The sequence below is a fragment of the Meleagris gallopavo genome, chromosome Z (genome assembly GCF_905368555.1).
Source record: "Meleagris gallopavo chromosome Z, MGAL_WU_HG_1.1, whole genome shotgun sequence".
Lineage (NCBI taxonomy): Eukaryota > Metazoa > Chordata > Aves > Galliformes > Phasianidae > Meleagris > Meleagris gallopavo.
In genome coordinates, this window is record NC_139435.1 from 4,339,011 (window position 1) to 4,483,189 (window position 144,179).

At 37.6% G+C, this 144,179-nt stretch overlaps 1 protein-coding gene across 38 annotated transcripts; it reads right to left on the bottom strand.

The window, feature by feature from the left end:
• Positions 1–41,527: 41,527 nt before the first annotated feature.
• On the bottom strand, positions 41,528–115,672 carry LOC146542112 (uncharacterized). 38 transcript variants are annotated; one of them, XR_014880443.1, is made up of 9 exons: positions 115,355–115,670; positions 109,218–109,253; positions 108,224–108,284; positions 104,766–104,871; positions 82,991–83,070; positions 62,931–63,071; positions 45,687–45,719; positions 43,002–43,068; positions 41,528–42,627 (listed from the first exon to the last, which is right to left on the bottom strand). XR_014880443.1 is itself a non-coding variant. In XM_085213438.1 (8 exons), the coding sequence occupies exons 2-7, from the start codon at positions 109,250–109,252 to the stop codon at positions 43,044–43,046; spliced, it is 372 nt and encodes a 123-aa protein (XP_085069564.1). In that variant the 5' UTR covers position 109,253; positions 115,355–115,668; the 3' UTR covers positions 41,528–42,004; positions 43,002–43,043. The 38 variants fall into 38 exon arrangements, 10 of the variants coding, with proteins under 10 accessions (XP_085069564.1, XP_085069562.1, XP_085069563.1 ...); XR_014880437.1 differs by lacking the exons at positions 62,931–63,071; positions 108,224–108,284 and adding exons at positions 43,665–43,725; positions 49,896–49,988 and having other exon boundaries at positions 41,528–42,004; positions 115,355–115,668; XR_014880436.1 differs by lacking the exons at positions 62,931–63,071; positions 108,224–108,284 and adding exons at positions 43,665–43,725; positions 49,896–49,988 and having other exon boundaries at positions 41,528–42,139; positions 115,355–115,668.
• Positions 115,673–144,179: the final 28,507 nt, after the last annotated feature.

Genomic DNA, 144,179 nt, shown 5'->3' on the forward strand with positions numbered 1-144,179 from the left:
CAGACTATTAAATGCATACTTAAATCTATGCACGATATGCAATGTGGGCAAGTCTATTGTTATTCTGAAAACTATAGCTTTTCCATTTCCTAATTGCAGTTTCATGGCACTGCCAAGATTTTGTATTTAATTTATATAGGGATTTCTGTGTCCTTAAAGCTGTTAATAGAATGGATTCACAAAGACCCCTACTATAAGGAAGGCAAGACTGGTAAGAATGCTATTCATCATACCACCTTTCATCAGCAAGATTAAAACAGTTTTTATCTATATTTTGCCAAAGGAAATGGAATCACAAAGCAATGACCTCATTTACCTACTGCTGAGCAGCAGGCCAGTGGAAGCACTAATAATAAAACCAAGGCCACCCAGGTCCTAAACCAATGCCTCCAGTGAGGCACAGAATAGGTTATGAATCAGACATCTGTATGTACTTATATCTGACTCTACAAGGACAATACAAACGTGCAGGGCCAGGTCCAAGCCAGGTCTTCTCCCAGGACCTGCTAGCTTCAGTAAATATAGATGTAACCTCTCTGCCTGCTTATTTCCTTAGGCACAGAGCTGTTGCTTATACAGTATATAGAAAAGTTTCCAACATGTCTGCATGATTCTCAACATAATCCATAATTGGCAGTCTCTTAGCTTTTCTTTGTATCTTTTTTTTATTTTTCTGGGGAAAAAACAAACACATACACAACAAGCAAGTAAATAAATAAAATCCTTTCCAAGCACAATATAAATGAAACTTGTACACTGCTGTAATCTCAGGTGTCAGGCTGTCCGTATTGTTCAGTTAGCAATACAGTTTCATGCCTCTTATCCATTAGTAAAATACCTAGAATGTATCCTACCTGACTGTGCAGTAACAAACCTTCCAAACCCTTTATCCAAGTAAGACTGATTTGATGTTCATTGTCACTAAGTGTAAATAAAGTTCACTTCAGCAACTGACCATGGTCACAGGCTACCCTGTATCTGGTCCACCAAACATACTGATCCCTCTGACTTGTGGCATCTCTCTAGTTGGCTGTCAGATCTCTCATCTTACCCATGGACTACTCCATCTCAGAGCTTGCTACTACGCAAACTCAGTAGAATTTGACTGAAATTTGCAAGTTTGCAGATGACACCAAGTGGAGTGGTGTAGTCAATACATTAGAGGGAAGGGAAACTGTCCAAAGGGACCTGGACAGGCTGAAGATGTGGGTCCATGAAAACCTAATGAGGTTCTGCAAGGCCAAGTGCAAGCTGTTAAATTCGGGCCGGGACAATCGCAGGTATTTATATAGAATGAAGGAAGAACTCATTGAGAGCAGCCCTGCGGAGAAGGACTTGGGGGTCCTCGTGAACGAGAAGCTGGACATGAGCCAGCAATGTGTGTTTGCAGCCCAGAAGGCCAAGTGTGTTCTGGGCTGCATTAAAAAAGGGGTGGCCAGCAGAGAGAGGAAGGTGATTATCCCACTCTACTCGGCTCTTGTGGGGCCTCATCTGGAGTACTGCATCCAAGACTGGGGCCCCCAGCACAAGAAAGATACAGAGCTCTTGTAGTGAGTCCAGAGGAAGGAGGAAGGCTGCTAAGATCATCAGAGGGCTGGAGCACCTCTCCTGTGAGGAAAGGTTGAGGGAACTGTGCTTGTTTAGCTTAGAGAAGAGAAGGTTCTGGGGAGACCTCGTTGTGGCCTTCCAGCACTTGAAGAGAGCGTATAAACAGGAGGGGGAGCAGCTGTTTATGAGAGTGGATAGTGATAGGACAAGGGGGAATAGTTTTAATCTGAGACAGGGGAGGTTTAAGTTGAATATTAGGAGGAAGTTTTTCACACAGAGGATAGTGACACACTGGAACAGGTTGCCCAAGGAGGCTGTGGATGCCCCATCCCTGGAGGCATTCAAGGCCAGGCTGGATGTGGCTCTGAGCAGCCTGGTCTGGTGGTTGTTGACTCTGCTCATAGCAGGGGGGTTGAAACTAGATGATCATTGTGGTCCTTTTCAACCCAGGCCATTCTATGATTCTATGATGATTCTATGAAAAATCAGACAAATGACAGTGAATTGGATTGAGTAATCTGAGCAGGTACAGGGTTCAGCCCAGCAAATGCACTGACCAGCATTTGCTGGAATGATGTGCAACTACACAGATAGTCTCCAGGAATGATCTGTAAAACCGCACTACTGAGACCACACTAATGTAACAAACATCCCATTGTCAGCCTTTCCAGACTAATGTTCAGCTACAGTATTTAAGTTAAACTCAATAAAATGGCGTTTACCTAATTCAGAAGCAGACAAGAGACCATGTGTCTTCCTGGAGTGACTTAGATTACCTGAAAATTGAGTCAGCCTGTGCCTGCAGCTTGTTGTTGGGCTTCAAAAGTGTGAATGAAGAGGTGGGCTAATGTACAAACATGAATTCAGTGTCAAGAGAGGAAGACATGGCAGCATGTCAGACACACTTGTAGCCTATCTGTTATCTTGTCTGAGCTTTCCCAGCTCATGGCCTGGTGTCGGCACAGTGCAGAGCAGCTGAATGCTGCCATACACCCTGAGACGTCATTCTTTGGTAGAACTTTGGTGCCATTGTTTAATGCAATATTCAGAATAGATTAACTTAGCTAAAATGTTGCCAAGTCCTGAACTTGAAGTAACCAACCAAAGAATTAAAGTGATTTCTATCAAGTAGTTTTAATTGTTGGAAGGATGGATATTTAGTTTAGGATTGTCATATGAACTTCCTCTCCAGGTTTCTCCTGCCTTTCCCAGAAGACAGAAAGTACTGGTGACTCACCCCAAGCTGAGGGAGATGAAATAAATCACCTTCTTGAAATGATTCTCTCTGTTTTGTTTATTGGAAGATGGAACAAGCAATTCTTAGTGAGTAGTAAAGTGAGATGAAACTGGTTTTAATCAATAATAAGATTTTAAATTTGAGGAGTCCGTGACTGTTACATGTTCCATGCAGTTTGTCTGTTAATAAAAAGGAGCACATTCCATTTAAGCCAGTGGTTAACATTTTGCTATGTGTTTCCCATTTGCTTAGTAGCTTAAAATGATCAGTATATATCAGCAATATGTCATAGTCACTGTTGCACCAAGCCTTTATTTTGGTGAGATTTTTAGACATTTTCCGGCAAATGAGTTATAGCTTTAAGATATGAACACAGTCTCTAAATTCAGCCTTCAAAATAGGGAGAAAGTAAGAAATAATAGGTTGTCATCTCTTTTTAAAAAGGTGCATGCATCCAGAGAGAAAATAAAAATGCTACTGCTGTTCATAGGAGACTTCAGGAGCATTCTGATAATGCTTACATCTGCTTTAATGATTCCATTTAAGCTGTCATTTTCAGCATTTACTTTGCAGTGTTCAAAAGCAACTACACTTACATGTTCTCAACAGAAAAAAGTCAGCACCAGTCTCAGATAGAAAATAATGAAGAAGAAAAGGGAAGAAAATGAAAAGTTCCATACAGTTCATTTCAAAGAACAAATTCCTAGCCGGAAATTAGCAATAATTTTGAGACCACTGCTGAAGAGAAGAGAAAAGAAAAGTGAGCATGCTTTCTTTTTTTTTGCAAGCAGTAACAAAAAGAAGTAAAGGCAGGATCTTTACAAGCTTAAAGGGCCAAAGACAAATATTTTGCAGGAGGAAGTGCTGGAATCAGGGTATTCTTCTTGTAAGACTCTGCATAAATCACTTCACCTCCTTTGCCCCAGTGCTTCAGTGTGGTGTGCAATAACTGGAGCAGTGAAGTCATGCTTCAGTTGGTGCTGCCGAGCTCAGTTTTGCCTCCCCAGGTGGACCCTTGCAGATGAAGCTTTGTGCTGGGATCTGCACTTGCTTCAGTGCTGACACAGCTTTCCTCTGTGGCCTTGGACAAGCTGCTTAATCTGTTTGTCTGCTTACAGCTTTGACAGAGGCATTCTGACAAATGCTGTACCATGATTTAAGCCCTTCTGCATAGCTACAGATTGCCTCTTCTTTCTGCCAGAACTACAGGGAAAGGATCACCCTTACTTCAGCCTCTCTTCCTCATGTCCAAGCATTTCAGCTCAAACCTTCACAAAGGTAATTTTGCCTGGCAATACCAGGCTATAGGGTTGTAGGCATGCAAACTCTTCTGCTCACTCTGCTGCATGAGCAGTTGCATCTAGCATAAAGTCAGAGCATCCAGCTGGGAGCCAGGAGGTGATGAGTTGGATAATAACATATTCACATATAACATCACCTTCATAAAAACAACACTTCTGGGGAAATTGTACATTCAGTATCAAGCTCAAGGGAGTCACGGATTTTCAGGGATGTCTCAATGAGATGGCCATCAAAATGGTTTCTTACAGAGAGAGAAGTTTCTATCTATCTATCTATCTATCTATCTATCTATCTATCTATCTATCTATCTATCTATCAACCTACCTATCTACCTAACTATCTATCTATCTATCAACCGCATGTCACCACATTGATAAACATTCTTTGGAACCGATGGCAGAAATGCATGAACGAAAGAGCCTGAGTATGAAGCTTGTCTCATTTATGTCTGGTCTTGAGTTTGTTTGCTTGTTAGGTGTTTGTTTTGTTTGTATGGAGTAGTTCTTCCCTTGTGTGTTTCTACATAGGGAATACAGAAGAAGACAGCTTAATTCTCATTTTAAAAACAAGGAAATGGGAGTCCAATGCAATATATATATATATATATTTTCCTGCAACTAAATAATAAAATAGATGAATAAGATAGATGTTGCATATTTTTTGAAACATTTTCCTGCCTTACACATCTTCAAAGAATACATGTATAACGTATCGGAAATTTAAACCCTGTGTTTATGGAATGAGTAGGAGAGCTGAGGTTAAATGCCAAGGGACCTCCTTAAGTCCATGGGAACATTTAATGACATCGTACTACCTGCTAGGCACATGTCCCAGGTACAGAAATGTGTGAAATTAGCAACATTGCTTTCTTTCTTCTCTCTCTCTTTTTTTTTTTTTTTAACTTGGACCCCCTCCAAATTCACCTCCGCCTTCTCTCTCTGGATGCAAACCAAAGACAGTAGATGCTACAGTGTGTATCCTCAGGAGCACCTCTGCAGATTAAATGCCTGCAGCTATTGTGAATCCAAAGCGTCTGCTGAAAAAAAAAACATTTCTATGACAGAGGAAAATTAAAAATCTAAATTCAGAATGGAGCCAAATGACCTACTCTTGCTATGGGAAGTTTGACATATCATTACAAACTGGTTTACTTGTCCATGTCCAATCTAATGTGTCTAGCTTTTATTATGCGGGGAGAAAAACAAACAAACAAAAAAAAACCAAAAAAAAACAAAACAAACAAACAAAAAAAAGACAAGCAAATCAAAACAGAAAAGCGAGGAGTTTTAAAAATTTATTTATTTATTTTAATCTTTGTAGCAGATGTGAAATGGACAATGCAGCACAAATTGTTGGGGCTTCCACTAAGGGAGAATCAGGAAAGGACAGTGAGTTCCAGAGCTGCATATTCAAACAGATAAGGGGACTGAGCCACTGCCCGGCATTTCCCCTGGAGTGGCCCCTTGCAGCTGTTTCAGAGGAACACAAGAAACTCTGCAAGAGGCACATACAGAGTAACTGGTCTACAGGGAAGTTTCTTCCTCAGCTTGGTTAATTAGAGAGTAGTTCAAGCCCTGACACATGAAGGTTTATATCCTGCAGTGATGAGAAAGCTACTGGGTCTCTGGTTTGGGACCAGGCTTCCCAGACAAGTAATTTCTGTAGAAGTCTGTTCTGTGTCAGAGTGACTGCTCCTCCTCAGATTCAGGTATGTCCAGGTTTTCCAGGTCATTCACATTTCTCCGAAGCAGTCTGGCATTTCCATAAGGGCAACACTGGTCATGGTTTTGAGTGTCTCCAAAATAACACTGCAGGAGGGGCTGTCTCACTCCACATCTCTGACTGGTCGCTCTGAAATAGAGCAAATGGTATCTAACTGGTGCAATGTGTCACCCAAGAGCTGCTCATTCCTATTCCAAAGGATGACTATAGCTGTTTTTCCCAATGGCAAAGCATGCACCTCTCCATGCTTCACCATGTTTTCTTTTAGTCTGGAAATAGGTATCACAGGATGATCTTACTCTTGTTCACCTTTTCTTTCTACCCAAAAACTTGTCCCCTCAAACCTCAGGTGCCACATTCCCTTTGCACCTTCACAGGTATGCCATCCACAATGTATGGATATCATAATCAAGGATTAATTACTTCTGAAATGCTTTATTTCACCAGTGACTGGCCATGGCAAACTTACTGAGCTAGTCGTCTATGAGAACTGAGAACAAACAGCCCCTTCTCAGAACATGTTGTACTGTTAAGGATGAGCTTTGCATTGCATTTCTATTAGTTGTTATGAAAAGTTTTAATTGACCAAAAACTAAGTATTTTTTGTGTTTTAATTTCAAATTATATTTCTTTCAAAATTTATCTATTTATTTATTTATTATTATTACTTTTTTTTTTTTTTTTTTTTTTTTTTTTTTTTCCAGAGAAGGAAAGGGGAGAACTGCAGATTGGAGAAAAAAAAGCAACTGTTGCAGACCTTCAATGTGTTTAATGGAAGAGGACATCTGGTTTCCACGAAACACTAACGTAAAGTATTCAGTACACTGGAAGGTGGAGCCTGGAATGGAAGCGGGTGGTGGAGGGTGTGGGAAGCAAAGAGGAGACAAAGGAGTGTTAGAAGATGGCCAGCTCATGATAATAGGTAAATCAAAGCCTTTTAGGAAGGAAAATATTTTAAATGTGTTATTTCAGTGTTTCATCAAAAAAAGATTTTGCAAAGCTATTTCTGACTGACTCTTTGGAGAGCTTGGTATAAGGCTATATTTATACATGTTTAAAGCAATTCCAAGATTTATCCATTTAAAAGAACTGAAAAATTTAAATATAAATATATATATATGTATTTTCTCCTTGACTTCATAAAAGAAGACAGAAGAAAACAAAAGGACAAAACAGAGCAAGCAACCTTTTTTTTCCTGAAAATAACCCAGCACAGCATTAAAAATAAATAAATAAATAAATCATCAAATGTTTTTGAACTAAAAGCCATTCTTCTCTTGAGAAAACATGTATAGACAAAAATACACAAGCTGCCAAACTGATAAATACAATTGACCTGCTGTGATGTTAACTTAGAGTTCATTGATTTCATTTCTGATGTGCCACAGGAACATTCATTTGCACTGAGTGCTAGCTAAGACCTTTTCATTAGTGCTGCAGCAGCTGGATTGTGGATTTGGTCAATGCAGATGGGTATGAACTGACTTGGGCTCTTCTGCCCTAGCTTCTGTCTGGCCAGATATGAACTTATGGCAATATGCTGTTCCTGTGAAAGGCCAAATATGTTAGCCCAGATGCAGTGCTGGAATAGAGCTGGGGTCAAGCTTTGTATTATGATTGGTTACTGAAAAAAAAGAAATAGGTAATTTGAGTCAAACTTGATTATTTACTCAAAACAGGCTCTCATAAAAGCATTTTCAAGATTGCATCAGAGCCTCTTCCAGTAATGAATTATTCAATTCAATCGATTACTCGCTCTTTCTTGCATGATTAGGAAACTGAGAGCTGGGACACAAAATTGAGAGTGATCCATTGGGCACCTCTAACTTTAACAAGACCATCCCTACTGGGACTTTTCTTCATTCAAAAAGAGATAAAAGGATTGAGGCAGATGCTGCTGTAGCTGAAAAAAGTCACCTTCCACACAGTTCATGGAGATGCTGAGTCCATTTCATACCTTCTACATCTCTATGCTGGCAGTAAGATTTGGGAATGGTATCCTTTTTTCTTGTCTTTTTTTTTTCTTTCTTTCTTTTTTTTTTTTTTCCCCCAGATAAAATTGTCTACCTGCAAAATGAATCATCTGAATTTAGGTTTGCCTTTAAAGTTTTATGGGGTGCACATTTGCTCCCCATCCTTTCTTTAATTTTGCTAGTAAGAAGCCTGTCTGCACCATGCAGTTCACAACTGCCTGGGAGCCTTGTGACAAGTAAATTTCAGTCTCTCAGTGGAGCTGGTATTCTTAGAGCTGCAGGAGCAGTCATCATGAAGGGGAAAGCTGTGAACGCCAATAAATTATTGAAGAAAGCAGGAGAAATATTTCCTTCTGTTGACACACTGGCATTCACCTTTGGGAATGTAATCATGGGAAAGGTAGGCAATCTTTTGTCATAGGGATCTTTTGCTCGGAGAATTCAGTCTTTTTCAAACCTTAGGAGAAAGCCTGCAAGCCCTCAACATGGAAGGGGTATTCAAGTTATAGGATGTCTTCAGGCAGACAAGTTTCTCAGAAATGACAGTGAAACTGAATCAAGTCTGACAAACATTAAAATTATTTGGTGATAAAAAGGGAGGTGAATAGGGCAGGGAGTAAACCCCTGCAGCTCCCTGACACCCTAGGACAGGTTCTGATCAGGAGGGGGATTGTTTTCTGTGAACAAAACAAGATGGCATTAGTACAAGACAGAGCATAAACATGGCAAAATTTAGAGCTCAGAGGCGAACAGAAAATGGAAGCCAACCTCTTGGTGTGAGGGAGAGGGAACAGCAATACATGACTACAAGAACAACATTTTCTTTCGGGTTGTTATTTAGGGGAAGGACTGGGGGAGTTCTTGAGAGCTGAGGTGGTGCAGGAGTGGTTTCTTCTAGTCTGAAAATCTGATTCTATCTTCTTCTTCCATCATTGAAACAAAGGAATCTACCCAGGCCCGTGAACATAGATTTGTCTGTCTGAATTTCAAATTTTACTTGGAAAGCCATCAAATTAGCACTGATGTTTTATTCTAACATCAGAAACGGCAGGGAAAAATACCCAGGAGCTCATTGGATTTAAATCCACAGAATCATCTCCAGTTTTGTTTAGACGAGATGAGTGAATAACCCCCCTCCTCAGCATCATATTTGGCTCAAATCACCAATTTACTGGTTTACAAAAATCTAAAACTGCCCCTCCGGCAAATTAAGGGATTACGTCAATCACTCAAGTCCATTCTACCTGACAACAGCACGCAGCAACAGGGCAAAAGGTTTGATGCTCTGCTGGAATGTGATAAGGAGAAAATGCCAAATGACACATAGGCAAAGTTATTACCAGCAAGATGAAGACAAACTGGAGGGAGTTCAGAGAAGTGCAACAAAAATGATTAGAGAGCTGGAGGGGTTGATTTAGAAGGAAAGTTTACAAGAACAACTGGCAATATGCACAGCAGGGCTGAACAACATCTGAAGGGGGAGAGAGAGCCAGTTGCCAACATCTGAACAGTGAAAACACCCAGGGAGGAACACAATTACCCAAGGGGGAAATAACTAAGATAATGGGTTGAAATTAGGAAAAAGAGATAAACATCAAAATAACTTCTCAGTGGAAAGACTGTGGAATAACCTACTATGGGAAGACATGGAAGTCCAAGCCAAGCAAGCTATAAATTCCTTCCCACAGCCCCTGCAGATGTAAAAGTCGGTCACAGATAACTTTGAAAACAATTTCTAAGCAACAAATATCAGAACTTCTGCAAGAAACCAGGTGTGAGAAGGTGTTTAGAAGTGGTGATTTCCAGATAACTCAGTGCTAGTTCTCTTGCTGTTTGAATACACAGTGGGAAGGAGTTTGAAAAGGCTCTTGCTTTCTGTTTCCTGGGTGAAATGATTGCACTGGAAACCTCCAAAAGTGCAGTTGTGGCAATCAAGACACTGCCCACTCATCGACAAATAGTTTTCCAGTTGAGATAGTTGGTTTAAATCTCCCTCAGGTTTCGAGTGACTGGAAATCAACACCAGATAATGGCTGTTTGGTAGTAGATGTGACATGAGTTAATGCACTCACTTGAATTTCTAGTGGATATTGGACATGTGCTCACATTACAAATGCTTTGAACAGCATGATCAGCATTAAATTAACATCTACACTGACAATCTTGCCAAAGAAATCCAGAAGGGGATGGACATTAGTAATGAACTGCACGTTCACCTTTGGAGTGAAGTCATTAGCAAGGTAAACTTTACCTCATGGGCTCTGAACCTCATCTCCTCTACTGTATTTCCTAACTCCTGGATGGGATGTCAATTTGCAAAGCAGATTATTTAGCATATTTCCTCAGCATACAAGAAACTGCTATCATTAAAGAAAATTTACATTACAGAATCGTTGTTTATTAGACATCATTATTAATTAATAAGTATTTTAAGCTGCTTCTTGACAAGGAAGGTGCAAGGCTTGCAAGTGATCTAATTCATCTGATTTTATAGAAGGTAGTAAGCTGCAATGAGTATAGAAGTAGCACAGGACTCTCTTGCGGAGTGGTATTTGAAGGTCTGGCTAAGCAAAGCCACTTAGGCCATTTCTAGTTTATTGTTGTTACACTTTGGTATGGCTTTCTAGTAATTTATAGGGGTGTTTGTTGAGTTCATGAGCTCTTGAGACCTGCATCCAATAAAATAGTGATGTACTTTTTCTTGACTGAAGGCAGAAGCATATATCATTGCATGCAGTGGGTCTGATATCATTTTATGCTGGATGGGGAAAAGGGCTGTGAGGCTCTGTAGTTTAGGAAAAGAAAAGGAAAAGTAAAGAAAAATGTCAATAAAGGACATCGCTTTGTGAAGAGCACTATTTTGTTTCTAGATTCTTTTGCTTGATACATTAGCAAGCCAGGAATTTGGTGGGTTAATCCTATCCATTACTATAAGATCCCATATTAGTTAACGATCTCTTTCTGAACTTGATATAAAGCCACATAAGTTAATGAGCAGCTATTAGACAAATCATTATTTATATACTTATATATATTCCCATAAATTTTCATCTGTATTTTCACTTTGCTATGATATAGGGTGCTAATGCTTCATGCTCTTTCAGTGTTAACAATATCTTTTTCCATTTAATTAACATTTTAAAAAGTTGCCTCATCCTCTACCATTAGCATCTTCCCCTCTATCAAACAATAAGTGATATGGATCAGTCTTTGTCGATTAGCAGTAAAGAAGAGGAAAAATCACTAGGGCAGCAAGGCTTATTCTTAAATTAACTTCTCTTTTTCCACCTACATGTCTGTGCTTAGACTACTGTAAACATAAAATGGTCAGACAGCACACAAAACAGCCCTATCACGTAGGGGGGGAAAAAAAAAAAACAAACCTAACACCTACAAAAGAAGAGATTTGGTTCTTAGTGCACGTGTGCACCTTTGTGTGAAATAAATAGAAAAAAATCTCTGTCACGGAAAAGACAAAGGTAGCATTGCTTTTACTGGTTTTCTCAGAAGTCTAACGTCACTCATACATCAAGAGAAAGGACTGGAGCCTCTCTGATGTGATATCACCTCGTAGAATAGGCCAGAGCAGTAATTTGAAGATACTCTTCAGACATAGACATCACTGGATCCCAAATAACAAGAACTGAGCAAGTGACCCCCACAGCCTACCAACAAAGGCAGAGACACAAGAGACCTAGCAAAGAACATCCATGTGAAATAGCAGATGATGTCAATGGAACAACATCTGCTTAATACAAATATTTCTGTTGGCCAAATATTTCCATCAAATTCCCATTGCTGGGGGCCTGAGTGACATGGAGGCATCACAGTTTCACATTAGCTCTGGCTTATCCGTGGCATGAGCAGAGAGTGACACTAGTCAGTTCATAGATTGTTCCCTGCCTGCCTGACCTCACAGTGCTGACTGCAAGGAGGGAGAATGAACAGAAGGTCCCTTTCTTTCTTCTTTTTCTTTTCTTTTTTTTTTTTAAATAATTTATTTGTTTCTTTGATTGTTGTTAAATTCATCTTGGGATTTCTCTGTGGCTCATCCTAGCAAGAAGTGTTAGCATATGAATTATTTAACATAAACTCAGGTAAGTTTTCTGAGTGTGGAGATTTCTTCAGCTGACAGTTTATATTCCTCTGTGTCAGATGCATTTTCCGATCCTAGTTTGTATCTTGTGTTGGTCCAAAAATGGCAGGTTCAGCATAAAAGCAAGAAGACCTGAAGAGTAAAGGATTGTGGTGTAGAAAAATAGTCTAGAATTTAAAGCTCATAATTTCTATTGTTAAGCCAGTTTTAAGAAAGAAATATATTGTAATTCAAATTAAGGTCTCCTTCGATCTGTCTCCTTCTTCCTGCTCCCCGCTTTCTTGTTACTTTTTTTTCTTTTCTACTTTTTTTTTTTTTTTTTCCCCAGAAAAGGAATAAAATCCATGATATTAGTCAGGCATAAAACCTTAAAGGGAACACAGGCTGTTACAGAAACTCCAGCTGCATGTAGCATTTCCATCTGAAAACAGGGAGCCTTTCTAATTCCAACTGCATAGACACCTAAGGATAAATAAGCAATACCTAAAAGAAATTATAAGTGAAACGAATGAAAGTTGGCAAGAAAGGAAGCTGCTGAGATGGGGAACTGAGGCGCAACAAGGTTAAGTGGCTTTCTGGAGGTCACTTGGAAGTCTAACATCAAGCTGGGACGGAACCCATACTCTTCTGAGTCATCATCCCCTGACAAGCCCATCCTTCTTCTTTACCTACTAAATGGAACAATCCTGCATTGGTTGTGATATAATGGTCTACATGACCGGGTAGGTCTTTTCCATTTCCAATGTCTATGATGAGAGTAATTCTGCTTAATGGGGATGCAGTCAGCTGGTGCCAATGGTTAAGTGTTGCTTAACCAGGTGTTAAATAGGTATGAAATTCCAAGCTCTGGGCTTTGAATGCAGAAGTTGCCAAATGAAAATGAAAATAAAATAAAATAAATAGCAAAAGTAGAAAGAGAGAGAGAGAGAAAAGAAAAAGGAAATGCCCTAGAGTAGGAGATCCACGTGCTTATGCACATTCAGCTTGGTGTTTTTCTTCAATTCCCATATTTCCAAGAGAGTTTAAATAGCATGTTTACTTAATAAGGTTTACAGACTACACAATACCCAGCTCTATTTAAGTAGATTTCTCCCCATTTTCCTTTTTTTTTTTTTTTTAATATACATGATAGCTGATCATCTGTCATTTTCTCTTGCAATGTCACCTTTCACTCCCTATTGAAACTCACCGTTTTGGTGAAGTCTCTGCTTTTATTTTCCTTTGACATATTTATTTAATGTCTATTAAGAAGATTGGCAATTGTATGAAGATACTGAGGAAGTAAAAAGCTCCACTTATTTGCCTGAAGTTGTTGTTATTAATGTTCTGTCTCAGAATCTCAAGGAAATGAAAAGGAAAATGTGTGTTTATACAAGTTGCTCTATAATAGATGTACGTTCATATGATATATATCCTGATGCATGATCTATACCCAAGGTAGGTACTCATTCTAAATGATTTTTCTTTTTAGTTTGGGAATCTCACTAGCTCCTGTTTTTTGTACTGAGAAGTCTCAGACTTGTCCATTTCTCACACTTCTTCCCTTTAGTGCCCTACAGTTTGACACATCTGAAAGCTATAAATTATTTCACGACCATCAGAGTTTCTTTCCAGGTTAAATTATTTAATGACATTGTCTTATTGAAAGGTTCAGATTAGCCGCTGACACTTATTGGCAGGAAGTAACACATTCTTCCACTGGGATAAAATATGTATTTTATTGAAGAAAGAAGCAATGCAGGATTGGGTTCCTGTCTTCTCCATAAGGAAGAAGAAATGAATACATTGAGCCCTTTAAATGACATCATGCCAAGGTGACATGTGGTACTGTCTCTTCTCCCCCTTTCTCTTTTTCTGTCTCCAAATCTTTTAACACAATCATCTGTCCTGTTGCCTCTTCCAGATTCAAGCCTAAATTCCAAATAGTAGTTGCCCCATGTGAAGCAGAACATGAAAACATCCTGTCTGAGAATGAAATGCTAAGCATTGATTACTATTGTTTGGCTGAAGTTTCCTCCCCAGAATTTGCAGAGACCCCATATTCAGCCCAGCCCACACCACAGGGATTTGCACAGAGCTAGAATGGACCCACAGCATGAGCTGTGCAGAAAGCCTGACTTGTACCTCACCTTCCCTTCCCAGGAGCAGATCTCAGTCTGCTCCAGGAATCTGCTGCTGGTGTGTGAGTGAGAAAAAGAAAAAAACACAGCAAAAAACAAGCAAACAAACAAACAAAAAAACAAAACAAAACTCTTAACAACCCAAAGCAAAATAAAGCATACATTTGCACGTGCATATATACATCACATGCATCTGTATATTTATAGACACGCACATAAATATGCACACAGAAAACAGCATGCAATTGCAGCAACTCAAGTACTTCTCTCAAACCCATTCTAGTTTCACTGTGCAAAATTCGACACACAACTGCAATGCCACAGAAAACAGCACAGGTCTTCCTCATAATGGCATTAGGAATTCAGTTTTCTGTGGGCTTCTTCCTTGAAAGAACTGAGTGCATTCACCACAGATGCAAACCCACATCCACCCACAGATCTCAGAGGCAACATTGTACCCTGCAGTAGCTGAAGACCCTGATGAGCCCAGGCTGATCAGTGGGGTGAATGAAACCTTTTTGGGTAGTTTGGGTTCATGTGAACTTGAGGGGAGAGTGGATGTGGTGAGGCTGGTTCTGAAGGATTCACGGAGTGGGAATGTTGAGCACTTCCCAGGGCAGGAATCACTTCATAATGCCAGTCCTCATCCGGTGTGCACTGTTATTAGAGGAGGAATGAGGAAAGGTGTATCCCCCTACCGTTGTCCTTTGTGGTTCTGCATCTGCTGCCCCCAGGACACTTTAATTTTGTTGCCTTCTGTCTCGGTGGTTCATCTGTCCCCAGATGATTCAAATCCATATGAAGCTGGCAGTGCAGGCAGCAGTAAAGCTCACAGTGGTTTAGCAGCAAGTATGCTGCTGCAAAACACCTCCTGCAAAAGACCTTTGATATCACAAATCCCCTCCTTTCCCCTGCCAAAGCACAGGAAAGAAATACACAGATGCATTATTGGCAGCTCTTTTGATTTAAGGCACCATGAAAAAAAAATAGCCTGAAATGTTTCTGTACAATTTTTGTCCCTTTTCTTGGCCCAGGAAACATTTTGGCTACTAAAAGAATTTTTCAAACAGGCACTTCAATGACATTTTTATTAAGCATAAATGTTTTCCACAGCAAAAGCTAGTGGAAGACACTGGGAAATAGTTCAATTTGAGCAGCTATGAGATTTGGTGTAGTTTTTTTTGTTTGTTTGTCTCCCAGTTTTTCTTTTTTCTTTTTTTTTAATTGGAAAAAAAATGAAAAAAATAAGAGCTTTCTGCTCTCTTAGCTTTTATCTGATAGCCCTATCTATCTGCAAAAAAACAGTGGCTCCATGATATGCCCTATTTACATGACAGCACTCTGGCTACTGAGCTACTGCTAACCCATACACCCATAGCTATTGATATTCCACCCCAAACCAAATAAATCTTCCCCCTTGCATGCATTCACGGATCAAATAAAGCATTTTGTCTGAAATACTCCTGGCTATGGAGTAGGAAGGAGTTTTGGAGTAATGCCCACAGGTAGCCAAGCATCTCCATGTCCTTAGGGGAGCAGCCCTGTGTGAGCAGGGTGCCTGGAGTGCAGGATGCAACTCCAGGAAGAAAACCAGAGAATGGAAAGAGCTGGAAAAAGGATGCTAAAGCTGCTGTCTCATTCTCCAATGATTATGTCTGTTCTCTCTCTGATCTGAAAGGAAAACATCTATATTTCTGTAGGACAGCTTAATGCATCCGTGATCGGATAATGTCCGTTACAGCCTCCTTTGCTATTCTCAGAAGAGTGCTCTAATGCCCTGCTTATACACAGGACACACACATCTGCGAGGAAAAATACTGTGTCCTTCGATTTCATCTTGGATTTGTTCAGAAAGTAACTCCATGCTCTCAGCCTGCCTCACAGAAGCACAAATGAGAAAAAGCAGCCGAGCCCGTGCCACCCTGACTTTTAGGTTAAAAATGACATTAATATGGCAAAGCTTCTCTCAGGACTTCATCATTTCCACTAGCAGAAACGAGACGAAGGCCCCAATCACATATGTGCTCAGACATGCAGAAGCAAACGCCAAAATGAATTAACTGGAATAGCTCTATTAATTTATGCCTCGGCAGTAATGACCTTAAGACACAGAAGAATTATATATTAATTTGTTTCTAGTGTGTAACACTGCTAAGTTAACACATTTAGAAGAACACACTTTCCTTGCCTCCTGCTGCGGAGGGAAATGAGGCAGTGTCTGCTGGTGACAAATCAGGACAGCCTTCCACTAGATGGCAGCTGGTGCTTGCACAACCTCCAGGCATATTTTGGTGCAGCAAATCCTTTTTCAGTGTTAATCATCTCACAAGCTGGAAAATGGGCCATTTTTCCCCTCCCTCTCCCCCTCTTTGTTGCTCACTTATTGGGGAGGAATAGGAGAGGAAAGGCGGGGGGGCATCATTTGACCAGCGCAGTTTTGTATCACTCTTCCATCTGCTGTGGAGCTGGCCTGCTTTTCCTTTCTTTTTCTTTTTTTTTTTCCTTTTTTCTTTTATTTTCTTTTCTTTTTTTTTTTTTTTTATTTTGAGCTAGTGGTGTGTCGTGGGAGAGATAAGAGTGTGTGGGTGTTGGTGGGTGGGTGGGTATGGGCCGGGGGTCAGTGCTGCTGCTGCTGCTCAGGACGTTGTGAATAAGTTTTCCCAGATAGTTCTGTGGGACAGACGGGGCTACCCTTGTGCGATGCTCTGGTATCTGCCTTGGGATGGGGGTGGACACCGTGTGCCCCACAGGTTGATCTCACCTGGAGGAGGGCATGCAGAAAGATGCTGTCCCTGGACTTTGTCGCAGTTCTGAACAGAGAAAAAGGGGGAAGAGAAACAGGAAAAACAGGGTTGACACTGAATCTCCTACCTTTCAACAGGCTGATATAAAGCATTTTAAATACAAATTTCCCTTACTATCTGGTCCTAAGTAATAATAATCTCTTCCGCAGAAGCTCCCACTCAAGGCTCTGCAGATGTCCAATGTTATCTAAGCAGCCTTTCAAGTTAGCTCCATTCTGATTAAGAAAAAGCGAGGCACAAGGCAGCACCCTGCTCAGAGAACATCTACAAGTGTCTTATGGCAGGAGAAAGGCATGTTTTTCTGAACATGTGAAAGGCATCCCAGTAGGAGGGGGTAAGGCCTCTGATACTGCAGCCTGGGGAGAAGAACAGAGGACAAGGCCATGGAGAGCCCGCAATGGAACAGCTCACCTTTGGTGGAGGCATGTAAAGATGTCACTGACCTCAAGATATTTTTTTCTGTTCCAGGGGATAGGAAAGGTTAATTTTTCCTCATCCTATAAGCAGGTTGCAATCAGCAGGTTTTGCTAAGAGCTCGTTTCAGCTCCAGGCTCCTCTCCCCCTGCCTTGCTGAAGTTTTTTCTCTCTCTCAGGACCTGCTGCTGCTGCACTGCCAACCACCATCCCTTTATCTCCCCTCCTATGCGTCACCCTCTGCAGCATTTTTTCGGTTAACAAATTGTTACCGCTTTGCTGGCTTTACCTCCTCCTCCTTCAATAAAGTAATACCCATCCCCAACAGCAACATCACTGCAGCTTCAGGCTGGCTCCAGCTCTTTAGCTGCTTCTGAAAAGTTCAGTGTGAGGCAGAAGATGCTGGAACAAGTTAAATCTCATTAGACTAATTTTACCTCGACTTTCCCAGTTCTTCCCTCATCTCCTGCCATTTGTAGTCGAGTGCCTTCCACTCAGTCCCAAGACGGCTGATTTCCCCCCTCGGGGCATTGCCAGCTGCCATATATGAGTTTCTCCTATAGAGATTGAATGAAAACATATACTGTGCTGGAGTGTTAAGTTGTAATGCAGCTATCAGCAGAAGCACATATCACTCTGGGTGGCATTAGTCAATTATGACAGAAAGCCCATTGGCGACACAAGTCAATTGATAATAAAGCATAATCTCTCTTTCCCCTGTCACATATTTACCAGCCATGAACTACTGTAGCATATTTCCTATTCACAGATGAATGCTCTAGCTGTTTAGATGGGTATATTTCAGAGCCGAATGCAATCTAGAGGGTTAATGGCTCGACTGCAGTGGTCTGAGGATAAAGACACTGCAGGTGCACGGCTAAACTGAGAGTTAATTGGATAGCAGGTGAGCATAAACAGAGAGCTCAGAGGGTATGGATAAGGCTTTGGTGAGGAAGAAGGGTCAGTGGGAATGCTGAGCCCCAAAATAAAGATGTATTGAACTTTCCTTCTCTGTGCTGCACCCTTTGTTGCACACAGCCTCTGCTCTTTGTATATTGTTTGATTCTCCAAAACACTGCTGCTGTTGCTGTAAGGACTCCCAGCCTGGGATACAGGCAGGAAACATCCAAGCAGCTGCTGCTGCAGGACAGGACTTGAGGGGCTCGTCGTGGATGATTCATTTCACACCAGAGAGATGAGGTGTGTAGCAGGGAGACAGGTTCCCTACGATGCCATGGATAGTCTGATCTGAGCGGGCAGAATCTGAGGCTGCTTAGCTTCACGCAGGGCAGACGTCTGGATGCTGGGAGACAGAAAAAGACAAAAAGAGGCAGAAGCAGGCAGATGGAAACAGCCGTCTCTGTCTCTCTTGGCTGGACGTGAAACGAGCTTTGAGCCAGAGAGGGGTGCGGCCAGCCAACATGGAGAGGCAGACAGACAGCGTGGAGGAGAAGAGAGCTGCTTGAAACCATCCCCAGCATTCACAAGGGCCTCAAAAGAGCCTGAGCAAAGAAAAAAACCAGAAGCAGGAGTTAAACCATTGACAGCAAAACAACTGAATAGGCTGAACAGTGCCGCAGTGAACCCCACTGAGGTGTCTGCTCTTCACAAGCAGTAATAAGCAAGGTCAGAGCAATGAGACCACAACCACCCCGCTTTGGATTGTCTGTTGTGGACCAGGGCCAGAGCAAGGCACCACGGAGATGGCTTTCTACTTGCTCTGCCCCACACATCCTGTTTTGTGCCACTGTGCATTAGGATTCCCCCCTAAACCTGCTGTAGGGCAGCGAGGCCATCTGGAAGGGGCCAGCAAGCTCCCCAGATCTTTATCTGATCAAACTTCTGCAGTTTCACCTCTAATGCCCTTCCTTCAATTCCTCCGAAATCTAAATGCTGAGCTTTCCAAATGTTTTAGACTTTGCTACTAAATCCTGATTTCCCAAAGTATGCGGGAAGGAGCAGTGCAAACAGCCACTGCTAAGCTGTGGCAGTGCTGAGGGTGGCTGCTGCACTGCCATTTAATGCTAGTTGAAATAAAGCAACCGTGATTCAATTTTGTCCCCTATGTCCTTAAATCAACTGCTCCAGACAGGTCAGTGTTTTTTAATCAGACAAAGAAACCAAGCAGGATATTTTTTTCGAGTCAGACCTGGAGCCTTTCAATTAGCTCAGCTCTTAGCTTTTGCAAGAGTACATCAGGCATTGGCCTTTCACGTTACTTTTATCCAGAGTCACCCAGCTGATTGTGGGGCTCCAGGAAGCTGTCTGCTCGTCCTGCCCCATGCTGCTCCTCTGCCAGTGTGCCGTGCTCCCCTCATCCCACCCATCCCTCCCCTCTCCTTCAGAGGTCTGCGCTGAGACCTTCATCCCTGCATCAGCTGGAGCAGAGCAAGGGATGCTTCCAGCAAACCACCTTCATGGTTGAGTTCCCCCTCACAGCCTGTGCTTTATCTGGATATTGATAACCCGAATAGCTCTCCTAATCAGCCGGTAATGGATTCCACCGGGAGCACCTTATTTATCTACCGCCTCTTCCAACTTCAGCCCGCTGTCTCCTTGCAGTCTCCTGGCTGGGCTGGTGAGCTGGGCACGTGCCTCTCATTTTTCAGAGGGCAGTGCTGCCTCCTTTGCATGTCTTCTCTCAAGTAGTTTCAGGCAGACAAGGTGGTTTAAACCAGAGGAGATGAGGGATTTGGTTCTGTTCTCACCTAATGGGGCTGCATTAAGAAGAACAAACACATCTGTTCTTCATCCTCCCACCTGGCTACATGCTCCAGACGCACCGTGCTATGGGCACCTTCACAGACAACAGGAAAACACACACATAAGCCTCTTTGCCTTCTGATTTCTGCATGCATACGAGTATCTGCATGTGAATGTGCTCCCATCAGTATGTTTTCCTAAAATTAAGCAAACGTTTTTTTACTCCTGCAAGCTCATTTGAGGATTAAGCCGCTCTGCAATCCTGTACCATTTATCCATGAATGCGAGAAACAATCCCATGCACTGCCTCCCAGGACTGGGAAAGTGACCATATTAGCAGTGTGTTTATGTGACTTTTGAAACTGAAAAACCTCAACCAGCCCCTCTACTAGCTCTTATTGTATAACATAGGCATGTTCCCTTTGTTTTTTACTTTCCGGAGTTTCTAGGTAATTTCTGGCTATTACTGAAGAAAAAGGGATTTTGGTAGAAGCAGACTTTTCCCCTCAAGGCAGTAGACAGTGCCTGGTGTGTGCCTGTGCAGAAGCCAGGTACAAAAGCAATTCCTGCTCTGTCAGGCAGGCCAAGACTGGTCTCCCTGAAAAGCATATATTCTTCTGTATGCCAGCAAAAATGCTCAAGGTGGAATATGAGCAGCTCATTACCCTACTTCTTCTTAAAAGTGCTTCTGTCCTGGGGAGCATCTTCTGTATGAGCCTTGAGCAGCGCTCATTGCAATCACCTTGTCACACCAAGGAGAACGTGACCTCCTAGACCTGGTTTGCAGATGAGGAAACTGAGGCATAGACATGTAAAATGCGTTAGCCACCATCACACACCTGGGATCAGCAGGACTATTTTTTTTTTTTTCTTACCTTGAAACAGAGACTGATTTACCTGGAACAGATGGAGTTACATGGCTATAAAATTGTGGTGAATGAGGACGTGTTCGGGCTCCAGGAGTCCTGCCTCCCAAATCCCTGTTCTAAATATCACATTGTCATAAAAAGCTGACTTTAAAACTAGCTTGCAAAACTTTTTGCATGGAGAAGACAGCAATTTACACAGTTGAGCAAATCACAGAAAACTCTAAATGTGAAGTAGGAAAATATTTACACTTCCAAGGCCTGAGTATAAATTGGAGAAGTACATCCCATTAATGGGAGTTTATGCACATTGATACATTTCGTTTTTCCCTGCAATGCTGAAAATGAGACACTGAAATGCAAATGCACTGGGAGCTGATCAGTGAAGCTGCTTCTGTGCCCACAAGCCAGATGACATAGCAGGTATAATACTGAAATATATTTCACACCTTGCCTTGACACTGGGAAGGGACGAAAGGAATTGGGGGTTGTCCTAGGCTCTCTTTTGTCATTTCTCATCTTTCTATGGTAGAGAAGCCTTTGCTCCTGTCTGCATTAGGAAACTGTATGTGGGTTTCCCTGAGCCTCCACACAAGTGCATTGTTCTCACTGGCACCAAATGAGTATCTCTCTGAAAGCTCTAAAAAGTTGAATGTGCCGCAGTGAAAGAAGAGGACAAATGCCACCTCTGAGATAAATCTTGCTTTTGATGGGTCGTGTTTCTATGTACCACAGGATTCGTCTCGCCCTCACTGAGCAGTAGCTGTTGTAGTCCCTGATAGGGTCAAGTCAAATACGTGCTGGGAAAGATCATAATTGCTCATCCCAAACTGAACAAGCTACACAAAGGTTAATGTTCAAGTTGGATTTGGAGTCTGCCTAACAGCAATTCTCCTTGAGACTTCTCATAATTCCAAGTTTCTATTTCATTTTTATTCCTGATAAATATCTTCTTTACATATGTATATATACTTTCTGTAGCTACAATAGCTTTCTCTCTTGTACATATATACACACAGCAGCTTGCTGTAGCTGTGAAAAGGCAGGTCTGGAGAGTTGCCCTACATTACACAAAGCTCATTTCCCCTGTGAATTAGATGCAGCCCACTCCTGTAGTGACATTTTGTCTGCTTTTGTGTGCAGTTGTTTATGGAGTACGGTTGTTTTCAGAGAAGGGCTTTTACTTCAGATATTGTTGAAATCACTTGCTTGGTAGCTTTCATCTTGGGAAATCATCTCTTCAATCTTATCATCCAAGGTGATGTTTAATGCTGAACTAAGGACACAGAAAGCTTCCGTGTTGTGCACCCTTCTCTGTGCTAGCTTTAACCTAAAATCCTCACCCCTGTCCTGGGACATGTCTACCAAAATGCTGCAGAATTTTATATATTGAAAACCAGTCTGTGCATGTTGGAATTACTTGGGATTTGTATGTGATGCCCCAAGATGTTAGAGTGATCTTATTTATCAATATGTGGTCAGAGAAATGCAATGTCTCACAAGGGGATTGGAGAGAGGAGAGGGTTGTAGCTTATATTAGGATGGGTAAGGGATAAGGAGAAGAGGATCTGAGTAGCAGTGAGCTAGCAATGAACTGGGAGTGACAGGTGACAAAAGGAGCAGAGCCAGTTCACTCAGACAGTCCTTAAAAAGTTATGATGTCTGAAAAGTTTGTGAGACAGGTTAGGGAATGACTGATGCCAATCAAATCCTCATCTTTCATAACAGAAGGTGTCTAATATGGCCAAAGTGTTAAATCCCCAGTAATACCCCCAACCATAGTGTCACAGCAGTCAGAGGCAGGATCAAACTGAAGAGTGCAGACAGATTCCTATAATTTTGATTTAAAACATTGGAAATTCATCACACTTTGGTCACCAGCTCAGTTCTTTTGGTGAAACAGGATTTAAAGTATGATCAATACTTCTGCAGAAGACCTTACTACTGAGGGTGGGAGCTGGTGGTAATAAGGCTAGAGCAGCAACTAGACCTAATAACAAAGAAGCTGCCCTTCTGCCTTAAAGTAAAGAATGGGGCTTTTTAGGCCTTGCCCTTCACTCTAATCTTGTCCCCTGCCCCTTCTGACCCTTTAATTGATCATTCGGGGACAGAGGTCAAAGCACCGATACAATTAGATAACTGCTGTTGGATATGTGTACACATCTTCTAGGAAATAATATGTGACAGGAGTCAGGAGAAGAAAGATAAAAAGAATACAATTAATAAAAATGATTTGCTTTTGCATTTTGAAGTTGTATTTATGGGACATGAAAATTGCAAGGTGTCTGCATAATTGATCTGCTGAACTAATCTCTAAGGGTAAATCTTTTTTTTTCCAGGGGTTCATATTGAAGTGCAATATATCCTGAACATTTTTGTTCAGACTAGTTGATGTTATTGGTGTTGGCATATTGTGAGAGTCAAGCAGTTATTTTATTTTTTTTCTTTTTCTTTTCCTCTAATAATCTTTAACCTAGCCACTGTTAAAGATTCATCACACTTATAAACAGAGAATGCCAACTTCTCATTATTCACTACCTAAAAACATTGCAGAATCCTCTTAGCAGTTATTTATTATGCTCATCCTTTAGATTGCTTATCATAGAGAGGTTATGGCACAGATTTTGATTCTGACTTTATGCCCATGCAGAACTGCCTTTCTCCTTAAATCCAGCCCTACAGATTACAGATGTGGGAGCAGAGGAATGAAGAGGGCTGTGTCTCCTCACAACTTTCTAGGCACGACTGGGTGAGGAGAGGTGAAGAGTCCATAGATCTCTGACTCAGAGAGGTCTTGTTAGCTAAGAACTGTGTGGTGGAATACAGAGAAAGAACAAACTCGCATTTTACTTCATGGAAGTGGGTGAAGGTTGCATTCAATAAAAGTTAAAAAATAAAGAAAGAACCCTTGCAAGGGTCAGTGTGAGATTGGGAAGGAATTAAATTCTGTATTTGTTCTGAAGCAACATCTAAGTCAGATGCTACTGGCTGGCTGGGCAAAGGGTTTCCCTTCCTGTCCCTCACTTTCTTCTGCAAGTAAATCATGATGATTTTTTTTTTAGCATATGTGGAGATATTGGTATGAAATATGCTTAGTGTAATTACCCGAGTTTGAATGTTGTGCTTGCACAGCATCCAGAAAACGTTTTCAGCTGCAGCAGAAATACCCATATATCATGCAAAGGTATGGGGATGAGCCGGTATGGACAGGAAGCTTTACCAGCGAATGCTATTCTATAGGGAGAAAAAGAGTCTCTCTCAGCACCCTTCATGGATACTAAGTGACACAAGAAGTACTTAGATGAAAAAGCCTTTAAATGCACATACACAAAAATAAAAATTAAAAAAAAAAAAATCATAGAGAACTTTGTTCTTCATAATTTAATGGTGCACAGACCAAATACAGAAGTTCATTTATATTTGACATATGGGGCTGAAGGCTAGTGAAGCTCTGAGGCTCTCACAAGCTCTTACCATCATCTCTGGAAAGGATCACCAATGTACTTATCTGTCAAGAAACACTGCTGTTGTTTCAGATCGGTTGCCCACAGACTCCATTTAGGCTTTCCATTACCTGGTAGGAGGCAATAAAAGCCTCTTACAAAGACAGCCACAATTGCTCGAGAATCTTCTTTTCAAAAACGTAACCTGGAAACTTAACCTTTGGGAAATTCCATTTTATATTGAGATGTTATTTGCTCTGGTTAAAGACCAACTTTGGATTTTTAGGTTAAAAGGACTTGAAGGAAAATAACAAAGAGAAGTCACACAGAGAAAACTTTTCTATCTCAAATACATTTTTTTTTTGGTCATGTTTATGAATGCCATAAGAAATCTTTTTGAAAGCTAGTGTTTGTTAATATATAGTTTTCCTTTGTTCCTTGGGAACGTGAGTAGGAGATTAAAATTTAGATCTCCAGAAAGCATCAGAGTACATGTCTGAGGTATCAGCAGCTCCTTCCTGTCTAATGGCAGCACAGTACTTAGGATAGATGGCTGAGGACTTCTCCTGCCATGAAGAGACAATAACAAGATATATACGTTACTCAGTTGAGGATGTGATGTTCTGATCACAGCATGGATAACTCAGAGCAGTATCTGTGGTTGCTGGAAACTTCTGAATCCATGAAATAGAACTGGGAGTCCCATAGAAAGCAGCTGGTTTTTCAGAGGGCTGGTTTGTGTTAGACTCTTGCAGTATAATGTGCTTTTTTCTCACGTTTTTGTGGATGACTCACATTTTCATAGGCTTAATGGAAGCAAATGGACAGAACTTCCCTTCCTGACACTTTATCTACCTCTGCTGATTTGAAGGAGGGCAGTAATAATTTGCTGCTGCTGTAGATCAAACAGTATAACAGCATAACTGAACAAGAATTTGACAAAGAACAGCAAGGAGCTGCCTCAGAGAAAGGATTCTTTGAGAAGGCACAGTCCATCACAGAGCTGTTGGCTACAAATGTTTTTTGCCTTGATTTTAATTTGCTTATTGGTGGAGCAAGCAGCAGTAATGCACTGGAGGATATGAGAACTCAGAGTTAATGTGTGTAAATGCACGATGTGGCATTGGTTCTAGACTTGAGTAGGAGGTCATGGCAGAGGGTTTCTTGTCCAACATTCAAGGCAAGGATACTGCAGATGTGTGTGATGCATGTTGTGCTCTCACTGCAGTCAGCAAGAGTTCTGGAGTTGACGGAGCTGGCATCAGAATAGGATCCCTCATTTAATTTCCTTCCTATATTGATAGAGAGCCATGTTTATATGCACACCATAGAGCGTGAATGTGTTGCTGTCCCTTGAGAAAAGAGACTCATTGAATAATCCTTTTTGTTTAGTATTATGAAGTGGACCATGGCCCTTATTTTGCTTGTTTTGCTGCTATTCCTTTGGGATGAGTGAGGTGGCCTTGTTCACGCCGCTGCCTTTCAACATGGTGAGCAAGATTTAAAGAAACATAAATCTGCTTGAGAGGGAGAGGGTTACACAGCAGAGCTGAATAATGGGCTTTAATAGGCAAACCAAACAGTTAAATAAAAGATGCACACGGCATGCTAAAACTTAAGGAATGCATATTCAATGCAATGCATTATTAAATACAACGGTGAACATATGGGTGCCTACAATTAATGTATATAAATAGCTGATAAAATTGCTCAGTATTAGAAAGCTAGCGGCAAAAATGACCTCATATGTCAAGCAGACAAGCAGGCAGTTACCATTTTCTTTGTACACCTTACAGATGATAAATTAGTTTTATGGTCTGCATGGGGCCCTTATCACATTACAGCACCAAGTGTTTGATAAAGAAAAAAAATGCCTCAGCTGAAAATCGAACTGAAATTTGGAGTCCCCGTGGACCTCATTTTTTTAACGTAAAGAATTTTAACCAACTTCCTTTTGTGAAGATTTATTGCTCTAAAGAGAAATGTATATATCTATCCTATGTGCTTTTATTACAACTTCTTCTCTTCCCTTCTTCGTTTTCTTTCTTTTTTTTTTTTTTCCCTCCCCCTGACATTAGGTATAATATGAGTGTGCCGTAGCTGATTCATTATTGATTGGGGGATTTAGTGGTTACAGCAGTGGGAAGGGGCAAAGAGAGCTCCTGGGACCTGCTTCTGTCTTTTTTGCTGACCTTGGGTGAGTTGGCTCGGCTCTCTGAGGCTCAGTTTCTCCACTTGCACAACAAGGCAGTTGTGATGAGGCAGAATTTTTCATTGTTCCTGGGAGCACAGTGCTGCAAACAGCAGTGAAGAGAGAGCGTGGAGAAGATTGTGGCCTGGGACATAGGGTGCAGCAGCTCAGAAATTAGTTCTCCATCTCCCAGAGCACCCACCTTCAAGGAAAGAGTGATAACAATCTGTATTTGCCATGAAATCCGGCACTTTTACCTCTGCTAACCCTCTGCTTTTGAATGATCTTTTCTTCCTGTCAGCAATCACTTCTGTCTGGGCTCATACAATTCCTTGTGAGTTTATTTCCCAAGCATGATAGCCCTTTCGCAGAACTGAAAGGGTTTCTGAGGGTGCTGGCAGCCACTCCCACGTCTGCTGTAGGACTTGCAGGGGGACCAGGATCAGGTTGCTCTGCCTGGATGTACTGGGGAGGTGTAGTATATGTCAAGTGTAGAAGATTTAAGAGGGAGTAAAATAATTTCCAAGGCACCCCACAGCTCCTCTTTCTGCTTCAGAAATATTTTTTTTTCAGAGGTGGTCTTTGGCAAATATTTTTTTCTCAGATTTAACCAGTTATTTCATGGCTCCAAGACCTTTAGAACAAAAGCTGTTTTCTAGTTCCCATCCCTGGAAGAAGTACCTTGAGCTAAAAACAGTGAGGCTGCATAAAAGGCATTGCCAGGAATATTGCTCAAGTTCAGATTCTGACCTGCGTAGTGTCAGCAATGAACCTCCAAAGCAATTCACTGTACTGTAATTTTGCCCATCAGCAATAAACATTTCCTCTTTTTCACCTGAGTTGGTGCTTTATCTTTTAATGAGTTGTGTTCAGAAGCCTAAAAGCAGAGTTTGAGTGGTTTTGCTGTCATGTGTGTACACCCAATGTGTGCTCCAGGGACCAATGGTTTGTGATATTTTGAACGTAGTCAAATGCGATCATGTCACACTGCTCTAATAGGGCTGACTATCTCAGGGATTATGTTTTTCAGGCAATCAGTTCCCTGTTGAAACACTGAGCAGACACTTGGCTAAATATGTTTCGGCTGAGTTTGTTTAGGTGTATTTCTATTCCCCGAGTCTCCCTCCACCAATGTAAATAATTAGGTACTTTGTGACATAGCATTTTAAGGCACTGCTTAATGGGAAAACACTGCTTACATTTAATCACTTGCTTAAATCACTTAGAAAACATTAAGATTTAAGCATGTGCTTAACATTAAGCATAGAGTTAAGCACGTTTATGAATTAAATTAACATGTTCTTGCCATGCAGTGAAGTTGAAAATATCTCTGAAAGTCCCCCTATAAAAATGAGTAATGCTGTATTTCCCCACAGGCAAATTTCTACTAGAATGCCATACAATGAAAGAAGAATTTATAGCTGTAAACATGGATTGCAAAGAGGGAGGCAACCTCCAGAATTTAGCAATCACATTTGTTAAGGTTTCTCTAAAGCCTAAACTCCCAATTAACAAGCAAATCATCATCAGACAGTCAGTGAATGGCAAATTCATTCTATTCAACATCTTTTCAGAAGTGGATTTTGTGCACTTATCTCCATGAAAACCCAGCAGGAAAGTTTTCCATGAGAGTGATCCTACATCTGCCTGTTTTTAATGACTGTAATGGCAAGCAATATTCTACAATTACTTTGGCGATCTCATTTCAAGCATGCAAATCATATTATTTAAGAGCCCAGCAAAAGTCATTTATTTCTTGGAACTGCCAGCTAACTTCGATGGGGTGAGGAAGCACTGCACTTGGATTTAAAAGCCCTGATGTCTTGTAACTTTCCATGGTGGAGCTGTAAAATTTGTCCAACAAGGTCAGACAATGCTAAAAATGAGTCACAGAAAGAGAGAAAGAGAAGGAAAAGAAAAACAACAAAGAAAGACAGTTGAACAAACAAAAGAAAATCCACAACACCCCAAACCTTCTTTTGTTCATTACCATGTCATCTAGGTTTTTCCTTAGCTTAGATGATGAATGAGGAGTTCATAACTGGTCCGTCATGTTAGAGACAAACTGTTAGCAAAAAACCCCGTGCACAAAGTCATCCCAGAGACACACCTGGGAAACTAGATCTTTTCATTGTCACTGTGCCCATTCTGAAGATGTAATGAATATGGTTCTTGTTTTTGTTGTGGACAAAACCGATTTTATTTTTATCTTCAGCCCCAAGCTGTGAGGTGTATATAGTGCTGTGATTTTGCTATCTCACGTCAAAATGCTCATAATATCTTACTGTCTGTCTCCTGTTAGTCTAACTGTCTGTTTGTCCTTACTATTCTTAGCGTTTGTTTTTCTCATGGAATGGTGAAGATAAAGGTATTGCGAAATCAAAACCCGGGTGATAAATTTTGGTACCGCACTACCACAAACAAAATATGATTGCCTTAAGATAGATAATTTTTGGCTCACAGTTATTTATTTCTCAGTTTGCTTGCTTATTTGTTAATTTAACCCATGTGGAGGCTGTGACAAAATATATGCAACAGAAAGTGATGTAAAAAGATATAAGATAACATTTCACCTCTACTTAACAATTCCATTTAAGCCAGGGGAGATCTGATAATGAAATTCATATCTTCTAATAATCCTGCCATTTTCATTTAGTTTATTGGTTGTCTGGTTGGTTTTGATTTTATTTGTTTTGTTTATATGAAGTCAGTCTCAGATACTTTCTTTTGTAAAATCACAGAATCATAGAACGGTTTGGGTTCGAAGGGACCTTTAAAATAATCTAGTTTGAACTCCAGTGCTATAAGCAGGGACACATCCCATCAGACCAGGTTGACTAGACCCCCATCCAGCCTGGCTTTGAATGTTTCCAGAGTGGAAGCATTTACAAATTCACCGGGCAATGTCTTATCCCTCTCACAGTGAAGAATTTATTTCTAATGTCTGGTCTAATCTACCTTCTCCCAATTTAAAGCATTTTCCTCTTATCATGCCACTGTGTGCCCTTATAAATGTCCCTCCCCAGGTTTTCTGTAGGCCCCCTTCAAGTACTGGAAGGCCAACATAGGGACCACAGGGCCTTCTCCAGGCTCAAGAGCTTCAACTCTCCCTGACTGCTCCCAGAGGGCCAGCCCTCTGATCATCTTCATGGCCCTCCTCTAGACCCATTCCAATGGTTCCATGTCCTTTCTTGTGTTGGGGATCCCTGAAACTGGATGCAATACTCCATATGGGGTCTCACCTCCCTCGACCTGCTAGTCATTCCTCTCTTGATGCAGCTAGAATGTGGTTGTCTTCTGGGCTGCAAGCACATATTTCCGGTGCATGTTGAGTCTTTCATCACCCTCAAATCCTTCTCCTCAGGGCTGCTCTCAAGCCATTATCCTCTGAACCTTTGCTATTCTGATCCTCTCTTCCCCAGATCCCAGTTGCTAGAGGAAGGCCATGAACAGGCCATGGAGGTAGAACAAGCCTCTTCTTGCTGCAGTGCTCCAGATCAGAGCTTGGAAGAACTAGCCTCATGGCAAAGATTAAATAGTTACCTCCCTGTACCACAGTTAAAGGGAAGAGATATTGTTGAGGGCCATTATCGCTTTCCTATTTTCAGTTTCACAAGTGATGGTTTAAAAATGGCTAACTAGGTCACCAAGCAAGATTTCCTAAGGAGGTGAGAGAAGTATTCCATAATAGAAGGTTAAGAAAGATCCTGAAAAGGTCTTAAGAAACTGTGGAAAATCAAGACATTCTTTTATCAATTACCATCAACTTCTCTTAGGAGAATTCCGGGGTGAGCAGTCCTCAGGAGATATTACTACAGGAATTATACCAGCCATGAGGGAGCTGCGTGTTTGAAAGTATTAAAGCTTTGCACAGATATATTTTCTTCTATATTTGATCTGTGACCAGTCAAAATGAACAATGTTCTGTTCACACTCACCGAGGTATTAAATCAGAAATAAATCAGTGGCTTTTCCACAGAAGTGTACCAGGTTGCTATACGAGATACCCATTAGTTTAACATATTTAGTGTCTTAAGCTGCCAGCTTTTAGTTGAAGATATCCATCCATAGGATATTTTGGTTTCTCATAGCTCTTGAAATCTGTGGAACTTAAGCTTTTTATAGGTGTGAGACATTTATTGTTGAATGATATTACATTATTATTTAATGTCTGAGCAAAAGTGATTAAAATACTGCATTTCTTACAGAGTTTTGATTCAGTATTATTCATCTCATTCTGGAGTCTTTAAGTCTCCTTGGAACTTTAGTCTTCATAGCCTGGCTGCTGTGCTTGAATGACACACAGTCAAGGGAATGACCTTGGTTTTGGTTGGATTGAGGGTTACACAGGTTTGGGAAAAAGTGCTTTCCTTTATTATGTATATAATAAATAGTATGCAGGGTGCTTCAGAAATAAATTAAGGACACGGATTTTACCCTGAAGAGTTTATGATTTGAATGGATCTATAACATGATGAATGAACACAATAGAAACAGAAGGAGGAAAGAAAAATATGGGGTCAAGCATCACTAGAAAAATCTGTGTAATTTCATTGATGAATTACATATATGTTTAATGGTTTTATTTCAAGTGTTACAGGGTGTAATTGATATTGTATGTATATACACGTGAAAGATGACCTAGAGATAAGTTTGCTAGAGCTCAGTTGCTGCTGTTAATATAGTGAATCTGTTATTTGCTATATATTTTATATACATATGATCAAATCTATAAAGTCATTAATTTTTATTTTATTTTTATTTTTATTTTTTTTAAAGATTTAGTCCTCTGTGTGACTGGCATCTGGCATAATCTCAGTGGCATATCCAGCTATCCCAGATCACAGTTCAACTGCCTTTTCAAGGAATTGACATGCCCAGGTTTTAACACAAAAATTACTTCTACTCAATATGAATCAATAACTCATTTCTTCCGTTAATCACTCATATTTGAGCCTATGACACTTAGTCTTCTTGACCTTATTTATTCCACAATGGAGTTTTTGGTGATGAAAGCAATTGACAGTTAAACAGCATCAGTAATTGCAATCCCTCTGTGTACCAGGGATAAATGCCCAAAGTTATTATTTCAACTTGTGCCATTAACATGTAACTAATTTTCATTATTAATTTCATAAATGATGGTTCTTTAAGTGACTAAACCAATTACTGATTATTTTTAATTTGAAAGACTAATGAAATATCACAACTTTCTCAGTACAGTGCCAGCAAAGTGTATTGGTAACAACTTAAAGGAAGGAGATACTGGATAACAGGAAAATAACTGCAGATTGTTATTGAGTTATGGTGGAGCATGGTAGGACAGGAACAAGATGTGTAACTGTGAAAAAACTTGATCAGGTAGGGTTTTTGGCTCAACAGTTAGGGTTAATGCACATAAGAACTTAGAAAATAAACAATTAAAAATATAAAAGTCTTACATGATTATATATATATATATATATATATATACACTTTCATTTTTTTTTTTAATTTCCCAACTTTTTTAATTTCCCAAGTTGCCAGTGATAAATCTATTATCAAAATAAGCCCATAGTGGCACAGTTACTGGAGTGGGCAGTAAATACATCACCAGTCCACCCTACAGACATAAACTCTGACAAAACTTTATCATATAATATATCCCTCTTCCCTACCTGATGATATTTGCTGCAATTTTCTAGTTTCATCACTATCGACCACACAGATTAATATCTGTATATATGTTCATACATAGATTCTGCCCATACACAGTATTTATATTACTGAGTTTTAAATTACACTTAAGCCAATGTTGCATGTTTCTGCTGTAGAACTGTAGCTATCGTGTGGATCTGGGTTAGCTTGGAAGCAGCTGAGTCAGATAAACAGCTATGTACCCATGGCAATTCGAAGTTTGGTGTGGGCTGTAAAACCTCCCAGAGAAGGGAAATGTGAGGGAAATAAATACTCTGACAGCAGTGCAGCTGAGCTCTGACCTGCAGAGGTACACGGATAGCTAAATCAAAACTAACTCAGAGTGGCTGCATGAGTTATAGTAGAACATTTGACTGCAGTAAAATCATTTTCATCGCAACAATATCTAAAATAATGTGAGATGCAATGCAATACAAGTAGCTGTGGAAGTGGAAGGTGGCTCTGAAGGTTTTAAGGGGCATCTGTCATTGGAATAAATATACACAGTAAGAGTATACAAACAAAAACCAACCCAGAAACAGAGACCTACAGTAAGTTATTCCAATCTCCCATCTTGGTTGAAATTTAAAAATACGAGAAAAATGTCTGTTTCTATTTGTCTTGGAAAGTGGACAGCCTAAGGTGAGAAACCTGTGCTGCATTTCCCTGAGTACAGGCTGCTTGTGCTTGGTCTGCCTATCTACCTGCCTATCTAGCTATCCCTGTAATCGTGTAAAGCCACAGGAATGAACAGGATGAACTAATAGCAGCTTTCCCAGATGAAAACAAGTGTATTATCTTTTTACATTTTCTGAAGCAGGCCAGCATTTCATCATCGTGCTGCGTTCAGTTGTTATGTTAGATTGTTTAATGTAATAGAATGACATGACACCAGATACATCAGAATTATGAACGCTGGAAAGAGACAATGATAAAGTGTTTCAAGATACATGCAATCCTGATAGTGCTATAAGTTTCTGCAATTGATTAAAGACATTTCCCCTGTGCCACCTCATTATTACACATCAAAGGGGAAAAACAAGGGCAAGCTGAATACCAGAAAAAGCAAAAAAATATGTTGCTCTCCCCATACAGCAGAAAACTCCTGTAAACATTAAGCTAATTTGTATATACAAGCATAAGTAAGCATGAGAAAACCTTTAGTAGGTTTGGAAGGCAAAAAACTACGTGTTGGTTGTCTTGCTGATTTACACATGTGGAAGACATGCTGGGAAACCATCTGAACAAGTAGAAAAATGCCAAACTTAGAACTGCTGTAGAGATCAAAGTTCTTTAACACTCTTGAAAGAATGGCACAAATGATCCTGATCATTCAGAATGGATAGTAAGTCTGAATCTGAGCTTTGGAATGGCATAAAAAATATGCTTCTCCTCAATTTGAAGGTGCTCAGTAATTTAGCATTTAATATTCAGTGGCAATTAAGACCAATTTGATACTTGGCAATTTGTTTTTCTCCGGATTACTAGAAGGAAAATGTAAGTTCAGAAGTCTTGCCCACATGTGGATCTGTGAGAAACTAAAAACACTTCATTTAAAATAATTTACTGCATTCCATTAATAAACAATCATGAGGAAAATGTTTTACAGATATGTGAAAGTCTTGGTTTGTCTGGAAAATGAGGGGCAAGGTTCTGAGTTTGTGTCAAATATGACCTCATATTTAAATCCAATATATGAGATCAAATGTGAAGATAAATACTTACTGGGCTCTGGCATTTCTGGCATGGTGAGAGGCCTCAGATCAAGTAGTCTTATGGAAAAATATATTACTTCTTTCTCTTCCAGTCCTACGTGAGGATGAGTAGAGGAACATCTGCCTGCAATACCATTAATCTGTCACTTACTTCAATCACTTAGTTCACCTTTACAGAAAGAAATAGACTGTTTAACAAATTGTCATTCTCAACACTTCTGCCCCACTTTCGGGCCATCATGAGTTTCTTAGCAGTGACTCATTCAAGTAGTATGTTTTAGCTGAAGTTCTTGTTCAAGCTTTCGAACATCACAGCAGTGGGAAGGATTTTTATAGAATATCTGTGAGACTTGCCTTCATGACATTTATTCCTCCCTTACCAGGGAAAGGCTGGAAGACATCTAACTAAAAGATACAGTAAGAAAGACTCCAGAGTCTGTATCAGGCTATGTTGTCAGAAGAACTTTTATATACTCCAATATAGACAAAAATAAAAGTCCTAGAGAATAAGACATTAGCACTACTGAATGACCTTCATTATAAGACAGAACAAGACCTGAAACAACACTTTGTTCATGACTCATGCTCAATAAAGACAGGTCATTGAAAGTGCCAACTCAAGAAAATGATTTTCCCGATCATAATCAGATAAACCCTGAGAAATAAGAGTAGATTCATAAAGTGTTTGCAGAAATAGCCAATGGGGAACCTCGTATCTATTGGCAAGACCCTTATTGACGTCACCGAGAGCATGATGGAGCCCTAGATGCAGGAGACGAGGCATTAGGGATACACAAATACCAAATAAAAATACCACAGGCATTTTGCTCTTCAGCATTAATAACAAATGTCAACAGTCAAGTGCTGCTTCTAAGTATGAAACCAAGATATCCAGCCAGTGGCTAATCTCTCAAGACTTTCCAGCAGCCATTTATAGCTTTCTGATAAGGCAGAACATCATTTTGTTAGCCTGCTCTAGCCTCCCTTTCTTCAAAATAGCAGTTTTACTTCTGGAAGCAGACAGGCAGAGGTGAAATGCTGATTTCATGGCAAGGTAGATACAAAGATGGGGATATCAATAAAGGGTTAGGATCACCTTGCTTTAGTTGTCATCTTTGTAACAGATCATTTATATATATAATATATATATATTATATATATATATATTTATATTCACACAGATACTAAGCCATTTTGTGATTCACATCCTAATTAGCTTTGTGCTGGTAGAACTTCAAATAATTAGTTTTGGGAAGAAATAGTGATCAAAGGAAGGGATACTGCCTGCAGAATTTGGATGTTCAGGTGTAATATATAGTCACACATCAAAGATATGGGTTAGCTTTTCTAGTGTTTCAAATCCATCTCAATCTTTGCTGGTAGTTTTAGTTAAGCTGTAGGAATTGCATAGGGATATCTGAGGTGTGGGCATATTTTTCTTCCAACTGATGATAATGTGGGAGTGGCAGCCTGTAAAAGGAGTTTCAAATGGTGGTAATAATTTAAATTCTCTTAGATTTTTTTTCCTTTTCCTTCTTTTTATTTTATTTTTATTTATTTATTTATTTATTTGTTTGTTTGTTTGTTTGTTTTCTCCCCAGAGCCTTTCTGGCTTGGGCTTAGCTTCTCAGAAGCATTTTGGAACCCTGTAGCCACTGATTACCCAAAGCTTTTTGAAATCTGAACAAATCCTTCAGAAAATTTGGGCCTTATTCTCATTTTTCCTAAATTCACCATCTGTGAAGCAGGAATAATGATGCTGTGAAAATGAACACAATAAAGACTGTGACAAGCTCTGCGCTGTAGAAATAGAGATCTTCTAAATACCTCTGAGAGAATTCTACATCTAGTGCCTTAACCATCAATCCAGGTCTGAGTTAACCACCCTTCCTTCCTGTTTTGAAGTCTGGCGATTTCACTGCATGAAACTTGGCTCTTGGCAGCCCCACAGAGATTTTTCCTCTTGCTTTCTGGTGCTGTTTTATTCTATGAATTGTTTGCACTTCAGGAACAGGAGGATGAATTGGTCTCTATGGAGCATTGATGCCATTTCAGACTGAATAGGCTGGGGGACAGCAAACCCACATGACAGAATAAAACACAAAGAAGGCTTTATTAGTGTTCCTCTCCCCATTTAACCTTTTAAATGCCTCTTTGTAAAGAACCTGTTGTCTGTTCTTCAAGATTAAATCAGAGATGAGAAGAGGACAGTGTAAATTCTAGGAGGTATAAGGGTGACAAAACAACCAGTTTTAGCTATGCAAGCTATTTGTGTTGGGAGCACATGCTTGGGAATGCACTTTTGCTCTTTACCCTGCTGTTTATAAGGTGGAACAGCAGAGCTTTGTCTTTACACACACAGGTGTGGGTGCCTACAGAATTTCTGTATTTTTCTGTACTCTAGCAGGTCCCTTTGTTTAACATCCCGAGTATATGGAAGATATTTTGCTTTCACAGATTGTTTTAGTTCCATACTTTTATTTGGTTTACTATCCCACCCTTCACATTTGTGAAAGTTGCAGTGTTGAATACCGATCTGATAATGAAAAAAAAAAAAAAAAAAAAAAAAAAAAAAAAAAAAAAAAAAAAAAAAAGTCCATATTTATGTCTTTCACAACATGTTCATCTTTCTGCCTCAGGCTTCTTACCACTGAAGTTTCTGAGAACCAGGCACGTACTGTCTGGAGAGGAAAAGACTAAAGGGAGTCATGATGAATGTCCATAAACACATAAAGAAATGTCCCTGAAAAAGGAGAAGAACCAATTATCTTCATTAGTCAATGATGGGAAAAAAAAAAAAAAAAATGCTCTGGATGAAGCACTGAATATTTAGGTTGACTGTTAGGGAAAACTTCGTAACTATTAGTACATTTAAGTCAATGAAGCAAGTCACCCAAGAGAGGTAGTCAGATCACCTTCATTGGAGATAGTCAAGGGAAGGTTTGACACTCATCCATCAGAGAAGTGTTAGAGATAATTAAATCAGACTTGCCCCAGGCAAAAGGATGGACTAGATAATTCACTAGTGCTCCTGTTCAGCCCTGCAGATTTTATGTTTTTCCATTTTAATTGGAAAGATATATGAATGTGTGCATGTGTTTATATGGAAGCAACAGACTGCCTTATTTGTGTGTTTGTGTGCGTTTCTACCAATTTTCTACCTGCTTATCCAGAAATAAGGATAATCTGTAATAGAAAAGGATATCTCTTTCCTTCGAGTCCTTCCTATCCTCCCCCCTCCCTCCCCCCCATTTTTGGCAGATTTATTCTGATTCATCTCGTCAGTTTTCTTGGATGTCTCTACAGCTTTGTGAAAGGGACTAGATACTAGTGTCTGCTAGCCTTAACTTTTCTACTTGACTAAAGTTGCTTTGCTGAAACTTAGCCCTTGAAGCACACATCCAGACACAAAGAGCCTGCTCTCCTGCCTTGACTACCAGTGCCATGTGCAGGCTGGACAAGCACCTCCAGAAGACATTTTTATCTTATCCCCAAGAATAGGATAAAAATCAATGTGTCTCTGGAATTGCCTGTCTCTTTCTAGTAGTTTTATAGGGAGCCCAGACATCTCTCACATTATTAGATATCTAAAGATTAGGCTATTAGGCATCTAAAATTAGTCGTTGTGAGTCTTGCCCTTTACAGTCCTTTGTGAGTCTGTTTTCCCATGCTTTTGCTTCCCTGGTGATAAAACAAGGTAATGGCAGCAGCAAGGTACCTAGTGTGCTGTGCATGTTGCCTATTACAATTATCATGATAGTTTCAGTGTTGCTTTGTGCTTCTCCATCTGTTTTCAGTCTCCATCTGTCGTTTCTCCTCTCACTTTGAAGTAAGACTAAAGATTTATATAAACCTAAGGGTTAGGTTATAAGTTGTCTTTGGCAGTGGCCCCCTTTTCCCCTTGCTTGGTTTACACTGCCTACTGCAATAGAGCTGTGATTCTTGACCATGTCTTATATATGCTATAATAATACAAGTAATGATGATAATAATAATAGTAGTAGATTGCCTTGATCTTGAAGTACATGGTCCAAGAAATGCAGTTATGACATAAATCATATTCTATCGTTCTGATTGCTGATAATCATAGGACACTATAAGGATATCTTGTGAAGGAGGTTTGCAAAGGGCTTTGAAAGCTGTTGGATAGGCAAAGAGTAACTGTTATTCATACCCTGGGACAAATCCTGAGCAGTGGTAAACACTGTCTCTTTTGGCAGCTCAGGCTAAGCGCTCCTCCACAGCTGAGATTTGCAATGGAAGAGTTAATTCCCTTGTTAAAAGTGCAAGCAGAAAGTAATGCTACTTGAAAACTCCGTTCTGAAAGGCAATTAAAACTTTGCGAAGAGTGAAACTTTATGGACAACATGAGAAGGAAACTACTACCTTTTTTACCTTGATCTTTACAACCTTAATAATATCCACTGCACTGAGGGAGCTATGTGTCCTTTGAAAGCAAGGGCCCTTCAACAGCATGTATGTAGGCAGCAAGGAAGAAATCTTTGCCTGGCCTCACAGCTCAGAGGAAGAGACAAAATGCGAACTAATTGTATACACCAAATCACAACTGAATGGGTCAGTAGCAATAGAAAAATAGAGCAAGAGTTTCCACCCTCATCCAGTTACTGTTACCCAATATATGTCCTGTCTAGGGCAGCAACTCTTCCCAAATTCTCTGAATCTCCAAGGCCACAGTTACACTATAGATAAGATAATTAAATTATGCTTTTATGGTTATGTTCTACTGCTAGAGTTGAGTGTGCACCTGGTTTAGCTGTGTAGCAGTAATGGGTGAAGGTGTCAGTTCTTCAGATTCATTCTAAAGTATCCTCAGGGTATGTTAGGGAATGACAAAGCTCATCCAAATTTGCTTGACTGAGTGAAACCTTTTATTCTTCACAGCCTATGAGTCAGAGCAAGAAATACTGGAGCCATATACAAGCCATTTTGCCACTTCTCTCTTGACCTCTTGTCATTACATATCTTCCAGGCTGTTACTTCATAGAGAAGTATATATATATATGTTATTTTATACATATATATAAAATAAAGATAAAACCAAATATTTATATGGATATAGCCATGCATTTGATAGCTCCTATTTGCATCCAAAGCAAAATGACACCTGTCTACCCCATCCCTAACATAGATACAAGTGGGGGGCAAAGACAGAAGCTTCATAAAGCAGAATTTTAGCCTACAGGTGATTGAAATGTGGTCCTCCAGCTGTGCTAGCACAGAGGTTATCTGGAGAGGTGACCAGCAGTCTCTTGTTCTCTTTGGACTAGACACACTGAATTACTCACTTGCAAGTTGTACGCTTCCTGCATGTAGAGTAATATGATCCCAAAGTCTCTGAGATGGGATACTGGGTGTCCCATAACAGAAAACAGTGCCAGACAAGTTTTGGAAACTATTAGTGATTTTCCAAGATATTTTGTTTCTGTAAACACTGTGTTTCACTGTTAAACATAAAATAAAAACCAAAAAACAACAAAAACCCCAACACTAACAATTTCATGTGAAATGGAGGCTGTTAATTTGCCTAGTTAGGACAACAAAACATATTTTTTTTTATTTTAGGGGGTCTATCATCTTGGTAATGCTTAAGCAAGTGTTTAACTTTAAACCTGTGAGCTCTTTTTGAAGCTATTTGCATACTTCCTCCTACTATTTAGTCTTTATTGGATTAGAGCTGACATTAGCAGCCTTAACTTTCTGGTAGTGTTGTTTCCTAGTTTTGCATAACAGTGATAGCAAGTTTCTATCTGATGCAATTTACACAACCCGTCATTTGTCTGGGAAACTATAAATCAATATGTTTTTTAATATGTTTTTTTTTTTTTTTTTTTTTTTTTTTTTTTTGGAGGGGGGGGGTGTTCCTAACAAAACACTTCTCATCTAATTGGGACAATGAACTTTATCTTTTTCCTTTTTTTTTTTTTTTTCCCTGACAAACTTTCTTTAATGATCTCTCATATAGTTAGACACTGCAATTTCCTTTAATTACTTGAAACCATCTAAAATAAACAATTTTAAACCAACAGAACAAAGAATCATTTATTTGCTGGTGCCCTCTCCATTATCCTTCCATTCTTATCACTAATGGTATTGAAAGATTAAACTTTATCCTACAGGCAGCGACCTACTCTCCTATTTCATTTTAATTTTTCATATCCCCCTCCCCCAGTTTTGGCTGGCAGTTCCCCCAGGTTACACATTACATCAAAGTATACATCATTTGCTCTTACTTCTTTCTGCATGCTGCCTCTAGGCTAGGAAATTTGCAGAATGCTACTGTTGCTACTGAGAACTAGCCATTTTCCTTTAGTCAAATGTTTTTTAACTTGAAAATGTCAATACAGAGACAAGTCATAAGATCAACTCATAAATATTCACAGACTGTTTCTTTTGTTTTGTTTCTCTCCCCAAGTCACAATGTTATCCAAGGTAGTGTTTTACTGGATACTTTGCACTTATTCATGTGCAGTCTTTCCCTTATTAGTGCTTAAAGAGGTACCAAGAGTTAAATTTTTCATTAGCAATTCTTGTGCAGTGCAATATCTTGCATGTATTAGGTACACACAGATATTTCCCTTCTGAAAAAATCCTACAGGGCTTTGTAGAAAATTACAAACTTTCTCGTATAATTTTTTAAACCACCTTGTAAAATCAAACATAGAATGAAATATACTTCTATTAGATGATTCAAAGAAATCTTTGGAGAAGAAATAACTCTCTAATAAGTCCTGTAGGTTTCCAGAGTAATTCTATAACCCTATTAAGTTTCTTTAGAACTCTCCCAGTTCTGCCCCACTGCATGTCTGTAGATTTTATTAAAATAGATGCAGTGATAGTGCCCAGAGCCCATTCAGCCATTTATTTCAGTGGATTGATACAAAATAAGATTTTCCCACTGCCTGTCCAGTGGTGTGCTGAAAACTCACCACTGCTCTTTCATTTACCTACCTTGCTTGAAATGAATTATCTCTGCTTCCATTCTTTAGTGAGGAAAATCGCCATGGATCCACTGAGTTGGAGAAATATACCACCAAAGTTTCAACCCCCTGTCAGTTGTGTTTACACACATCTAAAACAAACCTGGAATCTAGACTCCCATACTTCACTACTGGAGCACTCCCATGCTTATGCGCACGCAACACGACAGTACATCGAACTGAATTGGAACTGAATTGGAGCAGATATGCTGAGAGAATCAGTACCCTGTCAGTGTACAGGAGTGAAGAATGGAAAGTTTAAATACAGTTGTGCATAGACAATTAATTCTAAGTCACATGCATTCTATCTACTTAGAGATCTGTACTGAACATCAGTGTAATGACATATGCAAATGAACTAGATGACCTTTCATGATCTATTGTTAAACTATTTTTATTGTCAAACAAGCATTCAAGTATTTAAGGACAAATTTATGGTGGGACTGTAAGTGAGAGAGGAGTGAAGCTCATTCTGACATCTGCTCTGTGACTATTCAGTGCCTCAGTTTCCCCAAGGGACATTTATATGTGATTTTGTAAATAGCCAGAGCTGAAACTTTAAAATTAAAAATCTAGGAGTGAATGGGAAGTGTTTTTTTACAAGCGTTGGGCATGAAGACATCTATGACCCTATTTGAAGCAAAGAGCAAATAGAATGTTTATTGTTAATAAGTAATATACACTTCTGAGTAAAAACAATGATGTGACTCACCAGCTGGTTGATTTAATATAAATATTCAAATGCAGAAACAGTTTATTAAACAGATTGGAAATCATCAACTTCATTATTGTAATAGAGCAAATACAAGATCTTGATTTTCAATAAATGGAACAATCTACCGTATGCCAAGTCACTTGCTGTCTGTTACTATATTCTATTAAAAAGAAAATAATGATTCTAACAGAATGTCGTGTAGCCACTCCAGGAATTAATAGAATTAGTGCAGCAGCCACAAGACAGAATACAAATATTCTATTGAATTATCAATTAAAATCCCATAGCAATAAAGGTAAACTACATCAAATAAGTGAACAGAAATTACAGACTATTTTCCAGCTTCTTGTATTAGTCTTCATCTTGAGCCTGGAATTCTTGAGAGTAACAAGTATATAATGACTTGACATTTCTCTTCTTCATTTCATCTTAGGAAACCAAATTACGTGATGTAAGTGCAGCTCTTTGGATTTGCAAACTCCTGGTATAATGAAGAAAACACTGTGTAGTTATTAGGCATTGACATTAATTCTTGCTCAAAAGATTGAGACATAGATTATCTCAATTTCCAATATGAGTCTGCTGAAGTTTACTCTCCATCAGCTGCAGTTTGTCCCTGTTGCAAGAAGAAAAGTTTAATTCATTTGACTCATTTTCTCCTGTTAGCAACCTAAAGCAAAAGACAATCCTTATAAAAGTCAGTTTTTTTCAAAAGTCTTTCATAGTAATTAGCTGCAAGCATCAAAGATGTAAAAGTACGTCACAAGTTGCAGAGGAATTCTTTGGAGTTATATGTAGGGATGAAGAAAAGAAACTGAGAAAGGAAAAAAATATCTAAGTGAAGTACTCCCAATCTCTATTAGAATCTAGAATCAGATTTGCATGTAATCTAAACGTAGATATTCAAACAGAAGGAGAAAACTCTTGGTAGGTTTTTGGTAGAGCAAATGACGGTTTCCATTTCTAGTTCCTCTCATTTCTCTCATATTCTGAAGATACTTCAGTTCCATGTATAGTAACATTCCTTGTCTCTCAGTTATAACTTACGAAGTACCAGAACAGCACTTTTCAGCAGTCTCAAAGTCTGCTACTTTGGCTTTTGCACTAGAAAGAAAATATGAAAGGTGTAACAGTGCTATTTACTCAAAGTATACAGGGGGAGAGAGAGGGGCCGGGGGGAGGAAAGAGAGAGAGAGAAAACGAAAAGCGTAAAGCAATCTGCTGAAGTGCTTTAGCCATTGGAAATAAGGAAATAACATTAGAAAACCTGGGTACTTTTCTGGTTCAATCTTTAGTACAAGCCACCTTGGGAAAATCATTTTCCCTTTTTGTGCTTGCATTTGCTTTCTTATTACTTCTCTTTCCAATCCAGTTTGATTGCAGTGTTTTCTAACTACTTTGAAGTACATAAAGTGAGTCAAAGCATGTAGGCCTTGTAGGGATTTTCTTCATCTCAGTAATATCAAAACAATCCTTACCAGTGTAGATTTAAAGGATAATAAGTATAGCTTTGGTCCTGTTCACTTAACGGTTTTCCACAGATAACTGTTGATAGAAAAGGGCTGATTTTATTGATTTACTTCTTTTAGAAATGGAAGAATGTAATAATAGCACTATTACATAAAAAACATGTTGGGGAGCTTTTTTTAATGAACATTTTAAAAAGAAAGTCTTGCAGTGAAACAAAGCTTTGAAACAATACTTAGAAATACATTTCTTTTACAGATTGTTACACTGAATGTTTTTCAAAATTCTAACTTAAAGTCTAAATTAAAATTGAAATATTATGATTTTTCTTCTTTCATAGAAGTGTGATAGTCTTCCTCAACCATAAATTTCAGTGCCTACTAATCACTCACCCTTTTTTAATGCAGTTCAGAGAGAGATTTCTCTTAGTCTCCTTCCCACTACAAGCCACCAGAAGGATATATCATTAACACAAACTGCATCAGGTGTAATCTTTACTTAACTGTGTACTTATAAAAGGCATTCCTCAATGTCTAATTAGTAAAATTTGTGAAAGCTCTTTGAAAAATGGGTGGGGACTGGAGAAGGTCAGGAAATCCATTTTTCTTCATGAAGTTTAAATATCTTTTCAGAAGAAGCTAATAACAGGTAAACAGTTTGTGAGTAACCCTTACCTCAGATCATTATGATGGGAGTTTCACTTTGTATTTGCTTGCCTAATATTTCTGAGAATTTCTGAAAATTAGGAAAGTGAGATTCTGACCCAAGTGCAAGAAGATATGCACTATATAGCATGACCCAGCATATGCTCTCATAGTTGCAGTCCTGCACCATTTCACACCTCAGACAATTCCTGATTTCAGGGTAATATGTCAAGTGCAGAGAGACAAAACATGAAATCCACCTAATAGGTTCTCACAAACATAACCACCAAAAGCTGTCAGGAATAAAGCCTGATGCATAACCTCCCTTCCCACTCTTTTGCTCCCAGTGAACAAAGTTAATGGATACAGTTCCCTCAAATAACATGCCTTTACATTTTAAGATACTCAAGTTTGTGCACAACTTCCCTGTGCAGTCAATGAAGAGAAATAGCTTCTTTCAAATATCCACAGGGAGAAATGCTGTCACATTTATTTAGTGCTCAAACATAAGCACAACGTAGCAGAAAGTTAGTTGTCTCAGCCAGATAGAGACCCTGGGTTGCATTCAATGTTCTCAACTCTGATTTGGTAGCCAGTCCCAAACTTTCAATTTAGTGCATGACACTAACCCAAGATTTTGCCATGGGCATGTTACTTAAACTATCCTTGTCTCTGTTCTACCATCAACAAAATGAGATCTTCCTCCTCTGGGGGAACTGTGAGAATTAATTAGCTTGTGTTTGCCAGAACTTCTGAAGTGCTAAGCAAATGCTGATTAGAATAATTTTACAGGCTTCAGAGGACCGCATATCTCAAGGGATCATGTGGAGAACCCTCGATGGGGAAGTAATGCCGTACACTCAAAAATGCATTTGCAAGACTTTAGTCTGTGTTTCACTTGAGTGGATTCATATTTTGAAAATCTTATGGCTCTATTCCTCCTAACCCTGCATACTTCATATTGACTTGTGTTTAATCTTGCATGCAGAGGGTGAGGAAAATGTCTATAAAGTGGTCCTTCCTCACATCCCTGAGGAATAATCTACACTCATCACTATAGCATGTAACTGCAATGACCAAAATAGCCTTGCAAAAAAATGAATGTTAAGACTTCCTGTGGGGAGTTGAAGTGGGGAACGGAAAAGTCTTGACCAGAACACAAAGGGTTATGGACATGGTAACCTATGAAAGGACAGAGCAGTTTTTGCCATATGTATTTTTGCAGAGCGAGGCTGGCCTCAGGGAGAGTCTCAGTTGCTCAGTGTTTCCACCTGCTTCCCTCAGGCTTCTCTGCTTGTTCAGTCTCAACAAAGGAAGACTTATTAGCTCACACTACAGAGCAGTGCCATTAAGGGGCTTTGGGCAAGAGCTGGGTTACCTCTGGCAAATGAAGAGCTGGGGGAGAGGAGCTGAGCGTCCCTGTGCCTTACACTACCCTGATGCACTCCACAGAACTGAAAGCAGAGACAGGAGCAGCAACTTCCCATGCTACAAAGTCTCTCTCTGGAAACATTAACTATCTTAGTTCCAAGCTCTGTTGTTTTTTCCCTTCCTTCCTTCCTTCCTTCCTTCCTTTCTTCCTTCCTTCCTTCCTTCCTTCCTTCCTTCCTTCCTTCCTTCCTTCCTTCCTTCCTTCCTTCCTTCCTTCCTTCCTTCCTTCCTTCCTTCCTTCCTTCCTTCCTTCCTTCCTTCCGTTCTCTCTTTCTCTCTCTCATTCTCTCTTACATTGGTTTGGAAGGTTTGGAATGTTTGCCATATTGTGTTTTGTACTGTTTAGTACTATTCTCTCTACACTCCCCTCCCCCCCCCCCCCCCCCAATTTAATAACTTGCTAGTAACAAAAATGACTAAAACAAAGTATATAAAAACTACTTTTCAAATGAAAAGGAAAAAAAAGAAAAAAAAAAAAGGACAAACTAAACTCCTTTTTTAACCCTAAATTTCAAAATGATTAAATCTATGTACACAGTCTCAGCCCCCCCAGAAATAAACTAGTGGACATATTTGGGATCAAATTTGGGAAACCAAAAATCTTGAGGTCTACATACTTACATGTGATTAATTGGTAGCCATTCTTCAATTTTCCTAAAAGAGTAGAAAATTGTTCTTGTTTCACTGTTTCAGTTTTTTTGTTTGTTTTTTTGTTCCCCCCCCCCCAACCCCCCTCCCCACACCCCCCCACCCCTTACTAGATCAGGACTAGAGATGCTGTTCTTGGGTATTATGTGAATTCTTAGTTACTGTCCATTGTCCAATGGATGGTAAACAAATTGCCATGACTAAGAACAAAATCCATCCCCACTTTTTAAAAAAGATTTTTTTGGAAGGACCTCTAGCAGTGTTATTGCACAGCTGTCATTCTTTCCTCCTACCCTGCATTCACTTTTTAATGGCTCTACTCACTGCTTGTTAACTTGTCCAGCACCCCTTGAAGAAAGACTTTTAGACTTTTGAACCTTACCTCCTGTACCTCTTTCTTTTCTCTCTCTCTCTCTTTTTTTTTTTTTTTTTTTCAGAAGGTCCTTCTTAATAAATGTCATAAACAATTCATTAGAAATTTAGGAAAGCAGACCAAATCATTCTTGAGAATTCTCCTCTGCTGTCATGGCCTCTAGGTGAATGCTACACTTGCATTTTACTTCAATAAATTTTGCTGAGATGTATGTGTATCTTAAAAGATGATGTGCTTTGCAAGTTGTGAATGAGCCTTTATGCATGGAGGGAGGCAGGGAAAAAAAAAAATTAGTCCTCCTATTTCTTCTCTGTGACTTATTTGACCTTGAGACTTATAATGGCATCTCAGACAAAATGAACATAATCTAATGGACAGCGGGGAAGAGGGAACGGCTGGGTACATCTGTCGTATTACTGGGCTGTCTGAACAGTCAATGAAGCAGGTCCAAACCATAAGAGGCCTGTTCAGTTTAGCTCCAGGGTCTGCAGACAAGGAGCACAATCATTTATCTTTATTTACTGAACTCTGCTTTCTGTTAAAAAAAAAAAAAAAAAAAAAGGGAAAAAAAAAAAAAGAATTGACAGATTGACAAAAACCCAACTTGGCGATGCCCACTGCACAGAGATAAATGCTATTCATGCTCTGCAAAGACAAGGACAGCTTCTCATGCCCTTTCTCCCATTCCAGTAGGCACCTATTATACAGCAAATAAAAGCAGCACAAGACACCTGTATACTGCTTGCTGTACTAAGCTAGTTCAGCTGCTCCAGGAACAATGTTGTTGCTTTTTTTGTTTGCTTGCTTTTCCTCTTTGTGTTTCTTTAAGAGATACAGATAAAATATCAGAGTAGCTGATATTTCTTTTTCCCTTCCCTTCCCTTTCCGTCCCGTCCCTTCCCTTCCCATCCCTTCCGTCCCTTCCTTCCTCCTTTTGTTACTTCCTCTTTCCTCACTCTCTTCACCCTCTCCCTCTCTTTTTATTTTTCTTGCTCACTCCCTCATTCTGTCGTTCTCTCTTATTCTATATTTTTTATACAAGAAAGACAGAGAACTGTTGGAGAAGGTCCAGAGGAGAACCATGAAGATGATCAGGGGACTGGAACACCTCCCCTACGAAGACAGGCTGAGGAAGCTGGGCTTGTTCAGCCTGGAGAAAAGAAGGCTGCGGGGTGACCTCATTGCAGCCTGTCAGTACCTAAAGGGAGCCTACAAACAGGAGGGGAATCAACTCTTTGAAAGGGTTGATAACAGAAGGGCAAGAGGAAAAGTTTTTAAGTTGAGGGAGGGAAGATTTAGGTTGGATGTCAGGGGGAAGTTCTTAACAGAGAGTGGTGAGGTACTGGAACAGGCTACCCAGGGAGGTTGTGAGTGCCCATCCCTGGAGGAGACCAGATTGATGGGGCCCTGGGCAGCCTGGTCTAATATTAAATGGGGAAGTTGGTGGCCCTGCCTGTGGCAGGCAGGTTGGAGATTCATGATCCTTGAGGTCCCTTCTAACCCTGGTCATTCTGTGATTCTGTGCTTGCAAATAAATGAGAACAAGAAGATGCATCCTGCAGATTTAATCTGTGATAGGTAAAAGGAGCACAAGCCATGGGGGTGGTATGGGGTTTCTCTTACACATGCAACATTGAAGACCAACTAAATGCTGCTTAATGGACTATGGCAATAGTTTCACTCATATTTTTATTTGCTTTTGACAAAATGTAAAACTGAAGATGTGAATGTTGTAGGGTGAATTCTTTTCTTGAGTAAGGACATATAAATCCATTGACTTCCAACCTAGTTCTTCTGCTTTAGACATTATAATTAAGAATAGAATGGAATTGAAGAGATTTATATTCAGGAGGGAGGTAGCGCTTTTTAGCACTTTGTTTCTGAGGGGGAGATTTCCTAAGATAATGGGAGACAGACAGTAGGCATTCAACTCTCATTGACCTTGGATGAAATTTGGGTATTTAGACACACTTTCTGCATTTGAATTTCCCCTTTCACCCAGGGTGATCAGTGTCTGGCTGGATAAGTTACTCTATGCTTGACTTTTTGACTCTGTCACAGACTCCATCTATGACCTTCAGCTAGTCACTGCATCTTTGCAACCCGCATTTTCCCTTCTATGAAAGGATGGTTGTCAGTGTGTTCTCTCTGTATGCCAGCACCACTCCAGATCTGTCCTGGTGAGCAGCAGTTGTTACTGATCATCTCACTGGCTTCTGTGGGCCACAATAATAGCAACCTCATCTTCCCAAGCATGGGCAGGCATGCAACATTTTGGGCTGGTCCTTTGGTGTGCTAAGGCTTGATTATTTTCAGGTTCATAGAATTATTATTAATTAAGTATGCAGTGCTTCAGGCCCTAACTGCCTTATCTAACTGGAATATGCATTTACAGCTCTGAGATTTGCAAGCCTTCCTTAGTAAGCCTGAAGGGAAACTGGAGACTGCAGAAGCTTCCCTCAAAGAGTTAATTTTGCAGCCAATATAGTTTGCCAGAATACAGTTGATTTATTTATTTATTTATTTATTTTATTTTTGCCAGCCAGGATGTCTGTCTCCTACCTCCTTCTTTCTTCCCCCATCTCCTCCCCCCTCTTCCCTCCAACCATGATTTCATATGGAGCTGAGAAAAGAGACAGCTGGGAAGGACTTGAGCAGAGAGGTAGGATATGTATCTGAAAGTAATTTGAATAGTTTGTGAACCATGGTATCCATTGGTTTGTAACACCTGGCTGTGTCAGCTGTGTCAAGTTATGTCATGTTGTGGAGCTCAGTTTGACTGATGCGGCTGGATGGGACCAGGCTAAAGCTGACATTGCAGCAAGCCAGGAAAACTGAAGAGGAAATTTTCTGTGAGTGCATCTGAAAAACAAGGAATTTTTTGTGAATCCAAACAGGCAAAGTTTTCTGCCTTAGCTAGAGTTGAAGAGAAGCAGCAGCACACATTGGCAGACTCTTCGCATTCCTAACTGGTTGCAGAGGGCATTTCCACTCTTACTGATGCAGAGCTGTGTTTTACCCCCTTTGTCAGCAGACCACCTTGAGCAAGTGCTGGGGGTGGAGGTCAAAACCTAGTCCTAGGGCAGTCTAGTTGCATTTGGAGAAGCTCCGCTTTTTCTGGTTATTTCTCTCCCAGCATTTCTTGGTTGCTTTTAAAGGGAACTGCAGTTCTTTACAGAAGCAAAGAGTATGCCTCAATAGACAGCTCTTAAAAATAAGTAAACAAATGCTCTCTTATCTATTCCATATAGCAAACTCCATTTTCATGAAGAGCTACATTTCTAATAGAAAACAAAACTTAATACCTTTTACTGACACTGGGATTACATCCAGTAGACCGTATCATGGCATAAGTGATTTAAACCTGATTTGAAGCAGCTCTTGTAGGAGATGTGGAGTTCTGTTCTATGAGAAGAGTTTACTGTTCTCAACCTATATTTAGTACAGTTTGCTAGAAATACTGTTACTTTGCAAAGAAAGAGTGCTCTAAACATGTAATTTGCTGTTTTACTGTAATATAAGGGGTGTTGAAAAGAGTGATGATAATAAGTTGGAAAAAGGCCATCGGTATAATGCTTCCATTTCCCTATCTGCAAAAAGTCAAATGGATACTACCACCAGGATAACAGAGAAAATTATGAAGTTCAGTTTTTTTTGCTGGTAAACCTGATTCCATTAGTTTTATTGAAATTATTTCTCTACAGCAAAGTAATATGCAATTCAAACACAGTCCCAAAGAAAGCAGAAACAAACAAACAAACAAACAAAAGCAACAGCAACAACGACAACAACTGAGGAGCAGTAAATACCTCATAATAGAAGCCTGCCATATATTTCTACAAAACAGACTGCAGACAAGGCTGTCACTCTTCCTCGTTAGATCTATAACACACCTGGAAATCCTGGAAATGCACAAGAAAGAAAGGAATAGAACATACTTTAGCTGTTTATAGCTGCCTTTAAACTGCTAGTCATTAGAGAATGAAAGAAAGGGAAGCAACAGTAGGAAAATGTATATGCAGTGCAAATTTTTTATTTTAAATATGCTTTTTCCATGAGTAAAATAAAATGTTTTCATTTTCCTAATACTATTAATGCTGATTTTCTCTGAGTTTTACAGAAACAAAGCACTTCACAGAACAAGATCCTATGCAGTTAAATAACTTATCTACAATTTTGTAAGCAAAGATTTCAGAATCTGTAGGTAAATCTGATTCCACTATCATGTGTCCTTCAGTTCTGAGTCGATCTCCCTGATAATCTCTCTAAAGCTGCCAGTTCCTGTTGGTGAGGCAGGGGAAAGATGAGCTCATTCAGGCAGGCTGAGGATGAAGCCAAATCATGAAGAAGCCTCAGGATGATATTTTCCTTAGCCAGTATATGGCTCTGATTGAGCAAATTGCTTAAACATGTGTTTAACTTGAAATACATCATATATCCTTTCGCACTTATCTATGCACCAGCTTAAAGTTAAGCGTGTTTTCAAGTGTCTGTATGAAAGGTACATGAAAAGGGAGGAACAGCACTGATGTCTAGTTGAGACAGACATTTCTAATGAGCCATTGGATCTCAAGTAGCACAGGAGACTTTCCTTCCTGTGAAGCTTAAGGATTTATGTGAAGGGTTTTTTTTTTTTTTTTTTTTTCTCTTAGTAATTAATTTGGACCCCAACGGCGTGAAGATGGAAAGAAAAGGACCCTATTAAGACTTGATATTAAGTTAATAGCAGGTGACAGTGACTTCATCAAAAGCCCTGTGCAAAACATCAAGTAGATGGAAATTTCAGTTCTGGTACATTACTCAGCTGAGTATCATCAGACCTGCTTATTAGGGTCACAAAGATTATTTGTACATTATAAAAAAGAACTGTCCATCAAAATCAGAAAAAAAAAAAAAAATGTTGCTTTCCATTTCAAATTCAAACAATCAGGCTCAACTAGCGGATGATCAAACCAACAGGGGGATGTTTTCCTAGTCCTGTTAATCAAACTAACCTTTCTTTCAGGGTTCACATCCATTAAAGGATGCCTCTTGTGTGAGGAGTTCAGATTCTGAATGCTGAGCATCTTGTGTACACTGCCTGCTTGTGTACACTCGCAGCAGAGCAAAAATGAGCAGCTGGGAAATCACATTGCTGGGAATCGTAAGAAATACAAAGGGCTCAAGCAGATATCAAAACCAAAAAGGAAATTTGCCTTTACTTTGAGATATTCATTCTTTTAGACTGACAGGTAGAAACAATGACTTAGAAATAAACACTCTGCTTTCTTTTTAATACTTAATGGGAAATCCTTGGTGTTGTTAAACATAACTGGAAATAATATAGGGCTTGCATTTGGTGATCCCAAGCTACTTTGCAAATATAGCTGTTCTGCAATCAGTCATTGTTTCATTAAACTCAGCAAGTGTAATGCTCTGCTGTTGCTGTTGCTGTTCCCTGGGCACAGATATACCTGAATGCAGCTTAGTGCTCAACTCTGATCCTCCTCTGGGCAGGATACTGTCTTCAGTGGACCTACCTATCCTCCTAGACATTTTGGAAGGAGTGCACTCAACTCAGGGCAAGTTTTTTTGCTTTTGGCACCAAACCATACAAACAAGAAACAACAGAAACAATATATTGTATAATAATAATATAATATATATATAAAAAAAAAAAATATATATATATATATATTTTTTCCCTCCCTGTGCTGCACAGCTGCTGTCATCTCACAGCCTGTAGTCTGTGGCAGTGTTCTGGCCTTCTATTTTCTGATCTCAACAATTCAGAATTTTTGAGATGATTAATCCTTGAAAAAGGAATGTTCTCATCTGTGTTTCTGTGCTGACTCACACCATAAGGCTCGGTTCTCATTACTAAGTTCTGGATGCTCCCATAGAAGCATTCTCTCCTGCTAAGTGCCATTTTTGATATTTTCACATGCTGTAGCTTCTTCTGATTTTTACAAATTGATTATTGTAGAAAGATAGGCTTGATGAACTTCTGGTCTGATATCTGATAATGCAGTTCCTATGTTTTGACCTCTGCATGTACCATACTGCAAATTGAACACAGAAAATGTTATAGGACTCCTTTAAATATGTCATATCTTTATCTCTATCGTGCCTCTGCCCTTCTGTGTCACACAGAAGCCAATAGGACAGTTCTGATTAATGTAGTAATTATGTGGTTATTAAAAACAGTAATCATCAAGGAATTATCCAGTGCTGTAAAAATTCCATAGGCAGAAAATATATGAACATTTTTAAATTGAGCATTACAATTGTCTGCATATGCAAGAAGCAAAATGACATAAAGAATTTTTAAGATCCCAAGGAAGTGCTCTGAACATGTTAAGAGAAAATAGTCTCCTCAATCAGGATGGAAGTAAGCATTGTGCAAAGAGCCAGATCCTGATTCGTTCTCATGAAGAATGTTGGTGGCTAAATAGTAGCTATTAATGAAGAGCACCAATTTATAGCACATTTGTTGGATAGACTTGCACAAAATTGGGGCCATCTGAGGAGTTTATTCATCCTCACATAGCTCCTTCATTTCCAATTTCTGAGCCTGTTTTAATTTGTTATCAAAGTAATCGCTCGCTCCAGCTGGAGTCAGCAGTGTGTTTTGTTGTCTATGGGCCTGGCAGACTGTTCACTTTGAATAGCATTCTGTAAAGATCACCTGTTCTGCATCTGTGATGGTTTTCCAGGTGCCAGGAGGTACTGTTTTCAGATGAGAAACAGTGAAAGGAATATGCAGACGATGCGGTTCTGCAGCTTTTCAGATCTGCATGGGTTTCATCAGCAACAAGCAACAGACAAAGGGAAAAGAGAAACAACCACAGCGAGTTAAGAAACATAACAATGCAGCAAAATAATCTAGTTCTTCCTGAACAACATGGTAACGTTAACTCAGCCATTTCTCAGACAAGCTGAGTTCTGAAAGGAGCTACATGTTCTCTATTGCCATATATTTAAATATGTATGAATTTTGTGCATTTCTACAGAATTATAGATATCTGTATGCATGAAATACCTGTGCAAAACAACCTGTTTACTAGTGAGTTTTAAATTTAATTTAGGCCTAGCACAAGGGCCAATTATGAATCAGTGGAGTGAAATCTTCAAAACAGGGAAAAAACAAACAAACAAACAAGCCTGAACCAGAAACCTTTTCTATGAAGAACATTGATCCAAAGATTGCCAGCACACTGCAGATGGGGGAGGGGATGATTCCCAGCTCTCAAGGGAGGAGGGATGTCATTTACCCTCCAAAACAGGGTACTGGTTAGCAGTGTCTTGAGCTTACATTAGAGGGTGAGAAGCTCTGTTTACCTTGAAATATAGCTTATCTGCATGATGGTCAGTGGTGATGTTTGAGGAGAGGGTTGTAGAATCAGAATCATAGAATCCTTGACATTGGGATCATTAAAGGTCATCTAGTCCAACTGTCCTGCAGTGAACAGGGACACGCACAGCTAGATGAGGTTGCAAAGAGCTTGATCTAGCCTGACTTTGAAAGTCTCCAGGAACAAGGCATCCACCATATCTCTGGGCAATCTGTTCCAGTGCCTCGCCACCCTCACTGTAGAATCTCTGCATAAACATGGCATCTCAGTAAAGGACAGCATGGTGGACAGTGTCTGGGGTGGCTGGGTTTGTTCAGAGACTGAGGTAGAGGACAAGCTCCAGAAACACTGGGACTACCTGTAGTTAATTGTACTGGCACTATTCCTAGGGCTCTGACCATAGAAGAATTTAAGCCCTACTAAGCATAATGTCATAGGAAAGTTTTCTTGCGCATTATCAGATTAAAACCTTTTATAGGCAGACAGTTCCATTTCAGTGACTATGTCATGTCTACTACAGTGTGTAGTGCTCCTCCACTATGTTCTTTCCACAGATTGCTAGAAAATTAGGTTAGATGGGATTAGGAACGTTGTCATATTTGAAACTGTTTCAGAGGATAGGGGAGGCTCAGAGAAAGATGCAGGAGTTTATCCAGAATTTTAGGAATGCTGAGATGGGTTCACATTTGCTTGACATTAATTGTTCAGAATTTGAAAATTGATCAATAGAAAAAAGATTGAGACTTCCTGGTGGTTTAACTTCATATAGTTCCACATTGCAGGTTTTGATCAAGAAGCAGAAGAGAGATCACAGAATCACAGAATCACAGAATGGCCAGGGTTGGAAGGGACCTCAAGGATCATGAATCTCCAATCCCCCTGCCACATGCAGGGCCACCGACGTCCCCATTTAATACTAGAGTGGGCTGCCCAGGGCCCCATCCAATCTGGCCTTGAACACCTCTAGGGATGGGGCATCCACAACCTCTCTGGGCAGCCTGTTCCAGCACCTCACCACTCTCTGTTAAGAACTTCCCCTTGACATCCAACCTAAATCTTCCCTCCCTCAACTTAAAACCATTTTTCCTTGTCCTGCTGTTATCTACTCTTTCAAAGAGTTGCAAAGAGTTGGTTCCCCTCCTGTTTGTAGGCTTCCTTTAGATACTGAAAGGCTGCAATAAGGTCACTCCTCAGCTTCTTTTCTCCAGGCTGAACAAGCTCAGCTCCCTCAGCCTGTTTTTGTAGGGGAGATGGGGACTGTGACCTTACTTATGAGCTACCATTGTTCTTCCGGACTTCAGAAAGTTGCTGTCTGCAAAATAAGGGTTTTCTCATTAACAGGAGCTCAAATGCAGGGGGACAACTCTAGCCCTGAACAACTTGCACTTGCAGAAGGAAAATCTGAGTTGGGCCAGCAGCTCATGGTCCAGTCTGAGGTGGGACAGGACACATCTCCATGCCATTGGCCCCCAGCTCTGCCCCAAGCCACCCTGGCCAACCAAAGGGCAGAGCAAAAGCCCTAGAAAGGGATCACATGCATGCCTCCAGGAGCCTGGTGGAGTTTCTGGGTCATAAAACCCTGGAAGAGTGGAATAACAGATCTGAGTATACTCCTAATGATGATAATTTATTCACAGTTCTCATGATGAGATTAGTCAGGAATGGATTGCAGCACCTAAACATCTATATGGTGCTGGATCCCACAACCTTACCGAGTGGGCAGATGTGCCTATGCCTCACAAAATGGAGACATTTTTCAAACTCTGTACTGAAGGGGTGAGCGAAAATAACGAGAGACCTTTGAACACTCGAGTTTAACAGTGCTGTGTAACCTGGGACTGGGTTCTTCTGTCTTCTACTTCCAAATTCTGGTTCAAATCGTGATACCTACAGCAGATATAGGTACTGATGAAGAGGAAACAGGTGGAACAAATGGGGCTTTTGACATAGTTAAAGTGAGTATGCATGGCCAGTAAACCTCACGTGACTTGCAACTTATGCTGTTTTTATCTTTGGACTGATTGCTTTCTGGTCATTTCTTTTCTGAAAGCCATAAGGTAAGTATTATGCCTACTGTAAGGATTGCATAATTGTTCATTAAAAAAAAAAAAAAAAAAACAACTTATTAAAGTAACTAGTAAGATTAGATAATAGATGGCAGACCCACAGGCTTTAAATAAGTGTAAAAATATTGTGCAATATATCATTTGATATGAGTGTTTGAAAAAGCTGTGTATAATGAATACTGAGAATGCAATTATACTTTTGTAATGGTGAATGAAATGGTTAAGTATTTCTTTATATACATGTGATAAGTGGATGGGAAAAGTAATTCTCAAATGGAACAGCTGAGGCTGTTTCCAGGTCTGTCCTTATTACCTGAAGATAAAGGTCAGAAAAGAGAACAGAAGAGAACAGCTATCAGCTGGTACGCACTATGAACATTGTTTTTTTCTGTGTAAAGGTCTGCTGTATCAACTCTCAGACACCTCCTTAAGGGATTATTTCTTCTGTTTTTTTTTTTTTTTGTTTGTTTTTTGTTCCCCCCCCCCCACCTATCATTTAAGCCAAAATAATGTTTCTTCAAGATGAGAGCTGTTCAATTGGCATTCTGTTTTTTTGATTCTTCTTACCTCTCCCATCACTCGTTCTGTGTTTCTTTTAGCAGAGTCTTATTCCCCACCCTCAGCTCTGTGACAGCACCTGAGGGATCTGTCTGCCGCACTCTCTTCTTCTCCCTTTAAATTCAGGACTTTTCTCTGCACTGAAAGCTCACAGCATTTTCTCTCCCTCCTATTGCCACAGTCGGCTCAGATTTAAGTGTTCAGAACAGAGGTAAAATAGATATATAATGCACAAATAACTTATAATGCCAACTGTGACTATGCCCTTCCACCCTGTCCTCAGATCACAATATTTTCAATATTTTCTTGAATATTGCAGTTTAAGCAGAACTTTAAATTTCTTCCTAACTCTCTTTTCTCTCTATGAAACAAAACAAAACACAACAGAACAAAACCTAGAATTAACTAGGGTAGTATATTTTTCTTTGTATTGCTCAGTCAAAATAAAGTTCTCCATTTGAAATTGGCTGTGCTATGTAAATTCAGAAATCACTCATTTAAGAAGCACTAAAATGCTTAAATTTGATAAGATGAAGTGCTTCATTTCAAGTAAAATCTGGTATAATCTATAATTACATAACACTTCTGATTTCAATGCAACTGTTTTTTTCTGATAAGAAGTAATTCTGTTGAAAATGCCTTGCCCAGCTCCTGTCTGCAGTAGCAAATCACCAAGATAATCCATACGCTTGCTGGCAATTATATCTGAAGCAGTAAGAAATGACCAGGCATTGAGGCTGAAGTGCTGTTACCACCAGAAATAATTTTTCCAGGTTAAATTTGAGGCACTTTAAGAAGATAGCATGGCAGAAGTTGGCACTATTTTCATCCATACTGTGCAAGTTCTGTGGTTTGATAGAAGACTTCAATTTCCAAGGCTGTCATTTCAGCACCATTCATGAGTATCAGATTCATTAAAGTATTTTAACAGGTACCACAACTGTCTCTGAACGCAATCCAATGAAGAACAGAAAAGACATGCTTTGGTGAATTCAGCCAGGCATCGTGATATGTTGGTAGCATATTTAGTCAGAAGCAGAAAATCGACTTCCTTCCCCTTGAAGTAAACACATACTATGTACACTTGTGATTGTAGCAAATTAAAGTCCTAATAGTGCCTGCCGGGTGGGCTTGTGAACTTGTAACCTTGCTGTTTATTTATCCATCTCCTACAACTCTCAGTTTCTATCTGCTCCTTTATTTTCAGGGAGCTTTACTCATCTTCCTCCTTCCCACTCCTCTTGCTGAGAGGCATCGTTTTTTTCCCACTCTCTGTGTGCTTATTGTGCTTATTCTCTTATTTGGTTAGAAACTGTTTCTCCTTTTATTTTTCCTTTTTTTTTTTTTATTCCCCTCCCCCCCCCCCCCCCTTATGGTGTTCTGTGTATTTTAGCATGTAAAATTAATTGAATTTAGAAAGAAAAACACTTTTTTTTTTTTTTTTTTTTTTTTAACCCAACATGAACTTTAGTGTTAAAGGGATTGAAACACAAGTCATCTCTCTCTTTTTTTTTTTTTTTCCTGCTTTCTCTGTATTCAGAATACAGAAAAGATAACTTGTCTGTTAAAAATAATGTTCTTCTCAAACTTTGTCTGAGAAGGAATATTTTTGATGGGTCTTGCAAGAGAAAGAGCATTTACCATTACTTGAATCTGGCCAAAACCAGCAAATAGAATGAAAATCTGGAATAGTCTGATTTTCTGGGCCAAAATGATTCCAGTAAGTCTGAATATCGTGTTGAGCACTATTAGTTGATGCTGAACTTCATTTTTTGCGTACATAAGTCATTAAATAAAAACATGATCAACATGAACATACAGAGCTTGAATAACCTCAGAACTGTAATTATTCTCAGAAGAAAATGACTGCAAGGAAACATTAATAGGCGATGGGTGAATACATCTGAGGTAAAATCTGTATCTAGACTAAGCAAGTAGCTCTACTAACCTCCATTTCTTTGTGATACTCAAGAAGAGGAAAGTAGATACAGTAAAGCAATCTGTAGATTTTTTATTATCTTCCATCACAGTCAGAGTCTCTGGCACCTATTCTTTCCATCAAATAGAGGGGAAAAGTGTGTGTGGAGACCATATGGAATGAAAGGTGATATCAACACATACAACAACATAAATCCTTCCTTAAGCTAAACTGGGAAGCAGACTGTGAGAGGACAGAGGAGACACTGCCTAATCTTCCCTGCTGAGGGACCATGAGTCTCCTCTGCAACAGTGCTAAGTACTCTGACTTTCTGATACGAGCAATTGTTATTCTTAATGATATTGGCTTAAATCAAAACATGCAATGCCAACAGTCTTGAGTGGTTTTTTTTTTTTTTTTTTTTTTTTTTTTTTTTTTTTTTTTTTTGGTGCAAGCCACAGAAATACAGTGTTCCTGACTGAACTCCCCAGCAAAGGGTTAAATATTAAGGTAGCTGTGCATGGGAAGATCTTTTGTGCCTAATGACTGTGCTTCATCTGTGATTAAAGGAAAGTGTGGGGAGAGCAAATCTCAGTTCCTTTCCAATTTTATGATAAAACTAATTTTATTCTTACACCTGCTATCTCTCCCTCCTACTAGGTCTCCACTCCCTAGGCAGAGAGTTAGCAGTACTCGTAAATGCCTCTTAAAATAAGAATTTCTGTTCCATTAAACATATGAAAAATATGTTGCACTGAATACAGTTGGTTTGGGAAATCTGTTTTATCCATTCTAACCAATTGTCCATAAGAACTGCAGCTGCCACAAGTGGCATGGCATCTATTTTCTACTGCAACATTTAGAAGCTGTGATTTCCTTCCAGAACATGGAGGCTGGAGATGTCCAACGTGTTGCTTCTAGGTCAGCAACAGCCACATGGCAAATTCAGAGTCTGGCTTGGTAAGCCTCCTGTTAACTGAAAAATGGCTTTAGGTTGCCAAGACAGCAGGAGCTGGCCGAGTTTTTAGAGTGGTTACAGAGAATCACTGCAAATTTGAGGAGACAGTTCACAGAGGTGTTAGAACTGAAAGATTCTGGCAGTTTTGGATATAACAAATTATGATGTCTATGGCCATGTCTCTGTGTCAGGACCAAAAAAGAAATTATTCCAGACAACTCTACAGTGTCAAGGTATGGCTTTCTGATACATTCTAATCTTCTTTAAAAGCATTTTTTCTTTGTGATCTTATTATGTTCTTTCACCACTTTGAGTCACTTTGGGAAACAGGTTCAATATTAGTTTTCTTTCAGACGTGGTGACGGTTCACAATTAAACAACTCAGGTACTGTACAGAGCTGTCGCATCACACCAGCAGAAGTGAAATTGCCCCATGTTTTTTTCCAGAGCAATACTCAGTATGTTTTAATATTTGCAAAATGTCTTGGAGGCGAAAAAGGAGATCTAGATCTCTGTAACAGATGTGTGCACTGTGCAACTCCAAATCCAGCTCAGGTTACTGGTAAATTACCAGTTCTAATTCTGGGCAACTTTTGATTCATTCTTGCAAACAGAATGCGGCAGATTTGTTGTGCTTTGTCAGAACAGCATGGCACAACGGAAAGCTGGTTACAGTGCATGTTTCTCAAACAGGCTGAAATTTGACATGTTAAACTTTTAGCATTTACTTTTCCAAACAATAATTGAGAATACTGGAGCAACTCTTCTCTGTTGATAACACTGAAAATTATTTCAGTCTTAATATACTTCTCGTAAAAACATTTCCATTTCACTCAATGTATTTTTGGCATAAAGAATTTCGTAGGTTGCTGAGGACCTCTAAGGTTCTTTTTCACTGAGGAGTATTGTGGTTCAAGAAGTTTGAGTATCCTCCAAAATCACCGATTTCCACATAGGTAAACAATGCAATGAGAATTATCCTTCTGTCTTTGTTTTTCTACAGTCAAAAGAAATCATCCCAAACTTGTTCTCTTTTAAAGCCCAGATCAAGAGCTAGCCTCACCTCGCAAGTTAGCTCAGCCTCACCTTCCACAGTCTTCCTAAAGAAACCACACATCGAGGCCATGTGTACCTCCTCAACTTTGACACTCTCATCTGGCCTTTCAATAATGATAGATATAGATCTTCTATTTCCATATATATCTTCTATTATTCTAATAGGGCTTCTTCTAAAGTTAGTTATGGGACACTACAGAATCTCCTCCCCAAAATGACCATTGCTTAAGAACTTTTCTACTCAGGAACAAGAAATTATTTAAACTGAGGCAGTTACAGCTGATATACTGCTGTTTCTATCATCACGTGTTTTGCCATTGAAGACATCAGATAGAAGTATCAGAGGAAGCTGCCCACTATCACCTTCAGAGCAATCCAATATGAGGTGGTTATTTGTATAATATGCCTCCAATCTTTAGAATTCCTTTATAAAGAGCATTATGGATGCTATAACTTTAAAATGTTTCAGAATATTATTGGAAAAAAAATAATCCAGATAGTTTCTGGAAGAAAAATCTAGCAAGTGTTATTAAATGAAAGCTGCAGAGGAAATTGCAAGAGGTTAGAGAAGTGCTTAGAGAAAGTGTGCTGTATTTATTTTTCCCTTAGCATTGCTAAGTTGCTAGTTATCAAATATCACCATATTCTGGCATTGTGTAGCACCTGACAGATCTAGGTAGATCCTTGATCTGATCCACAGTGGCCACTTTATGTTCATGCTATCTAAACATATGTGTACAGTCAGCATTTACATGTAAAGTCAGTGCTTGTTTCTTACCCGGGTAATCCTCAAACCAGAAGCTTTGGAGGATAAAAGCAAACAAAAATGATCAATACATTCTGATAAAATATACACATTTGCTTTCATCACAGCTTTATGTGCTGCTCCTTGATGTTTCTCCTAGAAGAGTGCTTTCCACATCAGCTGCCTCCTCCAGGCTTATGCAGCTGCCCTGGTCTTCATACCAAGCTGTATCACTAGACCCAGAGCTGCAGCAACAGCAGCAGGATGTCATGGAAAACACCTGCATACAGTTAAATGCCCCTGTAACTCTTACACAGAACTAGGAGGGTGTTTCTTCAAGCTCCCTGAGCAGCCCTGAGAAGCCTGATTTCCTCTGAAATACTCTTCAGAGCCTGACTTTTGTTCCCACATCTCTGCAAGGTCTCCTTGCTTTGAGACGTGCAGCAAAAATATGCTTTTAGCAGCAATGGATTACATTGTCACCTGCACCTGCTCTGCTCCATTGGCTGATGTCTTGTGAGGCAGAAGCCAAGGCCATTGCTTCCCCACCTGCTTGAGGGAGAAAGGGAATAGTGGAGAATAATGTCTCCTAACTCCTAATACCTCTTAACATCGATTCAAGGTCTGAGTCGTGCAAGGGGAGGGCTGGTAGTTCCTTCTCAATTTGAGTCTGGGCAGGGATACAGTGTAATCACAGTCTAACCTGCTAAGAGTAACCAGTAAATTCTGTTTTAAAAAGACAGTCATTCAGTTATCAGAAATTTAGTTATAACCTTTGGGGGGGGGGGGGGGAAACAAAAAAACAAACAAACCTCGAAGACCAAGTAGGATCTAAACCATTGAGGCTTTTAGTGAAATTAAGAAACAAAACATCAACTTAAATTGAAGATGGCAACCATCCAGTAGATACTTTTGGGCTGTCCTTTACTACAGAAAAGCTGAAAATTCACTATTGAAAATGCAGCTTGGCCAGTTCTTTGCTAGAGGATTTTCCTTCCACAATATTTGCCAAACATGCTTTCTGTTTCTGAAAAAGGGGTTAAAGTTTTCTGCTCTCCATTCAATCACAGAGGTTTATGAAATAGGGGAATCGTAGGAAGGAAAGATGGGAGAAATCTATTAGGTTATTTTGTGCATCCCTTTGCCAAGGCAGGATTGCTCCCTGGAGTATATTCCAGAGTGCTTTGTCTAGTCCAGTATTAAATGACTCAAGAAACTAGGCTTTCACCACTTCCCTTGGGAGACTACTCTGCAGTCTAATAGTCCCCGCTGCTAGGAAAGGCTTTTTTTCCCTAGCTGTCAGCCTTTTCTTTCCTTAAATTCATCCCATTTGTCCTAGTTATAGTCTCTTTGAGTAACTTAACATTCCTTTTCTTGCTTAAAGTTTAAATTCTTTGAATGCTAGACTGTGCTAAGCATATTCCTTCCATATTTCCCAGTGTTAAATAATCTCTTAAAGCTAAGACGCAATGGTGGTGATGGCAGAGAGGTTGCTTCTACTCACAAAGTGAACTGTGTCTGGCATGACTTTCAGCAAATTACATTTGCCTTAATTTTATTCCCATTGAAATCAGTAGTTTTCTCATTACTTTTAACTGAAGCAAGATGGGTAATGTATTCCCTAATTTTGTCATGAAGACAACATGTTTCTCAAAGATCTCAATGTATTTCAAGAAGAGATCCAGTGGTATCCTCAGTTTCTCTTTTTCCTTGTCAGAAACAACCAAACAACAACAAAACCCAAATCCAGGGAATAGTTTTTATTTACCCTTTTACTATTATTATTGTTGTTATTATTTTCAGTTTCCTTCTTAGAATTTTGTTTTTCTGAAGTAGTTCATAAAAATAAATGAATGCAACATCTCATAAAAGTCTATGAATGCTTTGTATAAAATTTCAGAATTCACTGAGACTCTGAAATAGACACTCATATAGAAGGAGAAAGCATTATCCTTATTAACCTTTCTTCCTGAGGAATGCAGCAAAGGAAGAAGCCATGCAGGGAAAACTATTTTAAATATGCTTTAGGGTGAAATTCATGCATCATGTAATTTCTTTTAAAACTCTGCATTGGTGGTCCTCTGTACAGGGGTAAATATTGCCCCAAGGCCTTGTCTAGAAGGGGAATTTACATTGATTTAACCAACAACAGCTCTGAAACAGATACATCTAAAATTGCACAGTCTTATGTTGTCATTCATGGACTTACCAGTGTCAAGTTACCTTAGGCAGACTTCAAACACTCCTTTAAGCTGAAAATAAGAATCTTGTGGATTCTTGAGTTAGATGTATATGACTTGCCCCTAGTTGGCAATTTTGAGAATAGGAATGATCTCTTATCTCACATCACCTGAAAGTAAATGTCATATGTGTCTTTAATAAAAAGAAGCTTTATGAAAGATTTCATGACCAGAATCTTCATACTTAACAGTATTTTTTTCCCTTTGAAAAACAAACAAACAAACAAACAAAAAATCAACAAAAAGCAAACAACAACACAAACACAAACAGAAAACAAACCAAACCAAACAAACAAACAAAAACTCTGAGCAATGTATCCCATTGCAGGTTTACAGGAGGCTTTTGATTCTCATTTTGGTTATTCTGTGTATATCCAGAGTCATTTTATATGCTTCAATCTCTTATATAGGGAGACTAAAAACATTCTTAAGTCATTTATTCCATAAGCAAAACTATAGTTTTTCCTAGTTTTCTTTTGGCTCCGTATTCTATGGAGTAGTCAAGGATTTATTCCAAATCATGTGATCCCTAAAATAATCATTATTCCCTATATTATGGCCAGTGTTATATCCCGTGCACTTTCACTTACGGGCATGTCTGTCAAAGGAACCATTTTTCAGCCTCACAGCTCCCATGGCTCTGTCACTTTCTTACTTACAGAGGCCCAAAATGGAAACTATTTTTCTTTTCATTATGAGCTGTCACTTTTTCATCTTGGCACTGCGATGATAGACTTCCATTCATCTTCTATATTACCTTTCCTGAAGCCTCTGACACAGACTGACACAATGCAAAATGCAAGAGATCTTGAAGCATACGTTGACAATTTCTCGGAAAGGTGCTTGCTTGTCTTGAGTTGTTGTTTTAAATATATATTGAAAAATCCCAAGCTGTATGGTGCATTGGAACTGCTAACAGGGGACTCTCTGTTTATTATGAACATTACAAAGAAATGCTCTCACATTCCGAAAAAGAACTGCTGAAGTTGGCATAGGGTAATGACAAGGTCAGCGGTAAAAAAAAGTTTGCTGCAAATGTAGGGAGATAAGAGGAATGTGGTCAGCAAGCCTTCATGTGATGGTGTGCTTTGTAACAAAGAAGTCGTCACCACAGAATGAGTCCAGTGGAAACTCACGGAAGTGCCTGCTTTAACTACAGTTGAGTGACTGAGTTATTTGAGAAAAGGGAATGGTTTCAACCAACCTAGAAGCAGAAAAATCAGGCACCCATTCACATTCATTGAGACTACATGAAACCAGAAGACAGTCTTTCTCATCATTTGGGTTGCATCTGTCACCATGTTTTCAGAAAAGCCAGTGTGAAAGGCAATACAGGGACTCATAGTAATGATGCTGTAAGATACACAGACTTTCAGCATGACAACCTTGAAATCGATCAAAAATCACAATGACAACAAAAAGCCTAAGGGCAATATTTGGGCTAGAACAGGGGAGAAAGGAGATTTGCATTAAACTTTCTGCTTCCTATGGATCTTATACTGCAGACTCATTTCACTAATAACCAGGATAAATTATCCAGAGATGAAAGCCATCCCAAGTAGTGATGTCAAAAACTGCCAGCTACCTATTTCAGTGGATCTGTGTTGTAGTACCTAGTTTGGTTCATATTTTTTTCTACCACATTAATGAAAGAGTCATTATGATCTTGTGGAACATGGATGATTTGTAGATCACTAGATATCTTTGCATAATTATAAGCAGTCCAGAGAAGTCAATGAAAGCCATGCTCAAAATGGTAAATGAAACAGTCCCAAGTAGAATAATGGGAGTAGATCCTCATATCAGCTACACAACATGACTGAGGAGTTACTTTCTGGATTAAAACAGAAAGTCTCTAGCTTTCTCAGAGATTAAACCAAGCAGTGATCTGAGAGGAAGAGTGCGATGAGCCCGGTGCCTCCAGGCAGTGCAGTCAAGACTGTTCCTGTTTGTTCTGCCTGAACAACACAGTTCACCTTTGCATCTTCAGACAGTGACATGTGTTTTCTTGCTAAAGTTTGGGGAGCATAACATATAATCTCAGTTTCATGCTATAAATACACCACTTTAATGGTCTGCAACTGTATTTCAGATACTCTAAACATGAAATAAGACATAAACATAAAAATGCAAATTATAGATTGGAGCTATTGGTGTATCAATGAAGTCCAGAGAAGACTTAGAAATAGTGAGGACATGTCCCTTGGGTATAAGAGGGATAACTTTGCTCAGTGTAGATATATATCACTGATGTATACTTGTAGTGAAAACCAGTGAACATGCTCTGGGGTGTAAATCTTCTGCAAAGTAGATATAGCCTATGGAGCATTACACTGTCAGTTGATTTAAACTGGCTACTCATATGTCTATACTTCTGAAACTTTTTAAAAGGCACAAAAGTATTTAAAAGCAAATCTGTGTGCCTCTCAGGATAAAATCAAATATACTTTTCTTACCAGATACTTATCTGTTTGTTCTTAAAAGTATCCAGTGGTGGAAGCTCCACAACATTACTGAGCAATGTTTCAGTGTCTCTTCCATTAGAAAAAGTAATCTTACTTAAGCCTATTATTTGTAGTCAATGATACAGAGAACAAAGATTTTCTTTCCCCTTTGCTTTTTCATGTACTTGGTTACTGTCATCATGTTCCTCTCAGTCACCTTCAATTTCAAGCCAAATGACTCTGAAACTTTTCCGTCTTCCTCATATGCCCTTTGTTCTAGACTTCTGATCATTCTTCTCGCTGTCACTTGGACTCTCTCCAATAATCTTACAACATTCTTGAAAATGATATTTCAACACAGACAACATGGCAGCAAGTAAAATAGAATTATAACTTCCTGTGTCTTTCAAACTATATGAATATTTGGTAACTTGCTATAGTAGAATACATGACTACCTGATTCTTTTTATTCATTCTTGTTTTAAGATCCCATAAGGCTAATAAAATATGAAAAGGTATTTGGCCCTTCAGAGACCCAAACTAAAACTTTTAATTCATTAAATATTCTAATTAATTGCACAGAATTTGCTGTCAGACAAAGTTATGTATACAAGCTCCTATCTTCCACAAATTTCCTCTCAGGATGAATAGGCTGATACATTAGCATACTTGTTATTATTCTGCATAATTCACATTATTTTATTCAAATTTTCTAGGTGTCACTATTACTCTCAACTAATCACCAAGTATTAATCTACTATTTGCATAGGATAGGGTTACAAGTAGATGACTGTATCTGAAACTGGAAAGTAGAATAAAAGAAGGTGAGTAGAGGACAAAGAAAAACAGTAGCAAATTCCAGCACTATTAGAAATTTAACTGAATGTTCTGAATGTGAATGAAGATGTGTAAGGTACCTCTCAGAAAGAATTAAATAAATGTGAAGTTTTTTTTTTTAATCTGGGAAAGAATGCATATTTTAAAAGAGATTGTCTTCGTAGAAGAATTTTAAAACTTTGGGGAGAACTTTTGGAACACTTGTAACAGTGTCGAGGCAAAAAAATGCATGAGTGGTTGGAATCATTTCACAGAGTTCAATGAATCTCCGATGGGAGATGAGATTACAATAGAAATCAAAGGCTGGAAAGTGAGACAAGAGTCCTACAGCATTCTGGCCTAAACTTGAAAAAAAAAAGCCAGTAAAATATATCAAGTTAAAAAAAAAAAAAAAAAAAGAACAAGTCAAACATTCAAGTTTTCAAGAGAAAACAAGAAAATGACATAAACTGAAACATATGAACATAAAAAAAAGGGAAAAAAAAACTGTATAGGATTCTGAAAAACATTATGAAACTTTGTGAAAAGAATCATAGCAGAGTGTACAGAGTATGAGAGGAAAACCAGGAATAAACTGTGTTCAGGTTTTTGGAAGAACCTGTTTTACTTATAAGGATCAAAAATGTTTTGTCTAAGTCCTTAGACAAGAACTGAAGATACCTGAGACAAAGGCAGTGTATTTGCTCTGCAGAGAGCTCCTGGGAACTGGAGGGGGGGCGCTGAGCAAAAAATGAACTCTTCTTATTATACTATCTGCAGGTTAACGGAGCAACTGAAGTTGTGACAAATGGTTTTGTAAAATCTTGGTTATATCGAGTGCAGATAAATAGAATTTACATTTACTCTAGAGAATCACAGAATCATAGAATGGACTGAATTGGAAGAAATCTCAAAGAACATCTAGTCCCAGCACTGTAGACAGGGTTGCCAACCACTACATGGGGTACTAGATCAGGCTGTCCATGTCTTCTGGCATGATGATATACGAACTAGATGTGAGAATTTAATGGAATTTCATAAAGAAATAGATTTTATAATCTTTGGAAATGAGGAAGTCTTAGAAGGTAGGAGTGTACACATTCCAGTGAAACATGCATCTGGGAGATAGTAAAGCATCAGAGGAGGCATTCAACCTGGAAGTGCAGAAAAGGCAACAGCAGTCATATTTACTTCATTAACTGGGCAACCTCTAGTATGACTGTAGGAAGCCTGCAGAAGACTATAGCCAAAGCAGGCTAAAGTTATAAGGATTTTCTTCCGCAAAGCCTTTGACATGGTCCCTCACCACATCCTCTCTAAATTGGAGATGTGTGCATTTAAAGGATGGACTGTTCAATGGATTAGAAAGTGGCTGGCTGGACACAGACAAAGGGCTGTGATTAATGGTTCTGTGTCATGGTGCAGGCCTCACAGGTTGGTCTTGGGACTGGTGCTCTTCAACATCTTCATCAATGACATAGACAATGGCATCAAGTGCACCCTCAGCAAGTTTGCAGATGACACGAAGCTGAGTGGTGCAGTCGATACAATGGAAGAACGGAAAGCCAACCAGAGGGACCTGGACAGGCTGGAAAAGTGGGCCCATGAAAACTTAATGAGGATCAATAAGGCCAAGTGCAGGGTCGTATTTATACAAACTGGGGGAAGATCTCTTTGAGAGCAGCCCTGTGGAGAAGGACCTGCGGATCCTGGTGGATGAGAAGCTGGACATGACCCAGCAGTGTGTGCTTGTAGCCCAGAAGGCCAACTATGTTCTGGGCTGCATTAAAAAAGGTGTGGCCAGCAGGGAGAGGGAGGTCATTGTCCCCCTCTACTCGGCTCTTGTGAGACCCCATCTGGAGTACTGCGTCCAGGCCTGGGGCCCCCAGTACATGGAGCTCTTGGAGCAGATCCACAGGAGGACCACTAAGAGGGCTGGAGCACCTCTCCTATGAGGAAAGGTTGAGGAAACTAGGCTTGTTTAGCTTAGAGAAGAGAAGGCTCTGAGGAGACCTCATTGTGGTCTTCCAGTACTTGAAGCAAGCATATAAACAGGAGGGGGAATGGCTGTTTATGAGGGTGGATAGTGATAGGACAAGGGAAATGGTTTTAAACTAAGACAGGGGAGGTTTAGGTTAGATATTAGGAGGAAGCTTTTCATACAGAGGGTGGTGACACACTGGAACAGGTTGCCCAAGGAGGTTTTGGATGCTCCTTCCCTGGAGGCATTCAAGGCCAGGCTGGCTGTGGCTCTGGGCAGCCTGGTCTGGTGGTTGGTGACCCTGCCGATGGCAGGGGTTTGAAACTAGATGATCATTGTGGCCTTTTTCAACCCAAGCCATGATATGATTCTATGATTTACACTAGTTCCCAGCTGTGCTTTTCAGCCTGCGTCAAAAACTGACATGGAGGCAACCTATTGACTGAAACAATAAAGGTAATTTAGAGCCACTAGAGGTAACCCACACAAGCTCCAGGCCCATTATTGATTATTACGTATAGATCCTCAGACTATCTGTCATGGGTTTATGTTTTTTGGTTTTCAGTATTCTGCATCGTAACATCATGTAGTGTTCATGTAGGGAGTTAAAGAGTTAAGGGTCCAATTCCAGGTACCTATCCCTATACATCACGAAAGTCATGGGATTTGTTCCTTTTGGGTGGGGCGCTTTCTTACTGCCTTGCAGTAGGTGCTAGAAGGTGCTTTCCTATCCGTTCCAAGCTTTTCAGGTTTGACTCAGTCTCAGGAACTTTCTCTCTCCTATCTTATTTGGTTTACTAGTCTCAATTTCAATCAGATTGTATTATATTGTATTATCTTGCATTCCTATATCATAATTAGTAAAATAAGTTCTCCTCCAATCGTTGCCACTGATTTATTTATTTATTTATTTATTTATTTATTTATTTTTTACTTCCTTCCTTGAGCCCATCTCCCATCTCCCTATCCCTTTTCCTTTTCCCTTCCCATTTTGTGGGGATGGGGGGGCCCAGGGGCCTACTGCCCCCTGTCACGGGCATTGATCTAGTTAACTCCGTGACACTATCCTATAACACTGTTAGTTTATCATTTTGAAGCTCATACTTTGGGCTTTGGATGAGCTTGACATAAGAAAGAGAGAAACAGTTTCCTAGATTTGACCTTTCAAAAAGAAACTCCAGTTAAATAATTAAGTATAGAAAAGCATTCAGACTATACATTGACTTCCTGGAGACACAGAACATCTTTGGAAGACAGATGTGAAATTCTACTTTATTTTTCGTTCTCCGACTCACTTTTATTAGAGTTGATTAAATTTTGATTAAATATGAGTTCTGTTTGGCTTCTTTGTATAGTTGCATTAGCACATGAACTGACAATTGTATTCTACTTTGACATGTACCTTAAAAATCAATTAAAGCATGAGAAAGAAAAGCTAATATATGCTATTACAAGCATTTCATTTCTAGATGAAATGAAAGGTTGCCAAATTTAAGCAATGATAATTTCAACCATTGGCTTCAAACAGAAATGATAATGGCTTTTGTGTTTTCAACCTGTAACTCTTAGGACTTCTTTTTTATTTTTATTTTTATTTTGTGGTATATAAATAAAATTTCCATTATTCTACATCCCTCTATCTGATTGATTTTCCCAATTTGCTGAAATATTACTTGGTAATTATTTCCTACATTTCTACTGTGCCTGAGAAATCCCAGATTTCCATAACCCAACTCATTCCCAGTACCAACAGACTCCATACTTCAGCTTTGCAGACAACAACCTGTATTATTATTGACCTGAATTAGGCCAAGTGTTATTCCATACCATATGATACTGTGCATAAGTCCATAAAGCTGTGGGGAGTTGTTTCTGGGGAGCAGCTGCTGCTTGTGGTTTTCTGGGTATCCACTGGTGACAGATGAAACTTTGCATTGCAGTGGGAGTGATGTTTCCTTTTTTTCACTCACTGGGTAATTCGCATTACAATCATGACTTGTCAAAAATGATGGAAGATGGCTTGGTGATCAGATCAGTCAGTTCCTTCAGGACCCTAGGATGCATATTATCTGACCCCATAGACTTGTATGCATTCAGCTTCACGAAGTGGTCTCAGTTGCCAGTACTCAGACGGCTGTACAGCAGGAGGGATTTTGCTTCCCCAGTGCTCATTTAGTGGTTCAGGGATGTGAGAGGCGTGGAAAGTCTAACTACCAGTGAAGACTGAGGCAAAGAACTTGCTGAAGACATCAGCTTTCTAAATATCCATTGAAACCAGTTCTCTCTCTTCATACTTATTACAGGGTGTTACAATCTCCCTAGCCTGTCTCTTCTGACCAGTGTCAATGTAGAAACCCTTATTATTTTTCACATCTCTCACCAAGTTCAGTTCCATCTGAACTTTGGCTTTCCAAATCCCATCTCTGCATGTCTGGATGACATTTCCTATATTCTTCCCAAGCCATGTGTTCTTGCTTCCACTGTCCCTATCTTCTTTTTTTCCTCTCATAAAATCCTTGCTCAGCCATGTCAATTTCATATCTCCTCTGCATCATTTCTTATGCTGAGGGATGGAGAGCTTTTTTGCCTTCAGAAATTCTGTTCTTCAGAACAATTTCCCAAGAAATCCCATCCAATAATTCCTTAAAAAGTTGGAAGTTCACCCTCCTGAACTTCTCTTTGCCAAGACTGTAACCCTCAAGATCACGAACTCAGCAAGGGAGTAATAATGGCAGCATAGACTGCCTCTTATGTTACTCTCTTTAACAATCTCCACACTGGAAAGCACCAGGTACAGCAGTACTTCCCCTCTGGTCAGTCTGGCCAATAGTTGGACCAGGAAGCTATCCTCAATGTACTCCAAGAGTGTCCTGGATTACTTGCAACACACCATGTTGTTTTTCCAGCAGATATCCAGGTGGTTGAAATCTCTCTATCACAGTGAGAGCCCACAAACGTGATACTTCCCTGCAGCTGAAGTAATAAGGCCTCCTCAGCAGGCTCTCCTTGATCAAGTGGTCTGTGGTAGACCCCAACCACAAGATGTCCTTTATTGGTTTGGTCCCTAATTTTAACCCACAATTTCTTCGCCCCATCAGGCTGTTTTTCAAAGGCAGCTCTTCACAGTCTATTCATTTCTTAACCAAAAGTACATCTCCTCCATGCCTTCTGCCTTGCTTGTTCCTTCTAAAACACCTGTGGCGCCCAGTCATAGTATTTCAGTGGTGCAGTTCATCCCAGACTCAGAAAATAGTTACTTAGAATGTTGGATTATTTTGAAATTCAATTTTGCTGGAAATTATCTCTCAAAGTGTCTTAACTTCTTGTGAGATTAACAATATTGGTGGTTTTGTGTTCTTGGGTTCCTTTTTACAGAAAGTAAATAGTTTTATTTCTTTTCTGGGAGCTGAGATATATAGTTTTTTTTTTTTTTTTTTTTTTTTAATGTTTCTCGTTAATGAAGTCCCCAAACTGAATAAAAACATTTTCTTATGCCATTTTTTGATACTTCAGTTAGAGGAAACTGAATTCTACTTAAATCATTTTACTTTACTGTGATAAGATACACAGGGCACTGAAGAAGGTGGAAGAAGAAACCAGAGAATGTTTTTTGAACAAGAAATTTCCATGATTATTGCTACTGTTCGTTTACAGGGTTACCTCTCTCAGGAGAAAGAAAGGGAATATTTCAGTTGCTGACCAGGTGGCACAAAACTGGGCCAATTCTTTTTTCACAGGCTTCCAAGTATGAGGGCATAAATCTAAGTTTGATCTAGTGTTTGCTTGCAACTGGGAAATCCATTCTTTATTGCTAAATATAGAAAACCTGATGCAAAATCAGCCCCTGTAAATTTATTCATTTTCACTCAATGTTCACGAATTAAGCAATATAACAGAAAATTGGATCTTCCTTCTGAAGAAAAAGTGAAATTTTGATCTCTATTCTTTTAAAATTATAAAATTGAATCTTTTTTTTACAATTGATGTGGCTGCCTAGGCTACACCAACCAGCAGCATATGTAGCAATGCACATATAAGGGAAAAGCTTATTTCCCCTTCCTCTGTGATCACGCGTATGTAAAATAATATGTGTGAAAGTGAACTAGTTTTCTTTCAAGTCATAAGGGAAAAAGGTGGAGAAATGACTTGCATCTTGCATAGGCCCAAGGGATAAGGCAGGAAAGCAAACACAGAACAAGATCAAAGGATACCTTGGAAAGACCAACAGAACCTGTGCTCCAAGCAGTCAAGAAATTGAAGCTGACATAAAGTCAGTTAAATAAAGTGCAGAGCTCATCTGCTGTCTGCAGCAAAGAGTAGTCACTGCTGTATTTCTACTTCTAAATAAATCTATGCTTGTAACACAGAAATAGAAACAACCACAAAGAGTATCCTGTCACTATAAATAAAACTCACTGTTTCACACAGGGGGCTGTGTTTATATCATGGAAACCCTCAGGTCAGCTTCAGTTGATGCACCAGTGTAGCAGTATAAAAATTGCAGAAAGAGAAGCATATTATTCATAGAATCACATTCATAGAATGGCTTGGATAGGAAGGGACAATAAAGATCATCTAGTTCTAGTTCCCCTGCCATGGGATGTTTACCACCCTACAGTCTGGCGCCCAGGGTCCCCATCTAACTGGCCTTGAGCACTTTCAGAAATTCAACATCCACAATTTCTTTGGGCAACCTTTTCCAGCATCTCACCACCCTCTGAGTAAAGAATTTTCACCTAACATCGAACCTTAATTTCCTCTCTTTTAGTTTAAAGCCATTCCACCTTGTCCTACTACTATCAGACTGTGTAAAATCAGTCTCCTCTCTGCTTGTAAGCTCCTTTTTTAGTACTGGGATACAACAATTATGTCCTCCCGGAACCTTCTCTTCTCTTGACTGAAAAAGCCATGCTGCCTCTTAGGAGCTTGGCTTCATGGGATGAGCACTCCAGCCCTTTGATCATCTTCTTGTCCCTTCTCTGGACCTATTCTAACAACTTCACATCTTTATTGTATTGAGTGAACACAGTACTCCAGGCCTCACAAGGGCAGAGTAGAGGAGAACAGTCATCTCTCTCTCCCTTACGGCCGCCCCTCTTCTGATGCAGCCTTCCTTCCTACTGTTGGCCCTCCAGGCTGTAGGAGAACACTGCTTTCTCATGCCCAGATTTTCATCCACCAGAACCCCCCCTTCTTGTTACAAACTTGGAAGAAAAGATATATATTCTCTCCAACAAATTTAAATAGAACTCCTGCTTATTTCTCACCGTTGTCAAACTTCCCTAAGGAGCTCACTTTAATGTACATTGTTAGTGGATGTGGTAAATGATATGGTAATCAATTTTTTTAAATAATATTGTAAACTTCTACTTTTTTTTATTTATTATTTTTTAATTATTGCAGTAGAGCTCACTTTTATAATTCTCTGTAAATGTGAAAGATGGGAAGGAGGGAGAAATCTCTATCCTACTGAAAATGTGTTTTTGGAATGGAAAGAATTTGTTTGAGTAGACAAGAAAGAGAAAAATAAATTTGAGCTGTCTTCAGCACTACTGTAAACATGGAAACCTTCAATTTCCTTACATTTCTTTTCTTCAAGTATAATTTAACATTAATTAATTGCTGATTAAAACAGAAAATTTCTCAGAACTACCCTACCTTGGTTTCCCATCTGTCATGCATCAAGACTCCATGGCAATGTTTTAAAAAATATGTATATTTTTTTCAATTGCTGAGTTCTGGAAGGAGAGAATCCATCTCACTTAACATCAGTTATTCATATATGAACAAATAAAAGGAATTTAGTCAATACAGCTGGTACAGATTACAGAACAGGTCAGGTGACTAAATACAGGCTTTCACTTAAAGATGGAATGAAGAACTCTCCAAAATTCATATCAAGTATTTTGGTTAGCTCCAAACTGAATATAGAAATAATACTTATGGGGACACCTTTGGATAAAGACACACACACTTCAGAAATACATATTTAATCAAATGAATCCTATCCATTCTTACTCAGAGCTAGATGCTGAGGCTTCTTCTCTATAAAGTTCAACTTGACTGGCTCTCTGCAATTGTCTGTGTCCATTTCTGGTGACAATAAAAATAGCCTCAGTAATAGTTATAGCATGTCACCTATGCCTCAGTCTCTGAAAATCAAATTTAACCAATATACAAGAATTTCTCAGTAATCTAAATCAGAGTTGAAAAAAAAAAAAAAGAAAGAAAAAGTTCAGTTTTTTGTTTTTTTTGTTTGTTTGTTTGTTGTTTTTTCCTGTTCTTCATGCAAAGCTGATACCAATGTGAACTAAATTTTGAGAGAAAGGTCATTTGTTTTCTGTTTAAACTAGATATACCATGTAGGTTATCTGTAACATAACGGATCAGCCACCATTCATCACAGGCACAGGTACAGATGTGGTCTGCACAAAGCAAAGTGACATTGCTGAAGCATCAACATTCATGTCAACGTGGTATGGTGGCTCTGCCAATATATCTCAGTGAAAATATTTTTGTTTGTTTGTTTTTGTTTGCTTGCTTTTCTTATTTTCCTGCACTTGTAAAGAAAGAGTTTTGGGAGTAAACAGACTTCTTTGCCTGACTGGCGACCAAAACAGAGTATACAAAACAGGGCTTACAGTCTGTTAAGATGATAATTGCTTATAGAACTGCTAGAGCATAGCATCATTTCAGACTAGTCCACCTGAGAAATTTAACTTCAAGAAGCCTGAAGAGTGACTGAAATAAATTAGGAGATTTGAAAGATTCAGAATTGCATCAAGCCTAGATGAGCAAAAGGTAGTGAATCAGATAAAAACATTAATACACACATGGTGATGGATGAGGCAGATGACATTTTATGCTCCTTTAAACTGACTGATGAAGATCAGGCAAATTAGAAATAGCTGTGGACAAGTTCAAATATGTCTTCTAGTGTGCACTGAAAGGGAATCTTAAGGAGAGGATGTGTGGCACATACATGGAAAAGATAAAAGGTTTCTTGCAAGAAAATACTGTGATGCCTTTGAAAAGTTTAGGGAGACATTTGAGGCTCTGAAATATGAGATAAGACACAATAGTAACATGGAAGGTCTAACAAAAAGAACAAAGATAAAGACTTTTCAAAAATGAGAGTTAAATTTACAATTTAGCATAAAAATCCTTTGTAAAAAGTAGTTTGTATGAAGTCAGAAAATGGCAAAGCATTTCAACAGAATATCTGGTCCAAGCAGTACTCTCTACAGAGAAAGCTGTATAATTGGAGGAAGTATGATATTATAAGTCCTAGAACCTAACAAAGGTTCACATATATTATATGGGGAGGAAAAAAAAAAAACAACACAAATAAGAGCTTATTGAAAGGACATTTTTATTACCATTGGCTAACTTTATAGATGGATACAGGGAGAAAGAATGTTCTAGTGACTTTCGTTGATCAGTCTAAATGTGGAATCCAGATGGTATTTCATTCATAATCAAGTTGTGGCATTTTGGCTCTGTTCCTAGCTTATCTCAAGTAATAACTTTCTGCTCCATATCATCTAGGAAGAAAAATATCCCCAAAATGAGAAAGCAAATGTTTAAGAAAGATAAAATTTTCTTTATTTGAAATATTTGCTATACTGGAGTTTGTCCTGAAGAAACATACACAAATTGTGTTTATATTTACCACTGCGTTAAATTCAGTGTGGTGTCAGCCAATCCAATAAGCTCTGAACATTTCCTCCAGTGTTTCCCACCTAAGACTTTTGGATTCATTCTAAGAAAAATCTGATTCTATTTTTCTTAGTCTTTCCATAAGCAGCTTAATGGGTCAGTTGCTGTACATTTGGAATATAAGCATTCAGGTGAATCAGTACTTTTCTGTGACTAGAGAGGTGGATTAATAGAATTCAGTCCTGCTCACAAAGATTAAACCAGATCATGTGTAGTGGATGCAAAATAAATACCATATAACAGGAGTTGTAGTAGAGGAGACATGCCCTATCTGTCTACTCAAGCAAGAGAAAAAGACATTTCAACATAATGTCAGGAAACAAATTCAAGGCGTCAATTTACGGGGAAAAAAAAATAAAAAATGTGAATGTCTATCTTTGAAATATTGCTTCTTTTTGTCTATCTTTTGCTTCTTGAAATAAGACGCTCTTCTTATTTTAAAGATTCACATATTCTGAAGTGAGTTCAGGAAACAAACTTTCCCACAGCCCAGGTCTGTGCTTTCTTTGTTCTGAAGAGCAAGAAACATTTTTATTTTCACATTCACCCTTTACATTTCCCTGATTGATATCCTTAGAAAAATAGTGAAAAAAATCTTCATCTATATTTTACTAAATCATGAGAACTTGATGATATTGCAACTGTGCATTTCACAGGGTACCATGGGGGAACAATTTCTGTCACTGACATAGAATAATGTGATAGTGTTAGCTATGGAGATCACCAGATTCGGGTAATTATTGCTGCCACATGCTTTCCTGAAGATTAAAATATTAAAAAGTACCATTTCAAATGCTGGCATGCTTCTGAATGTATTCTTTAAAACATTGTCCACAACAACAACAACAACAACAACAACAAAGCAACTTGATTTTTTGATGAAAGATGAAAATTATGAGAGTTGGGAAAATTTTAGTTACTAGGTAAAATAAAAAAAAAAAAATAGAAAGGAAAATAATAGTATGAATAAATAAATACATTTTATTTTATTGAAAAAGATTCTACTCCTTCCTTCCATCTATTCAAACTACAAGAATTTATTTTATGGTAAAACATAACTTTTATTTAGTGTCCTTTTATTTCAATTTGATAGTAGATCAACAGTGAATTTCAAAAGACATTTAAAAAGAAGCCAACTTCTTTTTCTTTTCTTTCTTTTCTTTTCTTTTCTTTTCTTTTCTTTTTTTTTTTTTCTTTTCTTTTCTTTTCTTTTCTTTTCTTTTCTTTTCTTTTCTTTTCTTTTCTTTTCTTTTCTTTCCTTTCCTTTCCTTTCCTTTCCTTTCCTTTCCTTTCCTTTCCTTTCCTTTCCTTTCCTTTCCTTTCCTTTCCTTTCCTTTCCTTTCCTTTCCTTTCCTTTCCTTTCCTTTCCTTTCCTTTCCTTTCCTTTCCTTTCCTTTCCTTTCCTTTCCTTTCCTTTCCTTTCCTTTCCTTTTTCGGACCAAAGATTTTTACCAATATTTATTGACTTCAGAATTAGCTTCAGACTTCCTAAAGCTGAGTTTTATGGGAATTTATAGTTAACTCAAAGTAAAAATAAAACTATGCTATCTATAAATTCTGCAGAAAAGACTGGAGAAGTGGTGAGCTCAGAACACTTGATAAACAGGCATATATTTTAACTGTTTGAATACCTAACTAGATACACAAAATGAATGAAAATATGAAAATCCTGAGCATGATCTCCTAAAGTAGTAGTTTGCTTATGTACAAATCCAGATTAAGGAAACTTACTGGTCTAAATAAACTGGGGTTGCAGTATGTCATATAGCATTCATATTATTTAAACTTTATTTATTCTAAACATTAAATTTGGAAATTATTCTAGGTACAATAGGGATCTTTGTTAAAATACTCTGAGGCTGACAGCAATACTCACTGTGAAGACCCCAACTTCTATGATCAAGTTGAAATTTTCCTTGTTTTATGGCTGCTGAAAGATGGCTTTATGTTTCTGTTTATGTGCATGAGTATGCATGCTGTTCTTATTCTCCATAGCTGCATCTAAGTTCTCTTTTACTGCATGTAAGTCTTACCAAAAGCAAATTAACTTTCCTTAGCAAGCAAGGTATCTTAGAGTAGATGTTATAATAACTATATATGAATGCAAGATTCTTGAACATGTTTTAGTTTAGATGCAGAAAAAAAGAAAAGAAAAGAAAAGAAAAGAAAAGAAAAGAAAAGAAAAGAAAAGAAAAGAAAAGAAAAGAAAAGAAAAGAAAAGAAAAGAAAAGAAAAGAAAAGAAAAGAAAAGAAAAGAAAAGAAAAGAAAAGAAAAGAAAAAAAAGAAAAGAATTGACTAAAAGAGAGCAAGAAATATTGTTAGCCTGAGGAATTGGCCTGGAATTGCAGAGTTGGGAAGGTGATGATTTATCCTGGTTTTGACACAAGAGAACAGCAGAATACTGGGACACAAATCCAACCTGGAGAATATTGTGAGTATGAAGAATACAATTCTTAACTGTGAAGTCTAGATTTGAATATGGAAATCTGAGGCAGGTGTCTAGGGCAGGCAGAAAATTAGACTGATTGGAAAGGTGGAGAAAAGGAAAAAATTGAAATTCATTGTGTAGAGGGTATCTAAAAAACAGAAAGGGATGGGAAGGATGCCCTGTAGCATGTTATTGAGTGCACCAGGGCACACGAAGGCCTCCAAGGCCCCGACCAGCTTCACCCAGGATCCTCTCACCTCATCTGTCCTTGAGGGACACCCATTTCAATTCAGAACTGATCCTGTTACTTGACCACAGCTCCCAGCTTATCCTCCTTCAAGGGACAGCCTCTGACAAACAGAACAGTAGTGAAGGCTGAACAAGAAGCTAAAGAAATGATTATGACCATGATAAAAAAGAAGTAAGTGGAAAAGCTCAGTCACGTTACTCTCAGATCAAACTCAACCCTCAAAATTAGATGTAATCTTTCAGCTGATCTTTGTACCTCAGTATCTCAACCTATATAGCATATTGCTAGCCTGGTTGCAAAGGTAAATGTATTCATGCCGACAGAGCAGACAGATGGTGCACTGATGAGAACTGCTGAAAAGCTTGGGAATAAATAAATTATTCTGTCTTCAAAATAAAAGTTGAATAATATGTAGTAAACATATCATGAGGCTGTTCTTTGCTTGATGAAGAAAAAAAATAGCATTTAATAAGTGCTCACTAAGCAGTTACTCTCCTTTTGGCACTGGAAAAGGATGTGGAGAATTATTAATGGAAAATAAATTGGAAACAATCAGAAAAATGGCCTGCCTTAATCCCTGTATTTGTGTGCTTGTGAGACTTTTACAAATGTACTGACATCCCATCCTACATTTTTATTCCTACCTTCCTCCTTAGAGTATGGATATGTAGATATTTGTATATTGTCTCTGCTTTAACAGTGCCAGCCTCAGCATAATGCAATTCAACAAGTTTGAAAGCTTATGTGATTATGTGTTAGAAAAACAAATTTGGATGGATGATGAAGTATTTTGTTAAGATGAATAAAAAGGAAGAGACCTACCTTCTGACCAAAGTTTCAAGCTCTCATTAGACCCATTTGAGCACTGCATTTGAACTTCATTAGCTATCTTGCAGCTAGTTCAGTTACAGTCTGAACTTGCCTGACAATCATGCATCAGGACTCAAAATGGCTGACAGACGATTTAGCTATCCTTAATAATTACTTGTGTAAAAATTATTCTTACTTTTGTCTGACACAGATAGGAACATTGTGAATTGTCCTAACTCAATACAGATCATGTTTAAGAAAATTGTTTTTCCTTAGGAGACTTATGACCTTAACTGAAATTACTCAGGCATATTGTGTTTCAGGCATTAGTTCTTGTCAGTTGTTCAGTAAATATTCCTGAGTCTGTTTAAATAGTGGAAAAAATCATATCACCATTCTATAGCCTCAGCCTTTTCTAGCAATTGCTACATCTTGAGCATTGTCTGGCCTAAGAAAACAGGAGCTGAGTTACACAAAGACCAAATTATCTACTGCTAATTTTATATATCACAGACACTCAGCCAAATAAGTACCTACATATTTTGAATATGACATATGGTCATATATGTGTTAACATATGAGCAAATTTTACCGCTTTATTGCTGTGAGTATTCACTTCATGGTGAAGAATAAAGCAGAGTGGAGGTTTGTTGTTGCTCTGTGTGTAGCTTCAAATTACTATGTTGTATTAAATTCTAAATTTGATAAAGAATGGTGATTTAACCAAAATCAAAGTATGTGAACAGAGACGACAGGAGAATCTTCTATTTCCTATCCCTATCCTCTGAGGCGCTTGACTTGATCTTGTCTGCTTTTAATTTTCAAACTGTTTTTGTTGGCACAGAGCATTCTTTTTATTCTCTGTGTCTCTGGATGCTTATTTTTTTGCTTTTTCCTTTTTCCTCCTTGACATTAAAATGTTTGTAAAATGCGATAATGGGTAGAGGCAAAATGTAAATAGTTAATTATGATGTAGTCTGTAGGGGATTCTGTGGGTACAATATCCCCAATCCTTATGCAACCGTACACTTGACATGTACATTCTGAAGCCCTTCACAAAGGGCAATGCCGTTACTTGTCTAAATAGTACATGATTACCTCAGTTAGTTTTGTGGCTGTGGTAATGTTCATTTTATGAGCTCAATCTGGTTCTGAGCCATCTGAACTTCAAATTCCAGATGCCTTATCCCTAATACTACCATCTCATATACTGTGTACACATGTGTACAATGCAGACTGTATTGGAAATACTCGGTTGTTCTCTGAAAGTCACACTGTGCTCTCCTTAAAACCATATTTGCAAGCCTTACAGGAAAAGGTGTGTGTATGCAAAGGCAACTGTCAAAAGGATCTTTGCCTCAACTAGAACAGAGAGAACACAGTTTGGGCTAACACTATTTCTTTTGTTATAATAGGAAACTACCCTTTTTTAACAATTCCTTTGTTCTCTGCTATACAAGTAACTTCGTACATTATTGTTTCATTGCCACATGACACACAGAAAACAACAAAGATAATGGGACATGCAGCTAAAGCTGCCTTGAACTATTGCCTGTTTACCCACTAGAACAAAGAGTAGGCGTTAGAGTTCCTTCATTTACCATAAGTGTGTCTTTGAGCTAGACAACTCTACCTGCCTGCTAACCAGGGGATAATAAAATATATACCTACCCCACAGGGATGCTGGGATGCTTAATGAACTAATTAGTACTTTTCAGTGCTCTGATGGGAGAAGGTACCTATTCTTCTGTTTAGAGCAAGCATGGGTAACGGTTTATTTATCTTTTTTTTTTTTTTTTTATCTTAAAAAAAAAGGATTTGCTTCTCAATCAGGTGTTTTTGCACTTATATCAGTACAAGTTCCCTTGAACCGAGCATCAAAGTGATAACAGAAAGAGTTATAAAGAGGAACAGAATTTGCTTGAAGAGTGTCAGTAATTATACATGTGTATGGATATGTTTCTGTGTGTGTTCAGCTATACATTGAAATGTTGTCATTTGCTTGAAATGTTGCTGCTTTCTTTACAGCACAAAAGAACTAGCTTTTCAATAGATATTGCTAGTTCTGAACTATGGAGAGTGGGAAAAGACAAAGAAGGTCTGTGCTGGAAGACGCGAGAGGGATTTAGGTAACTAGATGATCCTTCCATTTATCATCTGAAAAAGATCCTAAGGTCAACCCTTACTTCTTATAAAATGATAAGGTGTCTGTAATGGCAAGGAAAGGTCTCAGATTTATACGTCAACCAAAAAGATATGTCTCTTGTGGCACATAATGTCCAGACACAATCTAGAAGATTGATTCAACCGTCAGCCATGAACTGAATCATCAGGATCATTATAAACCTCTTCAGTTTCTTTGCAGTTCTCTAACAGAATTCTTTATTATTGTTATTATTATTATTAGTTTACTTGTTATTATTACTAGGATAACTTTTTAGTAGAATCAAGGTTTTAATAAGTTTGCTTAACTTCACATTTCTAATCTAAGCCACAGACAGAGCAGATCTTATCAATAAAAACAATGGGATCTAAGGCATTGTTCAGTTTTCCAAATGCAGTCCTCTATTTTAAGGTAAAATGAATGTTGTTCTAGTCTTTCTTGAATGTTTTGAATAACATTCTATTGATAACACAACAAATTAATATTACTTGGCCAAATCTAAATTTGTGATACAGATATCTGAAGAGTTATCCTAAAACTGTCCATCTTCCAAATGGGGGGCACATTACAGTAAGAATTATAAGAACTTTTATTTTTTATTTTTTACTATAATAAGAAGGACTTGAAATCTAAAGATGAGAACACTGGTGATACTAAATGCAAGATTGATTCTGTTTCTATCTGAATCTGCATAGCCCCTAGCTGAGTAAAGAGGTAAAACTTGGTGATATGAAATCCCTTGTGAAAAGAAAATAGAGTCTTATGAGTAGTGTGTACAGATACATTTGAATCACATCTTCTGAGCTGCACACTCACTGTGATACACAGAATTTAGCTCCAAGAATTTAGAACAATGTATGCACTTCTCATTACATTCCATGTGACCTGTGAGAATACAATTAAAGACATGATCCTTCAATTTCCCATCATTGAGATCATAGCTAGAAAGATAACATCTGAAGCTGTGATGCCACATCTGTTCTTACTTCATAGATTTGCATGAATGTTTGAACTCAAATGGTGTTGCAATGGGACAGACAAATGTACCTGTTTTGTTTTTGTTGTTGTTGTTGTTATTGTTGTTTTTTGTTTGTTTTTAGTCAGATAAACTAGAATGACTTGAAACTGGAACAAGACTAAGTTAGAAGATGGATTTATAGAATCTGCTTTAATAAACATGTAAATGGTAGGAGATCTTTTGTTTGTTTTAAATAGATAGGGTCCTAGATATCCAGGCTTATCATCAATTACTAATTAGTTGGGAAAGGAACGGGCCAAGCAGGACCATTCAGCAGCTCATGGGGAGAGCAAGGCACCACTAGGAGAGGTGGAAGTCACCCAAGATTTGAACCAGCCACTGAAGGGAAGTGAGTAACCCTTTTAGATGGATTGCAATGGAAAGCTTGATTCAGATACCTCCATTCATTCCATGTGAGGGGGTTGAGTTCATCCTCAGTAAATCTGTAGATGGCACCAAGTTGGGAAGGAGCGTTCATCTGCCAGAAGGGAGAAAGGCACCAGTGAGGCTAAGTATTGGGTCCTACATTTTGTTAACCATACCCCAGGCAACCCTACAGGCTTGGGGAAAAGTGGCTAGAAAGCTTCCTAATGGAAAGGGATCTTGTACTGATAGAATGAATGTAGGCTAGCAGTGTGCCCAGGTGGGCAAGAAGGCCAATGGCACCTTGGCTTGTATTAAGAATGTTGTGGTGACCAGGACTAGGGAAGTAATCCTGCCCCTCTACTCGGCACTGGTAAGGCCTCACCTTGAGTACTGTGTTTAGCTTTGAGCACCTCAGTTTAAAAAGGACACTGAGGTGCTGGAGCAGGTCCAAAGAAGGGCAACAAGGCTTGTGAAGGGCTTAGAGAATATGGCCTATAAGGAGAGACTGAAGGAATTAGGTCTGTTTAGTCTCTGAAGAGGAGGGTGAGGGGAGACCTTATTGCTCTCTTCCAATACCTGAAAGATGCTTGCAGTGAGACTGAGGCTGGTCTCTTCTCACTGGTGGCAGGTGACTGGACAGGGGGAAATGGCCTCAAGTTGCACCAGGGTAAGTTTAAATTGGATATTGGGAAAAACTTATTTACAGAAAGGGTTCTTAAGCACTGGAATAGGCTCCCCAGGAGATGGTTGAATGAGCATCCCTGAATGTGTTTAAAACAATTTGGATGTGTGGCTCAGAGACATGATTTAGTGGAGGGTTGTTAGAGTTAGGGTAGTATGGTTAGGTTCGGGTTGGACTTGGTCTTTTCTAACCTGAGCAATTCTATGATCCTGATTCTATGATTCAGTGTCCAGAGTAAACTGGCTCTAATCCAGCCTCACTAACTCACATACTATTAATCTCATCAGTTTAGTTTGTGCTATGTTGTTAGTCTTATATAACAATACAGCAGAGGATGACAAGATTATGACCAAAGCCCCGTTAGAGACATTCTTGCATATTTGGCTGAGAGAGAGGTTTAACAGCCTTTTTGAGTGGGTCTGAGCAGAGTTCATTTCGCATAGCTCTCAAATGTTCTCAGGTATTACTGAAAGCACTTTTGTAGACACAGACTTGTATAGATAAAGAAATGTATTGATTTCTAAGCTTCTCAACAGTGTAGCAGGCTTCTTACCTGAGACCATTATCCAAAGTACTGTCTGCAATTAATCTTGTGGGCAGTATGTAATTGCCCAAGGTGGTAACACATTCAAAATGTACAGAGCGGAGTTTTGACTAGCAATACAGAATGGAGTGAGGGGGCAAGAAAAAGTAACTCCAATTTACCATTTTTTTTTTGCCACAAGTAAGAGGAAAGCAGAGTGGTTGAAGATTATCCAGCAAGGTCAGAGATTCCTGCAGGGTGAAGGACAAAACAGGAGCCCTCCAAATTAAGAATTAAAAATGGCTGCATGTCTTTTCAATGTATTTGTTCAGGAGATGAGGGGGAAAAAAAGAAAAAAAAAAAAAGGTGAAACATTCCAGATGCTTGCCTGTAGTAAAGCATTTCTGGCTGTTAGTTCCAGTAGGTCATTACTGCATTAATTTGGTGTTTAATTAAATGCCTGTGCAACAGACCATTTATTTGTTATCTAATATTAGCTTTAGTTCTTATCAATTAAATGCTAGCTGAGGGCTTGATTCACTTACATTTTATGTCCCTTTACACTCTATTTTTTTATAAACAAAAAACAAGGACTGTGCAGAGGAAAGATTTATACATCCAAATTTCACAGCATGCATAATGCAATATGCTGAAGTGCTTAGGCAGACGGTGCTGAAACAAAGGGATATTTTTATAATTGTTACTAAGAGAAAGTAACTTAGACATTTTGTATTAAAAAGCAAGTGAGAAACTAACTGAGCTATACAAAAACACTTTCTTCTGGAGCATTTCTGATACCTGTGTAAACTGGATAATGTACACATCTAACTGACATTCTGATTTTTGATTCTTGTTAAAAAAATCTTACTCAAAAAAATGCCTATCTCCACTGAGACTTCAATCAGAATATCCATTTTCTTTGGTCTCTCTACACAACAAGAAAAGGTTTTGCTATATGCTGAAAGCTGGATTCTACCTGAGCCTCAGCTTCTGTCTTTGAAGGATCCACATTTTTCCTTAAAAAAAAACAAAACAAAACAAACAAACAAACAAACAAACAAACAAACAAAAAAAACAAACCAACTCCCATTGTTGAAATTTCTCATGTTGGAGACTTTGGTATTATTTATTGCTTTTTTTTGTTTGTTTGTTTTGTTTTGTTTTGTTTTTACACAAACTTTATGATAAGCTCAGGCTTTCGGGCTAATTCATCTGTCTGCATATGTGTCATCCCACTAAATATTCAAAGTAGAATTTACTATACCAATGCTTGCAAAATTAGAAAATTTCTAACATATGAACAGTATGCTAGATAATGGTGTATGATCAGTGACATCAGACTGTCTTTGAACACAATGCTGAATCTCTCTGAGCACTCCCAAACTATTTAGTTTTGAGGCTGGACTCATTTCAGACTACGTCTGGATTTTAGGGTCAAGTGCCTTTGGATCACCATGACTGTAAATGCACGGGACACAACTGCTACCAAGGCCACAGTGTGCTCTTGAAATCACATACTATGAATAGTCAGGCTGCCTGAAAATATCTTTCATTCTGTTTCTTACTCAGTCCAGTAGGTTATGCTACATAGCCTGTTAAGTCCTAAGTTTGGCAGTAACATCTTGCTAATTGGGTGAAGAAGATACTCTAAACAAGTAATTATTAAATTTTATTATCAGACTGAACCTTCTTGTAGCAGGAACAGTTTTTTATGTCTAGTTTGGTAGTATACTTTGATTTCTAATACAATCTAAATGAATGGTAAGAATTATCTGTTTTTTCTAGAGTTAGGAGTAGTGGTCACTATTCTGGCTTTGTTTTCAGATAAATGGTGAACACGACTTTAGAATACAGCCCTTTCTACTTCACTTTCCTAAATGTAGCCATCTGCAACTTTTCATATATTTTTTAAATTATATATCCGAAGAAAATTTCCTATGAATGTTATGAAGTGTGTTTATTTATGTAATTTGAAAGTGATTTATCCTAAAATACATGGTAAAACAGTAAAATAAGATTGTCTCTCAAAATACCAGTGTTACTAAAGTCTACATTAAGAAGTCAATAATTACAAAATTGTTTATAGCAGTTTCAAAGAGTTACAAGAAAAAAATAACAAATTCAAGCTACATAATATGATCATCTACTTTGTATAATGGTTTACAATAATACACATAAGTTCAAAATCATATATTGCAGCACTGGAGACAAAAGAATAAGGCAAACTCTTTCACCTTAAAGATAATAGATTTATCTTTTACATTGTCATCACATTATTATTTTGATTTCTGAACTGAATTACTGAATTAATGAAGAGTTTATAAGAAGGCAGCTGATAAAATTAATCACAGAATCATAGAATGGCCAGGGTTGGAAGGGACCTCAAGGATCATGAATCTCCAATCCCCCTGCCGTAGGCAGGGCCACCGACTTCCACATTTAATACTAGACCAGGCTGCCCAGGGCCCCATCCAATCTGGCCTTGAACACCTCCAGGGACGGGGCAGCCACAACCTCTCTGGGCAGCCTGTTCCAGCACCTCACCATTCTCATAGTAAAGAACTTCTCCCTGACATCCAACCTAAATCTTCCCTCCCTCAATTAAAATCATTTCCCCTGTCCTTAATCTATAGGATGCATACGGTTAAAATGGGCAGACATGCATGATCACAGGTAAGTTAGTGAGCAAGATACATCATTCAGTGCAGGACTTGATCAAAACAAAATACTTGGTTTCTGTTGAAACCAGTAAAATCAAGAAAAAGGATCAACCTTTAGAGGTAGACATCTTTTGGCCTCTGCAATACTGGAAGGCATTGAACACTGTGGTACAATTGCAATTATAGTAGTTTGACCAGCAGATCAAATCTTCTGGATCCTAATAGCATTTTTGCAAGTACAGTCAACAGAATTATCAGCCTGATGGGCACTGTTTTGTCTTCAGAAAGATGGCTTTGTGTGGCAGTTAACAAGGGAGAAAAGAAAGGAGGCGAACAAAGGGTATGGGGAAAAAAAGATGGAGGACTCATTGAACAGAACTCATAAAGTAAAAGTGATATGGTAAGTGGGACTAAAGTGGGGAGATGTGGGAGTGATAAAAAAGTGGATGGTGTGATCCAAGAAATATAAGGAACAAGAAGAAAGCTAAAGAACGAAAGTGGAGGAAAGGGAAAAGAGGAAAGATTAAAATCAACATTGTACAGTGATGATGGAAAATACATTCGTAAATGTAGAAAGCCAAAGTGAAATGCAAAGAGAAGCCTGAGACCTCATTCTCCCCTCCAACATACATTCGGAGAGGAGCAGACAGAACTACATAGGAGGAGAAGCTAATACAGAAGACAGACTGCACAAAGACAACATTTCAATAGTAGAATGAGTGGGAGACCTCAAAAACAGAGAAAAAAATAAAGAAACTTTGTAGAAGGAGCTGAATTCTCTGTATGAAAGGGGGCTGAGAGAGCGAAAAAAGCCTTTGCTTTGTCTGATGAAAGTCCCCAGTGAAACAGATGCAGTGAGGAAGGGAATATATGCTCCAATTAAGGTCTGACATGAAAGGACCAACATGTCTCCCTTGCGAGCACATCCAAAAGGCAAGGTGAATACATTCTCGCGATGGAAGTTCAAGGGGGTCTGCTGTGTCGAATCTCATTAGGTCCAGATGGATATAAAACTAGTGGATGTTTTCAGAATTATCTGTGTCAAAAATGTTGACAATTCTATGAACTAGAGACCCTTTTGCTTCCATGCACTCAGTTTAATGTATCATCTCTTATCCCTTTGGTATTTCCTGTAAATCCTTACTAAGGGATAGTTAGTACACCTTAAAATTTAGAGAGTAAAATCTACATGGATTTCAGAGACTAGATTTTCACTACTAGGTAAATTAATAATAGAATTTAATGCTCTCCTTGAATATCCACTTCTCAGCAAAGCTCTTGATTGTTCTTCATATAGATGAACTAAACTAGTTAGTCAGCTTTATTATTAAATAAATAAATAAACATATTCCTTAATTCTGTCAAAGATGTCAATGAAGAGGGGAAACTGAAGGCTTACTGTGACTAAAGAAATAATATTCATCAGGCAAAAATGTAATTTCACTTCCTAAAGCTTCCAACAACTTTAACTTTTTGAGAGTGATGGGAGTTTTGCCATTAGTGTCAACCACTAGATAAAAGAAAATAGTCTAATGTCAAGGGAATAAGTAGCATATAAAAATATTGCTAGTGCAACAGTCTTCATTTAAAACTCAAATAAAAAAAAAAAAAAAGAATGAATGAAACATAAATGATTTTTTAATTCACATATTACTTGCTCAGAATTGTGTTGCATATATTTTGCAGGGCTCAGCTGGCTTTAATAGACCACTTTTCAGTAAAGTGTCACACATCTGTGCCCTCAGTAAAGGGTAGCATGAGCTGAAGCATTTGTCCATACTCCTCACTCCCGATTTCCTAAAATCCATCATCTGCGAATTATTTTCATATACTGAAAGCTCAGGTATGAAACAACTAAAAGGCAAATTAACTCCATCTTTCTTCCTTTGTTATCTCTACCACTCTTCCATTAGAGAGGGGTGATAGAGCTGGTACTCAGAGAGGAGCTCTGTGGAAGAATACAACAAAGACAGGGATATTTGATTGTTGATATTTATACCAAATATGATATTCTAGACGAAGGAAGAAGGAAACATGCTTCCAATCTGTTCCTGTTAATTCATATCCCACTTCTATCTGTTTTTAAAGCAAGAACACAGATGCCACTCTGAATTAGGTCAACATCAAAATAAATGAGAAAACAAACAAATAAATAAATAAATAAATTATATGGCTTTGTTTGTTTGCTTTTTATTTTACAATGACTCTGTCTGTTATTGAAGAAATCACAGCAGCCCATAAAATGAAGACAGCAAGTCCCAACTCCCAGCAAAATCTTCCTTGTCGATGACAGATTAAAAACTAAAAACAGTCCAGGTCTATGCAATAATATTTGCAGCCAACTTTACAAATTTTCATCCAGAGCATCTGAGAATTTGTACTCATTTGTAATCCTCTGCAACACCTTGAATTTCCCCTCATTAAGTTTCATTGTGGAAAGGACAAAAAAGATAACATATGGCTTTTCTGTTCAGAAAATGTATCATTAAAATAGGTAGACAGGTTAACATATTAGTGTAGCTCCCTGCATAGAAAGACTGAAAGGATTTCAAGTATGTTCTAAAGCAAGTTGTATGAAATATTGAATCCGTCAGTCTAGTGTTTCCTTACACAAGCCACCACACAGATTGACAGGGAAGGAGAGGAAGATGAAAGTCTCAACTACAGGTCAGCCCACATCCATTTTCTGTAGGTTTATATGAATGCAAAGAAAAAGATGATTCTGTTCAGAAAAGTGTGTTATAAAGTCTCTTCAGCTTTATCCATCTGTTAAGAACGAAGGCTGTTCATCCTTTTTCTGACATCACACTTTGAAGTAATTTTTCTGCTACTTTTTAAACATGTCTCAGATCAACTGCAGGATCGGCAAGGCTCCCATAATCCCTCACTTGACAAAAGTCCCTTAAATTTCTCATAGTTAGTAAGAGTAAATTAAGTAAATTCACTCTCTGTCAAAACCCAGTCTGGCATCACAGTGACCTCAGTAGTTTCCAGACAAAGTTGTTCAGAAACAGATTTGCCAGGGCTCATTGAGATTGACTTGGCATTTAGCTGTAGACTTGTAAACTATTCATATCTCAATAAGAACAATTAGTTTTATTGATGTACGTATTTAACACATTCTTACTAGGTAAGTTTCCTGCTTAAATCTTGTGAATGTCAGAACACTCCAGTCAATTGGTCACCTTACATTTTAAAGAAAGAAAAAAAAGAAAAAAAAAGACAAGAAAAGATAGTAACTGAAGGTTACTCTAGGAAGGATTAGAAAAAATGTACTAAAGATTTCAGCAAATAGTATTCAGTTAACAGTACTTTCTCATTTTAGTTGGAATTAAAGGCATTTCACTTAGATACTAACTGAAACTAAGAGTTGGCTTTTGTCTGATTTTGACCACAAGGTCTGACAAAAATTGGCACTTTTCTGGAAGTGATGGCATGTACCAATCAACCATGTATGACCATGCATATTTTAAAACAGAGGTCTTACAATGTTTCAGAAGTAACATTCTGAGTTGGAAGAAATATCAGTTGTTCACTGATCACAAGCAGAACCACTTTATTCCAGTTTGAAGGGATTGTGTATGATTTAGAACTTCTTGATCTAAATTGTCTAAAATCCACCTTCTCCTCGAATAATTTTACTATTGAAAATTAGGAATTAATTCACTAAGTATCAGGAATCAGGATCAATTTCTTGAAAGGGCAACCTGTGTATGTGACTGCTCAAGAAGTACACTATTTTGAAAAGGTATTTAGGTATTTGAAAAGCAAGTTAGAAGAAAGATTAAAACCAGCTAATTATATCGCTCAGCCCCTGCCTAACATTGAAGGAATGCATGTCTATGCTGTATCAAGTATCAATCTTCAAGCCATAAACAACCTAAACAAAAACCTCACTTACAGATTTTAAGCAATGAACTTCATACATGAAAACTCGGTCATAATCTGACCTTGAATCAAAAATAAATACATAAGGAACAAGAACCTGAATAAGATACTGGAATTACATGAGGGTCTTTGTTTTGTTGAATTAAATGCAAAAAAATTCATTAGTTACATAGAGAGCAAAATACTTTGAGCACTCCATAGTAACATATTACTTCACTCTCAGTATCATTTTTTACATGAATTGTACATATTGGTTACTGAAGCACCAACATAAACGGAAGAATGTCATAACCAGAATGCTAGGTGACAATGAATATTTCCAAAATTATATGGGTAGGACAAGAGATTTCTTAGTGATTGATCGATACTGACTATTTGTCCAGTCTTCCCAAGGGGAAAATAAGGACATGCAGATAGAAAAAAAAAACAAAAACCAAAAACCAAAAACCAACATCAGAAAATCAGAAATGCGAAAGAATGACAGAGAATCAGTTCGCAAACTGGGTCTGTCATAGTCAAGGATACAGCCCTAGGGATGGATTAGTTTCATGGTCAAAATCAAATACCCCTGTTCTCATAGAGGCACATGTTTTTAACTGCTATGAATCATACATACACATGATGCAAAGGTGAAGTGACTTGTAAACACTTATCTATTGCAAGGCTTTCTCACTACTGATGCAGAACACAAAGAATAATAAAAAAAAAGCCTTAGTCTGGTGATGAGAAGACATACTTCCAGGGTATGTTTTCAAAATAAACTGGTAGTAATCCTGGATTCTCTGAAAGCAGATTTAACAAAAGATTTTTTTTTTTTTCCCCCCCGGTGCATTTTCATTGAATTTCAATGTACAAAAGTCCTGGTTAATTGCAAGGAAAATAGGAACAATGTGAAAAGTAGTTTCAAACTGTGGTTGCATTTATGTGTTATGTGTGAGAGTATGCGCTCATTAGAGAAAGCTAATAAAAATTAAGAAAAATACAGAAAAAAGAAACTGATGTTCAATCTTAGATAAACCAATCATCAGAATAGTTGCTCGAATGTAAAAGAATTAGTCTCAGATCTCTGTGCGTTATTAATTCCCTGTGCTACTTGTTATGGTGTATAGAACTTGGACTTGTTCTACCATACTTTAAGAAAGCATTCTTGTTATCACTTATGATGTTCCATGTACAGACTCCATGGGTATCACATGGATTTCTGTTTTGGATTCTGAGATTTTTCTCTTATTTCCTCCCTCTCCTTCTTTCTCTCTCTCTTTCTTTCTCTTCAAATTTTATCAGCTTTTTTTTCTTTAGCTCTGCTCAATGCAAAATATTTAGAGTGGGGAAAATTTTTCTTAGACTGCCTATTAAAATCAAATTAATAATGCCTGCAAAACTTAGAAACCTAAAAAAAAAAAAAAAAAAAAAAAAAAAGCTGGTAAAGACAAAAAAATACTGACCAGTGTTTTGAAAGCATTTATTGATTTTTGCTTTCTAAATACTCTAAAAGAAAAAACTTAAACAATCACTTTAGCCTGTTTTATTTTAAATTGAACTCAGATAACCTCTGTTTTTGACATGAGACAAAAGCATGCAGATTAGATACCTCTGCCCAATAAACAGCTGCTTCTTGGAGTGACAAGAATCTGGGTTTTTGCCACATTGAAAATTGGCAGATGAAAGCACTTAAGAGTGGATTCAGATTTCCCAATTTTTTTAAGTCGTTTTCCTATGGAGTCACCTGTTAATTTAGGTCATCAGTTCCAAAGTGTGCACTTTAATATTTACCAAGCTAAATGGTTTTCTAGTGGAGTTACTTAGCTCCACATTAACCTCCTCCTGTGTTTTGATATCTAAATGTTCTTTTGTGGCATATATGCTTTGCAGGTACTAGTCTTGTAAATACTTATTTCTTGCTAGGCTTTCTAACCCAATTACTAATTGTCACAGAATCACAGAATGGCTTGGGTTGGAAGGGACTCCAAGGATCATCAAGTTCCAGCACTCCTGGTGGAAGCACCACCAACTTTCAGATCTGGTATTAGATCAGGTTACCAAGGCTCCATGCAACCAGGACTTGAACGCATCTTTAGGGATGGGTCATCCACAGCCTCTCTGTGTGGCCTGTTCCAGAACCTCACCACTCTCTCTGTGAAAGACTTCCTCCTGACATCCAATCTAAACCTTTCCTCCTTGAGCTTAAAAAAGTGCAAACAACTGCTGATATTTTTAGGCACCTTAAAGTCATTCCCCTTCCATACCCACCACCTAGTAAATTAATAGAAGTCTCATGCATCTCAGAGATTTAGGGATGTTGAAGTTGCCCTAGGTGGCTATTCATAGTCAACTTGTTCTTCCCAGTGCTTAACTACCTTAAATACAATTATATTGAGCAAGAAGGTTGCCAGAGAACTCCTGTAAGGTTTAATAAAGGTACTTTTCCATTATTTGACAGACATAAGGACAGAAGAGATATAGTTATATCATCACTTAAATCAACTACATTGTCAATACAGTTTTAAGGTCCTGAAATTGGAAGTCTGAGGTGAAACTAAGATTTTTGGACAGGATTTCCATGGAAGTGAAACATAATTGCATACCACAGAAGTCCATGGTGACATTCAGATTTGCACCAGGACATGTATCTAGCTCTTTGTTTCTTGCTACTTTTGCCATCCAAGTATGATGGATTGTTATTATGACATTATTTGAGGCCAACTATTTTTCTGTAAAAAATGAAATAAAATAAAGTAGAACAAAATGTTATCTCTTTATTGCTAAGACTCTTTGAGAATGAAAAGTATTGATTATTTTATCATTTTTGCTGGCAGATAAGAATCTAAGCAGACAGTAATTCAAAGTATTACCATTTTTGTGCAGAAATTTATTATATTTCTGACAATGAGATACTTAGAGATCTAGAGGGATTTGTTAGGGTTTATTGAAAAACCCTTGAGGTGCAGATCAGTGCAGAAGTTTGTTCTTTTGGTAGAAAATCCCAGGATAGCAACAGTCATAAAGCACTGTATTGAAGAATTGTGGCAGGAAAGAACACTGTGTACTTAGAAACTTTTATCACTGTGGGAAATTAGCACATTTGTCAGAATTCCAAGCATTAAATTTGTAGGGTAGGCTTGGACTTCTTGACTGGTCTCTTACTTCTTAATCTTTCTAGAAAATCCATTGAGTCTCTCTGTCTAGTGATTGACTTCTTCAAATGGAAAGTTCTTTATACAAACCTTAAGAACAGAGCTGTCATCTGTGAATGAAACAGTTCCCATGATTGAACCAATGTTCTTCTAAAACAAAATGTGTGTAGAGGAAAGAAAAACTAATAAATAAATAAATAAAAGTGAGACAAACTCGGAAGAGAATATCTCTAGATCAGATACTGAATTTTATGCTTATCTTTCTCCAGACATTTTACATAAATGTACAGCACATGAAATAGTTCCAATTAGAGATATGGAAGCAACCACTTCAGGTATTTGCTAATTGTTTGCTGAGACAGTGTAACACTTCACAGGAACTCGCCTACCACCATCTTAAGGTAATGGGATGTTTAGCAATGCAAAGCTGTCAAGGATGAGCCCCAAATGTTGTAAAACAAACATAAAAATGTAGGACTATATGCTATGACCAGAAGTTCTCAGTTGTTTCAGTGTCAGGTGCAGTTTAACATCTTACAGTCTGAGATGAAACAGGCTGCTGAGAAACATGCAATATTTAGCAGCCAAATATTCCATATCAGATTTAAGCAGTACAATGTTACTGAAGCACATGAGCATCTGTCTAGCTCTTACTTATATGTCCTGCATTCTTTCAGATTCCTTTCCCCTTCCAGTTTTTAATATTTGGGATAATTTTTATGTTTGGCAGCAGCAGATGGATCCTAATACCTCTAACATCATTAGTTTAATAACACAATTGGTAAGTGCAGTCATTCTCAGTGAAGGGCAACTGTTACAATTATCTCACTAATTTCACTGTGTAAATACATCACGTCAGGGACATCTGAAAATCATTTAATACTTTTGAATACAATATTCATTATCAATACTATGTTTGTCCTTACACACTAGCCTACATGTAAAAGGAGAGAATATATGAAGAGAAAAGAGAATAATTGGAAGGGAAGGAAAAACAACAACAACAGAGAAACAATAAACAAACAAACAAACAAAAACAGCAGAATTGGAACAAAGAGAGTCAGACAGTCTTGACATTTAAAAATTAATTATAAAATTAGCTGATGAAGAAAATTAATCCAAATTGACGTGAATTTGAATGCTGTCAGATGGAGCAAAAAGGGCCCTAGGTGTATAAACAAGAGTTGGTAATAAATAACAATGTAGCAAGCCGAGGGGAAAATGTTTATGAAAGGAATTTGTGTTTGGTGCACTATCATTTGGCAGCCTCATTAATGATTTAGAAGAAGGTGTAAACATAACATTCATGATTTTTAGGGAAAGCTATTTTGCTACAAATGCCAATAAGGAAAAAATAAGAAAACAAGAAAAATAATTCTGTTAAGAGTCAGCTTTTCTATGCTTCTCTAAGAGTAAACAAACACACTTTCTCTTCCTTAATATCCTCAGATCTTCTTCTAACTTAATTTCCTTGAGATCTGTATCATTCCTCAGAGTCATCTTTGTTTCTTAACTGTCAATTTTTCTCACTTAGGGATTTTTTTAATTATGATTTTTCCCCAGGTAGCTAAAAACAATGTAAGATGAGTTAGGAGATATATGCACAGTTATCCATCACTGCAGTTTGTGTTCTGGATAGTCAGAGAATGCCTTTTGGACAGACTGTTACACACAGCTCAGGACAACTTTCTCCAGCAGTATGATCTTTGTCCACAGTAAACGTTTCCCTGCAGTAACCAAAAATTTGGGGCAATTATCAAAATTGGTGGTTGTAAGTCTTGCTATGGAAATGCAAAAGTCTGCTGGTGGAACATACACTACCTTAACAGTCTTGCTATATGACCCAGTAAGCATAGAGGGCACTGAAATATTTTCACCTCATATTTGAACCAGGAAATCTGGACAGCAGATTCAGTTCATGACTCGATGAATTTTACAGGATGGTTGTTGTTTAACAGCCAAATGGCATTTAGTGGAGAGAAACATTCACTGACATCAGCTTCCTTTATCTAAGTTTTATGTTTCCCTAGTTTGTACAGAGATAATTCTTTCCAAAGTTTTAAAAATAAATAAATGAATTAATAAATAACATAAATTGCACTATTTCCTTTTGATTCTGCTCTTTCCAAGCTTCCTTATTCCAAACTAGGCTTGTTTTAGATTTTCAGAGTTATCTGGATCATAATACTTTTGTGATCAAAAATATTTGTTGAATTTGTTGAATGTTGAATGAAAATCAACATTTCATGTTACTCTTTTCTGACTCATCATGAGACAGCTCACAGCAGTGGCCAGAGTTTTCCTTCCTCAGAAACAAGAATCAAAGCTATTCCTTAAAAAGGAATTCAAAAAGGAATATCGATCAGATTTCTGATGAGGGCTGGGATGGAGAACCAGAGTAAAAGATTCTGATCCTTCTACCTAGTCAGTTTAACGGCATAGCACATTTGTACTCGTTTGTACAAAAAAAAAAGCTGTTTAAAAGCACACTGAAGTCAGTGTGAGCCATCCTACCAGTGTTGATAATTCTTTTTAGATGTGAACTGAAGTGTGGAAAGAGTTGAAAACTGACCTTGGTTACTGTTTCAGCTGTTGTGCTTTTAGCTGTTGAAGCCTCCTGCTTAATCTGATTGTTACCTTAAGATAGCAAAATCTCCACCCATCTAGAAGGTTTCCTCCTTTCAGAATCTCTGTTCCTCCCCTAATTGTGTTCTTATATAGGCATTAAACTGATCTCTAAACTTTGCTGCTTCTCTCTCTTACCTAACTGGTTGAAAATTGCTTTTCTGTCTGTGCTGATTTTTTTCCCTGTTAGCTAAAGAACTTATGTTACTTTCTGCTTCTGTATGCTACCCCTTCTTTTTGCCTTTTTCTTTTAATTATTTTCTGTTCATTCTGCATGCATCTTTACCTTCTCTCCTGCAAAGTTTTCTCATCATTTTTGCCCAAGTTCTTCAACTGTGTTCCACATTTTTACACTACAGCTTGCAGTATTTTCTCATGCTCAGGTGTGACTCTATTTTTTTGACCCACCAAACACTGCAGAAGTATCTGTTTTCAATAGATAAACCTTCTTTGTTTCTGCATTTTTCTTCAATCTCTCTCTCTCTCTCCTTCTCTGTATATGTCTATACATACATACATATATATATATTCCAAACGATACTTGGAATACTTGTGGGAAATCTCAAAGTAGTGAAGAATATTATGGTATTTTGGTGGAATAGCTTTTTACTGAAGTGATACAAGTGAAACTGATATCCATTACAAAATGCACTATAGGACTCTACTCTGATTTTGACAAGATATGTTAGTCTAGGAATGAAGAAATGCTTCTATAATCTTTTATATAGCAGGTTTACACAAACCTACAATAACGTAACTGTGCGTGTACATCCAGACTACAAAAAAGGAATTTATAACACAATGTGTTTCTGAACAAGAAACACATTCTTTGTGTTTTGCAGTATTGAAGAATATTTATCTGCCTAGAACCTACTAGGCCCTTTATTTTTGTACTTGAAGTTCTTATTAGAGATTAACCATCGATTTTACTGCTTCAAAATTAGAAAATCCTATTACACGAGCTAAGGGAGAAATCCTGAGACATTTTTGTTAAATGGATCAAGAAGCCTCCTGAATAGTATTTAACTTAGGCAGAAATATGTCTTATCTGATATTTTTCCTTAGTTTGCTTTGAAGTTCAGGATTTAGTCATATTTGTTCATCTTCTCCTTATATTTTGCAGTGCATTTGAAAAGCTTTGGAAGTTCATGCCATAACTTGAGAGCTTGATGATAGCTGCTGCCTGCTGCCAGTATTGGGTGGCTGACTGGTAACAACTGTAGTCCTTTTTTTTTGGCCTCTACTAGCACAAACGCAAGAAGAATGTGAAGGTGTTGGAGTGGATCCACATGAGAGTCAGAAAGATGATCAAAAGACTGGATCATCTCTCCTACGGAGAAAGTTTAAGGGAGTTTGACAGTTGGGCTAGATTATCTCAGTGTTCTCTTTAAATCTTAATAATTCTATGAGTTGGGCTTTTTTTGACTTGGAAAATTGAAGGCTCCAAAGATACATAACTGCAGATTTACAGCACATGAAGGAAGCTTGTAAGCAGCAAACGGAAGCAGCTTTTTATAGTCTGATAGTGACAGGACAAAGTGGAAGGAATTTAAACTAAATTAGAGGAAATTTATGTTAGATGTTAGGAAAAATTACTCAGAGAGGGGTGAGGCACTGGAACAGATTATCTATAAGAGTTATGGATGCCCTGTTCCTGGAGGCATTCAAGGCCAGGTTGGATGGGGCCCTGGACATCCTGATTTAGTGGTTGGCAACTCTGCCTAAGCCATTCTATGATTCTATGACTCTATGAAGTCCTATTGTTCTGAGGACAGCCCAGATGACACATCACAAGATAGCACTCATAAGAGAGGAAACTGTTGGTTTGCTTGGTCTTAATCTTGCTCAACTCTGAAATACCAGGCTCAGGAGAGTCAGGAACCAATAAGATAACCAATAAACTCCCATCCTGCCCGAAATTGTATTGTCTTTCTGAAGCTTAACCAGAGATGTGGGATGGCAGACGACTAGAACTCCTAGGGTCCCCAGGTAAGAGTTCCATACAACAAAGGAGGAATTTACTACCTTCTCTTTATTATTATGTTTGTTACTGGCATCAGAACAAATTGTCTACCATGTAGTTGACCTCAGGATGGACTTCAATAAACAAAATTCTCCTCAGGAAGGCAAGAGAAAGCCAGTGCTAGCTGCAGGTCAGAAAACATACAATTCTGTTAGAAAGACAGTTAAAGTTTCACTTGCCCGCTAGCAGTGATTCTTGTATCATCAATGTTTTTCCATCATCAGGGTATCCTCACCTTGCATTATGCTGGTTAATGGAAAGTTGGCTGCAATAGTGCCTTTATTTTTATTGTTAGAATAAGTATTTATATATCTACAGGCTTTTAGCTAAGATCTCTGAAGTCATCATAGACCTCTTCCAGTGAAATAGGGAAACCTAATTACAGACTGGAAGAATGAATCAGTGAGAGTATAAGTATTCTGCTAAAGAAAATATGGTAAGGCAGTGGCAGAATCAACAAGAGAACCTTTGAATGGTGGTCACCTTTCCTAATCATTTGAAATAGCCCAGGAAAGGTGAAATATTGTGCTATACAGAAAAAGTTAAGACCAAGCTTTATATGTTTAGGAAGAGCATTTTAGGCTGTGTTGCCTGACGCAGCAGGAAATTGCATTCAGTGGTTTTGGAGGTCCCCACCAAATTTTCCTTATGACAGGTCATTCTATTATTACCCACTAAAGACTTTCTTACATCTTTCTCTGAAGCATCCAGCACTTAATTTGGAGATAGGATATTGAACTAAATGGATCACTAGTTTGATCTATTGTGTCAATTCTTATGTTCTTGGAGATGCAAACAGTACTTAGGGCATAGGTTTTCCTTACAGTACACAAAGTCAACTGAAAGTATATGTTCTAATATAACACCATTTTGTGTCTTTTCAAGAACTGAAGCTGAAGTTTACTTTGTAGAATAAATGTAAACTGTAAATGCTGTTGGCCATGTGACATCTCTGTATTCTTCCATGGGCAGAAGTCATTTTCTTCTGTGCCTATATTTGATTTCAATTAAAAGAAGACAGCTTGTTTAATCTATCCTAAAAGTTGATATGGTGTATACCTGAGTGAACTGGCCAATTTCCCTTATAAATTATGTATAAAATCCACAACTGCATTCTCTCTCAGAAAGTCAGAGGAAAATTCAATTTCTCTTTTAGCTTATTTTCTTTCATGGTTCTTGGGATATTCATTTCATATTTTCTGCTCATTTTTATAAATGTCTTATTTATTCAAGCTCTTCATAGAGGAAAGTAATACCATGCATTGCTGATTTTATTTCTTTGGACAGTTTACAATATCTCTTCACATCTTAACATGTTAATTGATTTTAAAATTTCTATAAATTTTAGCCATGCTGTTGGATCATACATAATGATGCCAGGGAGACTTTGTGAAATGTCTTCTATAGCTCCACTGGAGTTTGTTTAGATATGATAGCTCATCTTTTTCTTCTTTCATCTTAACAGAGATGTAAGGGAAATAAACTGACCAGACTCCTGCCTAGGGACATTACTAAGGACTGGAGCATAGGGACAAATTTTGACAAGTGTTTTGCCCCATAAAAGTAAGGTCATCTATCAAGGGATATTGACTACCATGCCCCTTATTTCTTTCTGCTTCACTCTGGACTCCCTATTCCATATACCTAACTTTAGATTCTTTGAACTATAGATCCCATATAATATAGATACTGTGTATCTTAAAATAAAATACATTTCTGTGAGCTTTAGTGATCATGTCTTCTGTACATAAGTGCTAACAAAACACTGAATGCTCAGTGTCTCTTTCTATTATGCAAAGGTCTCAAAGTAGTTCCTAGAAAGGATTTAATGAGAGATACTTCATTTTGAGTTATTACAAACCCTCAATTCCCGTTACAGAAGTTTCTCTAAGTCATTACAAGTATTGTTCTGATTTACTGGAAGAACAACTGACAACCTGGGGTAAAGGTTTGCAAACAGTGAGGAAACAATAAGGAAATATTCTCTTTTTAAAACATTTTTCTTTTTTTTTTTTTTTCATTTTGGAATGCCTTTGGTGTTTGCATGATATTTCCATCAGTTTGTATGTCAAGACATAACAAAGCACTGGCCTGTAAAATTCACCACATCAAAGACACAAAAGCAGTATGACTTGGTTTTTACCTTCATCTTAGGACACAAGGCAATAACAAATCTGAGAGGAGAGGGTTAGGTTAGATACAGGTACAGGATCCCAAGGGCAGCAGTCATGACACCAAGCCTGCTGTGGTTCAAGAAGTGTTTGGAAAGCACTCTCATAAATGTATTGATTTTTGGGTGGTCCTCTGTGGAGCCAGGTGTTGGATCTATGATCCTTATGGGTCTTTTCCAATTTAGGATATTCCATGATTCTGTGATGCTCTTACAGATCTTGCTGTTTAAGCAAAAAAGACTGCAGACAAGAGCTTGAAGCTTGACAGTTCTGTGATCTCTCTGTTTATTTTTTTTTTTAAGCATTATTTTAGGATGAGTTTTTATTTATTTGGTGTTTGATAATCATAGTTTGCATTTACAGGCTCTTCTGTCTTTAATGAAGAAGATTCTCACCCTTTCATATAGAATATATGTGTCAATCATCCACTCAAAGCCATATAGACCATATTGTATGGTCTATCTGCACCATATATATTCCATCAGGATATTTAAGTGCTTTATTTGTATGACATTAGTTAGTATTCTTCTCCTCTCTTCCTTTTCCCAGATGAATGAAGAGAGTTAAGGAAGTTGTGATACGTGCTTTCAATAAAATGTGCTTTCCAAGTAGACAGAAAGGCAGGTAATTTCTACATTCAGCTTTCAGACCTTCTCTAAAAAGTACTTTCAGACTAGTTAAGGCTCTATTTTATCCCTAAGCTCTGTACTGACTCTAATATCTACCCGCTGATGTTAAGTCGCAGGATGACCTTTGTTATCTTTGTATCATGGATTTGCTCTCTCCATTTGCTCCTTGTTGATCTAGGAAGTTGCTGAATGCTGGGCTTCTCACTGCCCATAAATATCATCAATCATACTGCACAATAGCGGAGTCATTATTGGCTTGGTTTCTTGTGCTGTTTGGATACCTAAGAAATAGAAGCACAGAATTTAAATGATTTATCTATTTATAATTCTGCCTCCATTACTACCTGCAGAACAATATAGATGTAACTAATTTGTGGGATTCTTTTTGCGACATTACAGTTGTGCTGCGCATGGTAGAATTGAACTTTGTGGTAACTTTCCACCATTGCTTTATACTGAATATTCCCTGACTTTATGGAGTTTTTTTTCTTTTTTCTTCTCACTTCGTAATGGTTACAGAAGGTTGTATTAATGAACTGTGTTCATGTGAAATTCTGCTTTTTTTTTTTTTTTTTTTGTCAGAAATAAAATAGTTACACAGATAACTCCCCTTGTGATTATGAGCCATTATTCACCTGAGAAATTTTAGAGTATGCTTAGAGTAAATAAAGTTAATGGAAAGAATAAAGTCCCTTGTGGACTTCCTGAACTTTCACTGACTTTCTATATTAATGTGATGATATACAGTTTCTCTGGACTAGATGTTTGTTTTTAGTAGTGGGAAAAGAAAACTACATAGTAGGTACTGTGTAGCAATGTTCATGTCATTCGATTCCCCATGGAGAATAAAAAAAAAAAACAAAAAAAACAAAAAAAACAAATCCACCCTGAAAATGATCAAACTAGGAGGAATGACATTGCAATTCCTCTGGAGTTCTGTATGCAGCCTTCTCTCTAGGTCTCATTTATTTTATTCTTAGTGTACTTCTTGTGGGACAGCATTTTTTTTTAATGATAATTTTCAGCTATTTTTGAAAATCAGTTTTAAATTGTCATGCTAAAATCTCTGGAGAAACAGTGAAAAAAAAAGTGAGATACTCTGGCAGCTGTCTGAACTACACATTATTACCGTTAGCATCGAAAAAAGGCCAACCTGGCTTGTAAAAGGATTAAGATTTTTAATTTATAGTATTTTGACACAGTCTTATAGCAGTAATATAGTAATCATAGCACCCATGTTTGAATAGATAAAACAGCAACAAATACTTACTATTAAGGCATTTTGAAATATTTTCTTCAATCTTGTGTTTTTGAGTGTTTAAGAAGGGTTGTGTGAATTGGTTTTACCTTAATAGGCTAAAACACTAAGATATACATGGAAACCAGATATACTTCTGAATTTCAGAATGTTTTTGGAAGATCCACTGAGTTTTTTAAGCAACTATAATGTGACCACATTGTGTCTTGAGCTGCTGACTGAGGAAAGCTGAAAGTATGTCTGAAGTAAGTGCAGTAGAAATCAATTTTGAAATGGAAGCAAACTCATGAAAATTACCTTAGCTCTTGTCTTTAGCTGGAAAAATCTGGTTTCTGTTTTCAATTTCATCTTTGCTTTTTTAATATTTCCTGCTCCATTCCTGTAGTGGTTGACTTTTACAGCTGACTGGAATAGTAACAATATTTATCATTTCATAGATATGGAAGTAAACAATATCTGTCCCAGCATCATAGGATCATCGCTTGCACTAAAGTATCGTGATCTATGCTTTGTCAGTACAGCTGGGAGACTTCTTCCCACATCTAAACAGGCAGTTCTTCCACTTCGGGAGATGTTAACTTTATTTTATTTTATTTTATTTTATTTTATTTTATTTTATTTTATTTTGGTTGATCCCTCAGAGTCTAATTAATCTGCAGCTAATTCCAAATGTACTTCTTTGTGGGACATTCATAATATGATAACATTTCAGCTTGAGCCTGACTGTGAAGAATTATGGTAAAGCAGGAGGAATTTCACTTTGCATTGGAAATAATGCAATAACGATCAGCAAGTTTCTACTCTTTGTGTGTGTGATTGTATAACCAAATTAGATCTCTGCTCTGGGGCCAATGCACCATTACCTTACACCGCTACCAAGGACTGATGGCTCTTCCTACAGTTCTTCCAGTGAGCCCAACAGTTTTCTGTCATAGGGGATGGGGGGAAAAAAAAAAGTTTATCTAATATCATTGGAACAGGAAACTCAGAGCTGGCTTTCCTTCCATTACACTAGAATAATCAATGGCACCAAAACAGAGGATAAGAATAATTGAACTACTCCACATGACACAGATTGGCTGTGCTTGTAGTAGTATGTGTGTGCCTGGACACTGAAACATGATGATACTACTAAATGACTGCAGTTTTTTTCTGACATGAATGAGGGTTCTTTCAGCTTTCAGTCTCTCAGCTGTTTCAGTAAAAGATGAAGTCTACCAGCATGAAGACACATTGTTCCATTCCATTTAGTCTCAGTAACATTTAATTTATCAATACAGGCATATCCTTTGGTCCATGTGCCATCTGGAGCTGATTTCAAATCAGGACGTCTTTCATTTCAGACCTATGCTTAAGTCTATCTAATACCACGCTGTGATGGGTGGAAAAAAGCTACTCAGGCTTTCGCTCTCCCAGAAGCTTCTGCTTTAATCCATTTTGTAATGCACACAGTCACAAGCATGATACCAGCCACAAAAATTGTGAGTCCTTCACCACTGAAACAGATGAACGTTAGTGGAAGATTTTGAGACTTTATATGGCATTTGAAGCTAACAGAAACCTGAACCTTTCCTGATGTGCAATAGCCCAGAGTGGGGAAAGGGTGATCTCCAAGGGCAATACCTTCAGTCTATGCCAATTCCAAAACTTCCGGTGAGATCATTTTCCTTTCTTAGGGATGACTCTCAATCACAATAATGCCTCCTATTGCATCTTCATCACACAACAGAAAAATAAATAAAAAAAATGTTGGGCAAGTATATTATGAAAAAAATGGGTTGGAGAAGCAGAATGAAGTCAGGAATTGCAAGTCATCTCTTTTTAATGGTTAAAACACAACAGAAATGTAATTGGCAGAGGTCTCAAATGAGACTCTGTCAGAACTTCTGTGGAAAAAGAAAAGAGTGAAGTATTTGTTCTAATTTGTACATGGCTGTGTATCTGGGAGGTCAGTATACATTACAGTGGAAATGTTTGCACTGGAAAGTCGCTAACCTGTAACCAAATGCACATATCTTTTCCATCTGCCTTGGATGACCTGGTACATCATGCCAATTGGATTTCATTTTTTCAGACAGGCACTTCACCTTCTGCAATAACTTTTTCTGTTGAGAATTCAGACGAAATTGAGCTTACCCCTTCTAATGGAAGAGAATAGGGAAAGCTGGGAAGAACTGAATAAATGTAGAGCCACTGATTTACAGAAGTACTGACCTTGCTCGTCCAGAGCAAGCTGAAATTGTGGCAGGCTGCATGCAACATTTTGTGCTCACTGAGGAAGAGCAGGAACATGCAGGAAAAATACCTCCTCCATGCAGGCCTGTAGATATGAAATTTAAAGTAAATTCTTTAAAGAGAAGCTTTTGAAACTTCTATTATTATTATTATTATTATTGTTGTTGTTGTTGTTGTTAAAGGATTCTAGTTAAAGCTACTACCAGATATTGTGTTCCAAAGATCTCATTTGTATCCCATTTCAGTTCAGCGAAGAATACACAGCTTGTCAATCCCCATGCTCATTCCTTCCCATAGGACCCAAAGGATGCTACTGAACTGACTCATAGCCACTTTGGGAGCAAGAAACATTTCAGAAGGAGAATAATGGCAAAATGATCGTGAAACTGATGATGAAGAACCATCCTGATGAATATAAAGCACCCACAAGACAGTATGCTGGGTAAACATACTTACTAAAAGTTGATGGAGGAGACCAGCAGATGTTAGCCTGAATATGTTGTTTTCAAGAATCAGTTTTGATTTTCATTTATTTATTTATTTATTTGGTTGGTTGCTTTCCAGTTGAGAAAGAAAAGCTATGCTTATCCACCAAGGCAGTTAGGGCTGCTGCAGCTGACAATGCTCTGTATGAGTATCATTTACTCCTGCAACCAGGACCTTGTGCTAACCTTCTTCATAGGATAACACTTCACACAACACCAGTCTATACACTGTGTGGATACCTTTCCAGATAATTTCTGCTTGATGTGAGTATTTGTTGCTTTTCTGCAGTTAATAGGTGTTGTTAAATGATGATGGCCACTGAATTCTACTTCGAAGGAAAGGAATGCTTCTTTATGATTTATCATAATTTCTACTTAACTGCCTGCATAGGAGATAGAAAGCAGCACAAGAGTTTACATACATATTCAAGTGGTTCTTAAAGGAGAAATTAAGTGATATAGTCTGACATTGTCTCTGTGGGGGAAAAGAGTTAGACACTGCCTTCACCATAATTGTTAATTTGCACCCTCCAAGAGACAATGGTTAACTCAACTCATACCTGCTGAAGGCTGTCCATGCAGCTAGCAGTAAAATTCTGATTCTTAGTAAGTTATTACTCTGCAGTGGCTGGTTTGTGTATCAGAATCTCTACCACATTAAGGCAGAATAAGCTCCCAGATAAACATTGTGGAGGGTGTTTGATGCAAAGGTACTGATATAAAAGTGTGGGAGATTGCTGTTCAAGTTTTCCATTAAAGAACAAGCCTGATGAAGAAGGCGTATGTATTGCTTTTGGGCATCTGTCAGAGAGAGAAGTGAAAGCTTATGGAGCTTGTTATTGGTAATATTGTAGGCAATATGCCAGTGGAAAGGATTGCACAAGCTGCTTTTACACTCTTCTAACATGTTCATCTGGATGGGGTATGTTTTGTCTTATCTGAAAGAATAAGGGAAGAGAAAAGAAAGTAACACACGAAAAATGGAAGGAAAGGAAGGGATTGCTGGATAATCCTATCAATTCCCAAGGATTGCTAGATAATCTTATCAATGCAAAAATCTACCAAAAGTCAGAACATCAACTTTTGAACTTCCTAATCTCTCCTTCTGAATTGCATTCCTCATATTGCAAGTGAATAAGTCTTTAGCTGAAGTCAAGTTGGCATCATTTAGTATAACATGACTAATGATGTGAAATGTTGTAAGAATTTGTATAATTTCAAAAGGCATTAGAAGAGAAGGACAAGCTGAATGAAAAGCAGCGTTAACTTGTCTTGGAAATGTTGATCATCATATAAAAGGTTAATAAATATGCATCTGTACTAGTTATCTTGTGTTCTGAAACCAAAATAATATTCCACTGTAGGAAATAAATGCAATCCCAGGATGTTCTATCAAACAGAAAATGGTTTATCTGACTGATGCTCATTTCTATTCCCTTTACTAAATGTACAATCCATACGCTTTAGAAAATGTTACTACTTTTATTACAGTTCACACTGAAATTTTCTTTTCTCTGAAAATAAGGTAAAAAGTAATAATTTTAATTGAAAGGTTACCTACATTTAAAAAAATATATATGAAATTGTGAATTTAATAGATATTGTCATATCTTAAGTACAGTCAAGAGTGTTAAAATTCTGGAGAGAAGAGAAACATGGAAAGTTAATTGTAGGAGAGAATGTTATTAATGGTATAATAGACCATGATCTTAATGAAGTTTTGATTACACATAAATGCCCAAACACACTGCAAAGGACAGTTATGTTCTTGAATATACTATCATACAAGAGTGATATAAAATTGAGGTGCTGACCAAACGTGATGATGATTCTTAAGCAGTACATAAACAGTAGTATAGATGTTGAAGATTTCTTGGATTATTTAAATGACATTATTTACCCTGCTTCCAATAATCAGTTTAATTACGAAATGGTGTGATGTTCTTAATTTTTCTCCTAAGCTGTGCTAATGCATAGATGTTACATCCACTGAACTTTGAGTGATTATTTTCTAAATAAGGTAGGTTGGAAATAACTGATAGTTATGGGGAGAAATTAAATTGTGGGTGTTAACTTCAGGACATAAATAGAGAGACTGTTATGTTGTTGAGGAGTTTGTCTATTACTTTGAGAAAGTAACAATTAGATACCTTTTTAAGATGGAGCTTTAGCCTGGAAATACTCAGAAGTCATTCTGACAACCTAATGCATAGAAAATCAGGGGATGCTGTTCAAGTATGGGACTAGACCAGATGTCCTTCGGTGGTCCCAACCCATCAAAATTACTGTGCAGTTCTGTGATGCTGAACCTGCAGACTGTCCCCTTTCCTTAGCCCATCTGGAGCCATGCAGCAGTTCAGAAGGGCCAGACACCTCCCCTGTGGGAAGCCAGATGGAAAGTGCTACTGGTTTACCATGAAGAAGCAAACTTTTCTCTGCAACATCTCACTTTGTCATTGCCACATTTAGTAAAATTAATATCCTTACAAACCTTGTTCTTTTTCTGAAATCCAGGAGGAAATGAAATGTTAAATAACTGATAGTGAACAATGGAGTTGATGCTGTGGTGGATTCATGCAGATCTTTACAAATGTTATGGAAAGATGCTATATGGTTACTCTCATTTTTTCATTGTGGAGAAGATTGTCTTACTTTCAGTGGCATAAATGTTACGCTGGATTTGACTCAGTGTAAAGTCTTTCTCAAAGCTAAAAAGGGGGCATAATATTTACCTTCTATAGACACAAGTAGTGAAGTTTAATTTATTTATTTTGATGTTCGTTTTTATCTCTAAGTGCAAACTGAGGTGCTATAAAATTATGAAAACAGGATTATTTTTTTTTAAGGTTGTGAGAATAAAATCTCATTCATAATATATAGAGAAGTTATACTATTTAAGATTTTCTCTTGCATTTATTTATTTATCTTTTTATTCCCCCAAAAGCATCTCACCTTGTTCTTTCTGTTCCTGTTGTGAGTGAGTACTACCTTGCTGCCTACCACTGCTAAGTCTCTGTCGAATAAAAGGTGATTAATATTTTAGGAGGCTTACTTGTAAAATAAAGGTTAAATCAAGAAAAACAAGAACAACAACAACAACAACGGACAGACACACACACAAAAAATAAATTACTACTTCTGTTCTGGTAAAGTTAGCATCACATTAATGTAAAGCCACCATTGTAGCATTTTCAAGTTGCATCTGAGAAGTTCCAAGGAATATACCTGTCTCAACAAATTTGTATGCATTACAGGCAGAATTTTAATTCTTTCTAATAAATTGCTAGTGTTCCTATATTGTTATCCAATTACAATTACAGTTATTACTAAAAGCATTTGGCTTTAGTACTTTGGGTGTTCTCTCTATGATGCAAAAGAAAGAGAAACTTGAAATAAGCTATAAGCTTGATGTAATAGGGAAAGTGATACAACCAGAAAGATGGTACAGCCAAAGCTGTAAATTAGAGAATTACTTTTGCTCTAACACCTTAGGAACCAATATTAAGATCAAAACAATTCAATGACAACCCATAGAGCTAAACCCGAGAAACCCATTTTACATGGTGAGAGATGAGGTCCCTATAAAATTCAAACATAGAATCAAAGAATGAGTATGATCAGGGAGGATAATGGGAAATAAATGTCACCTATCAAAAATAAAGTGTATTTCAAGTGTGAGATACATTAAGAAAGGAAGCTAGAGTTTTTGCTCTACACAAATCATTGAAGTCAGTGCATGCAGTTTTCTTGTTTTGTGACCTGAACAGTGTTTGCCCACTGATCCTCTTACACCGGGTATGGCTCAAGAAGTAGTTTAAGGAAAGTCCAATAACTGTCTTTCAATTGGTTCATTTATTTATTTTGTAATGAACACCAGAAGTCTTGTGGTTGGATTTGAGAGTTCCTAGCTAGTTTCATTCTAGACGCAATACGAAAGTGTACTTACCTTATTTTGGTAGTTCTGTTTGAAAAGGAAGTCATCCTGTTCAATAAATTAAAATAAAAAGTATATAATATCAATGTGTTATTAAAAAAAAAAAAGTCAAGTGCTCACAAAGAAAAATAGTGGGGTTTTCAAAAGGTTTCATTCACTTTCATTCGCTTAAACACTCTGCACATAAATTCCTTACACATATTAATTCACAAAAATTAAAGACTTTTTTTTTGGTGAGAGGGGTGAGGGGGAGGGGACGGAATAGTATTTAACGATCATCAAGTAAATTTATTTGGCCAAAAAATAATCTTTCTCTTATTCACTATTTTCAGTGCAAACATGAAGAGAATGTTCAAACACTATTTAATACCTGAAAAATATTCTCTTAATATAATTAAACTTAAGTTTAATTAAATCTTGGCAATTATAAGAAAAGGACAAGGATGTTCTATCTGTACAGTAATATTATTAAGTGTACTATCCATCTAATTCAAGCCCACAGTGAGTCCGCTGAAGTCAATAGGGTTAGTTCCCAGGCTGAATAAAAAGTTAGTGGTTTCATACTAAACATGATTGCAGTGTAATTGGAATTACACATGCATATATTTGTCCCAGTAACTTCATGGATTTTCATAGAGTTGGTTTTTAAAAAAGATATTGTCAGTTCTGCTTATTTAAAATGAAACTTTATTTGTTTTGGATCCTTCTTGGAGAGCAAAAAATAAATACCTGAATACTCTGGTCTGTACCTAGGTTCTAAACACTGCCAATCAATTTCAATTAAAAAGTAATAATAATAATAATAATAATAATAATAATAATAATAATAATAATGTATTTTGTTTCTTTCTTTGAAAAACTTGAAATAAGCTTTAGGCAAGAATTTTGCATTCTTTTTTTTCAAATATGTGTGTTCTTGGACTTCCAAAGTTGAGTCCAGACTTGCTGTCATATTGAATCTTGCTATCATTTGGAGTAATGTTCCTTTTATCCTATTTCACCAGCTTTTCATTATCATGACTATGACAAGAATTATTCTAGGTGTTTCAATGATGATGAAAGAAAAATAAGCTTGACAAGGCTGAAAGAGTGATGCCATTTCATGTAACTTCAGAGCTCTGTGACATACATCTCCATTTCTCAGTAGCCATCTTACGCTGTAGTTCTCTCTTTTCATGATGAAAAGTAGGCACTCTCAAGATGCTATTCACCTGAGACATCACAGATATCTACCTTAAAATGATATGGATCAATCTACACAAGTGTGTTTTCCACCTATTAAGAGAGCGGATTAGATGTAGATTTTGGCCCTCTGAACATCTGCCTTTTAGTTAGATGAATCTCAACATACTTTCTTGATTTTATCATTATTACAGTACCGAATTGATATCACAGTACCAAATTGTGAGAGTATTCCCTGAGAATAATTGAATATTTGTGTCAGGAAAAGCTGTCTCCTTATAAAGAAAGCAAACCAAGATAGACGGAGATAATGTGCCCTGCTCAAGAGTAGTGGTAGAACCTTGAAGAAAGCTGAAGTCTTTGTTCAGTACCCTACCTATAGAAATGCATTGCCATTCAGGATACAAATCACTGAATGCATGGGAAGGCTTACACAACACTAACACTGTGTTGTTGTGAGATGCCTTTGTTATTAATAACCCTCACTATTAATGAAATTTTATTACTACTATTTCTAACCATAATCAGAATTCCTCTTTCTGTGCACTGTGCATACACAATGAGAAATGACTGGGATCATTCAGCCATCTAAGAAACTGTATGTGCCTTAGGACAGTCAGGAAGGAGATGCTTCTGACCCCAAAAAATCTGTGAGTGCTCTGAGGATAGGAAACCATGGATTGCATTGATCGGTGGTATGACAAATCAGCTGGAGATATGGCAACAAAAAGACCTGGAAAGGAATGAACAGGGAGAGGAGCTGGAGCTTCAATATGGTGGATGGGAAATGATAGATAGTTTAGAAACTAAGGATACTGTAGTGTGGAGGTGGGTAGGTTATTGTTTGGAACTGCTGCCTTGAATGAGCAATGGGAAGAGAGGTGGAGAAAAAAAAAAAAAAAAAAAAAAAAGACTAAGCTTGTAACTTAATGAGAAACTCAAAATGTCACATATAAGCAAGGAATATGACATAAAATATTAAGAGATTCTAATGCTGACTGGGAAAATTTATAGAGTTGGAGCTGTCTGTCTTAAATCATACCCTCTATTTATCTTTGCTTCATCTTCCCCAAGCATTCTCTGAGGACAGTGAAAGTTTTTAATTCTGTGTATTTATAAAAAATTTACAAAGGACTAATTTAAACACTACATTAAGATAATAGAAATAATAATGCAAATAATCTGAGATGAAAAAAGAAGCTGCAGCAGGAAGAAAGGGTTACAAAACATTAGCTACAAAGATGCTGGGTTTTTGTTTGCTTGCTTGCTTGCTTGCTTGGTTTTTAATGAAAACTGACATTTTCATACCTAGAAAAGTAATTATTTGGTGGTTTGTTGCTCTGTCTGTTATGAAGGGATGCTGCTTTATATTGTTATGGTTGAAACTAGCCTTTCATTACAGCTAGTTCATTCATTCTGCACCTGCCACAGCCAACAAAATCAAGTTCACCAAAGTATCTTACTAACTTACATCTGATTAAAGGATTTTGTTTGTTTGTTTGTTTGTTTGTTGGTTGTTTGGTTGGTTGGTTTATTTTCTTGGATAAAGCTGAAGAACTCCCATCTGGAGTAACTTGTCCAGGTGAGTCCCCAGTACAAGAGAGCTGTTGGAGAGGGTCCAGAGGAGAGCCATGAAGATGATCAGGGGACTGGAACACCTCCCCTACGAAGACAGGCTGAGGGAGCTGGGCTTCTTCAGCCTGGAGAAAAGACGACCTAAATGCAGCCTTTGAGTACATAAAAGGAGCCTACAAACAGGAGGGGAAGCAACTCTTTGAAACGGTAGATAACAGCAGGACAAGTGGAAATGGTTTTAAATTGAGGGAGGGAAGATTTAGGTTGGATGTCAGGGGGAAGTTCTTAACAGAGAGTGGTGAGGTGCTGGAACAGGCTGCCCAGAGAGGTTGTAGATGCCCCATCCCTAGAGGTGTTCAAGGCCAGATTGGATGGGGCCCTGCGCAGCCTAGTCTAATATTAAATGTGGACGTTGGTGGCCCTGCATGTGGCAGGGGTGGGTGGAGATTCATGATCCTTGAGATCTCTTCCAACCTTGGCCATGCTGTGATTCTGTGAACAGTAGTTAAGGTTCCTAGGATTTGTGAGAGCAATAAGGCAACCTCATTTTGTACTTTCTAATCCCTAAATATTTCACACAGCATCCAAAGACCTTGAACACTCCACACAACCCCAAGATTCAGTCATCTCTCACACTCTTGCCGTAGTTAGAGCACTAAGCGTTTGCCTGTGGATTTACCATTAGCCAAAACAGCTTAAAATTCCAGATTACCCCTCTTACACCAATACAGTGTGTACAATAGATAGAATAGGGATAAGCAGGGGACATCACACAGTTGATTAGATATCTTGAGAGAAAATACAGCTATACACATAAGAGAGGATTGATCTCAGATCCAGAAGACAGGCAGAAAGAACAAATATGTTTATATATTTTTATTTTTATTTCTGGAAACAATACACACCCACTAGCCAACCACACAAACAAAAAACCCACCACCACAAAAAATCATTCCGTCTCATAAGGAAATGTGTTAACGAATAACAAGATGGGATCCAAATGGAGAACAGGAATGTCATAGGAACAGTGAAGTCCTGAAAAAATGCCAACTTATTAAAAATTAGAACTATGTTTGACTATGGAAACAAGCAATAATTATTACTAACTAGTGATCTTTTGAAGGAAATACAATATTAACCCAGGTATCACAAGATCAGATGTTTAAATATGAAAACCTAAAAATTCCATGTAAGCAGGATTTGCACAATTATTGTTGTTCTCTATCTCTTAGGAAGGACCAGTGAGATTAGAAAACATAATACATGTGGGATACATATGAAATGGCCCTCCTTAACTGAGACTCTACAGTCAACTGCAGTCAATCCTCTCACCATAGACCATCCCAGAAGATGCATTATATGCATGAACTTCCACATGATATATCTAGTTTATAAGTCTTCTGAAGTTTTCAAAGTTGTCAGTTTAGTCTCACTAATACAACAAAACATTTAAAGTTCATATACATTTGCTTTAATGAAAGTTTGATTTGACAAAGAAATTCTTGTGCTTAAACTTTTGGTTTCCAGTTCTGGGATAAAGAAGAATGTGTAAATACTGATCTAAAAATTCTGATTTTTTACTAGATCCTAATCTTTGTGTTTATTTCTTTCTGAATTGTGTTATAGAAAGATGAATTTCCTCAGAGATCATACTGTGCAAATAGACAAGACTGTCCCTATCCAGGATTCCTTTAACTACACTAATTAAAACATACCAAACCAACCAACCAACTAAACAAACAAAAAACAATTATTATTACTTGGATTACTAAATAAGGAAATTGGATTAAGCAGTTTAGTTTAGATAAAGTAACCCATAAGCAAAATTGTGGCAAAGATGGGATTAAGTTATAACACTTCTTTCTCTGTGCTCAAATACTACTTATTTATTTATTTATTAATCTAGATTAGCATTTCTGACATGTGTTCAAGCCTAAGCAGATCTCTCTGTTCCCAGTGGGGCCTGAATGCACTGCCAGCTCAATCCTTTGTCAGCTTGCAGAGTCTTATGGTATAAATCAAACAAAGACATGCAGGGATCTTTCCTGTGGACCCTATAATAGATAGAGTTACCTTTTAATGCAAAATGATTCTTCTGAGTAACAGGGATTTGTGGAAGAGGGGGAAAAAAAAAAACACAACAAAAAGGAGACTAGGTACAACCCCATTTTGTAAACTGAAAGGACCCTAGCTAATGCTCCATAAAAACTGGCTTAATATACAGTTATTACAAAGCTTCAGTTTTTTGACAGATTAAGTGCTATTAAATCACTTTGCTCTGAAGGCACTAAAAGGTCACAAGATGAATTAGTTGAGGCCGTCTTAGCTTACTCCACAGCACACTGCTCCACTAAGAAGAGAGAGGGGTGAAAAAAAGAAAACTCAACTGGAAATTATGACCCTCTAAATGTCTATAGGATGCGAAGCTGTGAAGAATGACAGTGCCTTGTCAAAAGCAAGCAGATGGGCTTTTATCAGCTTGCAGGGCAATTTTCTTCTTCTTTTATTTTATTTTTTTTTCCTTTCTCTTTTCTGTGTTTTTTTTTTTTTTTTTTTTTTTTTTTTTTTTCCCTTTTGGTAGACTCTGATCCATAATGTTGTATTCAGAATTCTGATTCTGCCCTTTAGGAAGAATTTTCCTGCTGAAAAGATCAGCAGGTATAACTTGGCCTACTGCTTAGAGCATGTACTCAATTTGGATGAAATAATTTCTTTAACAATTCAGATGGAGCATATACTTTTGAAGTGGGTGCTTAAATAGGAAAGAAAATACCACTTCTGTGAGGTTTTCATACATATTTCGGTAAGGTTGGCATCTCATGCCTTGTGATATTTATTTTTCTGTTTGTCTTAAGGCATTCACACTGAAAACAGACAAAGACTGTAGAATCATAGAATCATAGAGAGGTTTGGTTTGAAAGGGACACTTAAGATCACCTAGCACCCACCCCCCTGCTATAGGCAAAGACCCCTCCCTCAAGACTGGGCTTCTCAAAGTTCCATCCAGCCTAGCCTTGAATGCTTCCAGGGAGGGGGCATTGATAACTTCACTGGGCAATGTGCAGTGTCTCATCACCCACAGAGAAGGATTTCTTCCTAATATGTAGTTTAAATCCACCCTCTTCCAGTTTAAAACCATTTCCCCTTGTACTGTCGCCTCATTAAAGTCTTCCCAGCTTTTCTGCAGGCCCCATTCAGGTACTGGAAGGTTGTTACAAGGGCCCTGCAGAGCCTTCTCCTCTCCAGGCTGAAGAACCCCAGTCCTCTTAGCCTGTCCTCATAGGGGAGATGCTCCAGCCCTCCTGTCATCTTCATGGCCCTTCTCTAGACCTGCTCCAACAGCTCAATATCCTTCTTGTGATGAGGGCTCCAGGACTAAATGTAGCACTCACCTTGGGTCTCAAAAGAGCAGAGCAGAATCACCTCCCTTGACCTGCTGGTCACACTTCTCTTGATGCAACCCAATATATGGTTGGCTTTTTGGGCTGCAGGCTCACATTGCTGGCTCATGTTGAGTCTTTCATCAGCCAACACCCCCAAGCCTTTTTCCTTCGAGCTGCTGTCTAGTCATTCTCCATCTGTGTTTTTTCTACTACTGTTTTCTTATAAGAGATTATTCCCTTTGCACCTTTGTCTCAGAGCTTGCTGATGAATGCAGATGAACAAGTCCAGACAAGTCCTGGTCAAAAAAATCTTTTGTCTGAAGATGTGCAGGGGAAACAGAGAGAGAGAGAGAGACAAGTAGCAGCTTAATGGCCAGGTGATGGACTCTCCTGAGCCTGCTCTGTCGCTGTAGCTGCTTGCTGCCTAAAGCCAGCCACTCTGCTGCTGCTCTCCCCTGCACTTTCACTCCTGTACTGAACTCGGATGATCAGAATGGTGTGCAATGGGATATTGCTGGATCTTGGTGGTGACTATCCCTGCTTTACGTAATTCTTGCTCCTTTCCTATCTTTCCTATCGCCTGCTTTCCTTTTCCCATCACCCTAATTTGTAATTGTTGCCGCCTTCCCTTCCCCATCTCCCTTGGTGACTAGGATTTATCATATACAGGTTCAACCAGCATTTGAACCACTGTTTCTTAATTTCATGTCAAATATACAAATATCAAATAATCTCCTCTCCCTCCTGCAAATCGGAGCAAGACACTTCTCCAGACTGATAACTCTGCCTTCAGTTAAGTTATTGCAGTATTACAAGGTCATTGTAAATGGGATAAAAACTGAATCTGTGATGAAGTTTTCATTAAACCTCTGATGCGTCTTTGGTTTTACAGCAGAAATGGCCCTCTATCATGTAATCTGTCTGGTTTGGTTTCCTTCAGAAAAGCAGAAAAAATCAGTAATTGAGAACACTTTGTCCTTAATTCACCCTACTGGTATCCAAAAGTTGTTGATCACATATTGTATTTTTCTACCCAGAGTTTGAGAACGGCAGGAGATTTTTACATTCAATAGGCCATGAGCTGCATTACTTCAGCACAATTGATGAAGAAAAGATAGATCAGTGACCTAGGCATTTTGGATTTCTTTACATTTTTATGGATGAATGTCACAGCTGTCGCATCTTTTCAATGCTGATTTTCTTTTTTTTCCTTTATCATTCTCATTTCTATTTTTCCTTCATTTTGCAAATCTAAGCCTTGCTTCCTACCCCTACTAACAACTTGAGTGCTCATCAGCTCTGACAGCGTTCTTTATGTTCACTGCCTTTTTTTTATAATGTAGATCAATCTTGACTCAGCAAGATACTTAAATATGTCCCCAATTTTAAGTATTTCAATGGGGAATGTAAAGTCAATGGGAGTCATCATGACTTAAATTTTGACACATGCTCAATTACTTTGCTGTATTGGGTCTTCCTGTGTATTAAAAGCCTGTTGGTATGATAGCACCTGTCCCTCAAAGCCCTTATTGATCTTCTGAATTGGTCTTTATCAGTGATAGAGGAGTAATCACATAAGCAAAGAACTGCATAACTTTAGACCTGGAAAATGGAAAACATCAGGGGTGTTTAAATGAAGTACTTCACCCAGCAACAGTTCATTATTCAAAACACAGCCAAAGAACTCATGTAAGCTAAGTGTGCATCAACTTAGTGTGAACATGTTTGCAATACCAGTGTATCAGTTCTGTAAGGATTAAGGCGAGATCAAGGACAATATCAGTACGTGAAGCTTTAGTATCTATATCTGATTGTATTACTAAAGCTATACTTTGATTCCAGTCTCCAGTAAAGTGAATTCACATTGACATTTTGTCCCACATAAAAACAACCCCATCTTAAATATTATACACAATGATGAGAACTTTGTCCTTATACAAAACCAAGAAAACAAACAAACAAATAAAATAATAATTAAAAAATAATAATAATCAGAAGACATAAGAAATATGGTGAACAAAGAATAATTTCCATGAAAATTTCTAATTTCAGTTACTTATGTATAGGGTTCATGAACAGTTCGAGACATAGGATATTGTTTCCTACTGGATTATGACTTCTGATAATTATAATGTTCAACAATTATTTTTTTTTTCACTCAGAGAATACAAGTACAATTGAGATCTCCTCCTCTGATTCCTTAAATGTTGAGTCCTCTCTTCTAGCTGACCAGTAAGGATTAATTCTAGTGAAAACCAGAATCACCAACTGGATTCTTGGAAAGAGAGGCTGACCTTCCCTGGGCAGTCACTACTGTAGACAAGAAAGTGAAAATATATTTTAATAATTTTACAAAAGGAATACAGATGTTTTTCTAGTCATTAGTCTCAGTTTCTAATTTGTTTTCCAGAATATTTCTGTTTTCCTACTAGTTTTGATAGCTATCAGCTCTTGGCCTGACTAGTCAAATATTACTTCCTATATGACTTAGAAAATTAATAGATCAAAATTGTATGTATGATGTTTACATAAATAAATAAATAAAATATTTTAATAGTGTGACTAAAGATTTGTTGCTTTGATTCTCTCTCTCTCTCTTTTTTTTTCATGACAAATGTTAATCCTCATGTAAAATACATAATTTTCTGCTGTGAAATTTTAAATGTTAATTAAAAATCCTGGGTTTAGATCCAAACTTCCATACCAAAGCACAGGAAATCTGCATTTGAACTTGTTCCATAATTGTTCTGAATATATACCTCATAAAGAGGACATATTTTGAATCACCATGCTACTTAAAAATTAAAATAATTTTGTTTTCCCCAATAAATAAAGTCAGATTTTTGCAATTTTTTTGCTTTGTTTTGATTGAGAGAATTCATGCATTCTCCTGTTGGAGGAAGGAATGTTGATAAATAATTTGTGACGAAACTAAAGCATTCTATGTAGAAGAAACATTAAGTCACTCATTCTATGCCTTTTAAATGAAAAGAAAAAATGAAAATAAATTAAAACCTTAGTATAAGACCTGGCATGACATTTCACATTGAATGAAGACCACCAAGTTGTTATCCTAAACATGTGCTAAGTCTGCTTTAAGCAAAATCTGGGGATGAATAAGCTAAATGAGTAAAAAATTTTCAATGGCTACTACTACTCAAACACATTACGTAGATTAATATTGTCTGACTCTTAGTATGGTTAATTTGTTCAGACAAAGTGCTAATGGCTCAATTTGTCTTTGTTTCCATTCTGAACCATCAAAGATATCAACTAAGGAAGAATCTGAGTTGCTCATACATAATCTGAGGTGAAGATGCTCTTATTGCTGCATTGAAAAACTTGTTAATGTCAGTATTAGCTGTTTCTTTGCTCATCTCTTTTGCTGATAAAATGTTATGTGGTAGTAGGAAATGGAAATTGTTGAAATTAATGCAGTGCTAGGAGAAAAAAATAAATGCTATAACAAGAAAAAGAAAAGATAAAGAGGCAGAGAAAAGGAAAGTAGGGAAAGGAAAAAGGATATTTCACATGGCAATAAAGTGGTTAATAAATGCCCAGAATCAAAGAGGAGTCTCTGACCATATTCTAGCCCTGACCTTTGTGCACTGCCATCAACAGATCTTTTCTTACAGTCAGGAGTGATATTACTGTCTCCAGTTTATAATCCTGTTCACAGACTTGTATAAAAGTAGCTTGACTTATCTGTCCAGAAAGTTTGATAGCCATCTCCTGTGAGAATCAAGAAGGAAAATCTGGAGTAGCCATCCCTTTTTGTCATTTATGAAGTGCCGAATTTAACTGCACAATGTGAGTGAAGAACAAAAAAGAAAGGAAAAACTCAAAATCCCCAAATTAAAAACCAAACTAAAACTCCCGAAGAGGTTTGTATGGTATTTTTTCCATAACTTTTTCATCACTGAAGATGAAATTAAAATTCATAGAGAAGTACAAATTCCTCCATGTCTTATAAAAACAAAACAAACAAAACAAACAAAAACAACACAAAAACATTAATTCAAAGAGAGTGTACCTTGTCAAGATGTAGTCAACACTATTTAACTGAGTAAAGCCTTACTATTGTACAAAAAACATGAAAATAAAATTTATTCAATTCAAGGCTTATTTCTTTATCCTGGAAGCACTCCTTTAAAAGATGAAGTTACTCTATTTCATACTCTATTTCTCTTTCTAATCACCAGTACAGAAATTCTGAATTTTGATAAATATTCTGTTGCTCTTTAAATCCATCTCAGAAAAAAAGGGAAACAAGATTTTAGCAAGTAAAATTAAACTTATTTAAATACTTTTGTTCTTTAAATGAATTCTCTTTCTTAAGAATGGACAGAAGTTCACTGACTGCAAGAGAGAAAGATTTTCTCATTAACACTATGAATATTTGACATATTTGAGCACAGAACTCGTAGTTAGGTAAGTGTTAGTTAATAAAAGAAGGCTTGTGAATGTTTATATGCAGGCTTGTATGCAAACTGCCCACTAACTTTAAATAAGATCAACGTGACATCCCATCAGTGATTACAATTCATCAAAACAACACACACAAGACTAGGCGTAATCATGGCAAATCATTGAATAGTGATACAGAAAGGAAAATATGTAAAGATTTTTGGAGCTTTAAGTGTCTCATTTCCTCAGGTGAGAGCTGTAGAGAAAAGTGGTGACAAAACCACTTGAAATGGCAACATCACTTCATATACACTGAATGATGAATTGCAGTAGCATTCTCTTAACTGGAATGCATTCGAATAATCTACCCTCAAGGCTGAGTTTTATCAACATGCTGGATTAGCCACGACAGCTCATTCAGAAATGACATTGTCATGTATGATGGGAGTCTTATGGATCTTATACAAAGACTAATCTTCCCCTGTAGCCAATAGAAAATAAAGAGTATTTCAGGTTTTGTTTCAGTCTATCTAAAGAAGATGTAGCTGCTCTGAATCATCCCCCGTAAAGAGCCTACCTCTCCACATTGATAGAAATGTGATCTCAGAAATTAATTTCCACCAGATTTAGCCTTTGTCAGTATGAATTTGATGTGACAGCAATATGAACACATCAATATATTTATATATATAAATTGCTTAACACCAAATTAAGAAAATTAGCAGCTCAGACAGATGCTGCTTAAAGCCAATGTTTGCTTTGTTTTTCTAAAACTTCCATGTAAAGAAAATAAATGAGAAAAAATAACCTTTCCATTGAGAAGATATTTCCAATAGCTCAACAATATTTTTTACAAGCTTTGACACTGTATTATTTTATTCCTCTTCTGTCATATTCTTGTTGTTGGAGTTTTATATCCACATTTTTCTGTGTTTTTTTTTTTTTTTTCCTTTTCTTCTTCTTGTTTCATTTCCCATCACTTTCTCCCTTCATTTTTTATCATACTTTTAATCAATATTCAATATCAATATTCAATTGATAAAAACATTAATTTCATTGCTTTCCCCACTACTTAATAAAAAGAAGGGGAAAAAAAAACAAACCAAAACCAAAACAAAACCAACCAAGATTATTTTCAAATGCTATGATCTTTTGTTATGCAAATATAATTTCTAATTGGCTGGTAAGTTCTTTGAGTGCTTGTATATTTGAAGAGTACATTATTTAAGTCCAGGCGGTATTTAACCCTCCAGGCCTAACTGTAAACAGTAATTCCTATGCACATATCCTATCATTGGTCTATAGATGACAAACAGCTATTTCTGCTAGCAACAAGGAATTACATACGTGGAAAAATAAGGGAGCTGGCAAAAATCTCTTTATACTGTGCTTCTTAAGCTACTTCTTAAGATAGATATAATACCAGGCAAATATATTGCTTAGCACTGTTATCAAAACAGTGTGCACTCACGAGACAGAACATATATTTTCATTTCAATGGAGTGTCAAAATAAAGTTTTCTTTGTTTCTTTGGAAGAAAGATAACCATGAAAAAATTGTTGCTTTCTGCACAATCCTACAATCCTACAACTGTAGTCTATGGGAATTGAAAGAACCTTGTGCCTGATGGCTATTGGAGTTTTTCATGTTATTTTATCTTGCCCTTCTGGTCTGGTCTTTTGATTGTCTTCATATTTTACAGCTGCCGGTAGGATGTTAATGTGTTATGACAGAGTTACCAAGTAACAAAGGAAAAAAGTGATTCATCTTGAAGATCAGACCTGTCGTATAATTGTACAGTGACTATAACAAATCAAAATAAATTATCCCTTACAATATACGTTTGCATGGTACTTTAAGTGCACATGAGCATGTGCGGGCATGTGTGTGTTGGGAATTATATAATAAAATTAAATTAGATTTGTGAGGAACTGGTAGTTGACATATTTCATAGATAAACTATTTGAAATAGCTTATTTTTTGACAAGGCAGCTCAGCGGTCCTACATCTCCCTTCCTCTCTGCATGTCAGGCTTGCCTGTGTCTGAAATATCTGGGTCTACCATTACTCACACGTACACACACATGCACACATATATATTTCTCCTGAGGAAAGACGTCAGCTTTGTGGCAAAACTGAAGAAAGCATGTCAGGAGGCTGTTGGAAAAGAAAAAAAAAAAAAAGAAAAAAAAAAGAAAAAAAAAAAGGCAACTTCTTTCCTACAGTTGTTCTTGGACTCTGTCCAGAATTCACTGCCTTTTACTCTTGACACATTTTCCCTATGGAATCAAAGACTTATTTATTTATTTATTTATTTATTTATTTTTATTTTTAAACAACTAGCAGATTTTAGGTTGTGCACCTCCATTGCTAGTCTGGGAGTCAAGGATTCAAAGAGCAGTGACTCTATATTCATGTCGATATTAAATAAGCATGGCATTTAAAGACAACTGTGGGTAACTTTTTTCTTTTGATGCTATCTTGGGATTATTTTTTTAAAGGATTTTATATAAGACATCAAATAGTTATGAGGAATGTGGATGTGCTTTTTATAACACAAGAAAGGTTAAGAGCAGAAATCTTTATAGACATTATAAGAAGTTCCAGGGGAACAGAAAGCTCTGTGGACTCAGAAGATGGATTTCACCTTCAAGACTAGGATTCAAGTTCACCAGAGGAATCTCAAAGTAACAAATGTTTTGATCTCAGCTCAGTTCTTCAGGGCTTTGTACATGTGTGTGTTTCCCAGAAAAAAAAAAAAAAAGAAAAAAGAAAAAAGAAAAACAACACAAACTCGTTTTGCATCTAATCTAAAGAAGTTAGTTCCCCATAGATTAAAATTCAAATGCTAGGGAAAATACAGTTTCTCTGTAGTTTGAACTCATTCAGAATTTCTGGAAGAACTCACCTGCTTCCACATATATCAGTTTCTTGAGCTATTTTTAATTGGTCTTGCTGTTGCTTCTGCATGTCTAGTTATTCAGGCTGCTCCTACTTTCCTAGGCTGCATGCCATTGAGAATGCACCAGTATATCAAGACAGACTTGAGCTTTTCTGAACGGAAGAGAAAGATGAAAAGAAGCCTTTAGATGTATAGGGAGGCAAAGAGGGGCCACAGGCCTAGGGAGAAAAAGGAACCTGTGCAGAGGAAATTACAGCACTGTGAGTTGACTCTTTTAAAAGAGAAAGGTAGAACAGGGTCAGTTCATGCAAACATATTTATGGAGTCTTGGAAGTAGGCTGTTGGTCTAGAGACAGATGATATAATAAGGCCAGGCACTGCCTACAGTGTCTATATGCATATAGTGTCTATATGCAGAATACATAAAAACTTAAATTGAAAGAAAAATGGTCTTTAAAAGAATAGAAAAAGCATTTGATTTTACCTGTGAAGCAGACATGAAGCAAGAATAACCTTAATAAAAAGAAAGGTGAAGAAATTCCCCTAATAATGAAATTACCACTGAGCAAGTCTGCTGCCAGCAATAAGGACACTTAATCATAGTACAAGGCTCATTATTTACATAATAATGATCCTAAAAAATGTCAGTCTAGGAGAAACATGTATATGATAGCAAACACATGCAAATAAATGGCTGTACCATGAGAAATGTTTTTCTTTACCTTATTGCTGTCTTCCATTAAATTTCTAGTGATTCAGAGGTATGATAAACATTAATGAACTGGAGAAAAGATGTGAAAACTGATTGCCAGCAGACTAAAATTGTCTCTTACAAATCAAAACTTTAAATACTTAATTGAACATCTAAAAGTAATATACTAGAAATCAACTATATGGCTATGTATAGAATCATAGAATCATAGAATTGCTCAGGTTGGAAAAGCCCTTAAAGGATTTAGCTATGTTCAAACATGAGAAGTGTTTTTAGTACATGATACGGTACACAAACAAATCCACCATGTATAGATGATCTCAGTGCAGTTGTACAAATGTAGGTGTCTGATGGCATCTGGTCCATCCCACGTTATTCTGCCTGATCTCCACCAGGCATTCTGCATCAACAGATATCTCACAAATGCCTTGACGTATATAATGGTGATATTTGAATGTTTTGCATACTCTAAGCTAACATTGTTAATATTAATGTTTATATGTTTAGGTTACTGGATGACCGAAGTCTAAGTCACGTATTACATGCCAATATTTACGGGTGGAATAGATATAAACTGGAGATATGGAGATGTAGAAAGATATTTAAGTTTCAAAATGCACATGTGCTATGAGATAGACTGGATCCTTCTCCATACTCTAAATCTTGACTAAATCTTGAGGAAATAAAGTGTCTGTAAGTAGACTTGTATTTTGACTACGCTATCAGAAGCTCATTACTTTATGAACTGGCATTTGATTGCCAAGTGAGATTTCCTAGTGTAGCTCACATGGCACTAGAAACTTGTATAAACAAACAGTTGATCAAACCTCAAATTACTGAGGGTAAGATTGCCCTACCAAATGCTGACCACAAGTATACAAATAAAAGGGGATAACCACAAAGAAGCAAAGAAGATTGTTCAGAAATGATGCCTGGTTGTGACTTTGAAAAAATATATTACTTCTTACTAAAAGAATATAATAATTCTCTGATTATGAATAAAATCTGCACTTAATTATGGAAACACAGTATTTTCACCATTTGTGTAGTGTCAGACACAAGTTGAAAAGATAGATGATCTGTAGGTTACCGCTCTCATCCTGGGTGTTAGGAAATACAAGTTTAATTGTTAACTCCACCACAGATTCCTCATATCATGTTTATTACCTATATTAGTGTAGATTCTAATTGACTGAGTGGTCTAAATTATTTTTCCTTTAATTTTACAACACAAGAAATAGGATAATTCATTTTTCTTTTTTTATTGTTCCATGTTTATCATGTTTGTTTTGCTTGCAAAACCTTTTGCTCTATCTCAGGTCCTAGCTACACAAAGAGTAGTGTTTCTCTTGTGTTTGTTTTAATGGAATCAGTCACCCTTGCACATCATAAGGCAGTGCAGTTACATTTATGCTGAAGATATTTGTCAGTGCATTACAGCAGAGATGTTCTGAGTTGGAAGCAGAAACCACGCTATAGAACCTTTTGTACCACATTACAGGATTTGTTCAAAATTCTGTCCAGTTTGCACAAGACATTATTTTCTGAACACACAGAGAAGAATTTCAAAAAATGTCTCTAGAAAACACTCTAGTCTGTCTCAAGTGCATCAACCTCTATTTATAAATATAATTCTATATACTTTCTATTATGTTCCTTATTCACTTAATTCACCCACGTTACTCCAAGATATAATAATGAGAATCCTTAGGGCAGCACATTAAATACTGTCTCAGTAGCCCTCTCCAACGCAGAGGAATATGTAGTCTGTCTACAACTTGCTCTGAGATAATGCATGTGCTTGTTGTGTGCAGGTTGCATGGCAAGTTGCATCGCTATGCCCCTTGAGAGAAGCTCTTTTGTTTCAGAAATGTGCATTTTAAAATATCTCCAGAAAGGACTAAATATTTTTTCACCTTGCAAATGGGCCTGCAAAGGAAAAGAAAAAAAAAGAAAAAAGAAAGGATAATGTGAAGCTACTAGAAATGGTACTCTGTAGCATATTCTGACACAAGAATGGTTAAATGGATGTATTTCAGAGATAAAAAGAAAGCAGCAACTCTGAAATATTGTAATTGTTGACACAATATAATGCAGATGTTGGCAAAATACTGTGTTCCTGGTGAGAAGTGAATCAGTCCACCCACCATCTGACCATCCATTACACCGTGGAAACCTTTGGAGTGCATTCAGTACAGCAAGCACAGCACTGTTCTAGCTGATTAAGTTGCACCCTGTATTTCAGGCTCTCAAGGCCACAAGACAGAGATGCCAATTTTAACAAAAAGGTTTTTCTACAAGAAGGAAGCAGAGTATTATTATATATTACATTTCTTGACAAGGCAACTGGAAAAAGTGCCTGCGTTCTCCCTGCCAACTTCTTGGCTGTGTATGAAATAAAGGAATGCAAAGGATTTATTTATTTATTTATTTTTTCCCTCCGTCTTTGGAATATTTGAGAACAATGGGGTGCTTTTGTCTGTATAATGAAACCCCTTTGTGCTGTGCTACAAGAATAACTTTTTGATGCCATAAAATGTAATAAGAAAAAGAAGGAAATCATTTTAGCTACCAATCTAGATTTTCCATTTAGCTGCTTTGCCTAGATGGAGATTTGAATGAAGCTGTGTCCATTTCCTCCATTTTCATCTGTGGAGAAATTGTAGATGAAGGGAAGGAATCTGCATATTTTAGATATTGAAGTTTAGGAAGAACTTTGAAATATTTTATTGTTTATGCAGAGTGATAATTATAGTTTTGACGCTGTCACAGAAGAAAGGAAACCAGCTCCTACAAATGATCATTCACACATAGAAGTGTAATAGGGAAAACAACTGACAATGCCCTTGTACCCTTCAGATAATCTGTGCAATCAAATATACAAGGAACAATAACAAAAATTAAATTTGACTCAATTTCTTTCTGCTGTGGATGAGGATCTCAACAGTTCTGCTGCGTGTTAGGAGCAGCATGGGAATCTGCGTTCATCTTCCTACTTGATGAAAATCTTCCAAATTTTGATTTCTATATCTTAAAGGTGTACTTCAGTAATAATGTCGGGTGATTGCTCACAGTAGCAAGGGACAAAAAAGTGATATTGAAAAGTGAAATATGGATTCTTAGTAACTCACATGATATCAAGAACTAAAATCTGCCCAGAGAAATGAGTTGGAAAGGACACTGAACTATCTCATCTGTCTGTGCATACCCACTTTCAAGGAGTTTAGGTCATGACTGTCAATGTTTTGTCCTGCCTGGGCTGTGTTGAGTGAAGACTAATTGTGTTGTGCCACATATAAGCAGGTTGCACTGAAAGTAATGTCTTCTCCTTATTCCAGGGAAAGTACAACAGATACAAAGAGCACCATTACAGTATTTGCTAGAGCAAATTCGCAGCTACATATTTTTTCAACATATTCATTATCATTATTTTGTGTTTTCACCAGTGATAAACAAGAGCCTCTTATGAAGGTAACACATTGTAACTCACCAGTGCTGAAACACACCACCCACTATCACACTGTGCTTACATCCACACTTTGCTGTCCATTAAATGTTCAGCAAGCACCAATGAATGCCAATGGGGCCATTTATATATACATATATATATTTATTTATTTGTTTTTCCCAAGGGAGAAATTCAGTTCCAACTTTGCTTCACACTTCTGTGTCAAATGTAATTTTGTCAGACTATCCCTCTGTTGCCATCTGTCACACAGCAACAAAATGTAGTGGGATATTGGCAAAAAGTTTCAGCCTTCACTGCCATACCACCAGCATCTGCTTCTGACATCATAGGCCTACAAAATAAATAGGAGGCATTACTTTCAGACCAGTCCCCATTCTCTAAAGTTCAGCTTCTCTGACCACAGGGACTTCATAGGGCCCATCAGCCTGACCTCACTGCCAGGAAAGATTTTGGAGGAGATCATCTTGAATGAGATCTCAAAGCATGGGCGGGACAAGTGGGGGATGCCCAGCCAGCACGGGTTCATGAAAGACAAGTCCTGCTTGACCAACCTGATCTCCTTCTATGATTGAGTGACCCATCTGGTAGATGAGGGAAAGACTGTTGATGTACTCTACCTAAACTTCAGTAAAGCCTTTGACACTGCCTCCAACAGAAGTGGTAAAGTCACCGTCCCTGGAGATTTTCATGAAACATGTAGAGATAGCTCTTAGGGAATGTCATGGTGGTGATAGGTTGATAGTGTAACTGTGATTTCTGTGCCCTTTTTCAACCTTAATGATTCTGTGATTCTATCTTCTATTTACTTTTTGACCACAATTGAACCCTGAGTTGACATTTTCATGAAACTTTATATTATAATCCCTAGATTTCACAACTGAAATGCAACAGAGTCATGGAATCAAAGAATCATAGGTGTTGAAAGGGCCTTTAGAGCCCAACCTTAAGCCGAACTTCCCTGCTCACCAGGCTTCCTACTGTAGGTTGTGCAAATAGGTGTCCAGATATTTATAGAGTCTTGAATATCTCTAGAGAAGGAGACTCCACAACTTCACTGGGCAGCCTTTTCCAGTGCTCTGTCACTCTCACAGTAAAAAATTTCATCCTCATGTTAGTATGGAACTTGCTGTGTTCCAGGTTCCACCCACTGCTCTTCTATTGCTTCTCACCACAGAAAAGATTCATCTTTATCTTTGAAGAATGACATTTAAGAAACTACATTTAATGTACATTCAAAAAAATAAAATACTCTCTTTAATAACCTTTGTGAAAATCTATATGGAGAAGGTTTCCACTGGTATAGAGCATGAAAGGAACCAGTGACACCTGAGGTTGTTCCACTGCACATGACTATATATATCTTGGGTAAGCCTAAACTTACATGGATCCTGAATTTTCTTAGCTGATGAACTTAATCATATCATACGCTGTCTAACAGGAAGGCTTTGAATTCAGTATAAGGAAGGGAATCCCCAGCTAATTTTAATAAATAAAAATAAAATAATTGAAAAATAAAAATGAAAATGAAGATAAAAATGAAAATGAAAATAAAAATAGAAAAAATCTAAGAAATGACATAAAAATAAGTGTAACAATAGATAGCCAGAGGTAGAAAGCAAGGTATTAAGACCTCCTTCAGGTATACAACTCCATATTTTCTTCAAATAAATTACTTAATTCACAAAGAAGAGGCTGAACAACAGAGGCTGAGTGACTGTGTACATATTTCTTCCCCTTCTCACTGTTGGATATGAGCTGTTGTATATATGCAAATAAATAATAAACAAAGTAAGGAAAATTCACACATATAAATGTACACACTTTCATAAATTATGTATATCATAAAACAAGAAATAGATACTATAGACAAGTGGAGCACTATCTAATTTGTAATAAAAAGAAAAACCCTTTCATCTCTAACACAGAAGTCCAATGATATGCATAACTATGTCTAATACATTTAAAACTAATCTCAGGAGGTGGTTTTTCATGGCTACACTAGGTATACTATGGAAGCTTAAAACTCCTGCAAATAGGAAATTAACTGGAGCATATTTAGGACCTGAGAGTCAAAGAGTCTGTTGTATTAAAAATCCAGAAGGAAAGTCTGAAGGCAGTCTTCAGTTCTTGAATCATTAGCACTTCTGTTTGTCCATTTAATCCAGTGTAGGGAAACAAGTATGGAGAGATATAAATATAGCTATAACTAGATACAAATGCATATATAAAAATATTTTGAGTTTTTCAGTGGATATGCTCGGAGAACAAACTTGGATCAGATTCCTTAGTCATATTGCTTAATGGAGGTATTGAAAATATCCAATAAATATAAAAGATGATTTTTTATTTTATTTTATTTTTATTTTTTTTCCCTGAAATGCCATTGGTACATCTTGATACTGTGGATGAAAGCAACCTGTATGTCAGAACTGACTAGATTCATGTGTCCTAATATTATATTTCTCCTAATATAATGGAAAAGTCTTATGAGGAATAAAAACCTCCACAAAGTGCATCAAGAAGGAAATAATTTTTATCCACAAATGGAAATAAGTGTGGGTATGTTTCTAAGTAAGCCTCCTTCCCTGCAGTTTGACTCCACTCAACACTCAGTAGATTTCAGTAGAAACTTGTACCAGAGTTGATGATTAAAACGGCTAAAATAGCATGAATATTGATTTTAGGTCAACATCATCAAAACAAACTGAATTTTACAAAAACTGAGAACCCTCAAAATCAATAGTAAAGAACTAATGGGTGAAACTGCGGGGATGTGTGGATACAGCATCTGTAAATCTTCAGATTGCTTTTGAATGCTTGTCTAAAATACATTTTACTTACAAACAAAGGTTAGATTCAATACAGGCATAATAGGATAAAATGTTACAGCCTATAATATACAGGAGGTCTGACTCACTGTTGTAATGCTTCTCTGGCATTGATCTCTGAACACATGTATCTATGAAAAAATAATCAATAATGGTGGGAAATATTACATAACTGATATCACTGATCATCCCATTTCTGTTGCAAATGTCTTCTCAGCTTTATACTTTCTTTATAAAACAATTGCTCAAGATGGATTGTGAGTTGCTGTTGTCTTTTCTCCTACTTCTGGTGCATTGGTACTTGCCTTCTAATACTTTTCTGAGACTTTCGTAGTTTTACCATTGAGTTCAACATGGTCAAAGAAAGACTGGTGATGAAAACTTTTAAAAATAGTGTTCTTGATCAATTATGTTTATGAAGTCATTTAAGATGAATGAAGTTTTATACCAGGACAAGAAATTACAAAGATCAATATATTAAGGAGTGTGTACTTGTGGTAATGACTAAGATTCTTTAAATACATAAAACACATTCTTACTCATATTTCCTCCTATTTTTCTTCAGACCTTCTTAGAAATTTTGAGATGATTAAGTCAGGTAGAGTTACTGAGTTGCAACATATATTTTACATACGTGATACTCCAGACTATGAAATGAGACATGGAACAAATATTACTTGAATAAAACACGGTCACATGATTAAAGAAATGTGAAGTTTCACTGCATGTGACCATATCTCAATAGCATGTTAATATTAGTAAGGTATATCTTGCTATTTCTTGATTCATATATAATTATGATGATGTTTATTTATGATTGTGTATGCAGAGATATATACATATAAGATTTCTATGCATTTTCAAATAAGTTCAAGTGACATAAACAAGTGTACCTTGCAGACACTTAAAATCAAATTAACTTAGCTTTATAACTATTAAGTTCATTTAATAGTTCAAGACTCCAAAAAAGATGATAAAGATCCTACAAACAAGTCATTTGTAGCCTGTCTTAAAAACAAAACAAAAACAAAAACTATTAGCAATGTGATTGTTTACTTTGCTTCTGGTTGTAAGCTGCAAAAAGTACTCACAACACGATCAAATGATAATATGTATTCTTCCACTCCATAGCATATCGTTTTTTATCTTTTCTGAATGCCATCGTCACAGTATTTCGGGCCTCTTTGGTACAAAATCTTATATCTAATTAAGACTACTGAACTGTGAAATAATAGCAACATGGACATTTACACCTGGAAAATGAATAAATTTAAATTCTCAGAATATCTCTGGAACTTGCAAATTTTCACATCTCGCACGAAATTAGCTCCAGCACTATTTTGCTGCATTTGAAGAAAGCTCTTTTTTTGAGAAGGAGACATCTCATGAAATGTTCAGCCTGATTTCCTGTTCTGAACAAGTCACACAAAGACAGAAAAAACTACAGAAATATGGCCAGGTGTTACGATCAGGAATCTACATAACTCTTCACAATGCTTATCACTGTCAGCCATGTACATGAACACAATTTTTGTCATTAGCTTGAGTATGATGGAATTACAGGTTAAAAAAAAAAAAAAAAAAAGTAGTTGTCCAGCTCACAGTAAAAGGAGGCAGATAAAACTTGGTAAAACACCCTTGTATTAGACCAAATCGCTAAAGCCGCCAAAGCAAACTAAGAGAGACAAAACAAAGGGCACATCAACATAATGTACATATTGTGAGGATTCTTGAAGGTCAGAGCATGCTCTTTTACTTCTTAGTGACATATAATGCCGATATTTGTCAGACCTTGATGAAGACCAAAGCTCAGGCAGAAAAAAAATGCACTGCATGACATTTGTTCTCAGACTTCTTGCTTGGAGCAGTCTTTATTGTAGACCCTGGCTCTGAACAGAATTTACAGCTAAAAAGGAGAATAAAGAATCTGAGTTTGACACTGTAAGGCAGAGAGCAGGTTTCCTACTGTTGTAGGATGATGAACTGTAGACATGAATAACTCAATGAGAAGAAATAATGTTTTACATAAACACCAAAATAAATGGTAGGCCTGGTTTTAATACATTTTAGTCTTAGTATCAAGTAGAAACTAAATTTCAAGATTATATGAAGTTATTTGAATTTCATATTGATGGAATGTAGTGAGAAAATCAATGAGTTGTATTTTACCTGATTGTCTAAATGTAATAGACTTCCCAAATCTCTTTATCTGCAAATCTTCAGGACTAAGGTCCCTATGTAGACGCTGATACATTCAAACATTCATTATTTGAATAATGTGGGAGAGTTTTTCCTTCCTTCCTTCCTTCCTTCCTTCCTTCCTTCCTTCCTTCCTTCCTTCCTTCCTTCCTTCCTTCCTTCCTTCCTTCCTTCCTTCCTTCCTTCCTTCCTTCCTTCCTTCCTTCCTTCCGTCCTTCCAGCAGTGCGCACTTGCAGCCCGGAAGGCCAACTGTGCTCTGGGTTGCATTAAAAAAAGGGGGACCAGCAGGGAGAGGGAGGTGATTTTTCCCCTCTACTCAGTTCTTGTGAGGCCCTGTCTGTAGTATTGCGTCCAGGCCGGGGCCCCCAGTACAGGAAGGACATAGAGCACTTAGAGCAGGTCCAGAGGTGGGCCACTAAGATGATCAGAGGGCTGGAGCACCTCCCCTATGAGGAAAGGTTGAGGAAACTAGGCTTGTTTAGCTTGAAGAAGACTCCAGGGAGACCTCATTGTGGTCTTCCAGTACTTGAAGCAAGCATATAAACAGGAGGGGGAATGGCTGTTTACAAGGGTGGATAGTGATAGGACAAGGGGGAATGGTTTTAAACTGAACAGGGGAGGTTTAGGTTAGACATTAGAAGGAAGTTTTTCACCCAGGAGGTGGTGACACACTGGAACACTTGCCCAAGGAGGTTGTGGATGCTCCATCCCTGGAGGCATTCAAGGCCAGGCTGGCTATGTCTCTGGGCAGCCTGGTCTGGTGGCTGGCGACCCTGCTGCACACAGAACTTGATGATCATTTTGGTCCTTTTCAACCCAGCCCGTTCTATGATTCTGTGATCTTGCAGGAGGCTCAAGGGAGAACTCATTGTAGCCTTCCAATGTTTGAAGGAAGATGAAGACTGATTTTTTTTTTTATTATTATTTTTTAATGGACAGATACTGATAAGGGGGGGATTACTTTGAACTAAAAGAAGACAGAATAGATATTAGGAGTAAATTTCTTACTTTGAGGGTGATAAGGTCCTGGCACAGGCTACACATAGAAGTTGTGAATGCCCCATTCTTGGAGGTATTCAAGACCACAGTGGATGAGGCCCTGGGCAGCCTGATCTGGTGGATAGCATCTCATGGCAAAGAGGTTGGAACTAAATGATATTTAAGTTCCCATTCTATTGCATGATGTTTACTTTTTTTCAATGCAAAGATGAATCTCCATATCGTTTAGCCAAAATTAAGACAAACATTATCTGAGTTACAACAAAACTAATGCATTATTTACTTGAAGATAAATACTTAGGTGCAGGTTGATAAAGATCTTATTTTACTTACATTTTACTGCAGAAGAATTGTAGCATGTAGAAGCCATGGAGGGTTACCTCAAAGATAGTGAATATGGGAGATTTGGATGTTAATACATTTTTCAAATCTAGCAGGAAGTTTTGACAAGTTCAATTCACAGACTGACATCTAAATCTACTATTTTAGATCTTCCATGGTGATAGATAGGGAATATTTTTCTTGATTGTAAAAACTATTATAAAAAATGAAATGCAGCTATAAATGACTTTATTTACCCTTCTAGGGTCATTCATGAAAAAAATTATATATATATGTCAATATTGTTTCTGTTTTTGGATAGATGTCCACTAGTCAGACTCCAATTTCCTAACTTTCAATGTTACTAGACAGTATTTTCCAACTCTGGTAGCGGAGAGTAATTTGAAAACTTTAATAGAAATAGTTGGTCTATAAAAGGATGAAAATGTACTAACTTACCTAGTAAATAGAAGAATAAAGAGCCTCTTCAGCCTTTCAAAAATAAATGAATCCACAGAATAAAAGCTAGTGCAGACTTTTACATTTAAAACCATATGTATTAACCATTTAATCCAAAAAGCAACAAACCCTACCAGAAAGTGTCAGACACACCCTGGTATCAAAAGATGAGATTTGGATAGTTTGATTTTGCCAGCTCCCTGTCATTTCATGTTTTCAGCATTCATGTTGCTTGGATCCACAATTTAGATTTTGCTGTGAAATTGAAGAACAAGACATTTTAAAATGCCATATAACTTGTCTACCCTTTGGTATATGACAGATAGTTTTAATCATTACTGGTTAATTAAACCATGTCTACCTCTTATCTTCAGACTCAGTTTTGGTAAGTGCGTTAAAAATGACTCAGTCAGGCAGTCATGTGTGATGGTGATGGTAAATTTTCCAGGCTAATCTCATTTCATCATAAGCCACGATCAGCATTTTAACATTTTAGTTCAAAAATGACTTGCAAGCATGGTACCTTGTAACTGACTGGTGTCACTCACAGATGTATTGTTTACCCCTTGCATTCTCTGCCTTGAATTAAAATTTTCCTTTCAACCTTTGAAGCCAAGAAGAGTCGTTCATTACCTTTCAGATGCCACACCAGTTTAATCACATTGATAGAGGGCTATGCAATCAAAGTGACAGTTCAATGATGATTTGCATCATGCCTGACTCATTACTTTGTGAAGAATTTGGCATGCCAATCAATGGAAAATGATGTGCAGTCCCTTGAAAAATGACAGCAATCCATTTTCCACCAATTGGCAAGAGAAGTCCTTGACAGACTAACAAGTTAGGGCCAAAGCCAAATTTTATTTGGCATGTTTCTCACTTTGCTGCCATTTTGCTAATCCTGAGGGTATTTATCTAAGCAATAACTTATATTCTTCTTTAATGTTAAAGATCTCATATCCTTCAGGAGTTAGTCTTTTAGTCCAGTTTTCCAGGAAAGCCCTTGAATGTACAGATGTCCTTGTAGTCACGTTGAATTCTGCCACCATATCAAATACTTTCAAATAAATATCTTCTGTTGAAAATATCTTGATAAAGTTTATGCATTTCTACACTGATAATGATGTTCAAAATCATTTTTGTCTTCTCCCTGGGTGATGACACTTCCCTTTCTGCAGAAAGATTTGCACTTCTGCTTGGCACTTCCTTAGGGTTATACTGAATGGAGCTTTCTCTGCACATCTGCATTCTGGACTCCAGTTTTGACCAAACATAAGAGACTGCATCATTCAGCAAAGTTCTTTATTACAAGTGCTAAATCTGAATTAAGCAGGAGCTTCCAGCTTTCAGATTTAAGAGAAAACAAAACAGTACTATCTTTTTGTCATGTAGAAAATTAAGAATGTCTCACTAAATTCTCATCGTTAGTTTGAGCACTGTGTTAGACCTTGATGTGCGTACCCTTGCTCAGGGCATTTATGAGTTTGAAAATTCAGGAAGTTTTTCAATATTTAATCAAATCCCTTCAAAATCATAGTTTGGTTTTGTAAAGAGAATGTGTGGTGATGGTGTTGGTTACAGTTAAAAGGAAAATCATAATGACTATGTAAGAAAAGGAGTGTTATCATAATTATGATTTGACTGAGATTTTATCATTACAATCATGTTAAAATACATATTAAACTGAAAATGTTATTAAACTGATGTGATTGGGTATCTAGCCACTTGATGTGAGAGTCTTAAAATAACAGAGAATGTGAGACTGTATCTGTAATTTTAGTTTGAAGTAATCACCTCCATATCCCAAACAAGGATGCCATAGAAGAAGTTGAAAAATGAGGATGGTTTCTAATATTAATAGTGGGATGAGATTAATACCTTCTGAAAATGCCAGTTTTTGTCTGTTGCCTTCAGAGACATCTAAAGTGATCAGGTTAACCTATGATTAAATTACTGTTTTTTTTTTTAAGTTTTCCCTACAGTTGTTTTAAGTATATTCTCCCATTTCTGTACCAGAACTTTAGTCTAGGTCATGAAAATACCGATGAAGCTATATTGGCTAAGAAGATAATCTAACTAACAGATAAAGTTGTTCTGTTCTGTTTTGTTTTGTTTTGTTTCCCTGTCCCCTCCTCCCCCCCCCCCCCCCCCCCTTTTTTTTTTTTCTCTTCAGATGGATTTATGGATATTTATAGATTCTTGGCTCAAGAAATAGTCAAGGTAGTACAATTAATAGGGTAATTCATTGTCGTGTTGGAGCAGGAAAAATTGGTAATAGAATGGTGTATCTGGCAACAATGCTGAATTGAAAATTATGCTTAGATAAGATACCTAAGTGTACCTTGTGAGATTAATTTCACTCAGAATTCCTTTATCTTTTTTATTTCTTTTAGTATCAATATGGATAGTGTTTATTTATGCATGTGTTAAACCAAAAATGGAAAACAATATTCCGCCATTTATATGGGAAAATGATATAATAAAATCTATTACTGAGAAAATAATTTGTTTATATACATATACTTTCACCAAAAAGAACTACACACTCTAAATATGATATTTATTAACAACACCAATTGATTGTTAAAGCAGTGCGATGTTATTTCCTACTTATATTCACTTGCTGTCATTGGATCACAAGTCTCTTTGAGATGTAGCATTTTTAGGATGTTGCTCTGCTGTGATGATTTTAAAATAAATACTTCCAGACAGCTTCACAAAACCTATGAGTACGGCAAAAAAACCATCCTTTTCTCAATTTTAGACAGTTATTACCACATGCCAACATAAATAATAGAAAATGTCTGAGTTTTGGGTTTTAGACTTGATAAATGCATCAACAATACTGTGGGGAACATGTGCAAAAAAAATTAAAAAAAAAAAAAAGGAAAAAAAATGCATTAAAAATGTTTTAAAAAGCTGAGCATTTAAAAACAATAGGGTAAAAAAGGAACATTTTCAAGCTTTCTAATATTTTCACACCAAACATGGATTCTTGATCAAAAAATGTTGTCGAACTTTTTAGAAAGAAGCTATGCAGCATTTCAATAAGCCTCTCAGGTTTTTGGTGTTTTTGTTTTCTTTGTATTGTTTTTTTTTTGTTGTTGTTGTTACTTTTTGTTTTGTTTTGTTATGGTTTTTGTTTTGTTTTTGTTTCCGAAGTTGGATGCTGAATCCTATTCTCAGAGGTATATCAGACCCAACCATGTGTAACACAGTTATAAAAATGCACATACAATTCTAATGTTGACAGTTCTGTTTCAAGAACCTGCTTTGCCCTGAATTTCCATTTCCTACATTCCAGTGTTTCAGTGAATTTAAGACACTTAAAGTTCTCGTATATTTTTTCCCTTTCTTCACAAAAAATATCTTGAAGACAGCTTCTTGTTAAAAATGTTGAAAATATCTTCAGGGCAGAAAGCTGTTTCTTACTCAGCTCTTCATATGAATTTATTCAGATATATAGTGCCATTTTGGAAGGGTTTGACTCATCTATTATTGGAGAGAAATAATATTGCAAGGAGCTTATAGTATAAGCAAGCCAGATAAATGAAAAAAAGAAAATGTTTTCCCTTCATAATAAGTGGGAGATTGAAGAAAAGGCACCTTGCCTAACGAAATTTATCTCAGTGCTGAACTTGAACCTTTTAACCAGGATCCTGATTCAACATCTCCATTTCAAAAATGTCATCTTGTGTGCAAAGCCTGCAACCCGAGTTTTGGTGGAGTGTTCAAGTTTAATTTTTGTAAAGAAAAAAGAAACAATCTATTCTACTCCATCTATGACATCATAAATCACAGAGTCACAGAACTCCCCGGGTTGGTAGGAGCCTCACTGATCAGTGAGTCCAACGCTTTCTAAAGCAGGTACCCTGCAACAGGTTGCAAAGGTAGGCATTCAGACATGTCTGAATATCTCCATAGATGGAGACTCCACAGCCTCTCTGGGCAACCTGTTCCAGTACTCCATCAGCCTTACTGCAAAGAAGTTCTTCCGCATGCCATTATGGAATTTTCTATGTTCAGATTTTAGGCCACTACCTTGTCCTGTTGCTACACACCACCAAGAAAAGCCTGGCCTCATCCATTTGCCTCCCACCTCCCTTTAGATATTTATACACATTAATCAGAACCCCCCTCTATCTTCTTTTCCCCAGGCTGTACAGACCCAGGTTACTCAGTCTTTCCTCATATGGGAGATGCTCCAGGCCTGCTACCATCTTTGTGGCCTTCTGCTGGACTCTTTTTAGGAGATCCCTGTTTTTTTTTGAACAGGGGAATGCAGAACTGGACACAGTCTCCCAAATGTGGCCTCACCACGGCAGAGCAGATGGGGAAGATCACCTCCCTCAGCTGGCTGGCTACACTTACTAATGCACCACAGGATATCACTGGCCTTCTTGAACACAAGAGCATACTGGTGGCTCATGGTCAACTTGTTGTCAATCAGAACACCTAGATCCTTCTCCACAGTGCTCCTCTCCAGCGGGTCATCTCCTAATCTGTAGTGATGCATGCAGCCATTTCTCCCCAGGAGCAAGATCTACATTTGGTCTTGTTAGACTTCATCAGGTTCCTCCCTGCCCAAATCTCTGGTTTGTCCAGGTGTTGTTTAATGATTGTACAACTTTCCTATGTGTCAGCCACTCCTTCCAGCTCTGTATTATCAGCAAACTCGCTGAGTGAACTTTATCCCTTCTGTAATTTGACTTTACACTTTGGATACATCACATTATCACTAATTCAAATTGAATAATTTTGTTATTTAGCTACTTCATTAAATGACTAAAACTTTACACAGAAATTAGAGAAAATATTTATTTGATCAATTATAACTTTCTTTAACCTGACAAATTTTCTAAAATTTGAGAAAGTTTTGTATTTCACATACTGTAATGCTAATTTAATACAAAGATAAAGGGGAGCTACAGGAAAGAAGGGAACAGACTCTTTAACAAGGTCTGTTTTGATAAGGCAAAATAGTTTAAAACTCTAGGATAGATACAAGGAAAATATCTTTTACAGTGACAGTGATGAGACATGGGAACAGGCTGTCCAGAGATGTTGTGGATTCCACATTCCTGGAGACTTTCAAGGTAAGGCTGGATAAGACTCTGAGCAATCTTTCTCTAGTGATGGTTGTCTCTATTTATTCATTGAATGAATATGCATTTCAGGGAAATTGCAGGAAATTCCTATTTAATGCAGGGAAGTGAATTTTTGTTTGCACAGTCCAAGATATACTCAGAGATTTATCCTCTGCTTCCCATTTGTGGTTACATTTACAAGTTCTCTTTCTTTTTCTAAGTCTAAAATGAAAAGGAGCAGGCAGCCATGGTGAAGTCTTTGATAAGAAATAAATAGTTTTGTTATAAAGTGCTTAATAGATTTAGCCAGAATATTTTTGCATTACCTTGTTTCTTCTCTCTAAAAGGGCGTTGACAATAAGAATTCTCTTAATCCATTACTTCAGAATTCTACTGTTTGTTCAGTAATGGCTCATTTTATACAAAGGAAAATAAATGGTGAGAAAAGGGTGTAAATGAATGGAGTACTTCTGCTGCTGTCTATCTCAGGGACACTGCAGAACAGCAATTTAAAAGAATGTGGATGAAAGCACAGAATATTTGCCACTGACAATTCACATTTTCCATCATCAGCTTGAGAAATATTTAGAGTGTAGTGCAATGTCAGCATAAGTATTTGATGTTTTTATTTCTTCTTCATTAGCACAAATGTGGTGCTGTTCATGTAAGGATTTAATGCAATTTCAGTACTCCCAGCATTTTAAAACAACACAAAACCAAAACTGGTTTATTTTGCTTTTCTATTTGAAAGGATAAAGTCTTATGGTGGAGTTGGCCTCCCAGATAAGGTGGAACTGAAATATTCCTAGATTATAAGTGAAATCCAAACTGTATTGCCTATTGTTAGAGCTATATAGGTGGGGATCTATACTTCTCTCATTATGAATCTCTTCAGCTACTTTTGTAGCTCCTCCTCACAGAAGGAAATACAGAATTAGTTTATTCAGAAGATGTACTATAATGATCAGCAGTGAATGAACATCACTGCATATTCTCACTTCATCTGGAGCCGACTCCAGTAACAAACAGAAATACATGATTAAGATATGTATATGTTTTTCATTCATCTGAGTTTTTGTTTTGACAATTTGGATTGCAGCAACAGAAATAATGCTGTTAGAAAGATTTAACTTATCAATGTAAAAATGTTTAAAAAAATACTGATAATAATATTGTCTGAAAAACAAAGAACACTGTGACCTTCTTGACTGATAGGGAAAGCAGTGGAAAATATGTCCTTTTTTTTTTTCTTTTTATCTTTTTTGTCTTTGAAATAATGACTTCATGGCCCTCCAACCTCTGGATGGTCAGCATTTCGGATGTCTTACAAAGTGAACTACTTCAGCATTAGAAATAGACACCTGGCTGGATGTAAATCCCTGCCTTACATTTTTTTCTGTCATTCCAATGCAGCTTTTTTAAACAGTGGGTCAAAACATATTTCTGTATTCTAGAATCATGTGTGTTCTCTGCTCCAACTTGTGCAAATTGGAAAGGTGCAGACAGAAAAGGAGGTAGGGATGCTCATGATTGAAGATACTAAAGGGTTAACAGAGTCAAGCACATATAGAGACATTCACCATGTATGTACAGAGGAACAGAAGCTGAAATGCTGGGACAGAACAACTGTAGTGACAGTGTAATCAAGACATAGAGAAGATGAACAAAGATTTGTGCAACCTTGTCCTGTTTTTTGTTTGTTTATTTGTTTGTTTTTAACTAACGCCAGTCCTACAGATCTACATCTTAGCATAAGGGATCCTGATGTGCAAAACATTTTTAAATTATCACTATATTCTTGCCACATTTTGTATCTAGTTAGGATAAATACAGTCTCATACAAATACAGGATAAATACAATCTCATTTTACAAATTCTTTTGTCTGGAAATTTTTAAAAACATTCTATTCTTCACAAAGGTCTGTGTGAGAAAAATATTTAAAAGGTGATGATTTCAGAGGGCAAAATCAGATAATCTAAACAATGTTATAGAAACTCCTGGCATACAAAAACATAATTGAGGCTGTGATATCGAAATAGACTGTTGTCTTCAGAAATACTTGGGTGCTCCAAGGAAACTGAGGCTGTAAAATAGGATATATTGATAACATGACTTTGCTTTAGATTCAGAGTAAATTCCCTTTTGTTCTGTCATTGTTATAGATTTCATTCAGTAAAATCAGTCATGCAGTTATTGGTAGGTGAAGATGAAAACTGTGTTTAAAAATGGAGGATTAAAATAAGAAAATAAAAAGTATAAAAATGTAATAATAAAATAATAAAAAGAATAAACTGACTAAATAAAAGCCAACCAGAAGCAGAAAATTATAATGTAGTAGGAATTAAAAGAAAAAACAACAACAACAAAAACAAACAAACAAAAGAACGCACAAAAAAAACAACAAAACAACAACAACAAGAAAAAAAAAAAACAGCTTATGCTGATATCTATTCTATCACTTGAACAGTAACATGGTCTTTAAAATAAAAGATGTAGTTGCATGAGACCAAATCCATCCTTATTGTGACTCCATTAACATTCATTGTTACATTGTATAGGCTTTGACAGGAATATGCATATCTACCAGAGGCAGGAATATAAATTCTGTAATGGCCCAAATCAAGTCAACAGCTCTTTTTCATTAGCTGGTGCTAGGTCAAGCATGAGCAATTTTAGACCTCAGAGAAACTTGGAATAAATCAGTCACTTTGCTCTTGTGGAAGTCAGAAAATGTAGAATGATTAACTAGTACATTACATAGAAAAATGGTGGCAAAGCTATGAACTGATCCTGACTCTTGCTACCTGTCATATGCCTTCTTAAACGTAAGACAACTTACTTGCTTTCTTGATACCCAGGATGGTATCATGGGTGAAGTGGCAACTTATATATAGTAAAGGGACAAGATCACCTCCCACACATCTTTTGATGCAGCCCAGGATAAGTTGCCTTTCTGGGCTGTGAGAACAAATTGCTGGTTGATGTTCAGCTTCCCAACTTCTCTAATGATAAGGTCAACCAACTATCTAGTTGACCAAGGGAAGTTAGTTATCTTTTTATATTTCATTAAAGCTTTTCATATTCTTTCTCTTAATATTCTTCTGGAAAAAAATGTCTAGCATACAGCTATAAAATGACGTAATCTGATGGATGAGTACTTGGCTGATGGGTTGTACCCAAAGGGTTATAGTAAATAGCATTAAATTAGTTTGGTGGCTGATCACTAGTGAAGTTCTCCAGGGCTCCATTTTAGGGCCTGTTCTCTTTAATGTTTTCATAAATGACTTTGATGTAGGACTAGAAGTCTTTCTGAGCAAGTTTGCTGACAGTAATAGAGAGGAGTTGTTGACTCTGTCAAGAATATCTTGCAGAGAGCTCCAGACAAATTTGAGAGCTGGACAATCAGTAGCTATATGAAGTTTAACAAAAGCAAATGGCTGATTCTGCACTAGGGAAAGGGCAGCCCTGGTTTTATATGCAGGCTGGGAGATGTGGGAGACCAATGTCACTGGGAGGGACTTAGGAGGTCTTGGTCAACAATAAACTGAGCATGAGTTGACAGAGTGCCTGAGGCCAGCAGTATCTTGAGGTGCATTAAGCCAGGGAGTTGAGGGAAGTGATTGTCCTCCTCTACCTTGCTCTGGAGCAGCCTCATCTTGAATAATATGCAGTTTTGGGCATCCCACTACAAAAAGCACATAAAAGTCTTAGAGAGGTCCAAAGGAGAGCTACAAAGTTGATGAAGAGTCTAGAGGGGAAGACGTATAAAGAATCAAGTACAAAGATCAAATCCCTTAATTTCTTCAGTCTAGAAAAGAGGAGACTGAGGGAAGATTTCATTGCAGCTTACAGCTTCCTCATGAGAGGAATGAAGAAGAATGCACTGATCTCTTCTCTCTGGTGATAGAACCAAAGGGAATGGCAGATGCTGTTACAGGAATGGTTCAGGTTGGATATCAGGAAAAAGTTCTTCACTGGAGGTTGACTGGCCACTGGAACAAGCTCCTTAGAAAAGTGATCACAGCATCAAGCTTGCTGGAATTCAAGAAATGCTTGGACATAGCTCTCAGGCATAGGATTTGATTTGGATGGTCCTGTGCAGATCCAGGAGCTAAACTCAATAATCATTAAGGGACCCTTTGAACTTGAGATATTCTATTTATTTATTTATTTATTTTCCTATAATGAGTTCTCCCATTCTGTTTACCTTAGCTATTCAATTCACTACACTGGCAGCACTGGAATTGTCCTCAATATGTTTGTACAGTGCATGACACAAAATACTCTCAGAGAATGCTTTATAGATGCAGTACAAACTGTACTAATAATATTAAAAATATTGCCAATAAAGGACTGAAAAGCAGTGGTGTAAATATTTGCTTTAGGAGCAGTGACAGTATGTTACAGACGGGGTTGAGCATTTGGAAAAGGCAGATCAGATAACTAAGTGGTGATTTTTGAAGCGAGGAAAGTTGTTCTCCCCCAGATCTTGTTCATGGCAAACCAAACGCAGTTGGTAAATATCCTGTGAGTTCACTGAACGATACTTTCTGTAAATGTATACATTCTTTCCAAATCTGAAATTTACTACTAATTCTCCTTAGGGTTGAGGCTGTCACCTTTTGGTATGTCAGTTCCCCTGCCTATAAATGATAAACCATGCTCTCCACATGCAGACGAAAGAAAATTAGTTGCTATCAAGTGTTTTACAAATGACTGCATGAGTGTGGTCTGATTAGTACAAAATTTTATTAACAGGAAAAAAAATCAACTTTTAATTTACTATCAAAGTAGACCAATTTCATTAAATCGCATTCAATTACTTCTTGATTGGTAAAGCTCCTTTTCTCTGTCCCCGTCTTTGGATCCTCATCCTTCTCATACCAGAATGGTCTCTCATTTCCTTACTGTGGAGATTTAAAAATAAGCTGGGGAGTCATAAAAACTATCCCTCTCCACAGATTAAATAGGCAGCCTAATAGAAAACAATTATCTTTAACAATGAAAAGATCTAATAACATTTGGGACATTAATATTTTTCTCAAAGAGATGCACCATGCCATTGCACGGTTCTGTGCAAGCCCGTGAACCTGAGTACTCTTGGTAGCAGTTTTGCACTCACTTTTCACCACCAAAGATCAGAAATCGCCTTGTGGTACAATTTTTTTGAAAGTAAAGCCAGCAACAGAAACAAGAGAGGTTTACTTACTACTCTCTGTTCTAATGTATCTTAGTTTCCATGATACACTCTTAATAAAACAAAAGGGAACCTTCCGATAAAAATATCTCCCCATTTTATAATGTAAAATACAAGCAATTTTATCAGCATTAACACTGATTGGCTTCCATTAGCCTCTTGCCTTCTAATAAAATTTATGATACCTTTCAGAAGCTCAATTTGATAGAAAGTGAAGTGATTACACCCTGCTTAGATATCTCTCCAGCATCT

Excerpts from the sequence above, each read along its gene's own strand:
- LOC146542112 (XM_085213430.1), bottom strand. The coding sequence starts at position 109,252 with ATGACTTCCTTTTCAAACAGAACTACCAAAATAAG. Across the intron at positions 104,872-109,217 it reads AACAGAACTACCAAAATAAG|GCCTGCATGGAGGAGGTATT; the intron begins GTAAGTACACTT and ends TCATATCTACAG. Across the intron at positions 48,949-49,895 it reads TGGCAGGCTTCTATTATGAG|ATGCACTCACAGAAAATTTC; the intron begins GTATTTACTGCT and ends CTTGTTTTTCAG.